General features: G+C 41.2%; 2 protein-coding genes across 2 annotated transcripts in view; both read left to right on the forward strand.

Annotated features, from left to right (window-relative positions):
- The window catches only part of SNTG2 (syntrophin gamma 2), a 503,218-nt gene extending 503,094 nt beyond the window's left edge, over window positions 1-124 (forward strand). The window contains exon 23 of the mRNA XM_075595051.1: window positions 1-124. This exon is cut by the window's left edge and continues 578 nt beyond it. The gene's annotated coding sequence lies outside the window, so the exon portion shown is untranslated.
- Window positions 125-14,332: 14,208 nt separating this feature from the next.
- Window positions 14,333-117,381, forward strand: TPO (thyroid peroxidase). Its single transcript, XM_075595052.1, has 16 exons — window positions 14,333-14,516; window positions 44,060-44,138; window positions 49,195-49,358; window positions 51,074-51,206; window positions 60,357-60,486; window positions 66,860-67,066; window positions 67,573-68,085; window positions 69,667-69,925; window positions 70,913-71,083; window positions 77,100-77,337; window positions 82,967-83,175; window positions 86,579-86,740; window positions 92,953-93,078; window positions 109,073-109,172; window positions 114,700-114,838; window positions 117,220-117,381. Exons 1-16 carry the CDS (start codon window positions 14,333-14,335, stop codon window positions 117,379-117,381), a joined length of 2,976 nt encoding a protein of 991 aa, XP_075451167.1.
- The last annotated feature ends 26,798 nt before the right edge of the window (window positions 117,382-144,179 follow it).

The following is a 144,179-nucleotide window of genomic DNA, read 5'->3' on the forward strand; positions in this document are numbered from 1 at the left end:
AAATACATTTTATGTTTATACTTAAAATATATATGAAGAAATCATAAAAATGGCTCAAGTATTTATGTATTTTGATAAGATGCAACTAGTTATTTTTCATTCATGTTATAAAATCCATGGCAAATGCAATCCTATAAATATTTAACTTTAAAAAATATTTTTGTCCACTTCTATTCTGTTAAAAATGGTGGTGTCCTTATTTTTAATAGCAGTGGTGACAATAAAAAAGCGTCAACTAAAGTTTTCACATATACACAAATGCAATATATACTTAGTGCAGCCTACAATACAGTAACTAGTACCGTATAAACAATTGATAACACACAGTGAAGGCACAAATAAGTGAAAATATTATGTGATCTTATGCAGTGCCCAATAGGTGAAAGAAAGCACTCACAGCTGGTCTGCTGTAATCAATGATCATAGTGCATTAAGGATGATGATAACTGCAAGCTGGAGTCCTCCTAAAGCAGACCGGCTGTGAGTGCTTCCTTTCACCTATTGGGTACTGCACAGGATCACATAATATTTTCACTTATTTGTGCCTTCACTGTGTGTTATCAATTTTAATAGCATTAGCTGTTTATTTTATAAGTACCATTGAGAGAAACAAATGTATTTTTGGAAGGTGTTGTGATACATTTTTTTTTGACTAGACATCTGAAACAGGAGTTATTGTGATCAATAAAGCAGATACTCTCTTTAATATCTGAAGAACATAAACTTTGGTCCAAAAAATGGTATCAATATTGGCAAACATGTATTAATAATGCTTATGTTTATTAATATGATATAGTCCCATGTACAATGGAAACTTATTCTAACATGGATTTATAAACAATGGTTGCATACTAAAACAAGAATAAGAGTGTTATTCTGTTATGGTGGTTTGATGATATACAGTATTGCTCTGTCTATAAATATTTAAGATTGGCACAAGTTTTAAAATTTACTAACAGAGATAAACGGTGCTGTACTAAATCACTGAAACCAATTGAAGTGGAATTGGAAACAATGTTAGGAGAACAAATTAACCATAAAATATAATAATGAGGACCAAAAAAGGCCATGATATAACATAGTTCCCACGTTGTAGTTTTACTGCTCTCTTGTAGAGGTTGACCAAACATACTTAAAAAATGTAAGGAGAGTAAAAGAAAGTGCAATATAGATCCTCTATGGTATATTAAGTGGAAGATTTTAATATCTCCAAACAGCATGCAGAAGGTTACTCAAAAATTTATGTTTTCAAAATTGTGTAAGCCCACAATCCAGTGCCGGTGCCCTGCTTTATTGGGATCCCTCAATGAAAAGAGACTACTTTCTACCATAGCGGTTACTACCGCTAAGGTAATTAAGGAGTTAAACACTCCCGCAACCTTCCCGTAGGCCTAACCACCCACCGTGGGGCAACTACCCCCTTCACTCACCCCCTCTGCCCCCAATTAACCAGGTAGTATGGCTTAACCCCTTCATTGCCTTAGCGGTTAGGCGTTAAGGTAATGAAGCTGCTTTTATTTTATTGTAATAATACAGTATTGTAGCAGGGGGTCTCCGGAGCTGAACCACATTGATTTCAGGTCCGGGACACCCTGATCCGAGTTAAAGGCCCCGTTACGGGCTGCTGGTATCCCTGAAGCCAAGTTTAAATTCTCCCACGTCACAGCCCATGTGATCGTGAGATTTAAACAAAGCAGAGGGATACTGGCACTCCATAACAGGGCCTATAACTCGAGAAGCAGGGGGTCTCCGGAACTGAAATCAATGTGGTTCAGCTCCGGAGCCTCCCTGCTACAATACTGTATTATTAAAATAAAAGCCCCACGATCGCCTGTTAGAGGCGTGCAGGTTGAGTGACTGATTCAGCCTCTCTTACGGCAAGTCTCTTACAGACAGGTGGAACCCAGTAGGATTCACACAGCGTGAATCCCATTCAAACGCAGGGACTGCTGTTATGTTAATCCGATTAACCATTACAGCCTGCTATGACCATCCTGTGGAGTTTTTGGCGAGATGGCCGCGCTTTTCTCCCATGATGCAGTAGAGAACAGGCAGCTACATCTGTATTTTTTTTTTTTTAAAACATCTCATCAAGGCATTGCTTTGTTCAAGCTTGTTTGTAATGAAGCATTTATTATTTGTTAGACACACCAATTTAGATCTGTGTCCTCCGATTGCAGGCAGTAGTTTAATAATTGAAAATGCAAATATTTATAAAGTAAACAATGATTACAGTAGTTCATATTTCTACCAACAAATCATTATGACTAGTATTAATGCTATTTAATCCAACAAGTGACGTCCAAGGATATAACATTAAAGATCATATTTTTTAATTGAAAAATGCACTTACACTGAAATCTGTCCTTGCTTGCTTCTGTCTTTTCAATTATTTAAGCAACAGTGAAACATGACTCTTTATAAATACATTCATCATTAGTTCTTTACATACAGTACTTAGATGCATTTCTATCTACTGTATGTGTTCATGTAGGAAGAACTTTACTTAAAATGTTTCAGCCAATTGTACTCGAGACACATCCTACAGTTAATATGGGCTATATGTAATAATAGCCAATGGTATTGTGGTGTTTTGGCAGTTGTTTTAACATTTTAAGGAAGTTTTTTTGCCTCAAATTATTGGTTTATGGATTATTACAGTACATTTAAGTATTTATATACTGTAAATCCTGGCACTTATGAGACTTCAATCTCAGGTTGCTTCTTGAAATGGTTCTATTATGTTATGCAAAGTTAGACATGTGCCCTTATTTTCACAATTATAAAGGAAGAAATAAATTCTATTTTGTCATATACCATGGAATGCTATGTAGTTATACTGGTCCATATCTACTAACCAATGCTATTTCACAATACACCTCCTAGTTCTAGAAGACACCTTATGACCCATTCAAGTGAATATACAAGAAGTGATTTCCCGAAGTATTGAACATAATCTACCACCCAACATAGCATTTGTAAATTTGAAAAGCTACACCTCATGTTAAATGCATTAAAAAAAAAGTGTTCAATAAGCGTATATTGATATTATAAGTAATATTTTCCATGATGCCACCTTAACTATTAGATTATACAGATGCAGAACGAGTATCCGAACACTTGCCTGGGAAAATCTGGGGCAATCTCCAAGTAATGCTGCAACATGTCTGTGACATTTCTGCAAACAGACTAATGGCCCATCAGATTAACACAGCGGGGGTCCTTGGCAGTTTCATTCAGTTTGAATGGGACTGCCAGGGGGACCAGCTATGTTAATCCGATGGGCCATTAGTGTGTCAGCAGAATTGTTGCAGCATTACTGGGGTATTGCCCCAGATTTTCACAGGCAAGTGTTCAGATACTCGTGGCTGCATCAGTATGAAGTTACAAGGAAGATAAGGATCAGCAAGGAAGGATGATATGGAGGCACCATGTCACCAAAACGTTTTGCAGCAACACTTGAAGAATTGTTCAAGAAATTGAACTGGGAAGGAAAAGGAATCAATATTAACAGCTTGACTTGTGTCACCTGTGATTTGCAGAAGGCATGGTTATTTTTGCTACGAGTTCAGAAGATCTCCAGAAACAAATCAGAGAATGTGATGAAGCAAGTACTGTAGAGTAAGAAGGTGGACCTCTATATGAATCACTGGAAGACCTACTGTAAGTGATGTTAAAAAAATATGTCAACTTGACTAAGTTTGGATGAAATGGAATCGTTTTTGTTGTGCTTATCTTATAATTCATGTCTATTTCCCCCAAAAATATCAATACATTTTATTTTTGTGGGACCACAGTTAGCCGTTAGTCTAATGTTCAAGTCATTCACATGTAAATGTTCGATAAAATCATAAAAAAATTATGTCTCCCTGCCACACAATCAGCACCTCATCTGTGAAGCTCCTCCCCAAGGCGAATGGGTTATTTGCCCAGACAAGTCCTCCTTCCAGCTACCAATAAATAATTGATATAAACCCATCTTAAGTAGCATGGGTTGGTAGTTTGGGCACTTATTTTGTTTAGTTAGCCTCCTAAGTGGAGAAAGATTTTTTTTTCTTTGCCTAAATGTGACAGCGCAAATTGTTTAAAGGTATAGTTGTAACCTATTTTATTGCACCCAATCCCAACAAGGTTGCTGTTTTATAAATAGAGATTAAATTCTCACACAACAAAGTAGAGTGGTTTTTTAGGACATGTGCACATCTTCTCAACTAGACCATGTAGGACTACTGTTTGTGTGACCAAATTCTATTCATTTATCACTGCTCCTTTCAAATGATCACAACACGTTCCATAATGGCATCTTTCTCTTCTCTATCACATCATTTCAAGGAAAATCTAATTGATTGTGTCCAGGCAAATTTGGAAAAGGAGGAAAGGCAAACGAATAACGAGGCCAATGATGAAGGTTCTCAGAGGAAAGCCTCAGTAATGCCCACATTACACAACAAAACACAGTGGTCATCATCACCGCTTTCCTCTTCTCAGACCTAAAGTCAAGTGGCTTTTTGTAGTTGTGGTGATGGTAGGGGTATAAACATCTGATTCCTCCCAAATATACAGCCTCTGTACCCAGAATCTAAGATAAGATGCTTAGGTCATTGACGGAACAGCTGACTAGTAGATTATGAATAACACTTCTTCCAGCACTATAAAAATATAATGCAACAATAGCTGTCTACATTGCTGTCTGATTGTCACTCACTATTTTCAGTTCCCCCCAGTCTGCCACCACCAGTACAGCAGATATGTTGAGAACGTAATGGTCTGATGATAGTTGTACTCTTCCTATCCTTCAATACCTGGTTTAGTCTCTCCTCCTGCATCTCACTGTGCCCTCCCTCTTGTTTTTTGTGTTTACTGTTTTCTCACTGCTTTGTAAACTTTTCTGTTCTGTCCAATTTCCCCACTACCCTCTTATCCATATGTCTTCATATTTCCTTCCCTCCACCTATGTCTGCGCCCATATACTGCACCATTATTTATACACCTCTTTCCCAAGAACTTGTTTACCCCTCAATGAAAAGCACCGGCACAAATCCTCTATTCACACCCTCTATCTACTCCTTCCTGCTGCCTAGCATATCTCTCCTAAACCTGGACCGAGCCATATACACGCCTGCTCTCACCCACACTTCCCTGCTATCTCTTCACTTTCTAATAATGTTAGCCTATCTACTGACTAACCTTAAAACTCACCCCGCAAATCAAGCATCCCAATAGCTTGCACTCATAGCTACTGTCCCACACCCACAGTCACTCATACCAACCACTCATACCAGCCATCTACAGCACTTTTTCCCTTACCTGCTGTCTCTGTAAGTCACCCATCATACCACTTAGATTGTAAGCTCTTCAGGGCAAGGATTTCCTTTCCTATTGTGTGATTTTGCTGTGCTTGTTGTATTATTATAATTCCCTGTACTGTATTCTTTGTGAAGCGCTGAGTACTCTGTTGGCGCTATATAAATAAAGATATACATACATACATACATACATATACAGTGTACACATTCTCCAGCGCACCATACTGTACACTCCATTTGTCTCTGTGATGCAGCCCTCTCTTTGTTCAGCCATAGGATCACAGGAAACAAGAAAAAATGAAATATACTATATATTTCTCTAGACAAGAAATAAATGTAAAGAGAAAAAATATATAATTATTAACCTTTTAGTGTAGTATGCATTTATGCAATTTAAGCAAGAGAAAAACATAACCATAAAAACTACACCTTTTTCTATAAAAGTACAAGTAAGGTACTGGAGGACAAGAGTGTATAGGAATTGAATACCTTGTATTTGAACCCCATACTGTATACAAATACATTCTTGGGTTTATACTAATAAAAACATGTAAGTAGAGAAGATGGAATAAATACCTACAATGGTGCAGATATAGCTCTCACACATCACAACACATACTGTACAAAGATAGTACTAGAATTATATTTTTTAATAAATACAAAGTGTTTCACTTCATTAGTGCTTGAGAGAAAACTAGACCATTAATTAATCTTCATAAAGTGACACATTCATTATACTCAGAAAATTATTGTCCTAAAAATACATTTGTCTTATTCAATCTTCAGTAGCGGGATCATTATTGATCCTTCACTGAGAAAAAAACAAATGTGATTTACAATAATTTATTAAAGCATGCAATTATTAAGCTTAGATGATTACATAATTGATTTACATTTCACATTTCTTCATGGATATTGAGATCTTTTCAGATAGATCAAGATAAGGCAAGGAGATGCATTTGAGATGGTGAACTCAAACCAAGTACAGTAATTTTCTTTTTTTAAATGGGTAGAACAAGTGCACTCCAGGAAACAAAAAGAACAAACCCTAGATGCACTGTCTAAGTGTGTATGTACGTAATAGAAACAACAAGTTCCATTTGATCCTACCTCCATGACAGCACATACTATTTTACCCATATCGTCTCATATATCTATTTGTCTGCTGCATTACATTGCAATTTTGCCACTAACATTTTAGTCATGTACTGTAATACAGTACTAGAATTGTACTCTCCAAAGAATTCTCCAGAACAGCCCATATTATGGCTATACACTATATTTAATATTAATGTATTTGTTTTTTTTTCGGCATGCAAATTATAACTGTAGCCCTGGTAAGTTTATGGGCTATATTTCTACTCTCCTCCTGGCAGTAATCCCTGTGTAAGAGGAGGGCCTGCCAGGAGTAATCATGGATTTTCCCTGCTTCAGACATTTGCCCTCAGTCAGTGAAGGTAGGTCACCTGACCCTGTGTCCAATCAAGAGACATAGGGGCGGTGCCTGCTGGAAGATACAAAGATCAGTGTCATTTCCTATTTAGAGTGAGAAGAGTGAGTAGTGTCAGTCTGGGAGAGTGTGGTAGTAGGAGAATGAGTTAGCCACCTGATGAGTAGAGCTGTTAGAGTTAGGTGGACCAAGTACCTCTCACCCTTCATAGGGGGTGTGGGAAGAGCTAGCCCCACTCTGGGTGGCCCTAGGCCCAGAGTGGCGGCAGGGGACATCACGAAGGAGGACAGCTGGCTGGCTGTGTATACCCTGTGTCTCTTCTGCTGCTACTGAAGTGAAGGAGGATAATAAAGAGCTGCTGTTATTTTAAGAGACAGTGTGTGAGACTGGAATCTCTCATCTCTGGGAGGGGATTCTGCTGTAGGGATTCAACCCTATATCCCTGGGGCCTGCGACAGATGGAGGCGCTGCATCATTAGAGGAGAACGAAGGCATCCACCCCAGAGACCTGTCATGTTGTCCCCCATGTCACTGCAGGAGACTCAGGCCCTCCTGTTGCCAGCAGGTATGCGCCACACTCAGACATGTAGCCAGACCAAGAGACACCCTAGGGTACCCGATATGAGGTTGGGGGTGGGTCGATGGGCTACAATTGGAGGCACTGCTGAGATAATCAGGACAGGTTTTCAGCGAAGCAGGACTGGAACTAGTATGTACACTTTCAGAGCAAGTGCTGCAGAAAGATGGGCATTATTGGAGACTAGGGGTAGTCAGGAGGGACTGTTCTCTCGCACAGTACACCCTGGGTTCCCTAAGAGGGTGATGTAGATTTGGGTACATTTGGCTATAGCTGTCCTAGTCGCCTTGAGGCAGATAGTGTAGGAGGCCTACGGGGGTAGCCTGGTTAACATGGGACAGGAACTTCAGCATAAGAGTCTGCACTATGAGTGGCCAAAAGTAGATTGATGCCAAGTACTGCTGGAAGTCCCAATACACTAGCCAGTATCCAGAATACACACCACAGAGTGCTTGTAATGAACCGTCAGCGAGTGCGGTGTACAAGGAGAGAGTTCTGCCTAGCCTGGGGTATGCCATGCGTTTTTATCACTGGTTAGAGCAAAATTGAGTGTTGTGAGTGCTTAGGAACGAGTTGAACTTCAGCCACAGAGAGTAGCTCTATCGTGGGCTTAGTGGGCTCACTATAGATTGCGGCGATAGATACATGTGCTCTGCTGGGCATGGAGGAGGTTAAAATGGCAACAGCGGTGCCTTTCACTGCAACACGTGTTGCAGCCGATCCAAAATGGCGACTCCCGACAAGCCTAGATCGCGCACATGCTGCGTGCAAGCAGGCTGTGCGAGGAATGTAGAGAGAAATGTGCAAGGGTTTGGCGCCAAAACCAGAACCCCACCTAAAAGAAGGGAACGACGCAAAAGCTGTAGCCGCGCCCACCTGTGCAGTGACAAGCCAAAGGACAAGCCCACGTCACTCAAAGAGAAAGAGTGCCCCACCTCTACATCCACCAGAGGGAGGGGGCACGCCGAGAACCAATCACAGCGTTCCTCCCAAGCTGAAGGAGGGACAGGAAGTGAGACTCAAGAACCTCACTCTTGTTTGGCTGGCGACAAAGAAGGAGCTAATTGTCGAGCAAGCAAGCTGATTGAATCAACCCCTGCACAAAAGATGGCTGATTTGAGTGTGACTACTTTTCAGATTCCAGGTGGCTTCCTGGTTGTTGAGGTTGATGGGCGCGAGTATCTGCGGTGTCTGTGCGTCCAATGCAGGTCACCTGGGCCTGCGCCGAGTACTACAGCATGGTGCCAATAGTGTGGCATTTTCTACCTCTGGCCTACAGAGCCAAACCCTACTATTGAGACACCGCGAGAGGCCTCTCCAGCGACGCTGATCGAAGTGGAGGAGGCGGATGCGAAGGCTGCCCTGATCCCATATATCACCCCTGTGGTAGGGATCCAGGCCCAGCTACTAAGAAGTGCTCCGACGGAGAGGAGAGCAACTGCAGTGGAGGTACCGGAGTGGGCCCGTTTCGTACCTATATCCACTGGCGGTGCAGCGAGGACAAGATGTGCCTCCCCAGCGGAGGTGCCATTGCCGTACTCATCGGACGACGAGAGAGGAAGCCTTTCATCGGTGGTGATGCGCCGGCCGGCGGACCACCCCAGCGGTGAAAGACAGAGTCCACTAACCCGAGAGACAGAGCAGATGAGTCCGGAGACCATTCAACGGCGAGCGCTGGTGCGGCCTGAACTGTGTAGAAGTCCCACGGCCATGGCGACTCCCAGTGTGGCGGAGATGGGACCTGACACTACACCGGAGGAACCGCAGAGCATCGCAAGGCAGCGGAGCGGTAAGATGACTCCACCACCCCCTTACTTCCGCCAGGTGAAGGAGGAACCTGTATAGAGAGAGAGGCTGGAGACCTACCTGTCCATTCGCGACCCCACAGGTCCACCGCCGCCCCTTCCGGTGAGTGCGCACTTTATGCTCTACTTTTCTGTTGAAGTAATTTAATGTACAGTATCAACATTCTTAGAAATTTATTTTAGATGCCCTTATTTTATAGGAATTAGTATGAAGTAAAAATTAGAAATGCATCAGCTCTTGCCTGTAACGGCCTCTTTTTAATACTCATTGCGTTTATTTTACTTAGCTGGTGAATCACATTTCAGGTTCTTTTAAAAATTCACATTACAGTTTAGGCCAAATTTACTAAGCAGCTGTCTCCCACATTGAACCCCTTGGTGCTGAAAGACACTCCTGTAAATTGTCACTTGAATGGGTTGTAACGTGTCTTCCAGCACCAGGTGGTGTTTTATGGCAGAGGACTGCTTAGTAAAAAGTGCCCATGATGCCATTGAGTCAGTGGTTAGGTTACAAATAGGTCACGGAATACAGAATGTAATATCATGGATAAAAGTTGTATTTTTGCAGAAACTTGCTTAGTTTGCATAGGTACTGTATAAATATAAATATGACTGTCACAGGAGACCAGGCATTTACACCTATATACTGGGATGATATCACTGAGCAAAACCAAATATTAAAACAAATTGTAATTTATTCCATTGAAACAGACGTTCACAGAGTGGATTACAAAATACAAGAGAAAACACACTTACTGGGGGTCTGGGATACAAAACTACCCTTTCCTAGGTGAAACAGTCCATAAAACAAAGTCTTTAGGTTGACCGGGTCTTGGCCCGAAATGTCCCGGAAATTAAATCGGCATTAAGTTCCTGACGCCACCGCTGTATCTGCTCCGGAGATATCCCTTGACCGGGAGATAGTACCAAACGTCCTGGTACTCTTTTCGACTTGCAATCCCAGCCGCAACTCCTACATTCTATTCTCAGAATTTGGCCCGGAAAAGTGGGACAGAAAATGTCTCGCCTTGAAATTTCTGAAGCCGGCTCGTGTCTATTTCACTCTGAGCATCTTTTGGTGATTTTGAATTTGCTGCTCCTGTCTTGGCGCTTAGAATCTCTGAAATGGATTGGCTGCAGGGTTTATTATAGTTGTAATTAGTGCTCACCACAAAAAGGACGGAACCGCAGGACTGAGGTGGTGATGTTAGAATACACTGACCAACAACTGCACAACCGCGTCCGGATTGCCGAGTTGTAGTCGTGTAGCTGGGTCACGGACAGAGAGGTCAGAATAGTCGTGATACTCGCTGTGGTCTAGGATTGGAGAAGTCGGATGGTTGTTGTGTGTAGCCGGGGTCCAGGAGTAGAGAAGTCAAAATGGTCATTGTGCGTAGCTGTCGTCCAGGGGTCAGAGAAGTAGAGGTCTGGGTACAAGCTGAGGTCAAAAGGTACAAGAGATCAAGGCAGAATGCACAGAGCAACAGCAAGGCAGCAGGATGCTTGAGGCAAGCACTTCATACATAAACACAAGTTTATGTTCAGCCAATTTGCCTCAGGGCTGGCTGAGTATATAAGGGGCAGGGAGCCAATAGGAAGGCTGCAGGCAATGAGTCATCACACAGACTGTATACTGATAGGCAGGGATGGAGTGTATCACAGTTGTGGAGTAATGAAGGGCATTAATGTTTTTCGCATTAACCCTTCGAGTGTTTCTGGTCGTGTGACGCCGACATGTAGCAGAGACAGGAGCATCCTCTGTTGCATCACGAGATGCAACGTGGGGGCGGAGCCTAGGTCCAGTACCAGCAGGAGTAATGTTGCGCTCATGTGCAGTGCACCCGTAAAAGGCGTCACCCAATGCGTCACAGGGCGGGACCAAGGTCCAATCCTCACAGTACCCCCCCTTCAGGGACGACCTCCGGGCGTCCCAAGGATGGCTTGGAGGGGAACCTTTGATGGAAGTCCCAAACGAGCCTAGAGCATGTAGTTGGTCCCTGGAGATCCACGAAAGCTCCTGGGGGCCGAAGCCCCTCCAATGGATCAGGTACTGTAATTTTCCTATTGAAATCCTGGAATCTAGAATGGTCTAGACCACAAATTCCTGCTGGCCTTCAACCAGGAGAGGCTCAGGAGGAGACGTCGAGGCAGGGAACTGGGAATCCTGGATGAAGGACTTGAGTAGGAATGTAAGGAAAACTGAAGGAATTTTCATGGAAGCTGGCAACCTTAGCTGGTAGGCCACAGGGTTGACCTTCTCAATGACAGGGAATGGGCCAAAATATCAGGGTGACAATTTTGCTGTAGGAACCTTGAGCCAGATTTTGTTGGTGGATAGCCATACTTTTTTGCCCCGGATTGTAGGTACTGTAGATGCTTCACGGCGATGCCGATCGGCCTGCTTCTTCTACATGGAGACTGCCTTTCGGAGATTCTCCTGAATCTTTCTCCATGACTCTTAAAGATGTAGAATCCTATTGTGCACTGCTGGTACCCCGGATCGGGGTCTTGCAGAAGGTAAAGCTGAGGGATGGAAGCCGGAGTTAGAAAAGAATGGCGAGTCCTGAGTCGACTCATTACGCAGATTGTTATGTGAGAATTTGGCCCATGGCAGGAGATCCACCTAGTTGTCCTGGGTATCGGAAATGAAGCAGCAGATGAACTGTTCCAGTGACTGATTCGTCCTCTCTGTCTGACCATTAGTCTGAGGATGATAGCCGGAAGAATAGTGAAGGGAGATCCCTAGTTGTTTGCAGAAGGCCCACCAGAACTTTGAGATAAATTGTGAGCATCGATCTGACACAATGACTTGGGGGACCCCATGAAGGCGGAACACCTCCTTGATAAAGATTTCAGATGGTTTGAAGGCACTGGTTAGATCCTTGAGGGCAATAAAATGGGCCTGATAGAAATTTGGTCAACCACCACCAGGATGGTAGTCCTTCCTTTTGATATAGGTAGTTCCACAATGAAGTCCATGGAAAGAGGAGTCCATGGATGATCCGGAATCGGGAGGGGTTGCAGCAACTCTGGAGGTATGTTACAGGGAGTTTTTTTCTGGGCATAAGTAGTACATGCGATGATGAATTCCTTTATGTCCTTACTCATCCCTGGCCACCAAAAGGTCCATTCCAGAAGATCAATAGTTTTTCTTATACCTGGGTGACCGGAGCTTTAGATGAATGACCCCATTCCAATACCTTTCGACAATAGGTTGGTGCGGTGAAGAGACGTCCCTCTGGAACTTTGAGACCCTCCGGAATATCAGACTGAACTCTCGGGATGTCCTCTATAGCATCAAATGTGGTAGCAGAGATGATACATGATGTGGGAAGTATGGTTTCCTGTCGGTCTTCAGCCATGTCTTGTACAAGAAATTGGCAGAAGAGGGCGTCTGCCTTCATGTTTTAGAACCTGGTAGATAGGAAATAATGAAACTGAAGCAAGAGAAGAAAAGGGAGCATCGAGCTTGTCACGACCCCAAGGGTTGAGCGCCTTTGATATATAAGAGGTGTTTATGATCCGTCAGTATAGTTACAGAGTTTTCAGTGCCCTCGAGCAAATGCCTCCATTCTTCCAAGGCCATCTTGATGGCCAACAGTTCACGATTGCCCACATTGTAATTCTGTTCGGCAGGAGAGAATTTTTTTTAAGAGAATGCACAGGGGTGTAGCTTGGGTTGTGTGGTTTTCCTTTGGGACAAGATTACCTCAGCCCCAACATCTGAAGCGTACACCTCAAGTGTGAAGGTAGTCCTGGATCAGGATGCACTAGCACTGGGGCCATCACAAAGGCTGTTTTTAGTTTCTCGAATGCTTGAAGAGCTGCAAGAGACCAAAGTGCCGGGTCAGCTCCTTTCTGTGTCAACGCCGTAATGGGTGCTACTATGGATGAAAAGTTTTGTATAAACCTTCGGTAGTAGTTTGTGAAGCCTAAGAACCGTTGTATGGCCTTCAGGGTCGTAGGACAAGGCCAATCTTTCACTTTGGCTGGATCCATGGCAAGGCCAGTATCGGAGAGGATGTAGCCCAGAAAGGACGTCGTAGTCTGATAAAAGTGACACCTCCAATTTCGCGAATAAGGGATTCTCCCATAGTCGTTGGAGTACCTGTTGGACATGACCCGGGTGTTCATGTGCGGTTTTGGAGAAGATTAGAATGTCATCTACTTTAGATAGACAATGATGTATTGGTCCAAGAGATCCCTGAAAACCTTGTTGACAAAGTCCTGGAATACCGCGGGAGCATTACAAAGACCAAAAGGCATGACAAGGTATTCGTAATGTCCATCCCGGGTATTAAACGCTATTTTCCACTCACCCCCCTGTCGGATTCTTACAAGATTGTAGGCTCCTCGTAAGTCCATATGGAAAATAGCTGAAGCGCTCAAATGCAGGTATATCTCAAAATGATAATAAGCCAGACCACTGTACCAGGGTACTAACAATTGATGTAGTACCTATTGTGTCATATAATGGGTACTATCCTCCTGAAGACAGGTGGTGTGTGGTGCAACCCACTCACCATCAGTCTCATTTGCAGGTTCCCCTGAAAAATATACAAGTACTCACATCCTGGTAGGGCAGGCAGGCAGGCTGTGCAGCTACTCAATGCAATACAGGGAAAAGGGAGACCAAAAAGCGCACCAGCACAAACGGAGCAGGAAGAACCCAGGACAAAAAAATGATTAAAAGGGCACTTTAATGTGCGACGTTCGAAATGCATTGGGTGGGTCTTTTGTCACATTAAAGTGCCCTTTTAATCATTTTTTTGTCCTGGGTTCTTCCTGCTCCGTTTGTGCTGGTGCGCTTTTTGGTCTCCCTTTTCCTCGTAAGTCCAGTTTAGTAAAAATGGTGGAACCCTGTAGTCTATCAAAGAGTTTGATGATGAGAGGTAAGGAGTAGCGGTTCTTGATTGTGATTTTATTAAGTCCCATTAATCAATACATGGTCTGAGGGATCCATCCTTTTTCTTTACAAAGAAGAACCCCACACCTGCAGGAGACGAAGACTTCCAGATGAAGACCCTTTGCAGGTTATCTTGGATGTAGTCCTTCATGGTCTTGGTCTCTGGAGGTGACAGTGGGATAGAACATCCTCGCGGGGGCAATGAGCCGGATAGAAGGTCGATAGGGCAGTCGAATGAATAGTGGGGTGGAAACACCTCAGATTGAGCCTTGCTGAATATTTCCTGAAATGCAGAGTAGATTTGAGGCAGATGAGAAGTTACCTGCTCTGGTATTGAAACCCCACGTAGACCTTTGGATGGCACAGAGCAGTTGTGTCGGCAGTGTGAACTCCATTGAGAAGGCTGCTCTTCTGTCCAGTCGATCCGAGGGTTATGTAGTTGAAGTCATGGGAGGTCCAGGAGGATGCCGATGTTAGGAGAAAAAATTACATCAAATTGGATCCTTTCGGTGTGGACCTCTCCTGTCTGTAAGTGGAAAGGGATAGTTTGAAGACACATACAGGTGGGTTGTAAGTGTCGACCGTCAATCGCCTCAAGCCCTAGCGGTTGACTTTTATGTGCCAAAAGGATTTGTTTCTTTCAGCAAACCCCTGGTCCATGAAATTTCCCCCTGACCCAGAGTCCAGAAAGGCCCGAGTTGTGGCCTTGAAGGTGTCACCGGTTAGGGTGACGGTATCAAAAGCCTAGTCGGCATCTTGGGAGGAGAAGTAGTTAATGTTCCCAGTGTGATCCTCCCTTCTGTCACTGGAAACTTGACGTTTCCCGAATTCTGGGGGCAAGCAATTGCCTGGTGTCCAGCATTATCGCAATAAAGGCAGAGTCCAGCATTACTGATACAGAAAGTTTGAGCTCAAACCCAAATCAAATACTTAATGGGGAATAAATATTAAAAAATATACCGATAAATATCACCAAGAGGAAATGCAGCTGGCGTGAGGAATTTTGTAATCCCTCAAGAGAAAAATCACCAAAAAACACACAAAGCGCAAGAACTCCTCTCAAATGTGGTACGTTGTCAATCAGGTAGGAAGCTGGTAAAATGCAGCTAGTATTCCCAATTTTCAGTTTGCAAAAGAGAGAAGAGAGATATAGTGCAACACAATTTAATACAATAAACAACTCTAGAGCATAGAGCTCATTACACTCACATGCTCATGGATTAAAACAGGCAGATTGACCACTCTGGGTCCTGTAGTTTTGAATGCAGTTATGCTGTATAGTGAACGAGACAGCATGTCCTCCAAAGCACTCACTTCCATGTTCGAGTGCTGGGTGACGTCACAGGCACTCTCCACCGATCAGAGACTCACAGCGACGGCGGGGATATGGGCAGGCAAGCGGCGGACCCCTTAGCTTCACAGGACATCCACAAACGATCCACAGCAGCACCTCAACAGGATTCAGAAATGGCAGTAGTCCACGGGGTAAAACAAATAACCCTATGCATTTCATCCGGGTACAACTATTCATCCGGATATGAACAATTCTTCAGGGATGTATGAATATGTGACAAGCCAGTCCCAGTTAAATAGTCCCTAGAAACGTCGACATTATGGCGCAAAAGGGGCAGTACATCACGTAATTGGCTAACACATAGTAATACATACAGAAAAGCCTCACTATTTAAACGGACACTAAAATCTATAGAAACATAATAAAATACATAGTGACATACATAAAAATGGAATGGAATTGAATAAATGGAGGAGGATTGATCTAGATGGAAACAGATAACCATTAGTCAACAAAAACAAAAACCTGTACAGTATATATACACATTAGGATAAATTATCAATAAAAAATACCAATAAATACCCCAGAAAAAAATACATAAAATAGAAAATAAAAAAAATAAAATGCACAGTAACATAACTAATCAAAAATTAAATGAAATAATTCAAATGAATTAAAAAAGAAAACCAGATCAATATCTATATTTAAGCCCCAAGGTCTAAGTGTTCTCAATTTATGTATTCAGAAGGTCTCTTTTTGAGAGACCTCCTATATATGATTTCTACCTCTCCAGTGCAGGGTAACTGTCAATGAAATATAGGTGGCCGGTGCTTCAAAGGTTAATTGTATCCATATAATATATATAATCATCCACTAGGACCACTCCACTGTATGATAAATATACTGATAGTGCAGCTTCCCTTACCAGGGATAAGGGACTAGTACCTAGTGTTCACTGGTACACATCTTGAAGTACAAAGATTGTCCCATATAAAGCTGACATGGAGCATAAGAAAACAGGAATATCACACTGTTTAGTTCCAACGTCCTTCAGTGTGGTCCTGGTCGCGGGTTAAAAACGGTGTGCTGATCTGCCCAGCAGGATGAACAAACAAAAATGGAAAAAAGACAGTGCACTGCTAAAAAGCAGGAGAAGGCTCACAAGAAAAATAAAATGTATTTATTCAATAAATGGATCATGGCTGATCCCTAGAAAAGCAGCAATACAATGCACCTACGCATTTCAGGCCATTACCCCTTTACCAAGGTGTAAATAACTTACAAAGCAACCAGCATATAAATACACATCCCGATCGCGCCAGTGAGTGACATCACAGCTCAGTATCCAATCCACTTAGCGCTCCTTTGTGCAGAGGCTGTGATAGGGCAGCATGTCACATCAATATAAAAACTTTATTGAGACCATACAAACGCCTATAAACATCAGTAGAGGTGTTCAGTCTTGAATACAAATGCATTCCCTATTGACATATCCTCTGATTGGCTAATCCAGATCTCAATAGGAAAAGCTTTATAAATAGCACATCCAAACAGACAATCCTCTGCAATACTAATAATAGGAGAGCTGTGACGTCAGTCACTCAGCCCACAAAACGTAAAAACTGACTCAGTCACCCAAAAATTACAAAAATAATCTTTACCAAACCAAAGATGACTAAAAAAAAACAAAAGAAAAGAAAACATAAACATAATTTAAAAACAAACACATTAATGATGATACCATAACATCCTCCATCCCCTTCCAGCACAATCACCTTAAAAAAATAATAAAAAATAAGGTACAGAAACACATACTGTATACTGTATGTATACAAAAAAATACAATCAGAAGAAATATCTCAAAACATATAAGAATTCATATATACACTATCCTATATCTACATAAACTAACTCTAAACATGAAATACATTAATTATTTTAAATATATAGACATACATAAATTAAAAATATTTAAATTTTTAATCAAGAGAACATTATTATCTGTACTCTCAGTGAAGAAGGGGGAGGGAGGATGTCAGCATATTGATGAAGGCACACTAATAACAAGAACTTCAGATTTATTTTTCACTAGGTGTCTTTATACCAACATAACCTAAACAATGCACCATATCTAAAGGTACAGTATTAGTAAAGATTCCAAATGTATTTATCATTAGTTATATATCATTAAGTGTATTTATCACAGCTTGGCATGTATAATGCACCATACAGACACAGATCATACTTAAGGAGAGGGTAATATTCCATAAGCTCATATACTCCAGAGTCCTCAAGTATATCAATAGGATCGTTGGTCCAGAGTGTGAGATATGAGACACAATCCCCAAAATGAATACTATCATAATGAGAAATCAGACTCACGCTCACTTTTATAGCCCTAGATGCCTGCAGGGACAATAAATTAAAAACAATGCAACCAGACAAAACAGAGTAGAACGGCGAGAACAGAGGGAAGACCACTGGATCAGAAAAAAATGTCCAAGATCCCAATCAGTATTGAAACCGATTGGGACCTGGGTCTTCAGAATAAAGATCCAGTAGGCCTCCCTCTGGTCGAGCATCTTGATCTGATTACCGCCTCTCACATCGGGAGAGATAAACTCAATTCCACAGAATTGCAGATATCTACTGTCCCCCCTGTTGCTGTGGGTACAGTGCAGTGGGACCGGGTGAACGATGTCCTTACAGTATGTTTAATAAGTCTGACATGTTCCAAGACACCTCGTGGTCCATCCCACCTACTGTTTCCCACAGCCGCAGGTGAGGAGGTACTGTAAATAACATATACAGTTTTACAATTAATGAAGCTCTGTATATGGAACACTTCCTTGGTGACTGTATTTTCAAAAGTCTTAGACGGTACCATCAGATTACAAATTTTACAGGAACCACATCTGTATGATCCCTTGGTCACCTGTCTAGATCTATCAGTATGTGATGTGAATAAACTGGGTGAAAGGGAATTCAAGATAATTTTGGCCTTTCTGAACACAATTTTGGGGTTTGATGGTGAATCCTGCCCCAAGACAGGATCCAGGCGCAGGATATCCCAGTGTTTCTCCAGGATTAACCTGATGTCCTTTGCCAGCTGACTAAATTGTGTAACAAAAGTGGACACTCACATTTTGAGACATTCTTAGGCTTCCTGTTTAATAACTGATTTCTGTCCATTTCCTCCACCTCCCCACGTGCTTGTATTAAATCATGGGGCCGTAACCCCTGGCAAGAAACTATTGTGTAGATCATTTGATTGTCTATGGACATCTTCATCTTGGGAACAATTTCGCTTCACCGTCATAAATTGCCCTTTTGGTATTCCTTTAATAAAATTCCTAGGCTGCCAGCTGTCCGCTCTCAAATATGTATTTCGTGTTTTCTTTTCGGAAGATGTCTGTATGTATATTCAAAGAAAGATCAATATAAAGTAACAGATCCAAATATTTTAGATTCTAATAATCATAGGTGTATGTGAATTTAAGACCATAATCATTTGTGAGAGTGATTCTGTAAACAATAAAAGTGTAGTGACATCACCCTCCCAAATAAAAATAAGATCGTCAATAAAGCAACGATAAAAAATAATGTGATCCCTAAATGGGTTCCTATCTCCAAACACGTGGAACGATTCCCACCATCCCATGAATAAATTTGCATAGGATGGGGCAAATCTGGTACCCATAGCTGTTCCACGTGTTTGGAGATAGTGAACACCATCAAACAAAAAATAATTATGTGTTAATAAAAAGTGAATAGAATCTGAAATAAAGTATGATCTGTGTCTGTATGGTGCATTGTACAGGTCAAGCTGTGATAAATACACAATGATATACAAAAAGTATGTGTGTTAGGTAGCACTCCACAACCAAGTCCGTATGGAAAGTAAATGATAGGGTGCACGGGAACAAGGGGTAACCTCTAACCCCCAAGCAAGTCAGTAATATATACAGGGGTCCCCAGCACATAATAAAGGAATAAAGACAAAATCTGTCAACAAGAGGATCAATATATTGAATGTAATAGCAGCTACAAAATCAGCCCTGGCATAGGGTCTGGAGAGTACATCTTGTGGAGAAAAACAGTACAGAGGGAGAGGAGGGGAGGAAGGGGAACAAGGGGGTGAAACACAAAAAACAAAAAACAAAAGGAAGGTGAACAACGTACAATACACGTAAAGTTTAAGGCGATAAAAATGTAGGGGGCGACGTTTCTGAGCCAAATGCCCCTTAATCAAGCCCGTTCCCCCCAGACTGAAAACAGCCTATGGTACTTCCCTAGTTTACACACCTTCAACCTACTACCTCTCACCAAATGAATAAGGATGAATAATGAACTGATAAACCAAAATAGTTGGTCTGTCTATTAGCAATAAGTCTATCCTATAGGTACATGAACATTAATAGTGCGAAAAATATAGCTAGGCATATAGACTCTCTAAACAGATTAACAATAGGCATATATGTGAAGACTGATAATACTGCAAGATCCTGTGCTCAATAGCACCTAACTAATCACTTAAAGCATGGCACAAAAATATTTTGCACAGTAAATTGAATAAGCTTAAGGCTGAACAAGAGACAGTGATTAGGACACAGGGACAAATGCCAAGTCAAAAAGAATGTTAGCAGTACGAATCTTCTGCTGTGGTGTGACATCTGTGGCTCTCATGGGGTAGTCTGCTGTCATCCCAGTGTGTCCCACATGGCTTTGGTTTCAGGTAGAGACAGGGGATAAGATTTACCTCTTGGTAAGAAGGAACCTGGCAAGAGATCAATAGGACAGTCGAAAAGGGCGATGAGGAGGAAGAACTTCGGATTGTACCTTATCGAACACATCCTTGAATTCAGCATAGACTTTGGGTAGAACACTCTTATCCTCTTTGGGAGTAATTTGGCTGAAGATCTGTTGAGATCTGTTGAGTAGAGTTTAAGCAAGTCTTGATGCAATGGGGACTCCGTTGAATGGGTTCTTTATCAGTCCAATAAAGTTGCGGATTATGTTGCTGTAACCATGGCAGCTGCTATGGTACGAAATTCCAGAGCGTAACGAGCGACTGGGCATGAACCCAGGGAAAGGTGAAATAGAGAAGATGCAGCAGTCACCTTATGACCTGGAGTGTCAAAGACACGTCTGAGATCCACAGTGAAGTGGTCGAGATTCTGTGTCAGCTCTGGTCTCCGTTCCCAGATGGGGGAAACCCATGCCAGTGCGTCTCCAGAAAGTAGACTGATTATGTATGCCACCTTAGATCTTGCAGAGAGGAAGCGAGAATGTGTTAACTCGAATTGAATAGCCCATTGGTTATGGAAACCCCGACACCCATGAGGATCACCAGAGTAGCGATTAGGAGTAGGCAGACAGGGTTCAGCAGAAGGATGGGTATCTGGAGACGACAAGAAAGGGGACGCGGGTCTCAGAGAACTGGCCTGCTGGTGTTGCAAATTTGGGCCCCAACGGATTGTGCAAGGGAAGCAACACGAGTCTCTAGTTGGGAACATCTGTCCACAACTGAGGACAGGGCCCGACACACCTCAGTGGGGCCCACGTTTGTCGGGCTGTGCATACTGTAACGCTGTGCTCACCACAAACAATGCGGGACCCCGGTACTGAGGTGGGAATGGGTATAAACACCACCCACAGCCACGGGGGAACATCTGGAGTGTGGATGGTCAGGCAGCCAGGTCAGGATTGGAGAGAGTGGAAGGGTTAGGTACTTGCCGTGGTCTGAGGTAGGAGTCGGTAGAATGGTCAGAGTCCATTTAGCCGTTGGTTAGGATGGGAGATATGCGGAAGGTCGCAGGTAAGCCAGGTTGGTAAGCCAGAAGTACAGAGTCCAAAGTAATAGCCGTGTCGGTACACAGGAGGTCAATCTGAAACAAGGAGCTAGGAGATAAGGCAAAGCAGGACAAGGAACTAGGAAGTGGGAGAACAGCGCTAACTGGAACTATGCTCAACCAAAGAGCTAACGGCACAGCTGAGCATATATGGGAGAGCATGACCAATAAGAGTGGGGGGCGGAGTGGAGGCACAGCCTCCGCAGAGGCACGGATAGGAGGAGAGACACAGGTGACAGGTGGGCATAATAAAGAGAACTGACATGCAGCTTGGGAGCGGTGCACAAGCGTCACGTGTGTGCGTCGCACAACATTGGTGCACATCGCAAGCTGGGGGTGGAGCCAGACTGTGCAACATCAGATACGCTCCTGTGGGAGTAAGCGCGCCCTGTAAGGACAGCGGGTTGCGCAAGACATCAGGTAAGGAGGTAGTGCACCGTAGGGGACGCGCTCCCCGATTCTTTACAGTGTATTTATATGTCGATTGCTTTGTAAGTAATTTACACCTTGATAAAGGGCACACGGCCCGAAACGCGTAGGTGCATTGTATTGCTGCTTTTCTAGGGGTCAGCCATGATCCATTCATTGAATAAATAACTTTTATTTGACTTGTGAGCCTCCTCCTGCTTTTTAGCAGTGCGCTGCCTTTTTTCCATTTTTGTTAACTAAATCAATGCCTTGATAACTAAGGCCCACTGGGTTTGAATCATGGAACTTCTTAAAGTGCAATGAAACATTGTGGCTTTCTAGTCCAATAGTAATGTTTCGAATATGCTCCAAAATTCTTACGCAGAGAGGTCTGATGGTATGACCTACATATTGTAATCCACAGGGACACTGGAGTAGATAAATAACTGAGGAGCTCTTAAAGTGAATAAAATGTTTAATTTTAAAAACTTCATTTGTTACATTGGATGAGAAACAATCGGTTTTGCTCTTACCGAATTTGCAAGCTTTACAGTTTGAGCACTTATAGAAACCCTTAGGTTTATCCCCCAGCCATGTGTTATCGGCTGTAGTAGGTCTCAACAAACTTGGAGCTATTTTATCCTTAATATTCCTTGATTTTGTGTACACTATTTGTGCTTGGTCTGGTAAAAAATCTTTTAATATTTGATCACTTTTTAAAATGTGCCAGTGTTTATTTAATATTTTATTAATTGTAAAATGTTTGCTATTAAATTACGTAATAAAAAGAATAAAATTAGCTTTCGCTTCTTTCTTATGATTAGATTTTAATAAAAGGCTTCTTTCTATTTCTTTTGCTCTCCTTTTTGCATCTGCTACCTCAAGGATTGTCTCTTTCTATAAATTTCCGTTCAAGTACAGCGGACTGAGATTAAAAAATCTCAGGATCCGAACAGTTCTTGCGGACTCTTCTAAATTGCCCTTAAGGGATATTAGAGGTCCATTGTGGATGATGGCAACTGTTCTTTAAAATATAATTATTGCAGTCGACCTGCTTAAAAAAAGTTTTACTTAAAATTTTATTTTTATCCACATAAAGAACGAGATCTAAGAAATCTATGCTTGAACAGTCATACTTATATGTAAACTTTAAATTTAATTTGTTGTTATTAAGATACAAGATGAATTCTTCAAGCTTTTCAGCTGTACAGTCCCAAATAAAGAGAATATCATCTATGTGCCGTTTCCATGATGCAATGAACAAATTAGCGGATGATAAAAATCTAGTGATTAAAGCGGCTGATAAAGGAGGGGGAACGGTGATAATGAGTAGAGAGTATTACTTGGAGGAGTCACTTAGAATTCTTCGTGATAGAAATACTTACTCCATCCTACCCAACGACCCCACTAAACATTTTTGATAGTGAATTTCAATTTTTCTATAATACATTTCCCAATATCCCCATTTTTTATTTTCTGCCAAAAGTGCACCAGGATATGGACAGACCTCCGGGTCGCCTATAATTTCCAGAATAAATTCTTCAACTTCAAATTTGTCACATAATATAGATATCTTCCTTAAAGAATTTGTAATTACATTACCTTCATATTTGAAGGACTCTACTGAAGTCATTAATACTTTAGAAAATTTAGAGTGGAAAGATAATTATATATGGTGCACAGCAGACGTCACCTCACTTTATACAATAATAGACCATATTCATTCCATTCCATCTTCTCTCCCTGTCCACGTGGTGGTCATCTATCGCCCATCTACCGCTACTCATCCCCCTTCTGCCTTTCTCTCTCACTTTGAATCATGGCTCTCTTTCTTTCTCTCCTCAGACTCTCCTGTTCTTCTCCTTGGGAACGTCAACTGCCACATTGGTGACCTCTGTCTCCCTTGGGCTTCCCGCTTTCTATCTCTAATCTTTTCATTTGGCCTTCAACAGTGGACTGCAGACAGCACCCACAAGGATGGACACTACCTAGACCTGCTTTTCACCAAAAACCTTTTCTCTCTCTGATTTCTCCATTTCCCCCTTTCTTCTCTCTGACCATCACCTCATCTCATTTTATCTCTCTCGCTTCTCCCCTTCTCCATCTCTATCTACCCCTCGTTTCTGCAGAAACCTGCGCTCTATTACCCTACCAGCATTTGATTCCACTTTACGCTCCTCCCTCTCCTCTCTCAGTTCTGCTCCAGATCCTTGCAACCGGGTCAGGAACTACAACTCTGCCTTATCTTCCTCTCTTGATCTGCATGCCCCGCTTTCTCTCTGCCATCCTCGCCCTTCTAACTCCATACCCTGGCTAAATCCCAACACACGCATGCTGCAGTCCTCCACTCGTTCCTCTGAACGCCTCTGGAGGAAATCTCACACTCTCGCAGACTTCCTTCACTACAAATTTATGCTATCCTGTTTCAACTCTGCCCTCTCTCAGGCTAAACAAACCTACTATTCTTCACTAATCAACACGCACAAGTCTAACCCACGCCAACTCTTCTCTGTCTTTGACTCTCTACTCAAACCACCCTCAGCTGCCACTTCTCCTTCCGCCATCTCACCTCAGGACTAATTTCTCGTTATGAACCATCCCGACTCTTGCGTTCTGCTAAAGGATGCCTTCTCTCTACCCCCTTTGTATCTAAAGCCCTCTCCCGCCTTAAACCTTTCTCACTTAAACCTTTCACACCTCTTGAATGCCCTTCCCCTCAATACCCGACTAACACCCTCTCTATCCAACTTAAGGCACACTTGCTTAAAGAAACATATGAGTAGCACTGTGGCTAATACTATACACATGATATTTAAAGCTTGGTCCCCTGCAGACGCACTTACCAGAATGCCCTCCTACTGTCTCTGTACATTCTTCCTACCGACCAATAAGATTGTAAGCTCTTCGAATTAGGGACTCCTCTTCCGAAACGTTACTTTTATGTCTGAAGCACTTATTCCCATGATCTGTCATTTGTATTATTTGTTACTTATATGATTGTCACATGTTTATAACTGTGAAGCACTATGTACATAAATGGCGCTATGTAAATAAAGACATACATACATACATACATACATATACATGGCATGAGAAAAGGGGAAGTGTCAGTGCACTTGTGCTACAGAATTAAGAATTAAAGCATCCAATGCACAATTAGAACTTTGTATTATGAATTTAAGATAATTAAAAAAAAACTTAATGGTGATATTTCCGAGCACTTTGCTTTGCTGTGCTTTTATCATAAGCTTCCTGGAGGAACTGACCCATCACGTTAATTTTCCTTACTGAGTCTTTGTTTTTCTTAGTTTTACTCATTTATACGACATGCTTTCAACAGTATAAGAAGTTGTACTTATAAAAGTCCTTGACCTTGGTACAGAAGTAGACTGTACAAATCAAAGCACTGAAACATAACAGTGTTTAGAAAGAACTACTCGTCTTACGTCAAATGCATCCACTTTTGCAATACAAGCATTAGTTACCCTAAGGAAGCTAACATTCACCATGAATTAATGAGAGATTTAAAATTAATTGCCTCATTTCACAAAATAGCATATGCAAAGCATTTTAATAAATTGGAACAGATACATCTGATATAAGCTCAAAAGTCGATAGCAAAGTTAATTTCTCATTAGTTTTATTTTAGAAGCAACACATTTTGCATCTTCAAAGAAAGACAGTGCTTAAGGCAATGTTAGAGGATGTCAACTATGTTTTAATATTTCATTGCAACTACAGTAAGAGAGCAATGTAATAAAATCTGAATTTTAGTAAAAAATTTTTATAGTTTCCAGATAGTGATTTTTTATGCCCTAACAAGTTTGCCAATCTCTATTAACCAACACATGATCCACTGTGTCAGTTATAGTGCATTTTATTTTAATAATGTTAGCAACTCTACAAGGTTTGAACAATTTAATCGTGGTCTTTCATTATATACAGATGTAGCAAGACTTGCTGTTTGCTCTGCTGAGGCTGCCCGCTGTCTTGTGACTGTGACGATATCGGTCCAGATGGATTAATGCTGCGGGGGGTCAGATCAAGAAGCATGGACCCCCCACAGAATGATCCCGGCAGAACCTGTCCCCAGAGCCTTGGGCATTTGCTTTTTCAGCAACAGAAAAAGAAATAGGTGCTCAAACAGTTCCGGATTTGATAATATTAATATCTATACACAAGGAAAACTCATGCATGGAGTGGGTATTAGATTAAATGAGTGAGTGATCTTGAGAATGAAACCTCCTGGAGGTTACAGAAATAATGGTTTCCCACAGTGCTGCAACCTCATTGGAGGTGAAGGTAAAGGTAAATGACAATCTTCAATAAGTCAAAGTTCTCACTTTTTGTATTAGTAGATTTTCTTCTCCATAAATGATGCAAAGTTTTTACGCAATCCTAGAATTTCTTTGGTAAGGCGTGACAAGCCGCAGATGAGAAAATCCAGATGAAAAGTAAAAAAATAAGCAGCGCACAGCCAAGGGAGCCAGGCAGGATGATAGTAAAAAATATATTTATTGTTCCATCACAAAAAAAGGTCTAGGATCCCTCCAAAGCATTTCGCACCTTTTGGGTGCTTTATCAAGGAGTATTTGCTTTTTCACCTGCGGCGCTCGGGACAGTTAATCTTGCTACATCTGTACATCTACTGCAGTGTACATGCAAGAAGTATGAAATCAGGAAATAAAGGGATGTTTAGAAAAACATTTAGTTAAAACTTCTAACATAAATAATAATGTGTAGGATATTAGTACTGTAGCACACTAACAGTCCCCAGTCTTCTTGTTTGAATTAGGATAATTCATTCCTGTCACCTCACCCTGCTGGCATAAAACAGACTCGCATACAGTACAGGTCTGTACAAATGTTCAATTTGATCACATTTAAAGCGTAAGGGTACATTTGTTGCACAACATTAAATGATCTTCTACAGTTTAACTGTACATACATTAACAACTAAAAAATATGTGGTCATACTGTAGATGAAAGAATATAGTCTCTGTGTGCATATTCAGGGCGACTGATAAAGGGGACAGTTGGGACTATTGTCCCAGGCCCGGTGAGTATAGAGGCCTGGGCCCCCTGCCGGGAAACCCCACAAAGAAGGCCTCCTTGAAGGTGGTACTGAGGGGGCTGTTGGAAGGTGTCATTGAAGGTACATATTTAAGGCAGCATCCTGCAGATAGGTGGAAGAGAGGCTCCCCTGACAGGTACCACTGTGGGCACCCTTCAGCAAGCAGCTCTGCAGGACCCCTTCACAGGCCTCTAATAGGCCCCTCTTCTCCTCCCTCTCCCCCCCCCCCATTTCCCCACCTATCTGCCTCCCCCACTCCCTCCCCATCTCCCTCCCAATCCCCCTCCCTCTGTCTCTCTACTCTGATCTATATCAGCCTCTCACTCTTTCCTCCCTCTTCCCCCACTCCATCTCTTGTCCCCTCTGCTTTGTATCTCTTCCCCCTCTTTTTCCCCATTCCACCCTCTCTCCACCCTTACTCTCTTTCCCACTCTCTCTGATCCATTTTCTCTCTATCTCCTTTTTCCTTCCCCCGTCTTTCTCCCTTATTCCCCTCTCTCCCCCTCTCCTCCTCCCTTATTCCTCTATCTCTACCCTTAATCTCATGAATCTTTCTCTCCTCCTGTCTCTCTCCCTCTCTTTTCTATTTCCCCATCCTCTTTCTCCTCCCTCTCAATCTCTCCCCTTTCTCTTTCCCTCCCCAAAGTCCATAACAAGCCCCACTGGGTCTTAGATCCTTCCCATTCCCAACCCCTGAGATCCATATCTCATTCCTCCCCCCCCCCCTCTCAGGAACCCCCAGTGCACTGGGGGGAGTGTTAATAAAGGGAATAGGGGAGGGGCTCTGCTCCTTTCATTTGTCCTGGGTCCGAAGATTTCTGTTGGTGGCCCTGCGCATACTGCAGATGGAGACCAATCCTATTTTAATACTTCCCTTGGGTCACATTACATCCACATGTTGGCTTGTGGCAGGACTCCAGATGTGGGATGGCCCTCAGTAGCCCGAACAGTAGGGAGAAGGCAAAGGCATAGTAGGGATCACAGGCAGGTTCAGGGCAGATGGGAAGTATCATAGTTGAGTCATGGGCACAGGTTGGAAGCTGGTGGCACAGTATCATAGTCAGGTCATGGGCAAAGGTTGGCAACAGGGAATCCACAGGAACAGGGGCACAGGAACAGAATAGGACAAGCCAAATTACTGGCAAGGGCCTTTTATAAATGGACTAGGACTACAACAGAAACAGGCTAAAGCAAATACAGACTGTGAAAGGATGAGTCTCAGAACATATTAAAAAGAGGCATGAATACCCACCCACCCAGTCACCCACTCAACCACCAAGTCACCCAGTCACCCACCCAGTCACCCCCCAACCCACCCAGTCACCGACCCACCCAGTCAGTCACTGACCCACCCAGTCACCCACCCAGCCACCTAGTCACCCATCCAGTGAGTGTGAGTATGTCTGTGAGTGTGAGTGTGTCTGTGAGTGTGTCTGTGAGTGCGAGTGTGTCTTTGAGTGTGTCTGTGAGTGTGTCTGTGAGTGAGTGTCTGTGAGTGTGAGTGTCTGTGAGTGGGTGTCTGTGAGTCTCTCTACAGGTTCCCTGTATATTGAAGGAAAAGAGTGCGCAACTATTAAACAAAATCACACACGTGAAGTGATAATTCAGTGAAATTGAAAAAGTATAATACGTGACCTAATGTTTAGGCAAGATGGAGCGTCTGCAGCTGTGGTACCGGGGATGGCCCAGAGCACCCCTTAGAACGTCAGACAAATACACAAAAGACACAGCGCACAACGCTCATAGTGCATTAAAAATATATTATAACAATAAATCAATAAGGTGAGTATTGTGCGTATATCAATAAAATTCAAATAGGCATGTTAGGGGTGAGTTACCCATACACCAACACTGTGGACTGGATCAGATGTCATCAGCAGGTACTGAAGCTGTTTTGTGATGCCAGGTTCCAAATCGTTCGGTGGAGGGTCTTTTGAAGTAACCACTTCGTGGCTAAACAGTGTCCAGCATCCGCAGTTCACATAAAGACAATCCTGTCCCACGGATACACACGGTAGTTTGTAGTACTCTCTCAAACCTCCGTCGCGGCACTTCTGGGTTATGACGTCATCGCTCAAAGGCAGCGCTGCTCGCGTGACAGTCTCTCTCCGGTGGCACGATCAACCAGCATAGAAGGGGTAGATAAAGTCTCAGAACACTCATCCTTCCAACGCGTTTCGAAACCATGTAGGTTTCTTCATCAGGGTTTAAAGAATGGGGAAACAGCCTGCATTGAAATACCCCACGCTTGTAGCCCATTGGTCCATAACATGAATGTCCCAGCCAATGGGATAGCAGCAAGGGGAGGTCAGTCCTTACAAAAAACTATTCAACAACAACTTTATTCATCATATACATAGAGAACACACAATTTTAAAAGGAACACGATTCTAAAACAAAAGAGAAAAAAAGGTATTAATACATCATCATATACATCTCAGTTAAAAACCAACCATGAATAAGTGCATAAAAGCACAGCCAGGATTAGATGGATTTCATGATATTGAATAAGCAGTAGAAATTTAAATGGAAGAAGCACGAACTCAATATGTACCCTGGCAAAGGGGCATAACTAAAGGAAACCTACATTATTACATCCTTTTATTAGCTAAAAGATAAAAAATATTACCATATTTCATATAATTACAAAACACAAATATATGAATAAATAAATATAATCTCCTAATTGTCCTTACAAATGGCAATATAAAACACTGGTGATAAAACTTAACATTTACAATTGAGGATAATGCAAGGGAAATAAGCTTCCTAGACTTGAGCCTGATGGCTTCCGAGGAAGGGAAGCTTATAACAAGAACACATTTTTAAGATGTGGATTCTAATAACCTGTTACTGGCCACGAGTAACCACAAGAAAACGTGGATTAGGAACATACCTAGTGGCCAGTTTTACAGGTTAAGGAAAAATTGCAGTCTGGATAGGGATTTTGAGGAACAGGCCGAACAACTGACCTTGAGATTCTTAGAAAGGGGTTACCCTCTGGATAAATTAAGGAATGACCTGGATAAAATAAGGAAGTTGGATAGGAGTACTATGCTAATACCGAAGGTAAAAGAAAAAGATTATAGACAGAAAGACGAGTGTAAGTGTAACATGGCATTTATCACCAATTTTAATTCACTGACAGTGCAAATAGAAGATATTGTGAAAAAACATTGGGCCATCCTCTCCAATGACCCAATACTAGGTGCCCACATTTCAAAGTCCCCTAAATTTATATACAGGAGAGCAAAAAAATTAAAGAATATGCTATCACCAAGTGATATTAAAATTAAGGAAAATCTGACTGGGGAGAAACGATGGCTATATACCAAACCTGTAGGGAATTTTAAGTGTGGAAAGTGTTCGGTATGCAAACATATGCATTCTGTCAAGAAATCATTTAAATGTAGTTCTACTGGAGAAGAATATGAGATTACAGATTTTATTTTATGTAATTCAGACCATATTGTCTACATAATCGAATGTCCGTGTGCCTTGCAATATGTGGGACGCACGAAGCGTCCACTAAAAGTAAGGATCCAAGAACATCTGCAAAATATTAAAATTGGGTACATGCAACATACTTTGTCTAAACATTATGCACTACACCATAACAAGGACCTCTCCACTTTGCTGTTTAAAGGTATTAAACATATACAGAGGAATGGTAGAGGAGGGGATAGGGTTAAAGATTTGTCAATACAAGAAACCTTCTGGATACATAAATTAAATACACTGCATCCAGGAGGTTTAAATGAAGATACTGTATTGATATTTGGTCCCTCTATTGATGATTCATCTAGATTCTACTGGTCATTTTTAACTCATTTATCACCTTGACTTTTTTATAATACTTTTTAGAATAGTGTTTTATATTGCCATTTGTAAGGACAATTAGGAGATTATATTTATTTATACATATATTTGTGTTTTGTAATTATATGAAATATGGTAATATTTTTTATCTTTTAGCTAATAAAAGGATGTAATAATGTAGGTTTCCTTTAGTTATGCCCCTTTGCCAGGGTACATATTGAGTTCGTGCTTCTTCCATTTAAATTTCTACTGCTTATTCAATATCATGAAATCCATCTAATCCTGGCTGTGCTTTTATGCACTTATTCATGGTTGGTTTTTAACTGAGATGTATATGATGATGTATTAATACCTTTTTTTCTCTTTTGTTTCAGAATCGTGTTCCTTTTAAAATTGTGTGTTCTCTATGTATATGATGAGTAAAGTTGTTGTTGAATAGTTTTTTGTTTAAGGACTGACCTCCCCTTGCTGCTATCCCATTGGCTGGGACGTTCATGATATGGACCAATGGGCTACAAGCGTGGGGTATTTCAATGCAGGCTGTTTCACCATTCAATATCCCTGATGAAGAAACCTACATGGTTTCGAAACGCGTTGGAAGGATGAGTGTTCTGAGACTTTATCTACCCCTTCTATGCTGGTTGATCGTGCCACCGGAGAGAGACTGTCACGCGAGCAGCGCTGCCTTTGAGCGATGACGTCATAACCCAGAAGTGCCGCGACGGAGGTTTGAGAGAGTACTACAAACTACCGTGTGTATCCGTGGGACAGGATTGTCTTTATGTGAACTGCGGATGCTGGACACTGTTTAGCCACGAAGTGGTTACTTCAAAAGACCCTCCACCGATCGATTTGGAACCTGGCATCACAAAACAGCTTCAGTACCTGCTGATGACATCTGATCCGGTCCACAGTGTTGGTGTATGGGTAACTCACCCATAACATGCCTATTTGAATTTTATTGATGTACGCACAATACTCACCTTATTGATTTATTGTTATAATATATTTTTAATGCACTATGAGCGTTGTGCGCTGTGTCTTTTGTGTATTTCCCTGTATATTGCTCTCTTCAGGGCAAATTCCCTCAGTGCCCCTTCCCATTCAGGTAAGTACTTCTGGGTCAGTATTTGCCTCTAGTCCACCACAAATCTTTTGCCTTCCTATCTCTAAGCACACTGACTCAGTATCTTCTAGCTCAATAATTGACTTCTAACTCCTCAACTGTCTCTCCCTTAACTGCCTGAACTAATAAATAATAATGATAATATAATCCCTTTTTAAGGGATAAAGGGAACTGTCCCTTTTTAACTGTGCTAACTGTGTCTCTCCACTGTTATAACTGTCATCTCCTTTAACTGTCCTAATCTTAACTGTCTCCCTCAACTGCAAATGCAGCCGCCCTATTGGCTAAGCCGCAGCATGTGACATTCCCCTGAGGCTCATGGAACTTGTAGTCCCTGTCCCTATTAGCCTCTCTCGTGTGGTCCTACTGCACTTATGCGAGTTATGCGCACGCGCAATCAACTACAAAATGGCGACGCCACCTGCAACACCACCCACAGCAGCGGAGGTAAGGGGGGGGGGAACGGAGGACCGGGGAGCCAGAGGGGACCTGGCTATATATGTAAGAAAGACTAATTGAAGTAAAGTATAAATGTAATACAAGAAATAAACTGTTATGTCAAAAACGAATGTTGTTCTTACTAGGAATTTATTCAATTTCTTTTTTAAAAAGCAGGACTGCGGGCAGGGCTAACGGCGTGCTTGGGGCGGGGCTAAGTGGCGAGTAGAATTTTTGGTTCAGCGAGTAGATTTTTGGGTGATTTGTCGACCACTGACTATAGATATGTTGATTTATTGATTCATTTTTACAGCCACATGTTCTAAGTCTGTCGTCATTCGCAAGGGATACATCAGATGTCCTATTGAGACTACAGGATATTGTGGTTTGAAAAGGAACCTTTCTCATTACATATGACGTAGAGTCCCTGTACTCCAGTATAGCCCACGATGACTGACTAAAAGCAGTGAAGTATTTTTTGTGTATGCAACATCATGATACTGAGAGTCAATGTGATTGAATCATCTGTCCTCACCTTTTATTTTATCATAATTACTTTGTTTCGACAAGAAATATTATGTCCAAATAAGAGGTACTGCGATGGGAGCAAAATGTGCCCCAGCATATGCTAACCTCTTTCTTGGATGGTGGGAGGCGGAATATGTTTTCATTGATGAATTTATGTCATACACTAACAAAATTCCTTTATGGATAAGATACATCGATGACATTTTCTTCTTGTGGGAGGGAGACATCAGCGAGTGTATCAAGTTCATTAATATACTCAATTGTAACAATCTTAACACAAAACTGACACAATAAATATTGGATACATCGGTTTCTTTCCTCGTTTTAAACATTATGAGCACTAGGATAGCAACCAAAGTATTTTGTAAAAGTACAGCCACAAACAGTCTCCTACATTTTGACAGCGGTCATCCTGGTTGGCTAGCTTTATCATCTTAAAAGATATTGTTCTACTACTCTAGCTTACAAGAATAGAGTTAAGGAACAATAAGTATTATTTAATGAAATAGGTTATAGAAAAGGATGCATTAAAAGAGCCCACTATAGGGTCAACCATATCGATAAGAATATACAATTAGTTCCAAAAATCAAAGACCCTAGTAATACTTCAATTTTGCAAATAAGGTTTATTTCAACTTTTTCTCAACAATGGGATGATATCAGGGCTGTTTTACAACATCACTGGTGTATCCTTCAAAGTGAAAAGAGTCTGGAAAATTCTATTGGTATGCGAGTACAGATGACAGCTAGAAGGGCTAAGAATATAAGATATCAACTTGTACATAGCCATTTTGAAAACAAGTGCTTATAAAAAAATATATCTAAGGGGTCTTCTCCATGTTGTAAATAAAAGTGCTGCGGATTAATTTCCAAAAAGAAAACTTTCATGAATAACAGTCGAACTAGAACTTTTACAGTGAGAGATTTTTTTTAACTGTAATACAAAAGGGTTGATATATGTACTATCGTGCCCATATAACATCCTATATGTAGGGATGACATCATGGGAACTGAAGGTGCGTGTTTTAGAGCATGAAAATTAGGAATGCCGTAAAAGATTTGTCAAGAGCTAAAAAATTAACAAGTGTTGCAAGGCATTTTAATTCTAAACATGCTAATTCAACTAAAAGTTTACTTGCATGGGGCATTGAGAACGTTTCTCTACCTTGTAAGGGTGGTAATTTGGAGGCTGAACTCCTGCGCCACGAGAGTAGATGGATTTTCTACTTGGATAGTGTACTGTAGCTCCTAAGGGTCTCAATGAAGACCTTAGTTTTTCATAATTTCTGTAGCTTTTGTTTATTTGAAATGGTGTATCTAATATGTTATTACTTTTTTAGTTTCTGTTGGTTTTCTCATTTTCTTTCATGTCTGACTTAATTTTTAGCAGCTGTCTGTATACTTAGGGTATATAGTTTACCAATGGTCGTCATATGGACGTGCCCCTGACGAAGCCTTTTGGTGAAACACGGGCTGGGTGCCTTCTTCTCTGCTATTCAGATCATCAGTCAGCAGCTAGCTTTGTTTTCGGTGTGTCCATTTGAGATCCAATACTTCGGTGTATGCAGCCGGTGTATGCGCTTCAATATCAGCAGAGCCCTGGGTGAGCAAAGGAGCCAAAGAATATGTTTCAGCAATGTGGAGCCGTTTTGCTTGAGTACACCACCGGAGGAACCAGGTAGGGAATGGACAGGGATGACAGAGGCACGGCGAGCAGCGTGTGACCCACGATAGGGAACCCGCGATCGTGAGCATGCACGCTTGGTGAGGGTACCGTGCGCAGAGTGTGATCCTGGGCGTGTGGACCGTGCCGTGGAGGAACGGGGACGTAGGGGAGTGGAAGAGCTAGGCACTTTGGAACCTGGGGTGACGGGGACACGCTGGGAACAGCGAGTCCCCTGATCTGTTACAATTATAAGGTTGTCTGCATGATAATAAGAGTGTTTCAGGGAAGACCTGTTGCAGTCTTGTATCTTCCTGGAGAATGGTTGCAGTTCCCTGGCGATCTTGCATAGGGCTTCTCGGTGTGGGTAATATATATGACCACCAGCGGTACACCTACTAATACACTATGTAATGATATCCCTATATACCAATAGGAACCACATAGTATCCACACACACTAATAGTAATGCAACACCCTCTTACATTTCTAAACCTACCATTGGTATACACTTCCACTCCACACACACCTTGTGTAAAGCGCTGTATACACTGTGGGCGCTCTATAAATGTATATTTACACACACACACACTTTTACATCACCAACATTTAACATCTCAAGTCATAAAATTGCATACTGCACAGGAGGGAGGGATAGGCTTCAATCACAGATCACATTCTAGGATGCACTGTTTTAAAGTAAAAAACGTTTTTGCTTCATTTATTTTAACACCGCCGGCAGAAGACATCAATCTATCTTGAAAGCTCGCACAAATAAAAGCATTTTGTTAACCACAGAATGGTATCGTCTATTCGTTTTTGATTATTAAGCTCGGCTAACACCGTACAGATAACTTGCGCTCGTATCCTCCTTTTCACTATTACCTATATTGATGTTTTGAGTCATCAATTCTTACTACAGGTAGCTGCACTTATTCACATTAAGAGCCTTAGCTTGGCTTCGTATAATATTTTATGATAATATAATTACACTCTATTTAGAGGTAACACTATTAATATTTAGCGCATCCATTTTCACTTTTCTACAATTGCATAAACAGAATAGCAGTTCTTTAAAGCAAATAATAGGCGTATTGTAATAGGTTACAGCAGCCCCATCACCAGCTGTTCCCCATGGGTGATACGTAGATGATATTCCACACTCCGTCCAAGATGATGATGCTGTCTCCCGATGAGGAGTTCCCCAGCAGGGCTCAACTGGAAGGCCGGTGTAGCACTCAGCGAGTGTAACTCAGGCGGCGAGGGCTGATGACGTCACCAATAAGTCATCAGGGTATGGAGCGGACACTGCAATCACGCAAAACTGTGGAAATAGTCCATATCAGGGTCCACAGACCGCAATTAAGGTTCACCGACCTGGAAATTGTTACATAGCACTCAGTGTAGCTCAGGCGGCGACAGCTGATGATGTTACCAATACATCCCCAGGGTATGTAACAGATGCCACAGTCATGTTAAGGTGCAGAGATGGTCCAGAATATGGTCCACAGACCAGGATAGAGGTCCACAGACCAAGAATCATTCCCTGAGAAAGTAGTTGTGCTCTTCGAAATGTGCCTAACCACCCTCCCCGGGGCAATTACCCCAAACCCCTCTTCCCATTGATTGTCACTGTGGAAAACCCATGCCCACAATATGGGCATAGATTACTACAATGGCAATGAATAGGCAATCTAAAAATTAAAGAGACCCACAAAATAAAATACATTACATTTCAATTACAAAAACATTTGTCAACAAACCCATTGCTTGTCACAGTGGTAAACCATGCCCACTATATGTGCATGGATTACCACAATGGCAATAAATGAGCAACCTAAAAAAAATCTAAAAAAAAATAAAACACATTACAATTAAATAAAACCAAATATTTTCCAAAAAAAATTATTGATTGTCACAGTCAACGTCAACACCTCGTTTGTGAAGAAACCACACCCAGGATAAAGGTTTTAGATCTTACCATACTCCCTATAGATAATTGTTGCGGGAGTCCTTTTTCTTTGTAAAGTGCAGGCAGTTGAAGAGTGACTGGGATCCCACTTCTGCCACGTAGTTAAACTTGAATCTGGATATCTTCTTGCCGCACTGTTCTAATAAAGTCTTACACCAGACATTATGGCATAATAAACTGTTTAATTTGCAGGTTGCAAATGCAAATAAAACAGTTTATTATGCTATGTCTGATGTAAGACTTTATTAGAACAGTGCGACAAGTAGAAACGTCATCCAGTAACACAGAACATCACTAGTAGGTTTAGAGTATGCATGCTTAGTAATTGAATGGAATGCATTCCATTCATTTGGTATATGCCACTCATGCATTCCATACAGTATACCTAGAGCGCACATTCGCAGTGATGTTCCGACAAAACTGTCTAATTAATGCGTCTATATCTTGATTTTGGCGGAAGCAGATTGTATTTTTTCCCCAAGTCTTTGTTATTTCTTTTATATAAAGATGGGGGAGTGTACCTGAGACAGGTACAAAATGTCCCTTATATTGGCGCACAGCAGACCCTTATGATATACTATGGTCAGGGGTGAATGAATATGTACAAAGCACAAAAAAAATAAAAAAAGTTTATTAAATATCTTTAAAATGTTGTGAGGTGTAATTCACTTAGCTAAAAATAGACTGGATAAGTCTATACTACTACTGGGTATCCCTAGTCAGTGCCAGTGTGGGGTAGTGATCTCATGCCAGATGGCTCAAAATAGGAGGTGTTTGAGACAGAGTGTGAGAGATCACTGCATGCAAATGTTTACTGATACTCAGCCAAATCTTGATAGTGTGTGTAGCAAGTCTACGTTGTATAGTAGCTGCCTGCACTGATGTGATGCGCTGATTTGGAAAGGCTAAAATCCATTTATTTGATATTTAGATCGTGCACTTCTTGATACACCCACTTAAAGAGGTGTCCAGCACTGCTACAACTTTGACAGTGCTCCCTGTGCTCACACGCTAAACACACTATATATAGCATATGCGAGCTGGCAATGATTCCCTCAGTTACAAAGGGTCTCAGAGATCAATATTAGCACACAAACAGGGTGCATCGTGACACTTTGATCCACACCAGCACTGCAGCTGAGACAGGATGCACGCATAGACTTATCCAGTCTATTTTTATCTAAGTGAATTACACCACACAACATTTTAAAGATGTTTAATAAACTTTTTTTATTTTTTTTGTGCTTTGTACATATTCATTCACCCCTGACCATAGTATATCATAAGGGTCTGCTGTGCGCCAATATAAGGGACCTTTTGTACCTGTCTCAGGTACACTCCCCCATCTTTATCACGACACTCCCTTGGCAGCACGCTACTCCATCTAGGGGTTTGAGCGAGGTCTCTCTCCATAGTACTTCTTTTATATAAAGCAAGAATTATTTTCATAAATCTTATATCGATATACAGTACAATACATGTTTCTCTAATTTACATTAATAAATATGTCATAATATATAAAGACTGTTTCTGTTATCTGAAGTTTCCTAGAATTGAAAGAGTGTATGGGGACAAGGGGTAGGTTATATTACACAGAACAATACAAAATGTACATTACTGTAGCAAAGGCTTTTGAATACTGTGCATTGAATTTAGGTTAAAGACACCCCCTATCATTACTGCAAAGTACTACAGCAACAGCCAAACACTGCTGTGTCACTGGGCCGTGACATTCAATGAAGTGCCAGGTTATTGCACTTGGTTGGGTGTGGTCACAGAACAGTAAGTCTTGCTACACCTGTAAGATTGTATTTGTAGTTGTGAAAAACATAAATGTATCTCACATTTGTAATGATATGTAGCCATGCTTTAAAATGGACTACAGTCATCTCTCCTGCTGGCAGTAAGGCTTGGTAAGTTATGGGAATGCCAGCAGTAATTATGGAGGTTTGCCCTCATACCCTGGTGAGGTGCCCTATGTATGGATGTATATGTGCCCTATGTATGGCCACATACTCTGAATCCATAATTAGTGATGTCAGAGTTGTGCCTGCCCCCAGAGGATACATAAGGCACAGCACTGCTCAAAAGTTAGAGTTGGTTGTAGTTGTTGGAGTAAGGAGCAAGTCTGAGTACAGACTTGGGAGGAGGCGGCTCACTAGACTGTGACCAGGGACCTGGCACAGGGAATATCTCCCTGAGGGGAGATAGGGAATCCACCAGATTGGGAAGACATACCTTTCAAAGGGCAGTGCAGTGAGCATGAGCGGCTGAGCACAACCGCTGTGAGGGGCAGCTGGCCCACCTCACTTCAATAAAGATGATCTTGTTCAATCATACCCTCGTGTGTAAGTGTGGAGTGATTACACAGAGGAGTGCACCACATAGGAGTTCCTCACCAGGACCATCCACAAGCGGACGCTGGGATCCTGATGAGGTGGAGGCGCTGCACTGGATATAGGTAGGACTCAAGTACACTACCTCAGCTGCCTGTCTGGGTTGGCAATCCCCACACAACATCATGCGGGAGACTCAGGAGTCCTGTTACCAACAGGTGCACCACCAGACACTACACTGTAATGGGGGCTGGTTAGACCACAAGGGCCAATGTGAGATTGGGAGGGTCAGGCTAGGCCAGAAAATCCATTACAGATATGTAGAGCAAAATTGTTGCATTTCACCAGGTAATCTACATTCGTTTATTCAAGCAACATCAAGGTTCTGAAATATGGCTTCGCCTGGAGACAGAGAGGCAGACACGGAGAAGCAGACACGGAGAAACAGACACAGAGAGACAGGCACAGAGAGACAGACACAGAGAGACAGACACACAGAGACAGACACAGAAAAAGGGAGAGAGAGAGAGGGGAACATTTTTGGTGAAATTATTCCATTTCTAGAAAAATTATTTACTAACATACCAAAAATTGAGCAATATTGACTAGTTTGTAAACTTAAGCAACAAATGTTATGCATCTCTAATGACATGATTGGGTGATTCTACGGTTAAGAAATTAATACTATTTGTAAACCACTTTTGGACTAGAAGTTAATGATTATTTTTGCTAATAATATTATGTTACCAAACGCTAACTTTTTGGGTTTTACCATTTGTCTTGGAAAAATACAGATTCCAATTATACTGTAATAACCATTTTTGGCTAATATTAATACAAGGGCGAGATCAAAACAAAATGAGAAGAAAACAAAGCAAAAAAAAGAGTATTCTTGCAAAAAGTAGTTGATTTGCTTTAGGCATAGGAGGACTTGATTTGTTTCTCTGCAAATACTGAATTGTATATTAGGGATCCAATTAATTTACCAGAAAAAGATCCATATTTCTACACCCGACTCCCAGTAAATGTGTTAAATGTTACACAAACGTTAATATGTATTTATTAAATGATGAATATGTTATTATTATTTTTTATTAAAGATGGGATGCATAAGGAGAAATGTTATCCAGAATAGATCATTATTTCCCCCTGACCAATTTAAAACGTATTGGTGCATGACAGCCTACACTGCACAAAACCACCTGTGGGTACTTCAGTTTTGCATTGCAAAAAAGTTCCTGATACAGAAAATACATTTGGAAATTAATCATCACAAAAAAAAGGTAAGAAATAATTTGTATTGATTTTTTTTGTATAGCACAAACATTTAATCAAATATAACTAAGATAAATGATTTGTTATGAATTTTGAAAGCTTGGTTACTTATCTACTAATGCACATGTATTAAAATATATATATATATTATGTGGTTACCTGCAGGTTTATAATAGCTGTGTGTTTGATCTGCAGGGAACTGTATGAAACGTCAAACATATACTGTACAGTACTACGACCACACACCGATTCTTATACGTCTATTAATATTTTCTGATTCTCATATCTAACCTAAGGTAAGGTTTATAAAGAGTTGTGAAATACATAAATGTGACTTACATTTGTAATGATATGTAGAGTTTATTCTATGTAAATAGCATGATGACATTTTGCAATACCCAGACACAATAAGATAGTCGTTTCAATAATGTTAATGTTTCTGTGTAGAAATAAAAAAGATATTACTCTTTAGTACATATTCAAAAAGACATTATGATCTATTTACTAATTCTAAGCATTTATGTGTAGGGTTAACTAATTATGCTATTGAAATAGCATTTGTTCCTATTTTCCATTTCTGGAAATATGTTTTCATGTATCTGAAGCATATATATATATATATATATATATATATATATATATATATATATATATATATATATATATATATATATATATGCTTCAAATACATGAAAACATATTTCCAGAAATGGAAAATATAAATATATATATATATATATATATATATCTTTTTTTTTTCTTCCTATTTTATGTTTTTTATTTATGTACTATGTGTTAGTATTTTTATCATTGCCACACATTTTTTATATTTTTTTCTTTTTTGCATATATCACATTTTTGGTAATGAAGTTACATACATTTTTTACATTTTTCACATTTTATGGTTTTTCCATCCATTTTTATTCTTTATTCATATTCACATTTTTTTTCTTAATTATCCACTGTTACCTTACCACAATCCAATTTTATATTATATTTCAAATAGACATCTGTGCTGGGTGCATCATCTTGCTGCACGAGATCAATATACAGCAATTTGGGTGTCTTTGACAGGGGCGCTGTCTGTATTTCTTTATATATATACGTATATAAAATATATGATACTTTAGTCATTTTTACATTGCAAAATGCTATACAAGCAGGATGATGCTAAATTTTAAAGCTCGTCAAAGAATTATATTTCCAACATAAACAGATAAACAGGTCTTAGAATTAAAACTCAAATTTGAATATTTGCATTTCATTCGTTTTTAGATAAAATATTACAATATATCATGTGTACTTACAGTATTTGGCATATCACATTTGAAACATATTGCAAAAAATGTACTGTAAAGGTATTGGAGTTGTATTGTTGATGGAATTCAAAAGTCTAAGTAAAACAGCATCTAACCGTATGATTAAAAAAAAATGTTTTTTAAATATCACCCATTTCACAACGGGGGGCTTTTAATGGTATGTATTAATCATTTATTTTTTTGCATAGAATGAGAATATTCCTAATGCTTGGAATTTCAATAACAATGGCCTGTGTTTTACTTTCTTACACTGAGCAACATTACTCCCGAGGTATGTATTACTTGCTGCACGCATAATATAGTAGTGAATTACTCTTGCTGCTTGTGTTAACATTCCAGTATGTACTGTAGAAGGTTGTATAGTATGACAACAGATTACAAATTTGTATGGTGGCACTCTGGTTTGAATGGTCATGCTAATTTAGGGTCTGTTTTGACCCAAAAAGTTTGTACACCTATACAGTGCATTTCTATTATCGGTGTACTTAGGGGATGAGGGGAACTAAAATCTAGTATTCATTTTAATGAAAGAATAAAGTATGTTTTAGAAATCAGACACAATATGCAATAGGGACTCTCCTGATCACATGGGGAACATTGAAGTGTCTCATAAGGATTAGCTTTACTTTAATTGCCAAATGACAGTGATGTCTTCAATATTTGAAGCCTGTCCAATTCCTAACCCTGTCCAGGAGGACCATAGATTGCCTCATTATAGCAGCAACATTTTTGTTGCCAGTTTTAACCAAAATATTTACAGTCTCTATTTGAGGGCCTTATCTTCACAAAAATGGAAACTCCTGCCCCCTCCCCTGTTCCTATTTTGTCCTTTTTAAATAGAGTAACGAAGTATAGATGGCATTAAAAATGTATTAAGAATTCTGAAGTAGATTCATAATAAATTAATAATTTTAACATCTTTTCATTTAAAAATATGTAAGTATACTACAGTATTAAAAAAAATGTGCTGGTGTATGACTGTCACGGGAGACCAGGAATTTACACATTTATTCTTGGATCATATCAATGAGCAGAAACAAGGAGTAAAACAAATTGCATGTATTCCTAAGAAACAGACATACACAAAATGAATTACAATATGCAGAAGAAAACACACTTACTGGGGGTCTGAGCTACAAAATTAATCTTTCCTAGTCGAAATATCTCAGAAAACAAAGTCTTTACACGTTCTTTCAATGACCGGGATGTATCCGCAAAAGTCCTGGAACTCAATTCGGCATGCAGTTCCTGACGCCACCACTCTTTACACTCTGGAGGTGATGAAATCCTTTGACCGGGAGCGAGTACCAAACTTCCTGGTACTCTTTCGGCTTGTAGTTCCAGCCGCGACCGCTACATCTCTTTTTAGGACTTGGCCCCTGAAAAGTCGGCCCGTGTCTATTTCTCTCAGAGCATCTTTTGGTCAGTTCAAATCTGCTGCTGCTGTCTTGGTACTTAGAATCTCTCTGACCTGATTGGCTGCTAGGTTTCTTATAGGATTTTCAGACCCATTCACAAACCGCTATAGCCAATCAGCACGTGGGAATATTTCTACCAGCCTATCACAGATTTGCTGGTACTCTGAAGCCAGAAGGGCACTGATTTCAATTATGCTAAGGGACATGCGCCAACCTGGCACCTCTGCCACTTAGTATATTGAAACCCCCATTGTGCCAGGCTCCTCAGAGTCTTGGTTGGGCAAATGGTCGCCGGATAGCCCTTATTCATGTCAGGACGTGGGTACTTGAGTGTAACTTCGGTACTCCGCCTGCTCTAACACCTTGGCATCTCTGAGACTTTCAAGTCCGGGACCCGACCAGACACAGTGGCACCAAGTCTGGTGGCCATCTGGTCTCTCGCAACCAAGGACTTGAAAATTCCCCAGTTCATATACGGGGCATACACATATACACTGTTATACACCATGTTAATAAAATTCTTACAAAATTCTTCTAAGTACCTCATTCCCTAGGATCTATTGAAAAGATGTGCACATTCATTTTCAGAGCTCCTAGACCTTCCTATGAGAAGTTTTAATAAAAAGTTTCTTCAAATAAAGCTTAGGTTCATTTTCAGGGTTGCTTCAATTGTACCGAAGCTGGACATAGAAATAATTTTACTCCCACAACCTTATACATGCTTGGAGAGACCACGAACCCCTATACCAGGTCCGGGGTTTGGTCCATATACCGTGGGGGACTCCCCCTAAACCAGGGACCCATGACTATACCCCGGATACACAAATCCCTATGCCCCTTTTTACCTTTCTGGTCTGTGCTGAAGCAGGGACTCCTGGCGGTGAGCTGCAAGAACTTTTTCAGGGTAGAATTTTGATCGGAGCTTCAAGGAATCCGAGAATCTGACCTGATTCCCGGCTACCTTTTTGGGGTATCCAGTAACTCTGGAACCCCGCTACATAGCCACAATCTGAAAATACGTTCTCCGCAAAACCCACCTTGAAACTCATAGTCAAGCAATCTCTGCTTACTGGCACTCTTGGAAAGGCAAAAACAAAATTAATTCTTTATTGTCGCATATTTTCATACAATGTATAGCACTACATACACGACAGCCCGGTCCAAGAGCTGATACTAGGACCCCACAATGTGACTCAGGGGCAACCAAGTCGGCTTGACCTTTATTAGCGAGCCTGGTTACCCCCTCACCATCACAATGGCATTTATCCCTTGCTTTAATTACATAGAACTTTGTTTTACTGTAGACCTACATTAAATTTAAAACATTTATTTTTTGAGTGTGCTCACCATCTTGCAAACTTTTCCGGTTAGATTTAGTGGATTGGTTTCAAAACAAGAATTTAGAAAACTGGAAGGTATTTCTCCACAATTTCAAATAATTACATTTTTCTGGATTACTATTTAACTTGAAATCTCAATTTGTTTTTGTCTAGCAACAAGAGGATACAGCTCTGTGAACAACGCAAAAGCAGTCTACTTAATAGACAATGGAACACAGAGCACAATTAAAAGGTAAATACATTATTGGATTAATATAGAAAAATATATATTAAACATTGCTAGTAATGGACACAGAATTTATAAGCATTAGATCAATAAGCATAATTAATCTAAAATAGAATTGTGTGTAATAGAAAAACACTAAAAATGAGAAGTTGTTGCAGAAGACACGGTGACTATATAGACTTATATATTATGTAGAAGAGTGTAAATCTCTTCAAATTTGCTTCACAATTTTTTTGGAAACTTCTCAAATTGGGTTTTTTGACACATTTTTACAAATATACAGTATATATTGCTGAGGAGTGCACCATTTTCATCAGATTACTGCAAGATTTTGTGATTTTCACCAGAAATGTGTAAATATTGCAACATACAGTATAATGAACATGTTTGCTACTGTATAAAAAAAACTGCAAATGTCCCCTACTTTGGAAAGTTCAGTGAAAAAATTGCATGTCTCTTCTTGTGAGATTTTTAACTCAAGGCAACAAATCAGATCATAGGAATTTGTTTGAATTCGTTTTTCTAATTATGCTTTTACATAACATTAAAGTGGCTTTAATCTCTGAACGTTGTGTTCTTGCTGTACTGCATATCATTATTTTATCCTCTTGACACATACATTCGCTCTCCTCAGGAGATAGTAAAAATATCAAAATCGTTATTATACTTATGCTTAGCATCCATATCTTTATCAGTATTGCTTTGATCACTTGACAAAAAATTTGGGGGCATACATATTAAGCTGACTGTTTATGCCATACTGCATGTCTATTTTTACTATATTCATTAGCACCTGAGTCATATGTTTGATACTTGTTGCTCAAGTCTTAGGCCTCGTCCAGGGTGAAGGCTTGTTCGCTTGCGCACTCTTGCATTCAAGGGGAAACAGGGCTACACAATGATTAGACCAGGCACCCAAGATCCTTAGTAAAGTCATCATAATTGGGAGGGTATTATTAGCTGTATACTTAGCAGTTTAGGGATAGTGAAGTTACACAGCCACTTGAACTATAGCAGCTGGGAGCCCCCAAGTTTAAGGCCAGTGTCTTGACCTAGCTGCAGTCTTGTTGTCTTCCGACGGTGAGCATCTACTATGAGCACTTCTGTCTTATCATGATTCAATCTCAACCCTCTGGCAATCCTCCACTCTAGGAGCTCAGATCTAATGAAGACTGCTAATGGATTCTTAGTGCCTCGTGCAAAGGTCAAGTAGAGTTGAGTGTCATCTGTCGAGCAGTGATAACCCAGGCCATGCCGTCTGATTATGTCACCTTGTGGCAATATGTACTGTATACTGCAAAAAACATAGGAGATAGGATAGAGCCCTGTGGCACTCCACATAACATGAGCGTGGGTGCAGATGAGTACAGTACACTCCTGAAGATAATCTCTGTGACTTGTCAGTGAGAAAGGATATTCCAGATGCAACCACACACATTCACAGTCCTTTAAAAGCAGTAATGGGCAGTTAGGTATAGGTTTCATTGATTAGGGTGCGACTTCATCATGGTATACCTAAAAAAACATTATTGCTGTTAGAGGACTGTGAATGTGTGTAGTTGCACCTGAAGTAAATACTCATTCTTCCTTCGAGGACTCCAGCATACCAGCATTGCTCCCACACTGCGTTCCTGTCCTCCATTGTTTTACTCTATTACACTAAGAGAACGTGCTTCTTCTTTATTATTTTATATATATATATATATATATATATATATGAGCAAAAAATTGTAGCGCCAAAAACAGTACCGTGATAATTTGTAATGAGTGAACTATAGTTCCATCAATCGAATGGATTGTGTTAATATTGTTGAAAGTGCATATATTAATGTGAAAATTGGGATATTTTTATGTGAAATGAATTCTTTTAACAACATATAAATAGTGAACAATATTACCTAATAAACTATACTAAAACACAACCTATTTCATATACATAAAAAGTGCAAAACGTGCTGAAAAAAAGAAAAAAGAAAATTATGTAAAAAAGTCCAACCAGTCCTTCAATAGTTAGTCCATAATGGTAGGTATTCGGTGTAGATATAGGGGTCTTCGACTGCTCTCACACGGGGTTAACCACCTCCACAAATATCTAAAAACAGAAAAAGAGAGAGAGCGCACAGCCCATAGCATAACACTGTATGTTTATTGTAAAAAGGGGGAAGGAGGATGGGGGGTGGGGGGGATTGGAATCGCACTCACAGGATTAAAATATATAAAAAGCAGTTTGTGATTTCATATCACCACCATCCGGTTCTGCATGCGGTATAACGTCTCTAAGGTCTCCTGGAGGAAAAATAAATAGATGATACCGTTCTGTGGCTAACGAAATGCTTTTATTTGTGCGAGCTTTCGAGATACACTGATCTCTTCTTCCGGCGATGTTACAATGAATGAAGCAAGGATTACTTAAAAACAGTGTCTCTTGGAATGTTATCTGTGCTGGTCCTTCCCCCGGTGTGGATGAGATTTATGGCTGGAGGTGTCAATATATATATATATATATAGCCCTCTTTCCCCCACCCTAAGTGAGATTGGGGTGGGTAGGTGTATCTGACTACTTATCAGTGTGGTGCTGTACCTGTTTGGCAACCAGGAGGGCTGAGCTTCCGCCACGGGGAACCTGGGGTATATACTTACACTCGGTGCAGCGCCTCCACTGATGAGGGATCCCAACGTGGTGGGAGTGTGCCCTCACCAGAACAACCATACAGCAAATACACACAATGTGAATAAACAGTATTTACTGAGCATGAACGATAACTTCAATGAAACTCTCTTTGCATAACATCAATAACATTGCATCACCCTGAATGCATACCATCCCCTCACCCACATGTCCATCATCACATCACCCTCAGTCCCTTTGATAATGATGTGCTTTATCCCTTGAGTGTACACAACAATAATGTGAATGTGACTGTGAGGGATAGTGCTTCCCTGTGTTGGGGCCCGGTGGTGCACTTTTATACTACCTCCCTGATCACTGCTCCTGATCAGGATAATCCTTGGAACTCAGCAACACCGCACAGTGATCCCACGCCGCACTGCACTGCTATCTGCAGGAATGGATACACACGCTGGTTCCACAGGGAAGGGATCCCCAGCCGGAATGATCCTTTACCACTGTCTCTGCTATGGAGTCAGATACTCTTCCTGCACTCAGGTTGCACGGGCATTCAGGCACTGTCCTGCAGCATGTATCTTCCTCTATGAGTATGGTGAAGGAGTCCCTGTCTTAAGGCAGTCCCTATCACATACAATATTCCTCTAGTGTCTCAGGGGACTAACTGGGCCCTGGGGGTATACCTCTACCCTAGCCCCTACATGCAGAAGATCTCTTACTGTAGATACTGTCTGATCCCAGACTCTGGCTGCTCACCACGTGCAACTGGCACTGGTGATATTACACACACTATATACTTAGAAAGCAACCCCCCTTCTTCCTATGAGAGGCCTTTCCCTGACACAGCCAAAGCAACTACTCTAGCTGAACTGCATACAGCACTGTCTCTTCTTGTCAGAGCACACAGCACTGCAGCTGTGTCTCTGACTAGACTTACTCTCAGCTAAGGGCAGGGTCCCTACCTAAGGGGCCTTCCCTATGAACTTACCCACTAAACTAGTGGGGAGTGGGGCCTACCTGGGGCCTGGGGGTAACCTGGCCTAGTGTAAGAAGTCACTTGCTCCTTACACACTTCCTCCCCCTTCCTTCTCCCAGCTACAACTGACTAGAGTGGTCTCTGCAACATTGTATCCTTCTCCAACAGGAGAAGCTGCAAACCCTATTTGCTGGCTGGCTGCACGTGATGTGGGTGAAAGGGCAGTCCCCAGAGGCTGCTGGGAATTGTAGTCCCCTCAGGACCTCTTTAGCATTGGGACCGCGTGCGCTATCTTTACTGCGCCTGTCGAAGCTGTAATGGCCGCCGCTATGCTTAACTGTGCCTGCACGATCTTGGGGAGTCCCTGCACTACGGAGCGCCATCTCTGCCCCTTCACGCTCACTATATTGGCCGTCGCGTCTGCGCATGCGCGAGCCTCCGCGCCCGTGCGGACATAACAAAGATGGCGGCGCCGTGCCTCTGACGCCACCGGGAGGACTCTTTGGGGACCTGACTACATATATATATTATTTAACTTTTGTATTTGCCTTTGTTTCTCTCTCTGCGACTCAGGTCTGTGTGTATGTCTCTCTGCCCCTCTCCGCTGTTTCTCTATCTCTGCATGTCTCCTTTTCTTTGTCTCTCATTATCTGTCTGCTGCTCACGTCTCCTCACTCCCATCCTACCTTGCCAATGCCAATGTGAACTGGTGGCAAAGGAAAGGGAGGTGCAGCTTTAAAGCGAAGTAATGATGTTCTCAAATAAAAAATTGATAACACGGTTAAGTTTGGATTCGCACCGGGTACGAAGATCCGAGACGCAACACGAATCTGAACCATGCAAGTTCGGAGGGTTTAGATTCAGAGAATCTGAACTAGCCCATCCTTACTTTTTATACTGATTCCTGTGGCAAAAATAACTTGCATGTGATATATGCAACTCTCCAATTGCATAAATATCAAAGTAAATAGATCTGTATCCAATACATATTAGCATAGTAATGTCTAATATCCCCAACCTTGTTACATACAGTAATTATCAATATCATCTTGAATTTTATGGGTGTTGGGGAATGTTTACAACTGTCATTGTATTTGATAGAATCACAGGTTTTGCTGCAAAACACATACTACTGATTCAATGTTTAGTGTGTACATTGCAAAGAGAATGAAAAAAAATCATTTTGAAGTCTGAGTACTTTAAGAGTGCTTTTGCTTCCTTTGTTTTTTTGTAGCGTGATTTTAGACTGTATGATCACCAAAGTTAAACTGCTCACAAGATAATGCGAAAGAAAATCGGGAGTTCATCTTATAGCTTACATTCAATACAATATAATTTATTGTGTGTTACATTGGATTCCTAAACTCTTAAATAAAGCATGGAAAAGGACTGCCTCAACATTGTTTTCTGATGTTTTATTCTCTATATCTTGTTTTTTTGTTTTTGTTTTTGTTTTTTAGAAATTCAGTTTATCAAGAAAAGACATCTGCTCAGCGCTTTGATTTTTTTAAACATCCAGAAAGAGGAAGTCAATATATGTCTAGAGCTGTCGAAATAATGGAAACCAAAATGCAAGTTATGAAGAAAAAAAGTAAAAATCACAAAAGATCATTTCTGTCTATTGGTAAATATATGTAGTATTTTTGTTATATACAGATGCAACTGCCGATTTTGAGCCAAAATGTGAGGAAAATTCACAAGCATCGCGCAAACACTCTGCAGCATAGTCCATAGATGCTGTAATGGCCCATAAGATTAACACAGCGGGGATCCCTGCGTTTGAATGGGACTTGCAGCCCGGTAGTATTCACACAGCGTGAGTCCCATTCAAATGCAGGGATCCCCACTATGTTAATCCGATGGGCCATTACACCTAAGGATTTTCCCCGACATGTTCATAGAATTCCTCAGAATCTGGGCCAAAACTGACCGTTGCATCCGTACTCTTCCTACTGTAGAGCCGACAAGTATTCTAAAACAAATCTCGGGCAATCACCAACAAGACCCAGGTACATGCTGGATACATCATCGGTACATGCTGCAACATTCCAGTGACATTTCTGCAGATAGACTAATGGCCCATCTGACTAACAGCGGGGGTTCCTGGCAGTGTTAATCCGATGGGCCATTAGTCTCAGCAGAAATGTCACTGAAATGTTTGCAGCATGTACCGGGATCTTGTTGGTTATAGCACCAGATTTTCCAAGGCAATTTTAAGGCAAGTTTTAGAATACTCGTCGGCGCACCTGTACCTAAAAAAATTCCATTTACAATACAGAAGCTAATTTTTGTTTGTTCGAGTAAGCTTAATTATTTATGTCAATAAGTAAACATACCACAAAATGGGTATACAATCAGCAAATACTGTAAGAGAACAACAGAATGTATCAATTCTGGACATATCCAACACTTATAGATCCTGTAGTGGTCATAGGAGGTCTGTCTCAGCTCAACAACTGGCCAGATATTGTTTACAAAAATGCCATAAAGGTGAAAGTTATTATTTTTAGATGCGTTAAACATATTGATTTAGCGCTAAAGCAAAAGTATATAATCAGTATTATCTACCTGCACATCAAGATGATATAGAAATAAGCCATTATTTGTATATTGAAAACTGAAAGTACATAGGACAATTATAATTGTGGCATGGCACTTTTTTCTTAATGTTATTTGCTCATCTGCACAAAAACAGTGTCTTTGCTTTCTACAATTTCACATCAAGTCAAAAACTTTAATGCTATCATTATGGTCCCATTGTACAGCTGCAGCGGCATGTATTCAAAAAAATCACGGCAACGATTTTGTGTACTCCACGCAGCATGAACGTGGCCTATCGCCCCAGGCATCTGCGCTTATCGCGATTGCTTTGTTGAATTTCATGGATTCTGTTTCTTTGGGTGAAATGAATGAATTGCACTGTGTACAGTACTGTGCTACCGGTTCAATTTAAGGTGTTTAAAATCCAGAACTCTAAAATTCCATTTTCTGCACTCGCCGCACTCGCGTCTTAAGGCGGAAAGTTTGGAAGACATTGCGCGTCATGACATCGGTATTACGATGTACACAACGCGTGATTTGTTAGAAAAAGGCCGCTGCAGCTGTAGTTCTATAGCATTTTGTTGGTGTTCATACATTATCAAATTTAGATATAATGTTTATACATAAGTGTTAGTGTTCCAAATGAAACACATCCAATCTAATACTTAAATAAATTGCACATTTAAGAATCAATGATAAAGGGAATTAAGAGGAGCTTTAAGCTTAGTGACGCAGAATCATTAAAACCTCTATGTTTGATATGTCTGAGCATAATATTTTACTATGTTCATATTACAGGATCTTTATCATCTGAAGTAATCAGCATAATTGCTAATGTGTCTGGGTGTGTTCCGTACAACAGCTCACCATTATGTTCAAACAATTGCTTGACTTTGAAATATAGACTTATTACAGGTGCCTGCAACAACAGGTAACACTATTTCATTATTTAATTATACATGGTTTGTGAAATATTGCTGCTTTTGTCAAACAGAGATTAAAAAAAGACTGTGGAAAATTAACTTCCTTCAAAACTATGGTCTTTGACAGAAAAGGGTATGTTTTTCTAAATTATTTATATACAACACAATTAATAAATTAGTGATATTAGTTTACAGTATATGCTCAGAATGCTGTGAGTTGGAAGAATGTTGAACAACATTTATACAAAATGTCCACTTTTTCCACGTGCACTTGAAAAGTATTTAAGCAAAACTTAACAGTTAAGTGCAGCATTCCTAGAATGCTGTAAGACTGCAATTCTTTATGTAGCCCTGCTTCCTATTGGACACAGGCCACTACCATATGCTGTGTAACCTGTAGGCTCACAGGGCCTAAGCCTCTGCCACGGAGAGCCTGGGGTGCTCACAATACTTATGACTTGGTGCAGCGCTTCCACCTGCGACAGCTTCCGCCCTAGGGGAAGTGGGTCTTCGCAGGAACTTATGCACATGAACACACACACAGCAATATACCTTAACCAATATACGTTTACTTGCAGCAACCAACAGCTTAAATAACAGGTGTCCCTCCCTAGAGGAGACACTACTACCAGCGTCCGCTGAACGCTCACTCTCCCTTTCCCTTCACCGGGTGATCCCACCCCGTGTCCAGTTCCCGTGCGGAATAAATTCCCCCCACCCCCAAGTGAGTCAGTGGATGTATAAGTGTGTGACTGCGCAGCCACCGTGTCCTGGAGTGAAAATGGTACCGTTGGTGCACTTGGAGTTTACCTGCCGGGCACTCCTGTACCCGGTTCTGCAACTATCTTCACAAAGGATCGGCGTGGGCGTAGATGACGTCACCCGAGAGTATCCGGGGCGATCCCACCCAGACACGCTGCGGCTTAGTGGCGGGGCCTGGTCCCAGGCCTCCTGCTTATAAAGAACTGTCCTGATAGCGATCGTATTCACAGAAGGGTTTCCGGAACCTAACTATGGCCAGTCCCTAGCTCCGCTGCACTCTACTGGGGTTACTGTGGTTCCCAGGTTATGGAGGAGTACGGCATCGCCTGGTTTAATGTCTCTGTGTTTAACTTTATGATCGTATCGCCGTTTATTCCCGGCGTTCAGTTTTTCGGTAGATTTCTCAGCCTGCATATAGGCCCGTTGCAGATTCTCTAGCAACCGCTGTACATATCGGAAATGAGTAGTATTATGCACCCCATCAGTGGAGACTCTCAACCGTATATCCACCGGCAGTCGTGCTTCTCGCCCAAACATGAGGAAGTATGGGGAGAATCCCGTGGAGTCATGTCGTGTGGAATTGTAGGCATGCACCACGTGTCGACTCCATTCAGTCTTTTCGACCCCCGTTAATGTGTCTAGCATGTCCAGCAACGTACGGTTGAACCGTTCTGGCAATGCATCCCCTTCGAGATGTTAGGGGGTAGTTCGGGACTTAGCGATGTGCAAGATTTTCAGCAGTTCTTTTATTAAGTTGCTTTCAAAGTCTCTTCCTTGATCGGAATGAAGTCGTTGCGGAAGCCCGTAATGCATAAAGTACTTTTTCCAGAGCACCTTGGCCACCGTAATGGCTTTTTGATCTTTTGTCGGGAAGGCCTGGGCGTAGCGGGTGTAATGATCCGTGATGACCAGCACATTGCCTATGCCGCGGCTGTCCGGTTCAATGCATAGGAAGTCTATACACACTAAGTCCATAGGCCTGGTGCTTTTTAAGTGGCCCATTGGGGCGGCCCGGGTGGGCAATGTCTTCCGCTGAATACACCACACACACCGTCGACAGTGATGCTCTACTGCTTCTCTCATTTTGGGCCAGAAAAATCGATCTCTCACTAGGCCGAAAGTTTTGTCAACCCCCAAATGACCATGTTCATCGTGTAGAGCCCTCAGTACCAAGTACTGTAGTCTTTTGGGCAGTACTAGTTGTCTCCTATTCGGGTGGTTATGATACTCTACCACTTTGTACAGTAGATTGTCTCGTAGTTCGATCTTGTCGGCTTCCCGCATTAGTATACCTCCTACATAAGCCCGGAGCCTGTCTGAGGAGGGCCGGGCGATTTTGCCAGATAGCATAGCGGATGGCCCCCGCGACCAGATCTTGCTCTTGGTAGCGTACCATATATTTCCAGGCAATAATCTTGTCGGAAGTAACGTGCATGCCACTGGGGTCCCGATAAGCCTCCGGGATAGCGTTGGATGCACATCCTAGAGAGTCAGCCACCCTTAATTCGGAGAATGCCACTTGATCATTGACTATGGCAGCGGTACAACATAGCGCTCTTATTCCGGGTCCCGGAATTTCTTCCCATTGGTCTTCATCGGGGGTAGTGGCCAGCCCATGTCGCCTAGACAGGGCGTTAGCTCCAATGTTCAAGGGGCCGGGCTTATATTTCAAAGTGAAATTGTAATTGAACAGGGCAGCCAACCAGCGATGGCTGGCCGCGTCGAGTTTGGCTGAGGTTATAATGTAGGTAAGTGGATTGTTGTCGGTCCGCACCTCGAACGACACACCGTACACGTAATCACGAAGCTTGTCGACAATGGCCCACTTGAGGGCCAAGAACTCCAGTTTGTGCACGGGGTAGTTTTGTTCACTGACGGTAAGGCTGCGGCTGATATAAGCTACTGGCCGTAGTCCCTCTGGGTATTTTTGATGTAAAACCGCCCCTAGTCCACTCAGGCTAGCATCCACATGTAATATATATGGTTGTTCGGGGTTTGCATAGGCCAACACGGGGGGCCGCGGTTAAACTCTGTTTTAGATCCTTGAAGGCTTGTTCACACTCTGTCGTCCATTTGTCCCCGAAGGGTTGTCGGGCAGGCGTAGCCTTCCGGCCGGTGTCTTCCGGATATATTTTGAGGAGGGCGTTGAGGGCTTTGGCCCGTCGAGAATACCCCTCCACGAACCTGCGATAGTATCCGCAGAACCCCAGGAACGATCGCAACTCCCCCACGTTGTCAGGTCGGGGCCAATTTACGATGGCTTCTTTTTTGGCTGGGTCTGTGGCGATTCCCTCAGCGGACACTATATGTCCCACATAAGTCACCGACGTCCGGCAGAACCGGCATTTATCTAAGGAGAGCTTGAGTCCTTCTTGAGCTAATCGGTCAAGTACCTTCAGGAGTCGAGCCTCGTGTTCCTCCAGGGTCTTCCCGAAGACTATGATGTCATCCAAATACACGAGGCATTCTCGGGGGTTCAGGTCCCCTAAAGTTTTCTCCATTAGCTGCTGGAAGGTAGCGTGGGCACCACATATTCCTTGGGGCATACGGGTGAATTGGTAGAACCCCAATGGGCAAATGAACGCCGTTTTCTCTTGGTCTTCATGACTCATAGGCACCTGGTAGTACCCGGACCGGAGGTCCAGTACACTGAACCATTTGCATCCATGTAGAGCGTCCAAGATTTCTTCTATGCGGGGAAGATTGTACTGGTCTGATACGGTTCGATTATTGAGGGTCCTGTAGTCTACCGTCCCATTCTTCTTTCGCACTACCACTATGGGCGAGGCATAAGGGCTTTGGAATTCTGTGACGATTCCGGCTTCTTCCATCTCACGGAGGGCCACTCGTACATCTTCTACGTCCCTAGGAGCGAGCCGACGGGAACGTTCCCTGAAGGGCTTGGTATCAGTCATCCGAATGGTGTGTTGGGCATGTCGGCAACACCCCACATCCATCTTGCCGGTAGAGAATACTGGTCGTCTCTCTTCCAGCTGTACTCACAACCGCTCCTTCCAAGTGTCCGACAGCCCGGACGAGCCAAAGTCGAAGTCTAACGGCGATCCGGGATCTTCCACTCGGGCAGCTTTTACTTGTACGGCCTCATCCACCGAGCTGACGGGGTAAATCCTCCATATCCCCTGTCCCGCGTCGATGGCCATGGAGAATGGCGAAAGATTTTGTACCATCACATAAATTCGCCGGGGAATGGCGGTCGGCCAATCCCGAAATTCCGGTACTTGCCGATATCCTCGGCGGACATCTTCTTCTGGCGTGCTTTCTAGAGAAAAGAGCCGCTCCTCGCCTACTCGTTCAGCATATGCACACCAGGCGGGGACCCTCTGCGTTTCTCCCGGTAAGAGCCGAGTAAGACCTGCCAGGCCGCAGAACAGCAGTCCGTGGTCCTCAGCGGGGGCCGGAGGGGAATCTGGATCCACTTGGATAAGTTGTAGCTGTAAACTGGACATGGGCAGTTTGTTAGTTTCATGTAGATAGGCCCGGATGACGGCTTGCACAATGTCCGCATTCGTAACTAGTATTATTGGATACTTAGGTATTTCTTTGGGTTCTGGACACACCAAGGCGTCCACCTTCATGGGATGAGACTTCCCCGTGTTAAGCTGTTGTATCTCCAGATCCACGGTCACTATGCCATCAATGGGGTAGTCGTCATTGCTCAGCCCTCTTACTTTGATATGCCCTGCCGACTTCAGAGCACGCTTCTGGAGGTGTCGATCATAGAACCGCGATATATGATGGTTACTTGAGATCCCGTGTCCAGCAGGGCAGAGGAGTAGATACCGTCTACTAGTACCCGGATCAGCGCTACTGGCCCCACGTGGTTACTCTCCTCCTCGGGGTCATCGCCACTTTGGGTGGAAACAGGGGCTTCGGGGCTGGTCTCGTATACACCGCATATCATGGCCTGGGGCGTGAATTTCTTGGGTGACGGACTCCGGTGGCGTGACTCTCCCATCCGACAATCGTAGGAGATATGCCCCTTTTTCCCGCATTTATAGCAGGACATATCTCGGGGTGTGGTACGGCGGTCATACGGAGGCGAGGTTCGACCGGCGTATTTCGGCCTCTCCGTGCCGGATTTGTCCGGCGGTTCCTACTTCTTCTCAGCACTCCCTTTGGGTTTAGTGACGCTGGCTGCTTTATACTTCTGTGGAGAGTGCAGCAGGAGATGCGTTTCGTGCTCATTAACTTGCTGTAACAGTTTGATAAACGAGGGGGGAGGTCCTCGAGTGAGGTTATCGCGAATCATGTTTGCAATAGGGTGAGTAGGACTGGACCCCCGTAGGTATTGTTTGTGGAGGTATTCATCCATCTGGGAGGCGGTCAAATATTTATGATGCAGCAGGGGTCCCAGGGAGATTTGCACGCGGTGGATATAGGCAGACAAATCTTCTCCCTCCTTTTGGTTAATGGCATAGTACTTAGCCCACAAGGCCCCATCATCCTCGGTCGCGCTATAGGCCTCGACGAGAAACTCGATCATCATACGAGCGGTCAGGTCGGGATACTGCTCTCGGTGGATGCTGATCAAAGTGGATGCCGGGGGTCTCAAGCACTCAATGAGCCGTTGGCGTTTCACTACATCGGTACAAGACCATTCTTCCATTACTCCCCTAGTATGTTCCTTCCAAAGATCTATCCCATCATCTCCCGTGGGCACAGGTAGAGTCCCCGAGAAGGCCTTTCATTTCCGGTATCTTTGAGAATGTGTGGCTAGGGTAAGTGCTTCTACTAACGGCGGTAAGCTTGAGGGAGTGGTTAACTGGTCTATCTTGTCATTGAGTTTCTGCAGCATATCACTACGCACCCCCGCTTCTTCGGATGCGCTAGACCCGGGATAGCTACAGTCTGATGGGCAGCTACCCGCCTCGCTCGCGGGGTAATGAGCAAAGGGGAGGGTAGGGTCATCGTCACCTAGTTCCCCCACAGGGGGTTCCCGAAGGGGATAGACCAAGGGGCTGCCACCGGACGGAGTGTTTGGAAGCGGCAGATATTGAGGGGCGGCTGGCTCGAGGACTACTAGACCTCGCCGACAGTCTACCAGCAAGGTGTTCCACTTAGCATCTTGATCTATGAGTACGTCTACCAGGCAGGCTTTGGCAAAACCTGGTAGTTGCCGTAGGGCCGTTTGCAATGTCTCTAAGGGTAGGGCCATGGGTACTCGGGTCACAGCCACTGCGCGGCGGGTGGGTGTGCGCATTTGTCATGCCCAGTTGCGTATTCCCTGATCCGAGGGAAGGGCCATGGCGGTATTTTTTGGCTTGGGGGGGCACCCCAGGTCTAAGATCTCAGCAGCGCCTCCAAATGTAGCCCTGCTTCCTATCGGACACAGGCCACTACCATATGCTGTATAACCTGTAGGCTCACAGGGCCTAAGCCTCTGCCACGGAGAGCCTGGGATGCTCACAATACTTATGACTTGGTGCCGCGCCTTCACCTGCGACAGCTTCCGCCCTAGGGGAAGTGGGTCTTCGCAGGAACTTATGTACATGAACACACACACTGTGATATACCTTAACCAATATACGTTTACTTGCAGCAACCAACAGCTTAAATAACAGGTGTCCCTCCCTAGAGGAGACACTACTACCAGCGTCCGCTGAACGCTCACTCTTTCTTTCCCTTCACCAGGTGATCCCATCCCGTGTCCAGTTCCCGTGCGGAATAAGTTCCCCCCACCCCCAAGTGAGTCAGTGGATTTATAAGTGTGTGACTGCGCAGCCACCGTGTCCCGGAGTGAAAATGGTACCGTTGGTGCACTTGGAGTTTACCTGCCGGGCACTCCTGTACCCGGTTCTGCAACTATCTTCACAAAGGATCGGCGTGGGCGCAGATGACGTCACCCGAGAGTATCCGGGGCGATCTCACCCAAACACGCTGCGGCTTAGTGGCGGGGCCTGGTCCCTGGCCTCCCGCTTATACTGTCCTGTCCTGAACTGTCCTGATAGCGATCGTATTCACAGAAGGGGATCCGGAACCTAACTATGGCCATTCCCTAACTCCGCTGCACTCTACTGGGGCTCAGGGCCTAACTGGGTCTGGGGCCTGCGGCCTAGGTAAGGGCGGCCTGCCTCCCTACACCGGAGCTCCTTCTCCTTCCTCCGCCAGCTAGCTCGGACTCCTCGTGCGCCCCATCACTTCCTCCCGATTCTCGTACCTGTTTGGTTCGGCCGTGTCACCGGGGGACCGCGGGGGCTGCTGGGACCCGTAGTCCCCTAACTCCCCTCCTCCCCGAGCTCTCCTCCTTCGCGGGCTTTTTGACCTGCTCTGCGCATGCGCAACCTCTTGCCGGACTAGGTCGGCGCCGGCGCCACCCTTAAACATGGCGGCTCCCTTAACGCGGAACCTCCATTATTGGAGCGTTCCCTGGGTGCGACATAACCCACCCCACACAACAATTGGGGAAGAAACGGGGTCCCGGCTACATTTACAAAAAATGTTACCAATAATATAGCAGCATAAGAGAGAAATAATGAAAATGTTTCATATTCCGTCTATCAGTCATATCATAATGTTATGGATTTCAATGTTGAACTTGAATATTGGCTTATTGACAACTGGTCAAAGTACCAGTATCCAAGAGTAGTTGTGTATAGGCGCACAGCAAACAGGGAACAGGTCATGTGGCAAATGAAAAATGTTTATTAATGCTGCATTAAAAAAAACGGTGGAGGATATAATACTTCTGCAGTATTGTACCCTCCACCGTTTTTTTTAATGCAGCATTAATAAACATTTTTCATTTGCCACATGACCTGTTCCCTGTTCCCTGTTCCCTGTTTGCTGTGCGCCTATACACAACTACTCTTGGATATCTTTGGACTCTGGATGAGGCTGCACGCTTGTGGACACTAAGGGGAAACAGTGAGTACTCAATCTTTTTTCTATGGGCCATCCCAAGGAGGAGGAAAAGTTATAATACTTTCACCCTCAGGGAATTATTTAGTCAATCTATGTTAGGACCGAGTACTACACTTTTAACACATATATCACAATATCTGTCTACCTCTATATGGACAAATGAGGGGACCAAGCATTTGAGCTCCTACATACCTATTTATATCAAAGTACCAGTATACCTGTATATACTCTTAAAACCATAATTGTATACATTCACAACTCATTCTGCACATGCATATACCCATCCTGGCTTTATCTTCTGTTAGCCAGAGAAGGAGGATAGAGAAGTGCTAAGTATGTGGGGAGTGGGTGGTGTTGTTTCTGTGTTAGCATATTTTTGGCTAATCATCAGTTAATCATGTACTGTAGCAAACATATTTGTCGCCAGGCAAGGTCAGCTTAGCGACAAAGTTGCCCTGCAAATTTCCTACAGATATGTTTGACTATGCCTTTGTTCATTAACTTGTTTATCTTCATCAAAATAGCATAATTCTGCATTAAAACATTAGTTCATCACATTATTCAGTGTCTCTCTTGTGGAGGTCTTACAGTTCAAAATCCAACATGAAGTTTACATGCATTCAATGAGATGTTAAAAGTTTAAAATGCATCAAAGGGAATAGAACTAAAGACACCCACAAGGCTCTGTCTTTGGTCCTCTGCTTTTTTCACTGTACACCTCTTCTCTTGGTGAACTAATACAGTATTTTGGCTTTAAGTATCATCTTTATGCTGATGACACCCACATTTATCTCTCCTCCCCTGACCTCTCCCCCATTCTCCTGTCTGATGTCTCCAACTGTCTCTCTGCAATCTTCTTCTTGATGCCACTCTCCTTGATCCTTCCACTGCCACCGCTACACTAACACTATCCTTCCCCGTCAATAACACCACAATAACACCGCAGTCTAGGGGTTATCTTTGACTCTGATTTCTCTTTCATTCCTCACAGTCTTGCCATCTCCTCATCCAAATTATCACAAAGATATGCCCTTTTCTCACACATGATTCAACTAAAATCCTAATCCACTAACACATCATGTGCCGCCTCGTTTATTGCAACCTTCTCTTACTTGGTATTCCCCTTTTCTACCTTTCGCAGCTCCAATCCATCCAAAATACTGCTGCTATACTCATCCACCTTACTCACCTACTGTTCAACTATGCATATCCCTACAGTGGCTCTAGAATATAATTTAAAACCCTAGTAATAACTTACAAAGGTATCAACGACACTGCCTCCCCCCTTACATCTCAGCCCTCACTCACATATACATACCCACTATGTTCCGCCCACAACATACAGTATGCCTTTCCTTCCACCTTACTTCCTCCTCTCACTCTCACCTGCAAGATTTCTCCCGTGCTGTCCCCTCTCTCTGGAATTCCCTACCACATACAATCAGACTCTTCCCCAGCTTTCAGATGTTTTCAATATTGATTAAACGCATACAGTAATATTTTTTATATCTTAGAAAGCATCCAAGCTGGGGTGCTTCAAATACTCCTTTGGCTCGATGGCTTCCTCCCCAGTATGAAGATGGAATTAGTGAGCCCAAGGGATGGAATCCAAGTTTATTATACAACAGTTTTCATCTCCCACTGGTAGGAAGATTTAAAGATTATGTCATTTATGATGCTGTAAATAACATGTAAGGTCTGTTACATACATACACACATATATACTGTGTGTATATCTATATATATATCAGAAAAAACGAAAAATTGAAGTAGCGCCTCTAATATAGCCTGACTAAAGTAAATTCTAAAAGAACCAGTAGCTAATCATGGAAATGTTTAGTGGGGCGGCTAGATATTGTCTAATACACTATGATAAGACAATGAATTAATACAATATATAATGCAATACTCAACAATTGATCCCTAAAAAATATAAATGTAAAAATCTAAATTTATTTATAAAAAATGAAAAAAATATTTTGTACCAAAAATTGAAAAGTAAAAATTAAAAAAAGAAAAAACCTTCAATAAACAAAGTCCTGTTGCAATGGCAGTATTACCAGGTTCTTGCAGCCCGCTTCAAAGGGATCACCAGTCCCTAATCATATCTAGAAAAAAGGAAAGAAAAAGAAACAGGCGCACACCTAGTGCATTACCATAATAAAATTGTATTAAAGGAACATAAAATCTGTAAAATGCCCACTCACAAAAGTACAGCAATCAATAGCATGTATGAGATAGGCTCTCATGTGCCAACAGCTCGATCAACAGCGTCCGGCTCAGGTTAGTGGCGTCGTCACGTGACCCGGTTTTTGCTACACGAAGGAGGGTCACGTGACGACGCCACTAACCTGAGCCGGACGCTGATGATCGAGCTGTTGGCACATGAGAGCCTATCTCATACATGCTATTGATTGCTGTACTTTTGTGACTGGGCATTTTACAGATTTTATGTTCCTTTAATACAATTTTATTATGGTAATGCACTAGGTGTGCACCTGTTTCTTCTTCTTTCCTTTTTATATATATATATATATATATAAGGGAAAGGGGAGAGTGGGTGAGGGGAGAGTGGGTGAGGGTAGGGGAGGGGAGAGTGGGTGAGGGGAGAGTGGGCGAGGGGAGAGTGGGTGAGGGGAGAGTGGGTGAGGGGAGAGTGGGTGAGGGGAGGGGAGAGTGGGCAGCAGGGGGCATATGTATTGTCATAATTTATGTATATATGCTTATACCCCCCCCCCATCCGGTCATCCGTTCCCCCGCTGGCTCGGCGGCCGGCTGCCCCCCCTGCTTGGTTCCCTGATGGCTCGGACCTCTCCTACCCCCCCCCCCCCGTTCCCCGATGGCTCGGCTGCTTCCCACCGCGCCGGCCGCTTGGTCTCCCGATGCATCATCCGGCCGACGGAGGCGCGTGCAGGCGGCGGCAGGAAGCGCCATGTGTGGTCCTGACCTGAGGCGGGAGGTTGCGCGCCTGAAATAGGTGAGTTAGGGGTGCCATCATTTATTGATTATTGTGCGCTCCCCCGGCCGGCTGCTCCCCCGCTTGTTCCTGGGCGGTTGAGGCGGGACACGGTGGCAGGGGTGTGAGGCGGCACGCCTGCGGAGGGGTGTGAGGCGGCAGGGGTGTGAAGCATCAGGGGTGTGAGATGTGAGGCAGCAGGGGTGTGAGGCGGCAGGCCTGCGGGAGGGGTGTGAGGCGGCAGGCCTGCAAGAGGGGTGTGAGGCGGCAGGCCTGCGGGAGGGGTGTGAGGCGGCAGGCCTGCGGGAGGGGTGTGAGGCAGCAGGGGTGTGAGGTGGCATTTTGTACTGACTTACCTGGGCGGGAGGTGGCGGCTGGTACACATCGTGTGGTAGGCCATCTTGGAGAGGAGCATGCGGTGTGTTTGTGTGTAAGAGTGGGTTAAACTGTTAGACCCCACCTGCCAATGAGAGCCGTTTTGACTGAGCAATCTGATTGGCCAGAGGCTGAGTGACAGACCGACAGACCAATCAGATTGCCCAAAGGGACAGTGCGACAGTGCACATACAACGTTTTCAAAAATATATAGTAGATTATATATATATATATATATATATATATATATATATATATATATATATTCACATACACACACACACACACAGTGCGAGCGCCCTCCATCCACTGCAAGCTCCAGCAGAGCTAGAGACAGTCCCCAAAGTGAAACACATCATGCATACTACCGCCCAATAGACTGTAGACTTAGGTAGGGAGTATGTAAAACAGGATCTTCTTTATTCATATCCACTGCAGATATTAATACAGTGAATACATTTATTCTGTGTCAGATTCCAGCTTCTGGATGATACCTAGGCCAGCTATCAGACTTGAGGCCTGGTGTTTCTCATCAGCCCCTTGAGAGGCTAAATCCCAATCCCAATCTCAATCCCAAGATACTCAGACTCACTATATTTTAGAGCTGCCTCTTCCAAGGTGCAGAAGGAGAGGGCACCAGGTCTACACCTAGGATTATGTAATCACAGACCAAGTCCCTCCTCCACTCCTGCCACTCAAGGAAGCTGCATGAGGAGGGGTAAACCCAAAATGGGGGCCTGACAGCCTGCAGCTACCAGGACATGTGACATGGGGGGGTGGGGGGGACAAACTTATAGCCAGACCAGCCAGGGATGATACATATACATAAAGGTGTGTGTGTGTGTGTGTGTGTGTGTGTGTGTGTGTGTGTGTGTGTGTGTGTGTGTGTGTGTGTGTGTGTGTGTGTGTGTGTGTGTGTGTGTGTGTGTGTGTGTGTGTGTGTGTGTGTGTGTGTGTGTGTTTTTCTACAATGTGTTCTTTTTTTACTTTACTTTCTTTCTCTGTAGCTCTGTCTGCCAAAATTGCAGATTTTCTGCTCTAACGTTCACTTTTTCTTGACTACTGTGATCTTTATCCTTCAGAGCTGTGGGTCCTCTCCTCCACTTACACACTCATTTTCATTCCATGGCTCATTAAATTTTGAAGTTTAGAATTTCTAGTAGTTCCCCCACTCTGCACCTATGTCTACGCCATGACTCATTCCCCTTTAAAGTTTAGAATTCCTAAAACAGTACAGTACTTCCAAAAGAAAAAGTGGATTCTCTACAGTCTGTAAAAAGGGACCTGGAACCTCAAAAAAATGTGTAAAAGGGTATTTTGTTTAAAATATCGTTTCATGAAAACCTCAAATTTGTATAAAATTTATGCAGAACAATTGCGCTAAATTCATCTTTGATGCATTGATTTTTAAGCCTTAACAATCATCATTGATGCAACCCTGTATTCTGGTAAATAAAACCTCACATTTGGGGTATCATGCAGTAAGCGGCGAAAAAATGCATTCGCCATTTTAGGAATTCGCCATGTTTTTGGCGAGTTAAACTGTCTGTATGCTGTAAGGGGCGAATCCCTGGCGAATGAATTAGCCACCACCATTTGATGAAATGGCGTGTAACCGGTGGTGGGACGGCTGCCTGGCGAGAAACTGCCGAGAAGCCGTCCCCTGGCGAGTTGTGTTTGCAGCAGAGAGAGATCCGCTGCTCTCTCAGCGCAAACAGCAGCACAATAAAAATTATTTTTAAAACAACTTTTATTCATAGTGTACATGTGCAGGGGGTCTCCGGAGCTGAACCGCATTGGTTTCAGGTCGGGGGACCCCCTGCTCCCTGAGATACAGCCCCCTTTATGAGGTGCCGGTATCCCTCTGCATTTAAAGGTCCCAATCACGTGACCGCGGCATGTAAACAAAGCAGAGGGATACCGGCACCCCCTAAAGGGGCCTGTATCTCGGGGAGCAGGGGGTCCCCGGACCTAAAACAAAAACATTTCTGCTCCGGAGACCCTCTGCACATCTACACTATGAGTAAAACACACATATCAATAAAGACTCGTTCCTTAGCTTACAGGGTATCTGCTACGGTAACGAAGCAGCATGAATATTTATTTAATAATACTGTACAGTGAGCAGGGGGTCCCCCGAGCTGAACCGCATCACTTTGTGGACCAGGGACCCCCTGCTTCCCGAGTTGCAGGCCCCGGTATGTGTGATCGGATGGGCAGTATCGCCGCCATGTTTATAGCGTCCCATAGGCTACGTGCCCGCAACAAACATGGCATCCACACTGTAACCGATGCCCCAAACCGGGGCCTGTAACTCGGGAAGCAGGGGGTCTCTGAGCCACAAATAAATGCGGTTCAGCTCAGGGGGCCCCCTGCTCCCGCACAATATTATTAAAATACATTAATGTTGTTTCATTACCATAGCAGTAGCCGCTAAGGTAATGAAGGGGTTAACGCATAATAAAGACAAAAGAAACAGCGCAAAAAACCTCATAGTGTAGTATGTAAAAAAATTATATTATTATAACAGGTGAGTATTGCACGTACATCAAATAAAATAATTACTGGCAGTATATGTATATGGACATGTTACCAATCAACCATGGATGGGTTAAGGTGGTCATCAGGTGGATTTTCTTCTCCTTTCACTTCTCCTTTATTGCTCTCTGCATGGATCAAAACTGCCGTGGTGTATGGCATTAGCTGTAACATCGTGGTTACAGCAGCCCGGTTGGATTCGTCTATCCCACGGCTGTTGCTGCAGAGAAGCAAGCTCTCACTCCCTGGCTTTCGGCGTGTGACGTCTACTTCCGGCGCGCGTCAATGACGTCATCCGGTGGTGCCAACAATTTCACAGTATCGGCCGGTCAGGGAAGCAGCGGGAGGGAACTGAGATGAACAAGAAGTGTATACAGGATAAAATAGCACAGCGGGTAGTACTGTGAATGCGTCCTCTCATCCAACGCGTTTCGTACTTTGAATGTACTTCGTCAGGGATATCGGAGGTGTCTAGAGGTGCGCTTCTTATACCAAACCCTTTCTTGTGATTGGCTGTTTAGTTTGAGTCCAGCCTCTCAACAAGTGGAGGGAAAATTAAAGGGATATACCCTCTATACATTGAAAACCTTTTAAAAAACTTTATTAAACAAATAAAGAAAATTGTACTAACCTCATCAATAAGAAGGCTCTGTCGCCAGCATCATCCTTGGGGTCCGTTGCCAAAATAATAAATAGCCAATACATCTCTATTACATTAACATACCAAGGAACCCCTTAATCACCTTTTCGGGTACTAACCTGAAAGGTAATTAAGGGGTGAAGCCACCCTGCAATGGCAACACCACTTATGCATAACATCCTCAATGAATTAAAAAGCAATTTCCTACACAAATCTCATGTAATCATTCAATCTGAAGCCTCAAATGCCACTTAAAACATTGCATTTACAGTGTATACATGTAGCATAACATGTAAACTACATGTACATGCTGCAAATCAATATTAACAATACAGTAATCCAACTCAAATAGCCTGACATCACAAGAAGTATATTATGTCAGCAAATAAAGTCACCATCAATGAATAAACACACATGAATTACATCCCTAAACAATTAAAATACCATCCATACCAATTACACAATTAACTATAGCTATCGTAACAGAGAACAAGTTCAAAACATACAAAAAAGGACACCAACATTTACAATATACTAAAGCAAGACTCTCCATAACCTACAGTACAGCATAAAGCCCAAAACCTACCTCTCCCTGTCACACTCTGCCTGCATGCTCCCTGCCTGCAGCACTTATCCTTATCCTGCCTGCAGCACTTCTCCAGCTCCTATTTGCTCCCTGGAGTCAGGTGGGACACTGCTAAGGCTCATGGGACTTGAAATCCTTTCCAAGAGCCCTCCCTGATTGGCTAGTATTCGTGCGCTTTTCCACTGCCATTGCACAACATAGAAGGGCCGCCTCCGCTACTCTGCGCATGCGCGAACTTCCCTAAGATGGCGGCTCTCTCCACAATTACCGGAGCCCCCGGCGACACGATCTCCCTCTCGGCGCACACCTGCAACCTCCCGCTGCATGCCCCCTCCCTCGGAGCTCCCGACGCGTGCACGCGCATCCGCACGCCCCCGCAACCGGCCGCAACTCTCCCGACCGAACAGAGGTAACTACATACAAAGGGGCACAACCTCAGAGGGGGAACCTGGCTACATCGATAATAAATTACAATGTATTTTACTTATTGGCTTTGCTCAATGATATGATCCCGGTTTTAAATGTGGAAATACATGTCCCCTGTGACAGGTATACCTTGGTAAACATAAGAATCAAAGGGGTTAATGTTATTTCTACCATAGGGTTCTGTAAAAGTAGATATTACAGAAGCCTATGATAGAAATATTTGAAAGCGATCACGATACAGTAATTAATATATTATTAATGGTCGCCTTAGTTCCTGAATCTCGATTCTGGGTAAAATATCGCAACTGGTAAATTATTACTGCAATGTTGATGTATACCATCTTAAAATTGCAGTAATAAGATGCAGTCTTTTAAACAGAGTTTGATGTCTCTGTCCCTACAGTAAATACTTTCACCAACTAGCAAAATGTTTATGTATCCGAATAACAATTGGTATGGATAGTTGCATATAATTAAAACTATTTTCTTTTTCCAGGTTCGAGAGGTTACTAAAAAAATTATTCATGCAACCAATGACGATTTTAAAGAAGATGATTTATATTCACACATAATAATTGAATGGGGACAATACATGGACCATGATATTGCTTTCACACCACAAAGTATTAGTAGAGTTTCATTCATGTGGGGAGCAGATTGTAAGTCTACCTGTGAGAATCACTATCCATGTTATCCTATAAAGGTATGTAAATATAGATATATTTTAATATTGATTTTGGAATATCACTTCAATGTTTTATAATATAAAACATTGATTCTAAAATATTTACTAATGGTAATCAATAGAAGGCATTATGCAATATGTTGAAGAGAAATAAATATTAGATAATACTTCTATTGGCTGCATACTTCCATTCTAAATCACATCAAAATAGAGGAGGGAAGATACACTTAAATTAATGTGTTCATTCATCTGTTAAAATTAATTGGCTAATATATTCATCCTATATTTACAATGAAATTGTGTGTGTGTGTGTGTGTGAGTATATATATGGGACTGGAGAGATCCCCCCGCTGTGTTAATCTGATGGGCCATTAAGAATCCCACAGAAATGTTGAGGCATTTACTGTGAGACTGTCCCAGAATTTCCCAGGTAAGTGTTCTAATACCTGTATCTGTAAGCTCCTTTCTTTTTGTACAGTAATTACATGTCAGAATAATAATTTATAATATTTTTTGCTGCACAGGTATCTGCAAATGACACTTTATCCCAAGGTGGCTGCATACCATTTTTTCGTTCATCTGCTGCATGTGGCACTGGCAAGCAAGGTGTACTATTTGGAAATCTCTCAGCTGCAAACCCAAGAGAGCAAATAAATGGTTTGACATCATTTATTGATGCATCAACAGTCTATGGTAATACGGCAGCATTACAGCACAAATTGAAAAATCTTTCCAGCGATGAAGGCCTTCTGCAAGTAAATTTGAAATATTCTGATCACGGAAAAGAATACATGCCTTTTGTAGCTGATGCCCCATCCCCTTGTATACAAGATCCTGCTTCTACTAATGCCGAAAGAATTGAATGTTTCCTTGCAGGTGAAAGCAGGTCTAATGAAGTCATCTCCCTAGCAGCTATTCACACATTATGGTTGAGAGAACATAATCGCTTAGCCAAAGCTCTGAAAAAGCTAAATTCTCACTGGAGTTCAGAAACTACTTACCAGGAAGCCCGGAAAATTGTTGGTGCCTTTCATCAGGTTAGTAGACATGTTCATAAATTCCTTTACAGAGTACTTATTTTATTTCAAATTTATATTTGCATTGGTTTCAGTAGAAAAGTTAATTATAAATTGAATAGGGTTAACTGGATTACAGCATGTCTACTTCTTAATTAGAACACGTAGGCCCAGAAACACAAAGCACCATTAAGCCTAACAGCGTATTTTCAAAGGCCAATAACGGTAAATCTTGTGTTCTGTCATAATTACCTAAACTACAGTATAAAGGCTTATAATGATAATTACATGAAAATAATATGCAATTGGTGTATAACTTATGTAGCCATGTCTGATTATGGTTGCTCATCTGCCCTCCCTAGCACGTAAGTCCTGGTAGGTGCAGGCAGTGTTAGGCCCATCATGGGTTTACCCCTCCAATATGCAGCTTCCTTTAGTGGCAGGAGTGTAGGTGGGACATGGTATGTGTGCTGCCCAATTGTGGGTGCAGACCTTGTGCCCTCCCCTTCTGCACTAAGGAAGACAGCTGTAAATGTAGTCAGTCTCGAGTACTCTAGCTATAGAGTGAGTACTATGTGTGTATCTCGCCCTCTGGGATGGGACTATATGATCAGTCCCACTAGGGGACTGTGAATAAGGCCTAAAGCAAAATCTGACATGGGGACCATCCAGAGGTCTGGGACCTGAGAGAAAGAAAGCAGCATTCGCTGTATGATCATGATGTATGCAGTGGATGCTAAATAAAGACTTCCTGTTTCAATATACTCCTGCCTTGAGTCTGCAGTCAATCAGGGGAAGTCTCTATGGTAACTTACTGTATCTCTGAAGCAAGATTGACAACAAGAACTACTATATTCTATAGGCTACAAACCTCTAGCAACAAGGATATAATTTTGAATCTAATTAAAAAGCTAACAAATCAAATTTGTTGATACAATGGTGATAATGGTTTGTCAGCCTCAAATGGAAATACTTTTCTAATATTTTTATCTCTACTCTGTAGATAGTTTTTTTTTTTCTGCATTTCTTTTAATGTAATCCCACCTCTCTATTATGTGAGTCTTATGCTATCTCCCCCGACATCTCCTTTCTCATACAACCACACTTGCCATCTCTTTCTCTCTATGTTTCTTCCCCTATTCACATTCAATTACCTCTCTGCCAGACACGTTTCACTTTTTGATTGACTCGTGTACTATAGAACATTGGTTCCCAACTCTTGTTCTCAAGAACTCTCAACAGTTAAGATTTTAAGGATATTCCTGCTTCAGCACAAGTAATTCAGTCAAATAACCGGGCAACTGATTGAGCTATCTGTGCTCAAGCAGGGAAATCTTTAAGACCTGACTTGTTGAGACATCTTGGGGACTGTACTTGGGAAAAATTACTGTAGAGCATCACTCTTATAATTTGGGGTAAATAGAGAGTCGTGCAATGGTAAACACAATCTAAGTTTCCATTTAAAAATTCTATAGTCACAGGACAATCATTCAAAAGAAGGGATAACACAGTAAATCACTTTACCCCATATTGCCCACCATGTACATCATCTTCTTTAGTATTTGAGTTGGTTCATGCTTGTGTATGGTTTGCTTATCGTAGATCATCACCATTCAAGGCTACATTCCAAAAATTCTGGGTCCTTCAGCCTTTGACCAGTATATTGGCACATATCAAGGATATGATGACAAAATGAATCCATCAATATCAAATATATTTTCAACAGCTGCATTTCGGTTTGGACATGCAACAATTCCACCTATAATACACAGGCTAAATTCCCAAAATGAAGATCATCCAGATTACCCAAATCTGCAACTGAACAAAGTCTTCTTTCGCCCCTGGAGAATTATTAAAGAAGGTTTGTTCATTATTTATGTTATGTCATAAGCATATAAACTTGCAGTTTAATTTATTTAGTAGTTTCTTTATAAGTAACATATAACATATGTAAAGAGAAACATGTTTTCATCCGTTCTCATTACATCACTCATTTGAGTAGAATGTCTGTCTTTATATACAATGAGGATTTCTTTTTCTTTTTTAAATATATACAGTACCGTATTTCCTTTTTTTCACATTTTAACGTTTCTGAAATGGGGATGCGTCTTACAATCAATGTGAAAAGACACTTGCCAGCTGCTAAGAAGAGTAAGTGATGACGTAGTTGGCCATTTGAACTGAAGTATATTGTAAAAATGTTATATTGTTATAATGCCCCAGATAAATCTCTTTCTTCCAATAAGAGTTGATGACATACTGTATTCCTTCTCCTCCTCCCCAATCTGGAATAGCATCTTTGTAGGTGCTGGCAAACATTGAAAAACGGGTATTTGTAACTGAATGGTTCCTGTACCAATATGGATGCTAATGCGAGTCAATTGAGGATCACATGAACTCCTACATTGGGGAATGACGTTCCTAGAATGCGATGCAGCCAACCCTAGCGCGCCGCCCTTATTCTGAGCAGAAGGTTGCTGTAGCCCTATGACAGGTTGAAGATGCCTTAATTTAAATTGTCATTGTCAATTTTTTCTGTACATTTATTGTAGGGTTCCATTTTTTCTGGAAAATCTGTTCTTAAATCAATGGTGTGTCTTACAATCGATGGCATCTTAGAATGTAGGAAATACGGTATTTGTAACATTGAATATTTTGTTTTTCGAGTAATAATAATGTCTTCAAATTTTGTGGAATAGTGAAAGTAGGCATTACAGCATTAAAGGAAATGTTCCCAAACTAGTTCATTCAATGTTTTGCAAATTCCAATTAATTTGTATTTATAAATATTGTTATTGTAACCAGGTTTGTAACTTTGTGATTTTATGTAATTTTATAACATTCTAAGGAGGTTTGGATCCTTTGATAAGAGGACTTATTGGAAGATCTGCAAAGCTACAAACACAACAAGCCATGATAAATGAAGAATTAACAGAAAAACTCTTGGTGTTGTCCAATAATGGTTCAATGGATTTGGCATCTCTAAATTTGCAACGGGGTCGTGACCATGGACTACAAGGTTAGTTTTTTGCTTCAGCCAAAAAAGAGAAAAGATTCCAGTCTAAAGAGTACTGGTGTGAGGAGTATAATTACAATAGTAATGTGACCAATTTTTAATGTTCACAATCTTAAAATGCTGGCTCAAAGATAGCGATGAACTGCCAGAGAGAAATTAAAAACTTGGTTGTTGTATGAACTTCTAATCAGGTGCAGTTCTCAGAGAGATCACTATTCCTGACTGGTGTACCAATTCAAGATCAGTATTGTAATTATACTCCACACACAACTTGAATTGAGGTTCTGAGTGCTGTTTAGACTGGGATCTTTTCTTTTTTTTGGCTTACATTGTAATTTATCCACCATCAGTCTAATTTTATTATGGTTTCAGCTTAGCTGAGTGAGGGGTTTCCCTACACCATTTCTCACTTATCTTTTGTTTCTAGTTTTTGCTTCAGCAAAACAGTTCAAGAAAAGTGCTTTAGAAAAAACAAAGATCAGTTTATTAAAGCTGTGGTTCATTGGTCTCTTCTCCTATATCTAAGATACATTTTGTGTGTATGTATATGTATTATATATATGTATTATTTATATATATATATATAAAATATATATATATATAAATATATATATATATATCACACACAAAGTGTAGCACTAAACAGTTAAGTGATAAGTGATAATAAATAATATAAATTTGTATATAATTAGTAAATATAATAATAAACTGTGATATTAATATATATATATATATATAAACCAACATGTGTAAAAATAGAAATGTGTATCATAAAGTCCAAAAAGGATAAGTTCAAAATGGTTCCACTTGTTGAATTTAGCAGAGAAAATAAAGTTCCAAATAAACGAATCCCAGGAGCACTTTGCGTCTTCAATAAAGTGGTATAGCCTCCCACTAATGAACATACAGATAAAAAACAAAAAGAAGCGCAGGCTCCATAGCATGTAACTGTATAAAAATGGGGTACATTTATTAAAACAACCAGTCCCAAGGAAATGCACTTACAAGATTCTAAAAAAAAACACACACATGGGAGAGAAATCTCTAGTGGAGTCATCAATATGGGTGGAGGAGTCCAATATAGATACTGTGCACCTGATCATCAGATTGGCCGCATACAGCTCCTGATATGAGCTGGTGTCGCCCCACGGCTTCCTTTAGTGTTTCACTTGTTTTCCTCCGTCAGTAGTAAAGTACCGGCAATAGGAGGATCAGCTGTCTGGATCTGCTGGAGACTCAGGAACTCCTCTCACACGACCATATGTGATGACGTCACCACGTCCCTACGCGTTTCGTCACGTTTAGTGACTTCATCAGGGGTGGGGGTGTATTTTTCTATGTATTGGGGGGGGTGAGGGTGTATTTTTATATGTATTTGGGGGTTAAGTAAAAGTAGTGCGATAAAATTCGTTTTTCCGTGGTAGGTGCGCTATGGGTTGGAGGGGTTTGGGTGGGGGGCCCTGCTCCTTTCATTTGTCCTTGGCCGCATGATTTCTGTTGGCGGCCCTGATTGTGTGTGTTTGTGTGCCTCTCAAGTGAAACATACTATATGAACAACTTTAAAATAGTAAATTCTCCCGTAATTTAAAGTAAAAGTAAAGTAAATTCAGCATACAAACAGAAATTACAACTCCTCTCCATACCAGCCTTCCCCCTTGCTCTTGTCCCCATCCCTATACCTTCCATCATTCCCCTTGTAGCATGAGACGTCTCCCAAACTCAAATTACAACTTTCGCTTGTGCTACAGTATGGAGACGGGAGACGTCATCCGTAGTCGTAGCTGTAGCCGGCACTATAAGCGCAGTAATGGTTATTCAAGTATTTAAACGTTATACTCATTACCATATATGTTTTGTCAATTGGATGTAGCATTGGGCACCCCTGTCTTTTGTTGTAAACATTTGCCACGCCCAGTAGAACTCTTTTTTGACATAAATATATATTCATGATGTGGTGGGTGTAGAAGTTTGAGCTAGCTAGGAATGTGTGTTAATCAATTTCTGACTGGTAACAGTTGTAATGGAGGTAGGTGGCACCTCCCCCCAGAGCTCACTCCTCCTCACCTTTTTAACTTGGGAGGTCTTTTCACTTTGCTGCAAGAACAGGACCTATTATGATTCTTTCCCCTCATACAGAGGTAAAAGGAAGGGTTCACAGTGTAGTGTAGGACCTACATTTTTGGTTATACCTTGACGTTTGGTATGCAGGCTTACAACGCTTTGGCCAAAGGGTTTAACTAAATAACCAAGTAATTATTATTATTGAAGTATTTGAACTTTGTACTTATTAAAATAAATGTTTTGTCAATTGGATGTAGCATTGGGCACCCCTGTCTTTTGTTGTATACATTTGCCACGCCCAGTAGCACTCTTTTTTGACATAAATATATATTCATGATGTGGTGGGTGTATGAGTTTGAGCTAGCTGGGAATGTGTGTTACACACCCACCCACCAAGGCAGTCAGTCAGTCACCCACCCACACAGGCAGTCAGTCACCCACCAAGGCAGTCAGTCAGTTACCCACCCAGGCAGTCAGTCAGTCAGTCACCCACCTAGGCAGTCAGTCAGTCACCCACCCACCCAGGCAGTCATTCAGTCACCCAGCCAGCCAGTCAGTCAGTCACCCACCCACCCAGGCAGTCAGTTAAAGGGCAAGCAGTCACCCACCCAGACAGTCAGTCACCCACCAAGGCAGTCAGTCACCCACCCACCCAGGCAGGCAGTTACCTGTCTTGTTGAAAATATAAAAATAAACAGATTGCATTGTAATATTGTTTCCGTATTATAATAATAAGAAAACAGTTAAGTAAAAGATGCGCACTAAAAAAAATTTTTGTGGTAGGAGGGCTATGGGTTCGGGGGGCGGCAGGGAAGAGCTGCTACTATCATTTGTCCTGGGCCCCATGATTTCTGTTTGTGGCCCTGGGGACCGCTGCAGGCTTGACCTTGAGAAGGGATCACAGATATATATGGAGTTCTGCTTTTTTATATATAGAGATGTGTGAGTGTTCAAGGATATTCCTATTCTCATGTCTATCAGGCAACTGATAAGGACTGATTTAAAGCTGCAGCTCAAGCTGCCGTTTAAAAAAAATCCATTCAATATGTGCATCAATACAATTTGCACACTGACAAGTGATTAGCTAAGTTGCAGATTGATCCATGATCGATCTCTTTGCACAGGTTTATTTAATTCAGTTATTGCTGGACAACATTACCCACAATGCAAAGTTCTGTGTGGAAGATCATGTGACCATGAAGTTTCTAGATACAATTTGTGCACTGCTACCGAGAGGGCAGGGCTGAAAAGCCAGAGCCAATCAGAAGGGGATGTGACTTTGTAAATGATTTCTATAGAAACAAAAATGCTTCCTACATTAGAAACATTTTTTTTTTAAATGCTACAAAGTATTTTCTCATAGTACAGAACTGATTTATTTTAAAACACACACAGACACACACGCAGGATTTTGCTTGAACTGCATCTTTAAAATGTGGGCCAACAATGCAAAATTATTTATAGGGCCAGAGAAATCTTTTGTGTCTAATTATTAAAGTGATATAGCCATTATTGATTGTTATCAGCCATTGAAGTGAATGAAGGATAATAATCAGTAATGGTTCTCTCACCTCATTCTTTTGTGTACATTTGTGATTCAAGTTGATTCATTCACACATTCACTAAGAAATTACACAACTCTAAAATGTATTCAATTAAAAATTTGCAAAGGAAATTATTTTTTAAGGTGACCTTTTATATCTTCCATTATACAGTACATCACCTCCCAAAAATATCTGCGTAACACTGTACCTGCAGCTTCTCTTCTCCCCTCCTATAAAGTAGCAGGCCTGGAATTCAGTCATAGCCTAACATATGATTGTGATGTTTTACTAGCCTTTCCACATATTCCCCACTATTCCTTCTCTGACAGGGGTACTAAATGGTGCTATAGGAGAAAATACCCGATAATAATAATAATAATACTGGAACAAACAGGTATACCATTGAGACCTTTCTAAACCACAAAAGTACAATTAAAAGAAAAAGGTTTATTATTCAGGATCAAGTGTCAAGAATATAACACTCAAACGCAATTGGAATGAAATACAATGTGTATTAACTAAATCACTGGTGTATGTAGAAGAAAAAATAACTGAGCTGCAGTTAAATGTGATTGAAAATATTGTTATAGACAAAACCCAGTGGCCACAACAATACGATTGTTCTTGGAGCAGAATGTACAGTAATAGCAAAGTCTTAGAATCAGAGATGGGAGAATGTGTTAAAATTCAGTTTATGAATTATTTGTGTTTTTTTGTTAATAATTGATTCACGAGAGCATAAGAAAGAAAAAAGAAAACTATTCTTAGTTATAGCCCCAAGTGATATATATATATGTATATATATATATATATATATATATATATATATATATATATATATATATATACACACACACACACCTCCAACCAAAACATGGAAAAACACCTGTGCACCAAAGTTGGACACACCTGGGAAATATGTTAATAGAAAATATGTTAATAGAATATGAAAATTACTCCTATTATTATATTTCCCAAATAACCCGGGTGCCCATTTGCTTGTACACTTGTCTCTCCACATTTTATTTGAAGATGTGTTTGGGGGATATATACAGCACTTGGGAATCTAAATAAGAATAGTCTCTCTCGCTTGGATTCCCCCAACTGATATGCAGTTTTCCTGGTCTTATTAAATAATCCATAGAACATAATTGTAATCACAGGGGCTTGGAAACCCACTATAAACAATATTCAGTGGTTATGTCACCCAAATCTCTAACTATCTAAACCACAATTCAAGGATATACTGTATCGCTGTAACTTATGGCAAGGGGATATTCTTAAAGCAATCCTGGCTTAATGCTGTGATGCAATTCTGTGTATCAGGGGGATTTGCAGTCCTCAGTCTCTGGATGCAGGATAGAAAATCAAATGTTTCCATGGGCTATACTTAATCCTACTGTATGCATGCCAATTACACTGAATATCACAACCCACTTATGAATATGTATCTCTAACAATATATGATGGAATTGAAAAAAATATTGGTTTGATCCCAATTTTTTATAAAGCACATGTTTAATGCAGCAATATTGAGCATTGGTAAATCTAGACCATAAATCACCCCTAGTTTGATTCTTTCTGAAGTGTTATCATTCATGGATAGGCTAAATTAGTTCTGGATCCTTCACTTTTTAAGAAGGAACTTTGAAATATTGAAAGTTTTGCCTATGTGCAGAGCTTAGTTCCTTTCATTTCTACCTGTTATTTCCAGGTCAAAACACTTTTCTTGAGTACATGGAGTGTTAATTAATTAAACTGCTGTAGTTCCGGTCAGGGCACTTACAGTAGAGGCAACGCTTATTTTAACATTTGCCGTAAACTAGCCGGGTTACATTCTGGGTATGTGCTGGGTATGTTCTGGGCTAGTTTGAGGCACGTTTAAGGCATTTCTGCATTGACTAACGACCCATAGGATTAACACAGCAGGGATCCCTGGCAGTCCAATTCAGTTTGAATGGGACTGCCAGGGACCCCCGCTGTTAATCTGATAGGCCATTAATCAATGCAGAAATGCTGGGGCTAGTTTAAGGAAAGTTTAAGGCATGTATTCAGAATGTACCTGGGTCTTTTGGGGAATTGCCACTGGTTTTTGTTAGAATAAGCGTTGCCTCTACTGTATGCACAGAAACTCTCTTTGAAGTAATTCATGCAATAGTGCCCTGATCTGCACTATTGCCCTATGCCTCTACTGCTCATGGTCACACAGAGGTTTGTGGGAGGTGTAGTTCTCTTTATTGGGTGGGAGATGGTAGAGGCAGGACTTGACTGTCTGTTTGACTTGTTCTTCCATCGGGAGATAACCATCAATGGGGATGTCTTTTCATGGTCTACTCACCATTATCTAAGAAAAGTCTTTGAAGAACGTATTTCTGAGGTGATAACTAATGTTAACGTTTATCATGCAACAACAGGTTACAATGACTGGAGAGAATTTTGTGGTTTATCAAGGTTGACGACTCAGACAGATATGAAAAGAGCAATATCTGATCAGAATATAATAAGGAAAATTATGGATTTGTATGGTCATCCAGACAATATTGATGTTTGGCTTGGTGGTTTAGCAGAAGACCTTCTTCCAGGGGCTAGAACTGGACCTTTATTTGCATGTTTAATTGGAAAGCAAATGAAAGCATTGAGAGACGGAGACTGGTAAGTATAACACTTCATCTAACATTTCTTAATTTTACTCTGTTGCACAAACACTTCCTACCCCTGAAAAAAATACTTTCTATTAATATACACCATTCATATTAAATACTGTAGTGACAACTTTCCGTCAAGCAAATGACTTCAAAATTACTTTATCTACATCTGAAATGTTGGCTTGTATGGTGATACATTTTCCCCTAATAACAGTAAACAACCTTCAGTGTCCACATGTACCCAACATTGATTGCAACTATAAACGTGGGAATGCACCTCATGTATGTGAAATTGTGTGCTGGCATATCATTGAATCACATGATCACTTTCAGTCATAAGGTGGCACTGTGGGTGAACTGTAGTGTGTGTTAGTATTGTTACTGGTGGTCATGGTCCATATATCATGTGACGTCACTTGTCCATAGAGCTGGAGGATGTGCATGTGCACTGAGACAAAGCAGTGGAGGAGGAAGCACGTTTTCTATGCATGCGCTTTGTGTTGTCAGGGGCTGCAAACAAATACAAGAATTTTCAGTGCTTGTATGACGTAACATGAACACAAATTTAGAAAAAGGCAGAAAAAACAGTAGTACAAGAGTTGGCATTGGTGAGGAGTTAGGGTTCTTTTTAAAATGTTCTCTTTACTGACATTATTATTATTATTTTCTATGTTGATGTGATTAGGTAATCTTTAAAACAAATCATTCCTTTCATCATACAGTGATTTCTTTTTGGTGGGGAGGAGGAGGTTGTGTTCATTAATTTGTCCCTGAAGCACTCTCTCTTACTGACATAAAGATCGATAAAAGGAAACATCGCACTGATTTTTATTAATACGGTAACATTGAACTTTATTAAACAAAAGCAACAAAATAAATAACTTCACTTTTAAGCATTGTATACTGTATTAACTTTGATATAAATACTATTTGAAACAAAATACAATGATCAACCATAAAACAAGTCAGTTAAAATCATGCTCTCCAGCCTCTAGATCAGGGCATACGTAGAAGAGAATTGCACATTAAGCTAAAGGGCTAAGCTGCTTAGACCATTTCTTTAAGTGGAGAGACAGTACTTGTTTGAGGGAAGAATCACAGGCTTGCTGGCAAATTTTAGCACAGGGGGTAAGAACAACTAATTGGCCCAAGAACTAGGTGGCCTACACACCATAATGGGGCCTGTGTCTCAGGAAGCAGGGGTTCCCTGGACCTGAAACCAACGCAGTACTGCTCCTGACACCCCCTGCTCATCTACACTATTAATACAATTTAAATGTTAAAATATTTTTATTTCTGGCAAGATTATCGATGAGAGAGGCGGATCTCGCTGCAGCAGACAGATCTCGCCGGGTGAGCCCTTCTCGGAGGGCAGGTCATCTCAGCGCCTGCAACTCGCCATTTTTGCAAATGTTGCTCTCAAAGGTATTCAGGCCTTTCTGCATACCGTGAGAGCAACTCGGCAAAAACGTGGCGAGTTCAAAACCCTGCCGATAAATTTTTTCGGCGTTTACTGCATGAGGCCCTTAGGCTTTTTCCTCTTAAAACAAAACAAAAAAAACCATCAGAAACTTGTCACGCAGCACTCCACACGCTCTGATAGAATAAACAGAAACCGCCAACTTTGTCCAACATTCACCCCCGCCTCCCCCCAAACCCATCTTTTGGGCTTCTAAGCACAGAGACACAGCTATAGATTCATGAAAATAATCAAACCTGGCATTAGGCAATTAGGCAAAGCTAAAGCTGGAATTTCTACATGATTGTATTGTATGTCTTTATTTGTATAGCACCATAAATGTACATAGCGCTTCACAGTAGTAATACACACGGTAATCATATCAATAACAAATAATATAAATAACAGGTCATGGGAATAAGTGCTTCAGACATAGACGTAACATTAAGGAAGAGAAGTCCCTGCTCCGAGGAGCTTACAATCTAATTGGTATGTAGGAAGAAAGTACAGGGACAGTAGGAGGGCCTTTTGGTAAGTGCTTCTGCAGGGGACCAAGCTTTATGTATCATGTGTCAGGTAATATCTACGGTGCTAATCATATGCTTCTTTAAGCAAGTGTGTCTTAAGGTGGGTCTTAAAGGTAGATAGAGATGGTGCTAGCTGGGTATTGAGGAGAAGGGCATTCCAGAGATGTGGGGCAGTCAGTGAGAAAGGTTTAAGGTGGGAGAGGGCTTTAGAAACAAAGGGGGTAGAGAGAAGACATCCTTGAACAGAACGCAAGAGTTGAGATGGTGCATAGCGAGAAATTAGGGCTGAGATGTAAGGAGGGGCAGAAGAGTGTAAAGCTTTAAAAGTGAGGAGGAGAATTGCATGTGTGATACGGGATTTGATAGGAAGCCATGAGAGCGATTTCAGCAAGGAAGACGCTGAGACAGATTTAGGAAAGAGTAGATTGATTCTGGCAGCAGCATTGAGGATAGATTGTACGGAGACAGGTAAGAGGCAAGAAGGCCGGACAGCAGTAGTTTACAGTAGTCGAGACGGGAGAGAATGAGGGCCTGAGTCCGAGTTTTAGCAGTCGAGCAACAGAGGAAAGGGCGTATCTTTTTAATATTGCAGAGGAAAAAGCAAAAGGTTTTAGAGACGTTTTGAATGTGAGAGGAGAATGTGAGAGAGGAGTCGAGTGTGACCCCTAGTCAGCGTGCTTGGGCTACTGGGTGAATGATGGTACTTCCAACAGTAATGTAGAAAGAGGTACAGTAGTAAGGTCAGGTTTGGGAGGAAGTATGAGGAGCTCTGTTTTTGTCATGTTAAGTTTTTCTTGATGCCCTTTTTTTTTTAAATAATGTTTGCCCATATTTAATTGTATTTGATTTATTTATGCATTATTATGTATATTTGAGGTGCCGTTGTATTAATTTTGGGTTTTTTGTTTTTTTTTGTTTCAATATGTATTTTGTTTTTCTCATGTGTTTGTATCTCATGTACAGTGTATTTGGTGTGTTGATTGTGTGTGTTGTACTTGGAAGATAAATTGTTCCCATTGGATCTCAATAGGATAGGAGGGGCTTTAGTTTATATATCTATCTATATATATATATATATATATATATATATATATATGCATACGGCAGCCACTAGATCCATAGATCCAACTCCTGATGAAGCATATTTGACGTTAAACGCACAGAGGTTATTACGTCAGATGCTATGACGACAGACTCTGGACGTTCTCCCGTGTCCACGAGGATGCTGTGATTAGCAACTGCCAAGTGGTAGCTAGGACACTGTTTGGGCCCCACATCTTAGGTCATGACCATCTTACCGCCTTAGATTTGGGATTCCAGTCTTACCATCTAGTCCTAGATTTGGGAGTGACTTTCCACCATGATGTTGTACCACCAATTTTTCATGATTGTAAGTTTTTAACTTGTTCATTATTTACATAGAGTGTTTTCATTTTTGTATTAATTTTGACTTTCTATGCACTTTTTTTGTGTGCTTGTTGTTCTCTAGTATGCCCCATTGATCATGGGAGAAACTCAAGCAGCAGGATTGACAGCATTTTGGATATTATGGGGAGATCCTGAGATCTGCGCTTACCCATTTCTTTATTTACATGCTGCAGGGGACGGCCACAATGATTTGCCCAATTAATCTTCCAGCATCACGTGCAGATTAATCGTTAATGAGTGGGCCAGACGTGTACTTTGATGGACCCCATGTTAAGAAGGGTATTCTAAACAATGAGGAGAGCTATTCTAATTGAACTTGCTCTAAAATGCACAACTGCAGAATTCAAGACAGTAAACCACAAAATTAACGAACTTTTACAACAATGGAGGAGTGTGGGCTGGAGTAATCCGTGACTCAAGCTGATGGGGAAAAAAAAGAATACATACACATTTTAAACAATAATTGGAGTGGGGGGGGGGTTAAATTGGTAAGGGGTGTGCAATTGTTTTATCATTGTTTTATGCTTGTTTTCATAATTGTTTGCAGATTCTGCAGGTTGATCAACATTAACACCTTGTTTGTGTAGAAACCAGATACAGGGACACAGAACCTCACTATTGGATAATTGAGGCAATGTATGCATTGCATTCATTGTAGAATGCAATCTACGGATTCCGTTGGAGGATTGTTAAGAATCCACCTGCGGATTACTGAATCCACGCACTGGATTCTACATATCCGTCCACGGGTTCTGTCCAATGGCGTTTTTTGATCCACATGGATTGAAAGCGCCCAAATCCGTTTGCGGATTTTACACAGCGAAACGGATTTTGGGGGTTACATCAGGGAAAATCCGGGAAACGAGTTTGGGACGATTCGCCCATGTCTAGCTACTATACCAACCTAAATGTGTGATAGAAATAGAAAAGCATTTAAATTAAGAAAAATGATTTCAATGCTGATGTGAATGTCTTTATGAAAATACTATGGTAATTAAAATACATCCAGTTGTATTTGGAATGTACAGCTACTAATCATGCTGAATTTGATTATATATAACATCATTTCAACACTTCCACTATTAATGTTTTGCTCCCTTCAAGTCTCTGTAAAATATGCATGTACTCACCCCGAACTTTTAATCATATACAGTGTAGTATGAATCATGCAGATTTATGGGAAAAGCAAATTCTATTAAAACACTTAAAACCTTAGTTTTATTATAAACTATAAATACACATACAGTATTCAGTTCAGCAGTTAAAATATAATACAAACACAGTTAACTGTATGCCAGTGCCTTAACTGGCTGCCAATACAGTAACTATTATATCTGGTCAATTGATTTATAATTATTTGCAAAAATCCCTAGGCTTGAGGTACACAGCTACGTAAAAGTGGTACTTCTCTGGCAATTTGGTAATCTTAAACTGCGCATATTGTGCCGGCGACAGCGCCGCAACATCGTGTCAAAACAAACACATTGCTGCTTGGTCAAGATCGCTGCCGCAGCCAGACCGTCGCCGGCACTCTAAGCATAGCCTTAGGCTTCGATCATACCAGCGGCGGCCGGGCGTGCGCGGTCCCTCAGGGCGATGCACCGCCCGAAACCTGCACTGCAGGCAGGAGACATCAGAAGGAGACAGGGAGTCGTGGCCATGATGTCACGTGAGCGGTTCGTCCTCATTGGCTGAACCGCTCACGTGACTCGGCTGTTGCCCCAGAAAATCACATTCTTGGATCTGCTTGAGATTCACGGGCTTAGCCACCTCACTTGCCACGTGGTCGTGCGCTCTTAGTGCGCGCTCATAGGAGAAATTGTATTTGTTTTTGCGGCGCGCAGCGTCGTGCGCTCTGCAGTTTTAGGTATAATCATGGCCTTACACAGGAATGTCTCTTCATCAAGGTGTCAAACCTGAAAACTGGAGCAAACTTGGAGCCAAAAAACTGTGAAACATTTATCAAGAGACAAAATGGGAACAATGCAATATGATTCATTTTTTCTAGTCGCAGTATATTTCTGGTTTTAGAACCATATTTTTTTGTCTAGATCTTTGTACCTGAAGTATAAGGCAATATCTAGGATAAAGAATGTATTTGTATAACCACTGATTAAAGACTTTCTTTATATTTTGGAACTGCATTCAAACTAGTAGCCAACAACTAAAGTGGCTACAATGTTTTTCATTGTCCTAATTATGTTCTTTTTTTAACATTTTAGGTTTTGGTATGAAAATAAGAAGGTTTTTACAAAGATTCAGAGAGCTGAACTCGATAAACATTCTCTTTCACGTGTGATTTGTGATAATACAGGCCTCACTCACGTGCCTCTTGATGCCTTTTTGATGGGAACTTACCCAAATGACTATGTATCGTGTGACCTTTTACCTGGCATAAATCTCCAAGCTTGGAAAGAATATGTAGATGACGGTACTGTAATCTTACATTATCACATTTCTACAGTATATACTATATATAGTTAACATTTGTACTAGCATCGATAATCAAATTATAGCCACAATATCTCATTTAGTTTAAAAAAAAAAAAAAAAAAACATTTTTTGGGACCAAATTTTAAATATAATCTAATTTTTCCCAATAAAATTGTGATTAACCAAATACAGTAATGTAGGAACATTTATGATTTTATAGGAGTCACTTTTTTATCCTCAAATTAAAGCAGCAATCCCCCTACTTGTTTTTTTGTTTTGTTTTTGGTTAGGCCCCAAAGCATATTTGTGAATATAGCCAAGTTTGTGGGTTAGATGGAAGAGTGTGACAGAACAAAGAGAGGGCATAAAACTCTAGTGAGGAGGAGAGGATAGTGTTGTAACATACTGTATGACAAGATTGCCAGATTAAGACAAAGAAGAGAGAGAACAGAGTTTAGATGCTAGAACATTGAGGGCTCTGGAGCAAAGATCTCGAGAGTAGCAATGAAAGCAGGTAGGAGAGACATGTGAGGAATGATATGAGATAGAGAAATCAGAAAGGGAACTGTCTGTAGTAAAGACTTAATAGTGGCAATTCTTGTGGGTGCTGGAATCTGATTCTCGGCCCCAGTATCATTTAAATGTTCATCTCTAAACTGGTACTAACCTCATGTAGAAAAGTAGCACTTCCAAAATCCAGTAAATATTTATTACATTTTACGGATATTAGGCATGGCATATTAAATATGTATTGATTACAGAGCATTACTCATTTGGTTTTAAACAGAAGTTATAATATATGTATTGTTTTTTTTTCTAAATGTCATCTCATTTTCGCCAAAAATGTAATTTAAAAAAAAAAAGTATCCATTTGCATGTGTTATGGTAAGCTCACACAGCACAAACAGTATATGCAATTTAATTGTAATTGACTTGAGTAATGTTGAGGTTTTTGTAAAAGCAAAAAAACACACAACACATAAGATCAACACACATCCGATTCCTAACTTACTAGATTCCTAACTCATAGATTCTTAAAGTTAGTAGGGACAGGGGCATCATATCAGAATTATAAAGAATGTAACAAAAGTTGCAAAACGGCAATCAAATTACAGTAGCAAGAGTTGAAAATGAAACACATTTGCAATAGAAAGTAAGATCAACTTTTAAAGGTCTTTAAGTACCTCAATAAATAAAAAAAATTGAAAAGAAAATGTAGGACCCGTTCAGTGTGAGATGGGCAGGCAAATAATTGGATAGAAGGAAAAAGCAGAGGTATTAAAAATTATTTGCCTCTGTATTTACCAGGTTAAAATCACTTACAATAATAGTGCCGCAGGACGAAGCCACATGCTCTATAAAACAAACAATTGGTTAATTGAGGAACACGTTTATAGGCAGCTTGAAAAAATTAAAGTAAACAAGGCACCTGGCCCTGATAAGAACTCTTGGATGTATTCTAAGGAGCCAAGTTCAGTAATAGCCAAGCCATTACATTTAATATTCAAAGATTTCATTTCCACACGCTCCGTACCACTAGATTGGCATAAAGCAGTTGTAGTGCCTATATTTAAAAAGGGAGCTAGGTCACAATCGGGGAATTACAGACCTGTAAGCCTGACATCAATAGTGAGGAAGCTACTTGAAGGTTTAGTATGGGATAATATTTAAGAATACCTAATGGAAAACAAAATTATTAGTAATAGTCAGCATGGATTTATGAAGGATAGGTCATGCCAAACTATCCTTATTAATTTCTTTGAGTACTGTAGGTAAGTAGGAATTTAGACCAGGGTAATGCAGTTGATGTGGTCTACTTATATTTTGCAAATGCCTTTGATACAGTTCCACACGAGGTTAGGGTACAAAATAAAGGAAATTGAACTCAGTAAAAATATTTGCACCTGCTTTGAAAACTGATTGACGGATAGACAACAGAGAGTTGTCAAAAATTTTGCATTTTCAGGTTGGCCTAAACTTGTGAGTACCTCAAGCATGAGTACTGGAACCACTGCTTTTTAACTTATTTATTAATGACCTTGAGCATAGAGAGCAAAGTCTCTCTCTTTGCTGATGACACTAAATTATGTAAGGTAGTAGAATCCAAGCAGGATATAATTTATCTCCAGAAATTATTGGGCAGGTAAATGGTAGATGAGGTTTAATACAAATAAATGTAAGGTAATGCATTTGGGAAACAAGAATAAACAGGCAATTTATCAATTAAATGGGGATAAATTAGAAGAATCCTTGATGGAGAAGGATTTAGGAGTACTTGTAGACAGCAGGCTTAGCAATAGTGCCCAAAGTCATGCAGTAGCTGCAAAGGCAAACAAGAACTTACAGTATCTTGCATTAAACAGGGAATGGATGGAAGGGAAGTAAACATCATTATGCCTCTCTATAAAGCATTAGTAAGACCACACTTTGAATATGGAGTACAGTTTTGGGCACCACTCCATAAAAATACATGGAATTAGAGAAAGTGCAGAGAAGAGCCACTAAATTAATAAAGGGGGTGGATAATCAGATTTATGAGGCAAGGCTAGGTAATTTAGATTTGTTTACATTAGAAAAGTGGCATCTAAGATGGGATATGATAACTATATACCTTAAGGTAGGAGGAAAGGAGATCTCACCAGTGTAACGCTCGTGCTGCCCACAAACCAGACAAGACCCCGGTACTGAGGTGGGAAGGATGAATACCACACACCCAGGCGTGCCTGGAGGGTGGTAGTTAACATTGCATTGGGTCGGGGCTGTAGAAAGAGGGTTAGTTGGTATACTCGTCGGGTATCTGTTGTCTAAATTTAGCATACTGTAGGTTGAACTTGATGAATGTATGCCTTTATTCAACCTCATCTACTATGTAACTAAAACCCAACATTTCATCATTTTAAACCATTCTTATTATTTACAGTAGTTCATGCTACATTAAAGTTTTCACATCTTTAACTGCTGCTAGTAATTAATTTACCTCAGATTCACCCATTCCCAGGTATCTGCTAATCGCAAGGTACTATATAAAATACATTTAAGTTTGTAAGTCAGAGAGTCTTCCGTAATGGAAATGATAAAATGAAGCAGAGGAAATTCGGCTTGAAGAACATGTAAAAAATGTATTTAGACTTTTGGATTTGACTGATTTAGTGTTAACTTGGCTTGATGGGCACGTTTATCATACTTTGGCCAACTAAAACTTAAACTCAAATGAAATATTACAAACAGCTAATTATTTGCAGGCTTTTTTGCAGCATGATATACAGTAACTAATAAGAACGTTTTTTAAGGATAACAGTTGGCTTTCAGTGAGGTATGTTGTGTATTTTAAAACACAAACAGATTAGGACAAAATAAGATTTAACATAAAATGATGACCAGTAACCTTTTTTTTATTCTAGCTAAACCCTGTGGTCTCCCGAGGAAGATAGAAAATGGGGACTTTGCGTTTTGTTTAGAGGCAGTAGTGATTTATTCTTGTCACTATGGCTATCGCTTAGAGGGACATGAAGAATTAACCTGTCAAGGAAATCAATGGAGTTCCCAACCACCATATTGTTCAGGTATCTTTTGGAGCATCACAATAAAAATACTATACTGTTGTACTGTTGTAGACGTTACTGTTGCTCACTATAGAAGGATATGAGAAAATCAGGCATACTCTAATCATTCTCAATTTCTAGGTCAGGCAATAGTTTGTGTGGTTTAAGTGTAATAAAGTAGTGATCTGCAACTGCATTTTTTTTATATGTAGCCTACTAGCCTGACTTGGTTACAAGTTATCTAATGAATGTGCAATCCCATTCACTTTTATAGTGCTTTTGCTGCTTACTGTTTCACCGAGTTTCCTACTATTTGAGTTATTTTATGAGCCCCCCTAGTCAGTTCCATTATTTCTAATGCTACTGTACAGAATAAATACTGAAAACATACTGTAGATAGGCAAGGAAATAAATGTAGTTGAGTTCCACAAGAGTATAAACAGGGTACAAATGTTTGGCCAGATATATCAAATGCCAATCATGAAATCTATATACTAAAAGTGATAATCTAACTCTACTTTATCAAAACCTTGTTAAACACCACACCATATTGTACTTACCTCAAATGCACTATTGTTCCAATGGTATTTATGATTTATTAAAATTGTAATATATACAAATATGACACATGCATCCAAAGTTAGAAATACAGGTATATGAATGTCTGCAAACTGTATTCCAATTTGCTCTTAAGTGTTGCATTATCCTACAATTTTTGGGAAAGTTCACATTGCTCTGAAATACTCAAAAATCACAAGTGCAATATCTTTTGTCACATTACCATTAAAATTTAGCAAAATAGCAGTTATAAAGTGACATGTGACCTGATGCCATCATGCATCTGTGCTGGAAGTTGCAATACACTGTGGCCTAGAGTTATAAACATTCCTCAGCCAAAAAAATGTGGTATTATAGTCCCAAATACATTATTTTTAAGGTGTAAGCCATCAACTTGGTACCGCAAAAAAGAAAAACTACTGGGGCTGAGTATTTACCACAAATGTACTACTTTTGATGCCAGTCATCAAGTCCTGATATTTATCAGTACCTGTTTAATGCAAAAAAGTACCACCCTTTTTTTTTAACCTACCACAGGCTGGCGTTAGCTATATCTTGCCTACAGTATATTTAAATGGCCAGTATATACATAGGCAATACATTACATTACAGATAGAGAGGTACCTCGCTCTATCCCTAGGAAATTACTGTGTGCTACCTGTGAGGTATGTTATGCAACAACAAAAAATTACTCGGAGGTACTGAGAGGAAAGAAATCCCGTAGGTAGGTGCACCACAGTTGTGGAGTATGAGTGGTTTGGAAACTTATTTATCAGCAGAAAGTGCTCAGGGGTACTTGTGAAAAGGAAACCCTATGCAATGCTCTTAAAGGCTTGTATGGTGAATTAATTAATATACACATTTTATTGATATAGTTTTAAAATAGGCATACAGGTGTCATTGACAATATCATTTTAAACACTCCAATACAATTTATGATTGGATGTCCCAATACATACTCAAGGTAAAACTACAGTAGGTATGGTAACACATGTACCCGTTTAACCGCAGGAAAACTGCTAAAAAGTAGCAGAATTGTATCAGATCTTGTGTCTAGTTGCATACATGCAGGGGGGAATGAGTGAATGTACAGTATATGGCAGTTCCTAGAGAGCTCACATGGCTTTTAGGAACCACAGTAGATCGCTAGCTAAATATCTGTGTGATCTGCAGTGACCTGAACCATCAATCAAAGCACTGAATAATTATCTTTCTTAAATGTTATATTCAGTTATGCTCATGTACTTGGTTGTAATCGTAGCACTCACACAGAGGTGTGAATCCTCTCACCAAAGTATGATGTCTATTCACTCAGTGCAGGAAAAAAGCTTCTGTGGGCAGATTTCCCTATGCTACAGAAGGCATTTTATCCATTGAATCCTGCTTGTCATTAGTTTAATTGTTCTAAAAATCTGAGTAATCTGCAGTGACCTGAGGCATGAATCTAGGTGCAGAGTGATGGTCTTTCTTGGATGTTATATTCAAACTTGCTTAGGCACTTGATATAAATCGTAACCCTCACACCGAGATTTAAATCTTGCCAGCAAAGTGTGTGGTCTATTTACTGAGTGCCGGGAAAAGTTTCTGTGGGTAGATTTCCCTTTGCAGAAGAGGAACTTTTGTCAGCTGATTCCTGGTTGTCGTCTGCTAAATTGTGCAGCTGTGCCTAAAGAGCAAGTTATCTGGCATAACGATCCTGATCCAATGAAAGAGGTAAGTGAAAATTTCCTTAGACAGATAATTCTCAATTAGTTGTGTTCTTGCGCTGATTGAATCTGGGTTGTTAAGCTTCCTATACATAGGGGGTATATGCTAGATGTTTATAACACCCTATCACTTCTGTACAAACCTTCAACGGGACTCGGTCAGTTACCTCTATTGCAGATGTCTGGGTAGACACAGATCTGTATATATTGATATAGTGTGTCCGTGACTAATTGAACAAAAGGTCTAGGCTAATATTGTATAGAAAGCCCTGTACCACGTTTAAGGTACAACAGTAGTAATGGTTAAAAGTGCATCCCCTAGTAGGGATCAGTATTATAGTTCATATAGTGTAGCCCCCTTTCCCTATGCCTAATGGAACTACACGGTCAACTACGCATGCTGCTGTACCTGTCTGCTCACAGAAGGCCTAAGCCTCTGTCTCTAGGAGCCTGGAGTGAGCTCTTTCTCCTTGCATGCAGCACCTCCACCTACGAGAAGGAGTAAAGACACTGACTGGCCCTGAGTTTGAAGCAGGGGAACCTAGTTCAATTCCTGGTGTTGGCTCCTTGTGACTTTGGGCAAGTAACTTTATCTCTCTGTGCCTCAGGCACCAAAAACATAGATTGTAAGCTCCATGGGGCAAGGATTGTGTCTGCAAAATGTCTCTGTAAAGCGCTATGTAAAACTAGCAGCGCTATACAAGAACTATTATTATTATTATGAGGGATCCTAGTGTTGGCAGGATAAACCCTCACAGGAACCAATATACAGAAATGAGTAATACACCATACGTATGTATATAACTAAGCTTTACTGTACACACTCTAAAACACAGATAACACAATAAACGGTACCCACAATATAACAGTGACACAACACATGGTGGTTCCCCCAAAGTACTGAGAGTGCCGTGGCACCAATAACCCCTGGTGTCCTGTCCCAGCAATCCCACCTAAATGTGAGGTAGTGCTACCCCCTGTAGATATAGGTGCACGTTGGGTACCTGCCTGGGTATTCCAGTACCCAGGTGCTGCTTGGCGCTATGGGTTGAGCGGGTCCCATGTAGCGGGGCCTCCAACACAAATCCCCTTTCTCCTAAGGGTCCTGACCCTCCTCTCAGTGTGTGCTCCAGCCGGAGGGACTTACACAATGTCTCTGGGTCCTGTGGCCTGACCCCAGGGCGCCACATGGCTGTCCGGTCACCAGCGCAGCAGTACTACTATAATACTAAAGGGTAAGTGTCCCTATCTGGGGCCTTCCCTGCAACACTCCGCTGGGGTGGCTCAGGGCCTAGCTGGGGCCTAGGGGGCACGATCTAGGCCTAATGCATGGACGCACTGCTTCCTAGATGCTATCTTCCAGGTTGCTGCCTCCTTCTCAACTGAGCACGCTGGCTCCTTGTCCCAAAGGATATCCTGTTCCTTCCTCACGCGTCTATCCCATTGGCTGGGGCAACCCCAAGTGGGCAGTCCCTCCCTCTAGGGATTCTGGGACATGTAGTCCTGCGGTGGCCTGTGCAGAGCTAGTCCAAGATGGCCGCCACATTATTTTCCCACAATGCCTTATGGGGCTTGTAGTCTCTTATGGCTGTTAAAGCCATTCTAAGATGGTCGCCGCTCCGATCGCATCTGCGCATTCGCGGCAGTCCCAAACTGCTTCCGCCACCTCTCCCCACTCACGCAGTTTCCCTTCACTGGTGGTAAGGAGGGGGACTCTGCTACATCAATCTGTTGGAGTCCCTCTCTCATTGCCCGATCAGTGCCGGGTGGTCATAGGAGTTGTAGTGCATTGTACATTGTAGCCACGCTAGTATTTGCAGAGCGGGGATCCAGGCTGTATGAGGGCAGGAGAGACAGCCAGTGCGTCTGGACCAGACATACGTTTTGGTGAATGAGTTGCGCCTTCTACAGGGGAGGGCGTGTTAAGTGTCCAAGACTGCCCCTTTAAAGTATTCCGTTGCCTAGGCAACGTTGTGGACACCTATGTATAGACCTGGCTGTAAGGAAATGGGGTCATCCTTTATCTTGTATGCTATGCTGAAGCATTGTTTCAATGATCATATTAATAAATTTCTATCACTCATGTTGTTGATAATATTTTTTTTAATTTGAGCCATAAAGGCTAGATACCAGTACTGATGGTCAGATGGCCTAGCCAACAATAGGTTTTTTTTTTAAATGGTATTAAAGAAGTTTTGGTCCCTTTACAGGAAGGGGGTGTACACAAATCCTTCATTGATGCCATTGGGAGACTGAGAATGCAGGGTATATATCCATCTTGCTTCCCCTTTTCAGGAGAAGCTTGTTCAATTTCCTTTTCAAATACTTTGGGGTATATGGTCAATACCGTGAAAATTAATGCATTTGGGAGCACGCCCATGTTTCTCTCTAACATGCCATGAGAGAGGGGTGCCTAGGCTATTTCGTATAGCCCAGGTGTTCTAAAATCCTCCTTCTGAATTCTCTGCGTGTTTTACCCACATACTTCTGTCCACATGTGCAGGTGACAAGAAATTTAACCCCTACGCTTTTACAGTATAAAGTGTTTTAATTAATGGGTTACGGGACTGTCCCAGTTGGAAAAGGTTTTGCTTGGTAGTATAAAATCACTTTGAACATGTGGCACTTGTGGCACCCAGAAGTTTGTTTACCTAGCCATGTATTTGTTGTGTTTTTTCTACAGAATTGGCTTCTCTCCAGAAGATATTTGAGATTTTTAAATCTTCTTCAGATTAAATTTGGCAGTGTTTTTAGAACAGTGTGTACATCTTCATCATTTGTCAGGATGTACCAGTGCTTATTGACAATTGTGTTGATATCTCTCCACCTGTTGTTATATTTGGCAATACATCTTATCTCATTGTTACTCTCAGTTGGTCATTTGTTTTCAAGTTGCTTTGTCCTGGGGGGTTTCTAAAACTCTGTGGTAAGCTATTGTAATGTTTGTGTTGGTATAGCCTCTCAGAGGATAATTATTCAGTGCTTTGATTGATGGCTCAGGTCATTGCAGATCACAGAGATATTTATCCAGGACCTACTGTGGATCCTAAAAGCAATGTGAGCTGCCGTATACATACACTCATTCCCCCCTGCATGTATCCAACTAGACAAGGATCTGATACAATTCTGCTACTTTCTAACAGTTTTCCTGTGGTTAAACGGGTGCATTTGTTAACATTCCTAGTTTTATCCACATCTTGAGTATGTATTGGGACATTCAATCATAAATAGAATTGGAGTGTTTATAATTATATTGTTAATGACATCTGAATGCCTATTTTAATACGATATCAATAACATTTGTATTGTAATTAATTCACCATGCAAGCCTTTAAGGGAATTGCATAGGGTTTCCTTTTCACAGGTACCTCTGTGCACTTTCTGCTGATAAATACGTTTCTAAACCACTCATACTCCACAATTGTGGTGCAACTACCGAGAGATTTCTTTCCTCCGAGTACTTTTTTTTTTGTTAAATACAGACATTACCATAATAAAGTAAATGTACTGTATAAACATTATTACATGATCATTGTGAACATTAACACATTGAGACTGTGTGGCTACCTATGCTCTCTCAATGGGAGTGTCTTCATTGAAAATGAACACAAATTAAGCAGGTAATTTTTTTCACAAAAGTTTGAGGGGTTTTCAGTTTGCCAACTCTAAAGTTGGTCCCGTTGATTAAAAAAAAAAAAAAAAAAATCTGTGGCTGCTTCTTTATCTTGTTTTGTCTCAAATTTCAAAATTCTAAATTGTGTTCCGATGTTTATCTTGAACTTCCAAGCGAACTTCAAAATTCAAAGATTTCAGATTTTGATCACACAAACCTGCCCATCCTTCATAAATGGACTTTGACATGCACATAATATGCTTTATATCTGTAAGAGAATTAATGATGTGTTAATTTCAAGATAAACATTTCACTTTTATACTTAAATATGAATTGCATTTGTTTACTGCTTCTAGATATCAATGAATGTGATGATCCACTAAATGTTCCATGTCACTCTTCTGCTCAATGCAAGAACACATTTGGCAGCTATGAATGTTTATGTACAGATCCATATGAACTTGCGGATGATAAAAGGACATGTGTAGGTAATACATTTTACTGAACTGTATATTATTTGCTTAAAACGGGAACTCATATAGTTGTATGCATAGTTTGAAAGCTGCTTAACTACTGTACAAATCTATAACAATCTGGCAAATTATAATAGAAGACTTTGCAAAGAATCAAAGTTATAGAGCCCTGTAAAGGTGCAATCCAACATAATCAGCTAGTTGAATTTCTCAGGGGCCTCTGAAGTGTTTGTCAATGAACTGTTTTCTTTACCCTTTACATTGAAAACTACCTCTCATTTCAGTTATGTCCTGGTCACAGGGTTATGATAACAATATGTGGTTACATTAAAGAGGTTATACATTCAATTCACAAACATTTTATAATGTAGGTCGCTATAAATATGATTATGGGCATATATAAAATTTACAGACAAGATTAAAATTGTGTTAGAAGAATTAGGATAAGTCTGCAATTTGTTGTAAGAAGAGGCCCTGTCAAAAGGAGCTTCCATTCTATAGGCAGGGTAAGTTGAAACATTGGGTACAGGGAATGAGAGGGCTGGCGAGTTTCAAAATTCAATAGAGCCGCTGTAACATTACCAAACATCAGTGAATGGCAGCAAATGGTTCACACCCTTTGACTGACTTTCAGCTGTGCCAAAGGCCCTCAGCCATTGGGGCGATGCATATGTAGACAGAATGGCTTCAGAATTAATGCAACTGTGGTTTCAGAGTAGTTTGTCCTCCTGGGTAATTAACATTCCAGTGGGCCGGGTTGATGAAACACACAACAGTAAGCAAACTCAGATGTCAATACTTAGCATGCTGGTTCTGTCAAGAGGGGAGCAGCTCGTTGGAAACCCTTTCAGGCATCCGCCTTTAGGGCAACACTTATATAGACTGAAGGGGTTTAGAGGGAGATGAGACACTTACTGGACAAGCATTTGTTGAACACACCATGACATTACACAAAAGGGATTACCCAGAGGAAATCAAACTCCTCCCAAATTGAACATTACAAAATACGTTACAAATAATTATAGGTGCCAGATTTTAGTGAAAACGACATCAGTTACCTGGATGAGACCCCTTAAGCATGCCACTAGAATGTGTTTGTACTAGGGATTGCACAAATAAAAAATAAAACAATTCCTATGCTTAAATTCCAAATACTGTACCATAGATACAGATGTAGATAATTGCTCCCGCTGACACGCCCCAGTGGGTGAAATAATATGGTAGCTCTGACTCCTTCTCGTGCATGGCTGAATGAAAACAATGGCTGTTTCTCCCACTAAAGCACACCATACTGTTGGCTGCAATAACATTTGCTGCATCTGTATCTCCAAGCTTTTCCGTATAATAATTAAATGACTTCATACCTACTACAATACTTTTATCATAACTGTATTGAGAGTGTGATATATTTATCTAGATAATCTGTTTATTTGCATGAGCTAAACTATTTTGTAAGCATTTAGTATCCCTCCAGCTAAGGGATAAAAGGTTTTAAATGTATTTATTTTATTTATTAATAAAATGTTTTGCCAGTAAGTAATACATTGAGTTACCTCTCATTTTCAAGTATATCCTGGGCACAGAGTTACGATGACAGATATATAGTTACAAATACATTGTTACTTTAAGTGAACAGGGTTATACATTATGTATAAAGACATACAGATAAAGAACAGTTTAACATCATTTATCTTTTAGGCGTATGAAACAGTTACAGACCAGAGTAAAATGTTAGACAGCTTTAGTTTTGAAAGAAAGATTGGTGGCAGCTTTGAGAGTTTCAGGTAGATTGTCCCATGTGTGAGGTGCACGGTAAGAGAAGGCGGAGTGGCCGGATACTTAGGTGATAAGTACTGCATGTGGTAGGGCTGAGGAGCTTGTTCAGATAGGTGGGTAGCTTGCCTAGAAAGTATTTGGAAGCAAGACAGGAAAGATGAACTTTGCACCTAGACTCAAGTGATGACCAATCTAGTTCTTTGAGCATTTCACTGTGATGTGTGTTTTAGTTACATTGGGGGACAAAGTGGCATATAGAATTGTAGGGAGTGTCAAGTTTTCTAAGGTGAGTTTGGGGTGCTGTACCATATACTAAAAATATGGAAAGTTTCACAAATTTGCGTGTCAAGGGAAATTAATTCTGTTTTGTTAAGTACTTTTTCTTGGCAAACCCTTGATTATTATGACACAAACAGAAGAAAGATACAACGCAGATGTGTACAGTATCTATCCAAGTCTATGCATTTTTATTATCAAAGCTTACAATAGGTGAACATGCAAATGTGTACATTAAGGGTTATTTAATGTGATGTTACCTAAGATAACACCTGTTCATTATAACACAGTATTCTCTAAAGCAAAGAATAAGATGTTAACAATGATTTACCCCTGTAAAAAATGGAATTATGTAATATGCAACTATTCTAATTGCTGTTATTCTGAATAAAATGCAAATGAGCTTATTACAGCTACTATACGTTATACCTAACTCTGGTGTTACACCCACACAGACACTAAAATTGGGATTTTTCATGGGAAGGGAGAGAGAAAGATATGGCAGAGAGAAAGAGGCAGGAGAGAGAAGGTTGGGAAAAGAGGGGAGAGGGGGACAGGAGAGAAGGAAAAGGTACAGCGTGAGTGGAATGAAGACATAGATAAATGCTACTTTAAAAAAAATTGAATATATTTTATATTAGCTTATTTCCCAGGTACCTCAGATGTGTCCACAGGGGTTTCTCTCTCTCCTCTCTCTTCATCCCGACACGATATTCTAGGGTTATTTAGTGAAATACAAGGAGCACATATTGCATTACAGTGCGTATCTCAGGCTACTGCCTGTTTTATTTCATCCCAGTAGGGGACTGCAGTTTCAACATATACATGTTGGAGGAACTCAGCCACTATCCTTCAGTGGTTATTCTTACATTAGTGACACAATATTTTATACAGCCTGTCACGTTAAGAAAACAAAATAATAAAAGCAAAGCCTATCCCTTTTAGGGAAACTAACTATACAGCATCTTAAGCCTTTCTAATTGTTGCTGGCCAACTAACCTTGTCCCCAGCTTAAACAATACACTCCTGTTAGGGTTACCATATACTTAATATCCAGTCTTTAGACACAGAAAATATATTGTATTTTTATCTGATAGATGGGGACAGCGTCCCAATAGATTCCCTGAAATTCTTCCGGACACTGCAACGTATGAAGGGGATGTCCTCCCCTACCAGTCCATTATATCCTCAGACTTCATTTTAACACTTTCTGTCTCTTGCACATGGTCGGACTGTCTCTTCAGCTTCTGACAAAACTCTGGGGCCGGATTCTTCTTTTCTTTATATTGTGGCCCAGAGTGGCGAGATCTGGACCTATTCAAGGCCAGCATTGACCTTTGTCGCTTTTGCTTTCCAATCTTTGAAGCTTCTTGGCTTTGCTTACTGCAATGTCTTTTCTCAAGACCATTTTCGCTCATAAGAAATTTTTGATTTCCCCTTTGGGGAAATTATATGGTACTTAGAAGATGAAGCACCATTAAACTCGAGCACCTCAACCTTGATGGAGTTCTCACTAAATCTGGCTGTATCCCGTGGCATCTTTCCATTGCAGTTGGCAGACATGTAGATTTGGACCTCTCTTCCTTGAGGCATACATTTATTCAGACGGAAGTACCGCTGGATAAGCAGTGATGCCTTTATCAGGGTTTGATAGCGAATACTGTTCTGTCATCCAAGTCAGAGACTGAATTTTTATAGTGGTTCCTTTCATAATAAGGAATCTGTTTCTGTGAGGATTGGCTTAAGGTCCCGCCCCGTCAAGCATCTCGCGACGCGCGTCAGTCACAACCTGCACCCAGGCGCCGCGTTGCTAGAAGGGGAGACACTGCAAGGATCGGCTCCGGCCCGTGATGCATCCCATGACATAACGGGTGACACACGTCAGCCGCAATCTGCATGCAGGTGCTGTGCCACTAGGAAGAGAGACACCGCGGTGACCGCATGCAGGCTCCGCGACAACACGGGCTACACAGCGTGCTCTGACTGCACGCAGACACAGGCACTTAAGGGGTTAATTCAATCCATTATCCCAAAGCTGCTACTGATTCCGCCCCTGCCTATCGGTACCCAGCATACCTATGATGCTCACGCCCTGCAGCCTCCCCATTGGCTCTTTGTGCTTTAAATGCTCAGCCAGCCCCTTGGCAAATTGGCTGAGCATAAACTTGTTTTCATTTGTGTGCTTACCTCCAGCTTCCTTTTGCCTTGTCTTGTCTTGCTCCTTATATTTTGACCTCAGCTTGCACCCGGACTCCTGACTTCTCTGACCTCTGAACCATGGCTACGGACTCGACTATTCTACTCTCTCTACCCCTGGACCCTGGCACCGCATCAACGACTATCCAATCTCTCCACTTCTTGACCACGTCAAGTACCTCAACCAATCTGACCTCTCCTACCCTAACTTCGCTAAACGACTACCACTCTGCACTCCGGACGTGTCTGCTCGGTTTTTGGTCGTGGCTAACAATATCCCCACCTCGGCTTCGCAGTCCCGCCTTGTTTGTGGTGAGCACTTTGTGACAGTTTTGTACCATGTAGGCACGATAGAATGATGGATGAACACAGGCTGCTTTATTCCGGTGATTGAACTGATGAGTTTTCATCCCTCTGTAGGCAGCCTGTAGGATGACAGTTGCGGCGTGTTTACGCCAATAATTTCCTCTTTACCTTCCTTGGATAAGAGCTTTGCAGTACTTTTGAATTATTCAAATGCTTTTCTCCCCTTTCAACAAGTTTAGTTCATCTGTGAGAGTATTCCGTTTCTTGCGTACATCTCGCAATTTTGCTCTGAGAGCCTCCATCTCTTCCTTGTGCTCTGAGTGCGCATCAACGCATCCTTCATTATGTTTTGGAGCTCTGTCAATTCCTTCGCTAGGGTCCCAGCAGCTCGCCTTTCCGAGGTTTCTTTCTCCTGGGCATACTAACAGTTGGGGATGGAGCAGCGTCACTGCTCCTCTAGCTCTTCAGTTTCTGGACCTTCTTGTGCTCCCTCTCATACTGCTCTGTGGGGGGACACTGGGTACTTAGACGCTCCTGCAGCATTTTTACTTCGTTAGCGGCCTGGATAGTTTCTTCCTGCAGGACTCACTGCTTCTCTTCAGCATCCGTCTGTCTCTCCTCGTCCTCCTGCAGCCTCATGCCCAGATCTTGCAGATGGGTCTGCAGCATGTGTTCTGCTTGTGTGCCCTGCTCCAAGGCGACACGTTCTTCTTGCAGCACATTGCATTCTCTAGTGCTTCCTAGACTTCTAACTATTCCTGGGCCATCTGTTTCTTCACTTTCCCTGCTTGGTGAAGCTTCTCATTTCTTTCACTGACCTGGTCAGTAAAATCTGAATTTTCCTGTTTCAGACTTGTATTTTCACCTTTTTACAGTCTCTAAATAAATAAGGATATTTTCCTTTGAGGCCTTTAATTTATAGACCTCTGTGCTGCGAGAGCGTGGACCTGTTTCTGGGAGACTTCCTGCTCTGTGATGATATTTCAAACATCTCTTTGAGAGGCCTCATAGCAGTGCTTCCAGTCAGCAACTATTTTGTCAGACATCGTCTGTTGTTCAGCCTTTGCTTCTTGCTCTTTATATAATCATTCACAGAATACGCAAACAGTCCTGCCTGGTACTTTCCAGTGCCTTTGCAGTGGGGCTCAAGGAATCCTCCAATTACCCACTGAATCTGCCAGTCAATCTGGACTGCAGTATATCCTAGCTCCTTTCAAACATTCACTTTCCTGATGTCCCAGAATCTTCTGTAAATATTTCTGCAACTTCCTGAGCAAGTTGAGCAATTGTTCTGTTTGTCTTTACCTTTGAAGCCTCAAAAGGCATCAGTGGTACTGAAGGTACACTCTCTGTAAAAGACTTCTGTATTTTCCTCGTATTGACAGCATGTTGCTTGCTGCTGCGGTTGTTTAGCTCGCTGAAAATGTTTTCCTTCTTGCTGCGGAGGCTGTCCTGTAAGCGGGGCCCCATAGGAATTCTCCTTCTCATATGACCTGAAGGAACAGTGTTTGGTGTGGCCGGGCACATTACACAGTAAATACAATTTTTCCTCCATTTTCACTTTTCCGGTGTATTCTCCACCCTGACCTATGGAGGCGCTATTACATCAATAATTCACACCTTTCCCTGTGTATGCTATTGGCACAACTGGTAGTCATACACAGTGGGACAGACTTTACTCGCTGAGTCTGTACTTTACTTCGCCTGGGGAGCTATTTTAAACCCCCGCATTTAGTTGCAAACCCACAGACCTTTTAGTGTCGACCCACATTCTTCACCATGTGTGACAAATGCCACCCATGCGTAGCGTGGACGTCTGTCTGGGCTCTTCCTGACACAGTCTGGTAGTGTTATTTAGAGAAATACAAGGATCACACATAGCATTATAGTGCGTAACTGAGGCTACTGCCTGTTTTATTTCATCCCAGTAGGGGACTGCAGTTTCAACAGATACATGTTGAGGCACTCAGCCATTAACCTTCAGTGGTTATTCTTACATTAGTGACACAATAATTTCTACAGCTTGTCACTTTAAAAAAACGAAATCATAAAAGTAGCCTATCCATTTTAGGGAAACTAACAATACAAGCCTTTCTAATTGTTGCTGGCAAACTAACCTGGATCCCAGCTTAAACAACACAGTCCTGTTTTAGGGTTACCATATACTTAATATCCACAGTCTTTAGACACAGAAATATATATTGTGTTCTTATCTGATAGATGGGGACAGTGTCCCAATAGATTCTCTGCAATTCTTCCAGAAAATGCAACTCATGAAGGGGTTATCCCCCCCGAACTGGATACAGGGGAGCAGTGTGCCCCCAGGCTCTAGGAGAGAGACTGAAACAGCAAACATTTCTGCCCTAAATACAGTACCTGTTCCTGTAATTAGGTGAGCAGATGAGGAGTACCCAGAACCACAATAAACTATAGACTGGATTCTCTATCCACCAGCCTCAGTAAATGTGAAGCCCTTAGGATTTTCACATATTTCAAACCAAAAATGTTATAAGATGGTAATCTAAGTCCTAATAATAGATAAAGATAACATGATCAAACAAATTACACAAAAGCATGATACTTTTTCAACATTCATTTATCTACAAATGATTCAACATTCAATATCCATGTGTGAAAAAGTAGTTCAGTATCTGTCGACACCCCTTTGAGCAGTAATGACTTCAACTAAGCATATCCTGTAACTGCTGTCCAGTCTCTGACAAAAATGTTGGCCCATTCCTCCTTACAGAACTGTTTCAACTCTGTAACATTTGATGGCTTCCTTGCATGGACAGATCACTTCACGTCCTGCCTCAACATTTCAATGGAGTTTAGTTCTGGACTTTGACTAGACCATTCTATAACGTGGAATTGTTTCTTCTGCCACCATTCTGTTGTAGATCTGCTTTTATATTTAGGATCTTTGTCTTGCTGCATGACCAACTATTGTTTCAGCTCCTGGACGAATGGACTGACATTCTCCTCTAGAATCTTCTGATACAATGTAGAATTCATTGTTGTATCAATGAAGGCAAGCCATTTAGATCCTGAGGCAGCAAAGCAGACCTAAACCATCATATTCCCACCACCATGCTTGACAGTTGGGATGAGGTTCTTCTGTTCAAATGCAGTGTTTGATTTTCGCCAAACATAACATTTCTCATTGAGGCAAAAAAAATCAACCTTTGACTCATCTGACCAGAAAACATTGTTCCAGAAGTCTTGTGGATCATCTATGTGATCTTTGATAAACTTCAGATGGGCAGCAATGTTCTTTTTAGAGAGCTGTATTTTTTCCTGGCTATCCTCCCATGAACACCATTCGTGTACAGACTTTTTCTGATAGTTGAGTCTTGAACACTCACCTTAGCCAAGTTGAGAGTGGCCTACAGATCCTTGGATGTTACTCTGGGGTTCTTTGTGAGTTCCTGGATGATTTGCCGGTTTGTACTTAGAGATTTTTTTAGGATGACCGCTCCTGGGTAGAGTGACTGTGGTCTTGAACTCTCCATTTGTAGACTATCTATCTGAGAGTGGATTAGTGGAGTCCCAAATCCCTAGAAATGGTTTTGTGACCCGTTGCAGACTCATGAGCATCAATAACTATTTTTCTGAGATCCTCAGAAATGTCTTTTGATCATATCATGATGTATTTCCACATACCTTTATGGTGAAGACCAAATTCACAAAGTTTCTGATCTTTATATAAGGTGGGGCCTCCCAAACTCATCCTTGAAGATCTTCCTAATTTATTAAACACCTGATTTTAATTCCCTATAATTTAGCTGATAAAACCACGGTTTCACTTACTTTTTCACATACCCTCTCTTAATTACTCATTCTTTGTCTAATTCATAAATCATTTTGTTTCAAAAGACATGGAATTGGTTAATATAAATCCTATTGGATAGTTAAGAAAAGACTGGTTTTGATTCCAGAAGCTAATCATGGAAAAACTATGGAGTTTCCATAATTATCATTGAAGTTCACAAATGTTTTCTCACCATTGTACATAACAGTGAAATGACTGTTTTTCAAGTGATAAAAATAAACATGTAAAAATGTAAAAATAATGTATGCGAATGTGATGTTTAAAAAGTTTGAGATACTCCATAGCATTATATATATATATATATATATATAAATGAATAGTGTAAAACATATCTACTGGAAGAGATATAACTACAATGTGTAACTATGGTTATGAATTACTGATAAGCACGCGTCTACATGATGCTTGAACCTCAAACTTTAACTAAAAAATTTCTTGGAATTGACAATTTGTATTAAGACAAGAACATACATTTTTTTGTAAAGTTTTGCCACAGAAAGTTTTACCTGTTACATATTTATTGTTATTAGTTATAGTAAACTCCATTAATAATAAAATAGGGAAAGTTTCAAATGTTTATTTAAACCACACTATTTTCCGTCTGATGGAGTATCTGGAACGTTATGGAACTTTGACACATGGGCAACTACTGTACAGTATATGTAGACCCGCTGCCCTAAACCTCTGCAACCATTAAAATAAGTACTAAGTAATAATCGTGAAAACTCCCTTTGACATGAATATACATTTTTAGCCATTCATGTTGTGATCAGCGGCTTCGGGGCTTATTAAGAAAGCCCATAAATAGGAATCAGTGTAAGAAGGGCTCTCAATTGGATGCTCATTGTTGAGTTGAGTTGTTAAATTCATTGTTGAGTTACTGGCTACACTTGCATAATGTGATGCATCAAAGTGTGCACCTCTAATTGACATTGTTTCCTATTTCCTTGCACTGATTCAATCCACAGAGCCTAAAGTAACATAAATCCCTGCAACAGAGAGAACTGCACAAAGAGCAAGAAATACAATAAGCAACAATCTTATAGAACCTTTGTATATACTTATTTCTTCAAACATTTCAAAGAAGATCAATGATACAAAATGGGAAATGAAAAGGACAGTAAAAAACAAAAAGGGTGGGATACAGAAATTAAAGAGGGGGGGTAAATATGGAGTTTAGGGTAATATATCTAAAAGAACGATCAAATGTTGATAACATTTTAATAGAGAGACACTGGGGCCGATTCACTAAGCTCTGTTAAGTGGCTTTTAGAGCGCAAAGTACCCTTTAAGCCCGATAATGCTGCATTGCGATTCACTAAGCAGTGATAACGGCGCTTTATCGGTCTTAAAAAGTATTTTTTTTGCCCTCGGCGCAAAATGCGCACGATCAGCCGATTGCGCTGATTTTTGCCAGTACTACCGATTCACTAAGCAGCGTTAAGTGAATCGGCCTTAAAAAACGCGCCAAATAAACGCGCCAGCAAAAGGCAGGCGCAAAAGAAGCTGGACTTAGAAAAAAATTAATTGTTTACCTTTTTCCTGGCACACCATCCATACAACAGGCCCGTGGGGTGTCCAGGGGTCCCCGTGGCCGTCCGGAGGCGTACGGGGGTCTCCGCAGCCATCCGGGGGAGTCCGGGGGTCCCCACGGGCCTGCGGTACCAATGGTGTGCCCCCAAAAATTAAACAAGACTGTAAAAAAATACCCCCGTCCCCTAACACATACAGTACATTAATGTGCAAAATTACTATTATCCACATATGGATAATAATGCTTTTGACCATTAAATATACACTAATACAATAAATACATTAAATACATGTTGTACTCACCCTTGTCCGGCACCCACGATGAAGGCCAGCCGCATCTTCCTCCTCATCCATACACTGGGGTGCTGAAAAATATACAAAATAAGAACAAGTGCCAAACTAATGTCCTCTAACCCCTTAATGACCTTAGCGGTTATTAACCGCTACAGTCAGTAAGGGGTTAGGCCACCCTGACCCGATACCCACCCTTCACCCATTTATTTGTACAGTGGCTTCATCATGTGTGTGTATATATATATATATATATTAGAATATATATATTAGAATATATATATATATATATATTGTATATGCATGATTAACCAATATACAAATAAATACTGTACATGGGCAAATACAAATCTCTCCAAATATCAAACAGCACCAAGCTCAATCAATATCTAATAAATCAAAATACAAACACTCAATTTGACAATGTGTACATGATACAAATAATCTTTGCATCATATATACTATGTCAAACAATGCTCCAAATCAAAGACACTAATCCAAACAAGATACAAATACAATCATTAAAGAAAAACAAAGCATCAACACAATTAATTTACCATCAATTAATCCAATCACCAGTCAATTACAATCCAATTCAATTACACACTTCAAATCCTACAATCAAACCATTGTGTAAATTAATCTATGACAAAGTAACCATCAAACAAAATCTATATGCCAAAAATAAGCCAATAAAAGAATCTATAGAAACCAGCCTTTAACTAAACATTTGCAAAAATTAAATGTACATTAGCAAAACATTTTTACATAAAGCAGCAAATTACCATTCAAAAAAACATCCAAACAAGGCAAGCCAACACGTTTTTATTATATCTGTATGTATGTCCATCTATAGTTTACAGACATAAATACAGGTGCAATAAAAGAGCATTAAAAACAATTTAATCACATTAAAAATGTACATACAATACAACCACTGATTTCTCCTGTACGTATGTATACCCATAGTGACATACATACATTCAGGACAAATAAATGGACATAAAAAAAATGGACGTCAGGGAAAAAAGTCCAAAAAACCTGTAAAATAAAATTAAAATATATATTCTTTTTTCACTTACCATTAGATGAACCAGTCACAGCAATCAAGGGGAACCGGAACCACTGGAGCAGCTAATCCAACAACAGGAACCAGGTAACCATAAAATAAAAAATCCATTACAATCCACAAGTGTCTTTATCTTCTTTTTTCTATTTGTAATCCATCGTGGGGTCTCCTCCGACTTCTTCTGTCTTCTTCTGGGGTCTTCTTTCTTCTTCCGGGGTCTTCTTATCTTCATCCGCCACGCCCTGGTCTTCTTTCTTCATAGGAGGTCTTTCCTCCTCTGCGTCAAGCCTGAAAATGAGACGACATAGGCTTTTAAAGGCCTATGACGTCACATTTTCATCATATGGTTCTCACGACCCTGATTGGGCCATGAAAACCATGTGTTTTGGCCGAGAAAAAAAAAATGATGATGTCATTTAAAGGCAATGAAAGCACAGCCAATCAGATTTGGCTGTGCATAAATTGCCTTTAAGATGACGTCATGAAAAGAAAGATGGCTGGCCTCACATGGTACGGTAGCCAATCAGAGCGTGGGAAATACATCCCAACTCTGATTGGCTCAAGTACCATGTGACAGGCTTTCAAGAACGTCACATCCGTTCTCCCCAAAGCCTCTGTCACATGGTCTACTTGAGCCAATCAGAGTTGGGATGGAGTTCCCACGCTCTAATTGGCTACCGTACCATGTGAGGCCGGCCATCTTTCAGTTCATGACGTCATCTTAAAGGCAATTGAAGCACAGCCAATTCTGATTGGCTGTGCTTTCATTGCCTTTAAATGACGTCATCATTTTTTTTTTGTCGGCCAAAACTCATGGTTTTCACGGCCCAATCAGGGCCATGAGAACCATATGACGAAAATGTGACGTCATAGGCCTTTAAAAGCCTATGTCGTCTCATTATCAGGCTTGACGCCGAGGAGGAAAGACCTCCTATGAAGAAAGAAGACTAGGGCGTGGCGGATGAAGATAAGAAGACCCCAGAAGAAGACAGAAGAAGACGGAGAAGACCCCACGATAGATTACAAATAGAAAAAGAAGATAAAGACACTTGTGGATTGTAATGGATTTTTTATTTTATGGTTACCTGGTTCCTGTTGTTGGATTAGCTGCTCCAGTGGTTCCGGTTCCCCTTGATTGCTGTGTCTGGTTCATCTAATGGTAAGTAAAAAAAGAAAATGTATTTTCATTTTATTTTACAGGTTTTTTGGACTTTTTTCCCTGACGTCCATTTTTTTTTATGTCCATTTATTTGTCCTGAATGTATGTATGTCACTATGGGTATACATACGTACAGGACAAATCAGTGGTTGTATTGTATGTTAATTTTTAATGTGATTAAATTGTTTTTAATGCTCTTTTATTGCACCTGTATTTATGTCTGTAAACTATAGATGGACATACATACAGGTATAATAAAAACGTGTTGGCTTGCCTTGTTTGGATGTTTTTTTGAATGGTAATTTGCTGCTTTGTGTAAAAATGTGTTGCTAATGTACATTTAATTTTTGCAAATGTTTAGTTAAAGGCTGATTTCTATAGATTCCTTTATTGGCTTATTTTTGGCATATAGATTTTGTTAGATGGTTACTTTGTCATAGATTAATTTACACAATGGTTTGATTGTAGGATTTGAAGTGTGTAATTGAATTGGATTGTAATTGACTGGTGATTGGATTAATTGATGGTAAATTAATTGTGTTGATGCTTTGTTTTTCTTTAATGATTGTATTTGTATCTTGTTTGGATTAGTGTCTTTGATTTGGAGCATTGTTTGACATAGTATATATGATGCAAAGATTATTTGTATCATGTACACATTGTCAAATTGAGTGTTAGTATTTTGATTTATTAGATATTGATTGAGCTTGGTGATGTTTGATATTGGGAGAGATTTGTATTTGGCCATGTACAGTATTTATTTGTATATTGGTTAATCATGCATATACAATATATATATATATATATATAAGGTAATGAAGCTGCTTTAATGTATTTTTTTTAATATTGTATGGTAGCAGGGGACCCTCTGCTCCCACACACTATTATTAAAATGTACATTAATGCAGCTTCATTACCATAACGGATAGCCGCTATGGTAATGAATTATTATTTATTGTTATCTGTTTTTTAATACTAGTGTAGATGTGCAGGGGGTCTCCTGAGCTGAACCCCATTGGTTTCAGGTCCAAGGACTCCCTACTTCAGGAGTTACAGGCCCCATTATGGGGTGCCGGTATCCCCTGCACTTCAAAACTCCCGCGTCACGTGACCGGGACATTTAAATTCTGCAGGGGATACCGGCACCCCATAACGGGGCCTATATCTCCTGAAGTAGGGGGTCCTCTGACCTGAAACCAATGCGGTTCAGCTCAGAAGACCCCCTGCTCGTGTATACTACTGCACTGACACACTTTATTCGAGCAAATACCCAGTATGTACCTGGCAGATACCTGGAATGCGCCACTCCTCACCTCTGACAAGCCCCGTTGCGTTTGCCTTCCCAGCCTGGGTTCATGCCTGGCTGACGGGGGCTGATCTGTTAAATGATAATGATTAGGATTTAATAGGCTGCAATGCTTCGCGTGTCTACCAGATGGCATAAATTCATGAATTGTAATGCAGTATATATATATACTGTGCAGTATTGCAGCCAGCGGGAATAAAATGCTTCAATCCCTGCCTGGAAAATACCTCAATGCACTCGGGCAGAAAACAGTCACAAATCTCAATACACCCGGGTATACCCGAATTCGTGGGACTAGCCGAGCTCGAATAAAGTGTGTCGCCAGTGTACTATTAAAAATCATATTTGGCCAGCACGATCGCCTGTAAGAACCGTGCATTGAGACACAGCGTCTCCATGCAGTTCTTACAGGCTGCTTTGTTTATAATAATTATCGTGCTAAATAACTTTTAGCACGATAACAGGGGGGAAAAAGGTGATCGTGCGCTATGGCCCTTTTGGTTAAGGCCGGCCGTAAACGCGCCGAGCAGCCTTAGTGAATAGCGCTTATGGCTTCAGCCTTTTGCGGCCGAGCGATATAACACATTTTAGCACTAGTTAACGTAGCTTAGTGAATCGGCCCTACTGAAAACTAAGCACAGTACAACTCCATTTCATAGTTAAAGATAAAGAAAGACAATTTGTTTTTGATTTGGCATATCAAATGCCCTTTTCTTACTTATTTATCCAGGGATCCCAGCACCCAGAAATGTATTAAGTGTTTGATATATGCAGTAAGTTTGTTCCATTAACAGGACTTCATCAATTCTAGAAACAGGGTTACTGTTGATGGGGCATTTGCTGTTCTCAATAGACTGCAAATGAGCATTTAGTGGCAGTGGGAATATGAGATATTAGCCTCAAATGGGTCTATTAATGTTTTGAATTGGTGTGTCAAGAGAAAAATCCACAGATACAGAAGAATATGTTTCTCTATAAACTGCCATATTAAACAGGAGACTCTATTCCAGAATGTTTAGATCACTGGGCACCAAAATGCAGTGTACGTTTGCTTGTGCATATATAAATGCATTTTCAGCCACTTGTATAATGAGCATAAGAGCAATCATAGAAATAAATGGCACACCACTGTTAATAAAGACATGCAAGTATAATTCTGTTTCTGGTGCTTACCTCCCAATGGTCCCGGCGTCTCAAGGCTGGACCTGATAATGGCACAAAAATGAAGGAAAGGAGGAGCACACAGGAGACTTGATTTGAGTTTTGAAAAACTTCAATAAGGTGTTTCAAAACTCAAATCAAGTCTCCTGTGTGCTCCTCCTTTCCTTCATTTTTGTATAATACGCATACATTTTGAGGGCGAGACATTACTGGTTTCAGAATGCATAGGATACTTTGTCATCAAATGTCATGAAGCGCCCTCTGCACTCTCAAAAGCTTAGGCAAAAAAACAACTCTCTCTACGTTTGGTATGTTGCTCCATAAAAAAGGTATCACAGCCTATGAATTATCTTGCCATACATTATACTTAAAAAATCATTTAGCACAGTGGCATACAATGCACACAGTTCTAAACTTAAATAGTCTTTTGCAGGCCAGTGCAAATGTATTTGAGTCACATCGCATATACAAGTTAAAGTTGCATGTACTGATAAAAATGCTAATCCATTTTTTAAATCCTTAATATTTATTTGTTTACATTTGCAACGCTCAGTAGCACTCTTTTTTGACATAAATATATATTCATGATGTGGTGGGAGTAGGAGTTTGAGCTAGCTGGGAATGTGTGTTTATTTGTTTAGCATTACTGTGCTTCACACAAAAACATAAATCACAAAAAAATTATTTGAATTCTAAAATCCAGAATGTTGCTTCCAGTTTGCAGCAAGAGACTAATAAAATAATTGTACTGTAACTGTGTCTACATAAATGCCACATTAGATTTCCATCATGATAGGGCTTTTAGGAAAAAGACGACACATTTTGTTAACAAAATGTTTTACAGCTGCAATTACTTCTGAAGAAGTAATACATTGAAAATATGTTATTTTTAGTAAACTGTTACTACAGTAATTCTGTCGCTATTCAATAAATATATGTATATCTTTTAGAAGCCATTTTTGTTTCACTAGAGTCATGAAAATTAACGTGAGATACACAATTGTGAAATCTGTGTGGCTTTTTCATAGCTTGTCAATAGTATTGTTGAACACCTGCCTAATCCTAGACCAATATTTAGTTACACCTCTGCATTTTTAGATTCTGGAAGACTTCCTAGAGGATCTGTAGCATCCATCATTTTAGTTGCCATCTTGTTCGTGTCTTGGGCAGCAATGTGCTGGACTCTGGTTTGCAGAGGGTAAGTAGTAATTTTATAGGGGTAGCTATACTTCTTATTTATAATCATGGGAGCTACAAAGTGACCCACTCAATGAGGTAATTTGTATGGCCTCACTCAGAATATCAATATCTTCACTGTAAACACATTGGGAAATATTTACTAACCACTGCTACACATTAAGATACCTTAATACCCATTCATGTAGTGAATACAGTATGGCACATTGGGTAATGTTTTCTGAGCACTGCTGTGCAATAAAATACAAGACACATTTCAGCTCATTCACTTAAGTGGACCACAATATATTTTCCAGCATTAGATGGTGTTTTATGGAATTGCACCACTTAATACATTTGTGGAAGTATGTTTTATACTGTAGATTGGAACAGGGTTGGTATTTTTAGAAACCTATCAGACATAGTTGTACCATGGTGAAGCAACATATACAAAGTCTCACCCCTTTGATGATGCTGGCTAGGTCGTACAGTATTTATGCCAGAGAATTATGCTGTTCCAGTTTGGCAGACATTACCCAAAATGGGTAAAAACAAAAGGGAGTGAGAGGAGTAGATGTAATTTTAGATAGGTCCACATCCAAGACCAGTCAATGGTTCAATAAATGTAACTGATGGTGTTTAAAGCACTTCAGAGCTATCTAACATGAGTTGATCATTCTTATATAGGTGCATGAGAATAGTAGAGATCTTCAATCTGTAAGACTACAATGGGTATAAAGCAAGAGACCAAGGACATGGCAGTATATATAGTTACATACTAGATGAGGTTGAAAAAAGATGTACGTCCATCAAGTTCAACCTATGCTAAATTTAGACAACAGATACTTTATCCTATATCTATACTTACTTATTGATCCAGAGGAAGGTAAACAAAAAACCCCAGTGTCATATCATCCAATGATATTTCTTAAGGGGAAAAATAAATTCCTTCCCATCTCCAAGAATTGGCAATCAAATTAATCCCTAGATCAACATCCTTCCCATGTATACTTATTTGGTATATCACTATATACCTTTCTTTTCTAAAAAAAGATGTCCAACCTTTCTTTTAATAAATCTATTGTATCTGCCATCACAGTCTCCATGGGTAATGAATTCCACATTTTAACTGCCCTTACTGTAAAGAACCCTTTCCTTTGTTGCTGGTGAAATCTCCTTTCCTCCAACCTAAAGGGATGCCCCCGAGTCCTTCGTACTGCCCTTGGGAGGAATAGTTCATTTGAAAGCTCCTTGTGCTGTCCCCGAATATATTTGTATATATTTATCATATCCCCTCTTAGATGCCTCTTTTCTAATGTAAATAAATCTAATTTAGCTAGCCTCTCCTCATAAGTTAGATTGTCCCCCTAGCACAGAAGATCCCTCTTCCTTGAGGTGCAATCAGTCCCTAGACTATAGATGGCACCTCTCAGAAAAGTAGTCCCAGTGCTCTAAAAAACCCAAACCCTCCTTCCTACGCCACTTTCTTAGCCATGCATTAACCCCCCTAATCTCTGACTGTCTCCCTGCAGAAGAGCATGGCACTGGTAGTATTTCAGAAAATACTACCTTGGAGGTCCTTGCCTTAAGCTTTTGGCCTAGATCCCTGAAATATTTTTTTAGGACCCTCCATCTTTCTTTGACTTTGTCATTGGTACCAAGCCCGCCGGATCAATCCCAGCCCCCCCAACAATCTGTCTACCTGATCCGCAATGTGCCGAACCCGAGCACCCAAGAGACAGCACACTGTTCGGTTCATGCGGTCATGGCAACAGATTGTCCTATCTACCTTCCTAATAATGGAGTCCCCTACCACCACAATCTTTCTTGGTATTTGAGCATCCTGAGTCCCCTCTGTGCTAAAGGAACTATTCCCCTGGCTGCTAGAGGAATAAGTCTCCCCCAGCCTTGCCATTTCTGCCCTGACACTCAATATGGCAAATTTATTGGGATGTGTCAGCTCAGAAATGACCTGCCTCTCCCTATTGCCTCTGCTTCCCCTTCTGTCACCCAGCTACCTACCTGCTCCTCACTAACAGCAACCAAGCTACCTACCTGCTCCTCACTAACAGCACCACCATCTGCACCAAGGGCCTGCTCATTGAGCTCTAAACCCCTTTCAAGATTGCCAATGTGCCTCAATATTGCAAGTTGCCTCTTCAGATCAGCAATCTCTGACTCTAAAGTACTTGTGGAAATAAGAAAGCTTAATTTCAAACAGCAGTGAAGTAGATATTAGCTACAAAGTACAGCATGTAGAATATTTTAGGATTAAAAGAAGCAATTTTGGCATTAAAGTAAACATTGGAGAATGACATACTGTAGGAGAAGCCCAATAGAAGGTCTAGTCTATACAAATGTGTAATGCCCAAAGCAAGGTGACACATGCTGTGTCTGTGACAACATCAGTTGACAATTCTGGTTTGGCTACTATTACCCTGGCAACTACAGAATGGTATTATCTTGCTTGTGGAAAATGCTGAGTCAGCAAAAGAGTCTGTTGAAGACGACTCCGACTATTTAAAATATAGCGGAAACTTAAAAGTTATCAAAAAAATATATTCAGTGCCAAGTTTTACTCCTTTCTCTGTTTTAAGTTATGGTCAACGTGCCAAACCTGTTGTTTGGCGAGTCTCTTTTTTTTATTTTAAACTACAGTGTATGCGGGCACGTATGCAGGCACATTGCAAATAATTGAGACTGAAGTTCCTGAATTAGAAGTGTTAGATTCCTCCTGGATATTACTTAGTGGTACCTTAAGAAACTTGATTGAATAAATGGAAATAACAAAATCATGACAAGCCTATGCTAATGTAGAGTTTGCATCATGGAAAGGATGTATGGAGGTTACATTCCAGCATTTCCACTCTGCTCATAAATAAACTACAGAGAATATGGCAGACAATAATTCTGATTGACTGATACTGTTATATAGCATATAAATTGAAGCACTCTAACGTAATGCTGTCTAAACTTAGTTAAATGGTATATTTCGGTGCAGCTTCAAAAATAGAGCTGTTCCCAATTCTTGATGATAGTAGGTTTTAAGGATGATCAGCACACCTCATCATAAAGGGAAGTAAAAAGAAGAGAAAGAAAATCACAATAGTGAAGCACGTTCACAATGTTATATGTGCACAACAGATGATGAGGTATGCACTTACATGCCAGTGCCTGCGTTCAGGCACGTAATGATTTCTTTAGCTCCTCCACCTCCAAGATGTCATTGAAGGATTCGGAAGCCTTTTTGTTAATAGTCCAACTTTTATATATAAAAATTCAGGGTATACTCACACTGACAGTGTAAAACACACAGAAGACCAGTTGGATCGGCGATGGGAGTCGCAGGAACCGGAGAAGAATCTGAAGCGCTTTCAACAGGTCTTCTGTGTGTTTTACACTGTCAGTGTGAGTGTACCCTGAATTTTTATATATAAAAGTTGGACTTTTAACAAAAAGGCTTCCGAATCCTTCTATGACATCTTGGAGGATACTTCCCTTTATGATGAGGTGTGTTGATCATCGTTGAAACTGACTGACACTGTTGCAAAATGTAAAATTAGGCACACAGCAAATTTGGGGACTCGGAGAGAAAAATAGGAAATGTAGGAAAAAAATGAACCATCACCCTCTGACCTCCAAAATGTCATATACTTCACATGCAGCTGATTTTGCTTTTTAAATATTAATCTATTCAAGCAATAAAAAAATGCACAGATGCTGAAGAAATGGTGATCGCCGACTACGACGAACAGCCATTATTATCATTATTATGCCTAATTGACTGGTGTAATATGTGAGGCATGATGAAACATGAATACAATGGAGTTCATTGCTAAGTTGACTGGAAAAAGAAATAGACGAATGCCTGAAATCAAGGCTTAAATTGCTGAATCTAGAGTAATGATGCTTTAAATTGGAATTGGGCTACTTAGTGCAGGTTCAAATTATATCATGCTTGTAAACAGAATTGTATGGAATGATGACCAATTCCTCAGAATAAAACAAGATGGTTTGCTATAATCATAAACGGTCCTATAAGATACAAAAGCTATACCTTCAACCTGAGCTGATGTTCTAATGAAGACTTGGAGGGAGAGTATGTGGTGGGACCAGGAAAGGGTTAAGATGGCATTCTTGAAGAAAACTGCATAAGATAGTCATAAGCCACATACATTTATTCTTCATTTTGGTAGATAAACTTTCTAACAAAATGAGCCAATATCATGCATGGTAAGTGCATTTTAAGAGAAAAGGATAATGAATACACAAAAATATGGAGATAAAACTTAGCAGGTGAGACAGAAGGAAGAACCTTAGATAATCTGTCACATTTGTAATTAAATATCATAAATATTTTTTTATGCAAAAAAAAAAAGTCACATTTCCTATGACTTGGGAATAGCTTGATCGAGGATATCATTGTATACTGTGATGATGTTTTAAAATAATTCTCTTGAATGGGCTGTAAGGCGTCTTCTGGTGCCACAAAGTGTCTTATGGAATTTACTGCTAACTTAATTGAGTCTTAATACAGTAGTATAATGGTTGAACTAGACATAGTGGTGACAGTCATACTTTCTGGCAGAGAGTCACAAAACAATTATAGCTACAATCACGCATTAATGACCATGTTTTCTAATCACACTTAACACATGATCATGGCTACGTTCCTGAAACCAGGGTCACTAATGATGTATGATTAGTTCCAGTAAGCTTAAGTCATGTCTTCCCTCTTCCAAGGCACAAACAAGTCCTTTTCTCTTTCTTAGTTTTATTGAGGGAAAATCACAGGGAGAAAGGTACTTGTAGATGTAATGTAGGTAGAGAGTACTTCTCTGTCTGAAGTGCAGTGTATCAAGGATGAGACAGTGTAAAACAGAAAGGCCTTGCTGGGGCAAATAGCAGGCAGTTACTCACTCAGAGTCCAGGGTGAAAAGGAAGTGAGGAGCAAGGGTCACACTAGATGGGAAGTGAGACTATACTAACTGTCAGCAAGGACAGGGGGGTAGGAATAGCCCACTCCCAGCTAGGAGAATATGAGCTGCAGGCAACCAACACAGTCTGTGTAAACAACATGTAGCAATAATGTTGCCTTTCCACATGCAGCAAGCTGCTGGTATAGGGAAAATAACAGACAGCCAAACTAGGGAGAAAAGAATCCCAAACTGTAAAGGGGAACAGAGGAATATGGAATGTGGTTCCAGGACAGCTACTGTGCTTTCATGAACCTTCCCTATCACATTAGGCTGCACTTATAGTGCCAGGGACACAACAAATGCATTGCTGCCGTTGCGTACGCTTATAGTAAGCGCGACGTGACGGCCTGACGGAGCGGCGGCTTCTCGCGATCGCTGGAAGTCATCTCAATTTGATTTTTCCAGCGATCGTAGCCAGACGTCGCCGGCACTATAAGCGTAGCCTTATTTATAGTAAACTCAGTTGTGAAAATCTATTCAGAAAACTATATTATGGCTAATGCTTGAACATGTACTTTATATAACAGATATTAATCATTGCTGATAGATATTTTGTGTGCCATTTAATAGGGCATCCCTGTTCAGAGTGTCTGCTGAAACTTACAGTGTAGATGATGATCTGAAAAAGCCATCTGTAGTAATTCATTGCTCCAAATTTGATGGAAAGGAGATCTCTGTACCAACCATTCCTTCCGAACAAACGCATAAGGTAAAGAACACTGCATAATAAAATAAATAATGTTTATTTCTATTTAACATTTTCTTCAATTCATTTTTTTTTCAATCAAAATGAATTGTCAGCAATGGATGGTACAGTATATAGTTGGCGGCCTTGTGAGCCTCCCTCCACTTTCTCTTATACACCTCCTCACTCTCTCACCTACCTCTCACTCTCCCTGTATTACATCCTCTCACTATCCCATCTCGCTACCTTCAATCTCTCCCCCCACCTCCCCGTCCATCTCTCACTCTCTTTCTCATGTCCTCTTCTCTTTCTCATTTCTTCTTCTTTTTCACTCTCATTTCCACTTCTCTCTCTCTTTCTCTCTCATTTCCTCCTCTCTCTCCCTCCCCTTCCTCACTGTCTCCTTCTCTCACTGCCCCCCGCACCCCCCTATTCTCTCTCACTCTCCCCACTGGTGGCAGATGCACAAAATTCCACCACCCCCTATACCTGTAATACCCACTACAATACCCATATAATAATACCCCCCCTCAACAATACCCACATAATATACATATACACACAAACATTTACCTTGGTGCTGAAAGGCCTCCAGAAACACGCCAGTCCCGCATGAAGATGCGGTAGTTGGACCCGACTTCTGGACCTGCAAAACTTCCAGCCTGATTGGGGACGGAGGCCCGGTCCAGCGGGGGACGAAGTGCCAGCATGGTTGGGGAGGGAGGCTGAGTGCGGCATGGAGGTACAGCGGGGGAGGCTTGCAAATTGCAGTAGCTAAGGAGAGCTGGGCCCTGGCAGCAATCAGAGGCCTGGGAGCCAGGCCCACCACAGCTGCCAGGACAGTTGTCCCAGCTGTGCCACTCTGTTGGCAACCCTGACTCTTGCAGTAATCAACATTATCTTACATTTGTTGGTAATCAGATGCTACCCAACTATAGTTTGCATTATAAACAATCAAGGATACGTCGATTTTATTTGGAAGTGATTATATATTTATTTTTTTCAGGAGACAAGCAATGGACACCGCATCTTGTTTCGTGTATAATACAAGAGACCTTTCACAAAAATGAACAGCAAATCCTTCAATGGATTTTCAAAAGCTGATTGAAAATCTGAAGATTTCTGTAATAACACGTCACAAAGCTAGCATGCCATAAACAAAAAGGATTATGTCCAAAAATAGACTGCTTTGTTTTGCGCATGACAATTTACCTCTCCCTCTTTACACTTGGCTAACAACGTGTGTGGTTTATATAACAATACATTAGATCGAAACATATGTGACAAATGTATAAATAAATTCTGGTTTGTTTCAGTACAGGGAAAAAGGCGGTGCATCTGCTGTTGCTGCTGAAGATTGGAAACCACAAACTGCAAACCACAAAATATCCTAGGTGCAAAAATTTATTTTAAGGCATACAGTAGTAACAGCCAAAAAGAACACTCTGACGCGTTTCCCTTGATAAAGCGTGGGATACCACGGGAAACGCGTCAAAGTGTTCTTTTTGGCTGTTACTGTGCCCTAAAATAAATTTTTGCACCTAGGATATTTTGTGGTTTGCAGTTTGTGGTTTCCAATCTTCAGCAGCAGCAGCAGCAGCAGTAGCAGCAGATGCACCGCCGTTTTCCCTGTACTCTCTTCAATTGTTCCTTGGTAGGAGCACGCAGGACAGGGCCAGGATATCCCCAAGGTCAGCAGTGAGTAATCCATTTACTTCATTTATGTGATCAGTCCTACACACGGTTACCTAGACCACCACATAAGACTTACCTATATGGCTAGTGGCACAATCTATGGGAGTGTGTTTAACATTGGACTATCTGGAATCCTGAGTCTTATGAACTGTCCTATGCTATGAAGATGTTTATATTTTTATATCATGATCAAACATTGCCTACTCCTGGTTAGCATCACAAGTGGGAATTAACCCTCCCCTTCCTTTCCATGGTTTGTTTCAGGAAATTATGTTCGATGTTATCATTGGTTGTTGCTATTGAGATTTTACAATTATTATTGGAATTCTACATAGCTAGATAATACGATACTGTTCATATATATTAAATTAATGCTGTGCCTTATGACATCTTCCATTGTCAGAAGTCACCATTAGGACTGTTCACCTGAAAGGCGTTATGGTGTTGGAAGGTCACTTATAGCATAGTTCTGCTTAGTAAATATATTCCCATATATGGCAATATATTTATGATATGTACTGTAGTATGTCAGTTCTCATCTATTTTGTTTAGTTCAATAGTTTTACAAGCCATATTATTCTTGGAGAAGTGAAATTTGTTCTTAGGTTGTAAAATCCTTTAACTGACCAACTAGATAGTTCTTTATAGATGATATTATGGTGTAGAGGGCATTTAAGACCGCACAGGTATTTGTTCATGTGTTCTGACAGATGGTAAATCTAGCAATATTCATTAAATTGAACCCATGTGCTATGTTATGCAGAGATGGCGGCAACAAAGCAGCAATGGAATCTATTATGGACAGTCAAGGGGTTAAAATAAAGGCCAGAATCTCCAACCTCCATCTTGTCATTAAACACCAGTCTGCTTGAACTTTTCCCTACATGAAATTAATATATGTAAGCAGAAAGACGACCTCCAGACAGGCAGAGCTGTTTTGTGTGGCCAGAAACAAGTACTGTGTTTTCCTTAGAATTGGCCTAACCGTAAGCTTTGTTTACAGGAGCCAAGGCAAAATGGAAAATCCCCAGCTAGGCTGTCATTTTAGTAATACGCCTCTTATTTACACCTTATTTTCCTGTATAAATAGTATTGCTTTTCCGTAATAAAGTTAAGAGGAAGAATCAGAATTACTCTGTGCCTCTTTCTTCATTTCCCGAGCGCTCGTACGTCATCAGATTGAGATCCAACAGCCCAGGGCGTGGTTATGTCTCCCCGGGTTGAGCATTTTCTCCAGTCACGGCCGGCTAACCGAGGTCGTCCCCGGCAATTTTAAGTTTAAGAACCTTTCAGACAGAAATAACAATGTAAGCACATAAGGGGCTATATAAAATGGTATTTATAAGTGTGTATATACAATATAGCATTTTTTTTTTTATATGTGTGCAAGATTTAGGAAACTTGTTAAACACGTGTCTTACAACTGACACTGATTATTTGTCAGAGGAATTTCTGCCAAGTCAGATTTGGGGGAGATGATCCACATAAAATAGAGAGACGTGATCCTCCCGAGGCAGAATTGTATACTCACCTAACTGCAATATGTGTTTCTGGCAGGTCCTCCTATATTCCCTTCCACAAATCACTAGCTGTTGCACATGGGACAAAAGAGGAGAACATTACACATATATTCAAGATATTCTTTTATTTCCCCTTATACACAGCCCCCCGTGAGTCACTGAATAATAATCAAACAATGTAGTGGTTAGGTTCTTAGGTACTGAGAGACTTCCCAAGATGACTTACTGTAGGCCCAGATCCACAGAGCTGCGTTAACTCCAGGCTCTGAATAAACCATTATCAAAATCATTAACACTATTAATAATCACACACTATTTTCCCTGAAGTTAACACAACTCCACAAAACTAATTATATGCAAAAACAACAGCCTTTAGTTATATCATTAGCATTGGCTAATGGCCATGTTAAATTAGTACTGCCTTGCGTAAGCCTCAAATAACATGGCGTTAAGCCTGTCTTACTCAAAGGTGGTGTTACTCCCATCCAGACATTTTAATAGGTGTTTAATTAAAGATAAAAAAAGAGAAGACCAGAGAGGGAAACAGTCCCCTTAAATAATGATAGTTAGTTAAATCATAAATATCTGTAAAGACCTATTTCAGGGTCTGGATGTGAGTAACGCCACGTTTAGCTATGACCTAAATAACACCTACCTTAAATCACTACATTAACTTTATCAGACGTCTGTGGATATGCTTTGAAAGTGGGAACACCTCTTTGGCATATCATTACCACACACATTTGTTACCTATAACGCAATACTTTCTCTGTCCTAAAACAGCACTTAACACTGTATTGTTGAGCATTGAAGATGTCCGTTACCCCTTAAAAATGTGTAACAAAAGTTAGAGTATCGTTAAGTCAATTACAGAGCTCTATGGATCTGGGTCACAGAAAGATTATATTGACTGAAACTCAACACACAAGTCGGTGTATTCAAGGCTCATTCCCCCAGGAGCCTGACCACATTTCATACCTTGGTGAGGCATCTGATGGAACTGCTTTTTGAACCATTGAGAGGATCAACATTGAAGGGAAAATACAGTAAATGGTTGTGATGCACAGTATTAAGACACATTTAGAGTAAAATTATGACAACTTTCATAATTTTCATCTTGCATCTCTGTATCCAGGTGCTAGCTTTAAGTTTTACATCATGTTAGTCGTCTTGCATAAAGTGTCACTATGAGGAATTAGGGGTTAGTTTCATGATGCACATGATTTTAAGGAGATATACCTCTACAGTATAAAACTATGCTTCTCTATGTGTCATCTTTTTTTTATCATGAAATTGCTTTAAAAAAAACTGCCAGGTCTGAGATGGAAGAATAAACTAATATTTGCACTTTCTTTACATTGGTCCATCATCCCCCTTGTCTGCAAAGTTTTTCAGAAGTAATGGCCCCAGCAATCAGGCATAGGGGACAGCATGACTGGGTGGCCAAGCCCCTTCCGCTGGCATGGGTATTTGAGGGTTAATGGTTTGTGCGGGTGGTGCTAATGTAGGTGGAAGAGAATGTAGAGACGGTAAGGTACCACTCACCTCATGGTTTGCAAGGTGAGCAGGCATGCCAGCAAGAGTTGGCCACATCAGACCTTAAGTCCTTTGCAGTACTGAGACCTGCAGATGCAACTGCTGCTTGATGAGGCACGTCGAAGGAGAGGAGACTGGCTCAGTGAGCAGCTTGCTGGGCCTATGGTGCTTGCCACCCCTGCAGTCAGAAGATATGGTTGGGCGGCCAGATTTCCCTTAACTGAAAGTATGGCAGAGGAGTGCGGTGGTGTAAACACTCCCACTGCTGCCAGTGGGGTGGCAGAAGAGGATCCAGCAGGGCAACACGTTTGGAGATGGTCCAGGCCACCGGAGTGTCTAAGCCCTGAAGTTCCTGTGGATCAGAGAGCTATGAGAGGAAGTAAGAGCCACGCTGTGGCTGGGAGAGCAACACACTGTTCTTGAAGTAAACCTGCACAACTCCATGGGGTCATGCTCCCCCACTTATCGGTGGGATAGGACATTTGTGTGGGGTGCCTGGGGATTTAGGGGTGCTATCAATGTCTTTAGGGCCATTCCTGGTGTTCACAGCTCTAACCAGGCCATTGCATGCCCCATCATGTCCCACTATTGTTTCTTCTCCCCACCCTGGGCAATCTACAATCACCCCTTCCCTGCCTGAGGTACCCAGAGGTCCTGAATCTTACCTTGTTGGCAGGAGCTGCATTGTTCAAACTTTGACATCAGTAAAGATGCATGCATCAGGAGCTGTGATTCAGCAGTCTACAATAACCTATGCCAGGTATGGGCAAGATTGCAGGTAACCCAAGAGCAGAAATGATTGTTGCGTTGGGAGATTAGACAAGCACTTAGGGAAATATAGATGGCGTGCAAGATGCAGGGTAGCAGCACTGCTTTGGGGTTGAATTTGACGTATGATGGAATTTTACGTGCGTGGGCAAATGAGGGTGAGCTTCATGTGTCCACACCTCTTTAGTAGCACGGAGTGGGGCAAGGATCGACGACCTACACAACAGGGTTTGGTGTTGGCTATAGGGGATGATACAGGGCAGCTTACATATAGCACTCTTAAAGAAGCAAATATGTGAATGGCAAGCCCATTGGGCATGTATATCCTGGTTTCAGTAAAAGAGAAGATTTGGCGCAGGGAGCTTGTAGAAATGTTGTTGCTGTTCCCTGGATTTAGAGAAGGAAGGTTTAGAGGTGTAATGAAAAGGAACAGTAGGTATGATGAAGCAGCTAAGGATTCGCGGAAGACCTTCAATAACTGGCTACAGGACCTTGTATTTTAGCTAGTGTGGGTCTTAAAGATGTTTGCTGGGTATGCAATGACAGTCAGTGCAAGTGGGGTTGTGTGTAAATTTAGACATGGGTGCTCCCTATGAGGTAGGAACACTCTTTAGATGTTTATGAAAAGCACAGGGATCGCTCCTTCGAGAACCATGAGGAGAGGTTGCTGCAAACGGAAGAACACTGGTGAGCACAGATGCAATGTGTCCTTGGCTAAGGGGTTACCCCAATATGGACGATACTAAAATGCTTGTGACAGAGTGAAGTCAATTGCTGATGAGTATGCCTGGGAAACATACATCTGACTGCTGAAACCAGCAGTCAGGAGGTTAACAAACTTAGAGGTACACTACCGAGCAATCAGGGCTGAATTAAGACAGCTGTCAGGCAGCTTGATAAGGAGGCTACTGCTTGTAGTTGGTGACTGTCTCATACTGTCCAGGCTGCTAGATCCAGAAGGATTCTCATAGGACAGGAGTCCCCACAAAACAGTTAAAAAAATGATCTTATTTCTCTATACATGAATCTGTTATTTAAAGCTGATAACCGGTTTTGTCAGCCAGCTCACAGCTACTATAGGCTTATATTTTATAGTTAGCCTCCCTAATGTGGAGGAGGTGTTCCTTTTATGTTTACATTAAAGGGACGGTGTGACTAATGTTTATTTGATTGTGGAAAATAAACCACTGAAGTTAAAAGCCTTACCCACTGTTTGGGACTCTTACTGACCCTACCGCGAGGCTGTCCTGCTACACTTCTGCACTAAGATTTTTCATGCAGTCTTGCGATCCCTTTGACAGGGGGCCAGGGAAAATATTGTGGCAAGTTCATTATTAAGCATAAGGACATGGTTAAGCACAAGATTGAGAAAGAGGTGGAAAAAATGGAGGGACCCTCCATTAGGTGATTTGTGGTTCTCTCCATTGGGTGTTGTTCCTAAGGAGCAGCCCTAATACAGCACCAGTCCTTGCCAGAAGGCGAGTCCATAAATGACGGGATAAATCAGGAGTTGTGTACAATTAATTATACATTGTGAACAACACTGCAGTCATAGTAAGGAAATGCTTGTTAGCTGAGTTTGACATGAAAATTTGACTTCTGTTTTCTCTGTTTTCTCCAAGCACACTGAATAGTTTTATTTGTGTGATGACTGTTTTTTTGTTGTTGACATGCCTGCCTATTGGTTGCTCTGTGTTTTGCACCTATTTGAAATTGTTTAGTTATTTTTTATGTAGCCATGTGTGAAATTGGTGTACAGATCTCTCTCTTACTGAGCAGTAACTCCTGTTAAAAGGGCAGGGTTGCCAGTAGTCATCATGGAGGTTTGCCCTCAACCCCTGTCATGTGTAAGATAGTAACAAAGGAAGTGACAGCATGCTTTGTGTCCACGGTTAGTTACACAGAGGTGGATCTTTTTTGGAGTTTATATATTGCACAACACTGCCAAAAGTTAGTTAGTCCATGTCTAGTAGATCTACAGGAGAGTGAAGTGTCTGCAGCAGTTCAAGTCTGTCTGTCAGAGAGTCAAGTGCAAGCTGAATACACACTGTGTCCAGGGACCTGGCACAGCTGGTGGTCTCCCTTAAGGGAGAGGTGGAAAGACAACTTGATTGAAGAGTCAGGAGGGACTTTCCAGATGCAGTGCAAGTACAAGATGTGCAGCTAAGTGTCGGCCGCTGTGATGGGCAGTCTACCAGAAGAAATGCTAATAAAGATGCCCATGAGAAGATCCTTCTCGCCTGTGAATGGAGTTATTCAGGGAGAAGGTGCACCCAGGGGTTCCCTTTCAGATACTCCTCCCTGCTATCGTGGGGACCTGGGTGGGATGGAGGCGCTGTACCAAATGTGAGTAGGACTCAGCACACTACCTCAGATGCCTGTCATGGTGAATATCCCCACTAACACCCTGCGGGAGACTCAGGAGTCCTGTTGCCAGCAGGTGCACCACATTACACAGACATGTAACTGGGAGCAGATTACAACCACAGGGGCCAATGTGAGATTGGGTGGGGGGTCTGACCGTTACATTTAGAATGGGTGATGAAGGACGAGTCAGGTGTGGGTGGAATTGTCCATTATTTGTACAATTTCTTGTTTGTGGGACCGAACGGGTCATAGTCTGTTCCATTTTTTCGAACAAGTAACACGTTGTTTGGTGTTCCTTTAGCTAAGGGTCCCTCTACAAGATTATGTTTCCTTGGTATAGAGATTCTGTAGATACAGTGGAAATGGTTTCCCGGTTAGCCTTCACGAAGTTGAATGAGCTAAAAGGTTGTGTTCAATGCTGAGTAGTAGTGGCACCGAACCACACAATTTACTTGAGCACTTTTAAATATATATTTTTTTATTCACTTGTGTTTATATTATATATATATATATATTTTGCTTTTCTTATTCACTTAGCACACTGAGATCATCTTTCTAAATTTAAGGTTAATTAATGCATGAGGACGAGTCTTTACTTTCGAGTTACCGGTTTGCCTGTGTGTTCCGCAAATAATCCAAACATACAGTTTTACATTGTATCTTCTTTATTGTTTTCTCTATGTAACACCCCTTCCCTCCTCCTAAGGGAGATTTAGCTGATACTGGAGTTATGGTGCTAACCTGTTAGGCTTACAAGAAGCCAAAGCCTCCGTGTTTGGGGAGCCTGGGGTGGCTGGAGCAGCACCTCCACCCATGAGGATCCCTGCATTGGCGGGATAGCCCCTCACAGGAACCAGTATACCTATATGGTATATCTCCAATAACCACAATCCACATAAAGTATATGCAACACTATTTACTATGATCCCATGGACTCTTCCGCAATACAGTATACACACACAATAAAAACCAGCAGGTAACAATGACTGTAATTGTCCCTCCAAAGTACTCCGGGTGTCCTGGGCACTGAGAGCCTGATGTCCAGCAGAACAATCCCTCCTTTTATACAGCATAACATAAATGGCATGATATACTTCCGTCAAGACAAAATAGATGCAAATCTGTCCCTAGACGTCTGCTGAGACTCATAGTGAGGTTGTCCTATTGAATCATATGACATTCTATCTGGGGGCTGCAGTGTTCTCTGACCTCAACAATTCGGAAGCTGGTACGTTTGTTAATCCTGAAAGCTCCTCTTCCTTTTCTTGGTCGGAGAGGTTCCAGCGGCTTGAGGCAGTGGCACTCTCATAGAACGAATGTCATTTTTATTGTCACCCTTTGGGGTGAATTCCGGGCTTTCAGGATTTAGAATCTGAGTAGCAGTACTAGACACAGTAGGCAGGGGATCGCTAGACTCATGGCGGGTGCAATTGTAGGCATGCACCAGATACTCCATGTGCTTGCTCCAGCTCACCTTCTCAGAGTCATTCTATGAGGATTCCCCATCCAGGCGGTCGCAGACCTTTGCCTCACCTCAACAACCCTTCCGTGACGGAGACTCAGGATGCGCGGTCTCGTGGTCCCACTACGCGTGAGCGGATATTGCGCGGTCTGAATCCCAGTCCACGGATTCGGTCTCCGCCTGACGCACGATGGGTGCGTTCATCCAGCCTCCCCGTTGACCTCCGTGACATGCCCGAGTTGGCGCATGATTGGTTCCGCCCCCATCCCTGATTAGGCTGGATACAAGGGCACGCCTCCGTGCACCAGCAGCCTATTGAGGTCTTCTTCCTGGTTTGGCCCTGGCTGGCTATTGGAGGCTCCTTCTTTATATACCTTCCTGCTGCATTCAGTCTTTGCTGAGCATAGTCTAGTGTGAAGCCGTGCCTTGCTGCATTCTAGTTCCTGAGACCTTGCCTTGCCTTGCTTGTTAACCTCTTGTTGCCTGACTTTGCTTGTCTCTTGGATTCCACACCTCTCCTCGTCTGCTTCGGCTACGAACGACCATTCTCCTGTCTCCAATCCTGACCTTGGCCAAGTACTCCAACGATCCGATACTCTCCTATCCTAAACCTGGCGACATACTCCGACGATCCGCTACTCTCCAATCCTGAACTTGGCTACGCACTTCGACGATCCGCAACTCTCCACTCCAGACCTGGCAAGTACTTATACTATTCGCCAATCTATAACCCTGACCTGGCTTGAATGACTACTCTACATCCTAGGCGCGCCCTCGTGGCTGTGGTTCAGCGTTAACCAATTCCCTACCTCAGCATCGCGGCGGCGCTTCGTTTGTGGTGAGCTACGCATTACACTTTCAGATTGCCCAGCATGTCCAGCAGGGTTCAATTGAACCGTTCTGGCAAGGCACAGCAGTCAATCCTACATTTGTTTTCAAAAAGTCTCAGACTTTGGGTAAAATCATTTCTCCAAGTGTGATCAAAAATTATAGGATGTACACTAAGAGGGAGTTTTTTCCAAAACTTACTGGATGCTATTCCTGTGGCCGCTGAAAAATTTGTAAATATGTACTCAAAGCAAAAACGTTTTCGAATATGGAGGGTCTAAGAACATATAACATCACTACATTCATAAACTGTAACACAGAATTTGTTATTTACATGTTACTATGTGGCTGTAATAAAAGATACATTGGCTTAACTACCCGTATGTTTAAGATCCGAATGATGGAGCACATAAGATTAATTCTCAAAAAAGATCTTGTGCATCCAGTATCCAAACATTTCAGTGAATGCCAAGATGGGTCTCTCATTAACTTCAAATGTATAGCCATTGAGCACATACAGGTCCACCACAGTGGGGGTGACAGAACTAACGCTTTATATAAAAGAGAAGCATATTGGATTTTTTCCTTAGATACATTGATCCCTAAAGGATTAAATATCGAATGGGATTTAAAACATTTTCTCTGAATATACTGCTTTTGTTCTGCCACTATTAATTCTCGTGTTAGGATATTTTGACTATCCTTATCCTTTCATTGTGGATGCTTGATTTGTGATATACTTTTTTGATGCATTATTGATATATGCTTTTGTCTGTCATGTTTAATGTTGAAACATCACTGCTTTAAAACTATATTTTTTTCAACACTTGAATATGAAGTTACAGTATGCCATTACAATGAGCATCAGGTTGATATCTTTTCTAGTCAGAGGTTATAGTATATTATCTTCCTATAGCAGACAATTTACCTTTGCAAAAATATTCACATACCAACAATATTCTGAATTTATTTTCACTGTGTTCTAATGAATAGTTTTCAGTGGTAGGCATACGAGATAAATATTGCAATGAGGATTTATGGCTGACATTTTTTGTTCAAACTAATCTAATATTATTGTTCTCTTCTGTATTTTGATAACTAACATTGTGTGGTCATTCAATTTAAACTTCTGAGTTTTGTTTCAGTTTTAATGTAACTAGGCTTTGTCAAAGAGCTACAATAAGTGCAGTTAATGTAGCTAAGTTCTCTATGGCTGGCAACTACAGTATGTCAATTACTATTGATACTATCCAAGTAAATATATAATTCCATATTATCTAGTAATACTATCAAATGAGAAATATGATAACAGTTCTCCATGAGTTTGACTTATTCAGGATCATCAAATCTATCTAATTATAACTTAACCCAATTACGGGTATATTCAGTTACTTTCAGCATTTAATTTACTATGTGATGCTGATGAAAATTGTTTGGTGTATTCACCTTATATTTTGATAAAACTACATATACATAACAAGATACAATATTGGAAAGTACCACATTCATTGACAACATTGCTAGCAATTAGACACGTATTACTGATTGATACCACTATATGCCATATCCACCTAAATATTTTTAGGTGTGCTTGAGTTCTTAGGAGGGGCTATTTAAACCATCCACAATCTTGCCCCAATCATACTCCTTTAGAAAGGGCTGGATAGCCTGAAACACATGGGAGATTTTTCCTGTTCTGTCTTTAGTATTTTTGTTTTTTATTATGTAGTTCAATAAATATTTTTTATTTTTGTACTTACCTGGTGAGTTGGATGGTGCTTTCAACTGGAATCTGCAGTTCAACCAATTTCCTTTCTACTTTACTTTTCGACGCATTGGAGTGACGCACAGCTGCAGTGCAGGTTCATCACTTGGGATCCCTGCACAGCATCATGGGAGAACAACAACATACTACAAGCACCTCCATGTGTAGCAGAGAGACTGGAGCAACCAACAGAGTGCTCCCGGACAGACCAAAGCTTTTTGGGCATTCTAATCAACCTTGGCACTCGGGATCTCTACAGCTCCATAACTGAGGATAAAGGCATCTTTTCAAGTCAAGACACGCTCGATGTATAACAGATGAGGATCAAAATCAGATTTTCAGTATCCTTCAGGAGGTGTCTCTACTCTTGTAGAGCAAGTTTGATGGCCATGAGTTCCCTGTTGCCAACATTGTAGTTTTGTTCTGCGGAGAATTTTTTTTTGAGAAAAAATGGCAGGGATGTAGCTTATCCTGGGGGGACTGTCTCTGTAAGAGTACGGCTCCTGCTTCAATATCCGAGGCGTCTACTTCAAAGTGAAAAGAAGTTTAGGGTCGGATGGCGTAAAATGGGAGCAGAGACGAAAGCCTTTTTAAGAGTTTCAAAGGCCTGGCATGCTACAGGAGAAACCAGAGAGAGAACATGAAACACAGACAGAGCTCAGTGCTATATCCATTAACACACATACACGTTACAGTGCATATATATATATATATATATATATATATCTTTTGAATAAAATGGTCTTTTAGTTTAACTCTTTGGCCAAAGTGTCATAAGCCCTTGAGTCCCTCCAAGGCAGACCACGTCTCAAGGGTCCTAACACTAACACGTTCCACCAGGCCTGGGGAATCCTCCGCCGCGGTTCCGCCTGCTCCGCTAAATTGTCCGCACAGTAAGGGGCAAGTCCTTTACTATTAGCCAGCCCTACAATACTCCACTATGGTGTAGGGGAACAAGCCCCAGCTTGGAGTCTACGGGGGAACGGGTCTGGCCTAGTCCAGAGCTTGATTAGCTCCTTGGACACTACCTCTCCCTTCGCCAGCTCCGTCAGGAGTGAACATGCCATCTTCAGTCCGCTGAGGAAATCCTGAATGACAGGACCTCCTCTTCCGGCAGCACCAACCGCAAGATGACCGCTGTCTTACACACAGTCCATATACATGTGGCTGCGCCAACCACAACATGGCCGACACAGCTCACTAAACCCTCCCACGCGGTGAGACCACTGTCAGGGAGGAGGCAAGGGAGGGTACCCTGCTACATCTATATTGATTATTATAACAGTTTTATTACACAAAGGAGATTTAGCAGTCCCCACTCTCTTTAAAAATACTGGTTTAGGAACTATCTAGGACAGTTTCTATTGGTCTGAGCTGCTAAGTAAACTATGTCCTTAAAATCTTATTAATGGTTTCATTGGATTATGAACATTTTTGTATCACGATTGAATTTATTTTCACTTAATCACAATCTGGCACTGATTTGGATTATATAATTTGTAGATGTATTTGAACACTAAGATTTTCATAGTAATTTATCGCTATATTTCACACAAAGAGCGCAAGTTTTGTTTCCGAGTACCATCAGGTAGACAGTATGGGCTAGTTAGTTGCATTTGCAAATGTCACATCTTTATTGAATTACAAGCAGCCACAAAGTAAAGAAAAAAAAAGATTTATGGGCATCTTGAGGTATTTTCCAAGTCAATGATGCAAAATCTCCAACATTATACTGTACTATACATAATTACGTTTAAACGGTTAGGAATTTCTTGCATATATAACGCCTATATTATACATTATATATTATACATTATACATTACAAACGTGCTCCTCACACCTGGAACAATATACCTTAGATTCTCAAATCCGCCATCAGTCTAAATTCTTTCAAAACTAAAGCTCTCTCTCCTTATAATCTGGTCTGTAACAGTTACATGTGCCTATAACATATAAATCTATAACTGTTCATGCAAAGTCTTTTAATATAATGTACTGTGTCACGGGAGACCAGTACTTTTAACACCAAAACCTTCAGGGATCACGATCACCAAGCACAGGACAAAGTAATTGAATAAGCGAGGTTTATTCTGGCAGAACTAGCAACTACACAAAATACACAATAAAACATACACTCACCACACTGGGGACCTGGGAAAAGTCTTAAGCCTCGACTAGGTGCAGGGACCTGCTTCAGTAGGTTTACCCTGTCCGTTTCTTCTCCAGGTATCCAAAGTGCTATTTGCGCAATTGAAACTTTGAATCTGCTGCCGGTCAGCTCCGTCAGCTCTGTAGGATCACTCTCAGAATCCCACTAACACACAGCTCCGATTGGGACTCTGAACAACTCTGGCTTGTCTCCGTCCCTATCTCCCCTCAGAACTTGGTCTCCGCTTGGCCCGGCTTCCGTTCCTAGTCCTCTGCTATTCAGAGCAGAGCAACTTTGAAAAGCCTGCCACCTCGTTACTGGAGCAAGTCAAGGTATCCGTCTAAGCTGTATCCGTTGGGCTGAGGCTTGGATCTCAGTGCCAATGGAATCCCTGTAAGTCTCCACGAGTCGCTCTGATCTGCCTGCACTGTGCTGTCCGACTCCTTACATATCTGCCATGAGCTATCTTTTAACTTTGAGAGGAGCCGACAGCTATTCACAGTGTTAACCGGCAAGCAACAGCAAAACCAAGGTGAGGGATTAACGGAGGCTCTCTCGGCTGCGCGAATCAGAGAAGGGGCAAGCGAAAGGTACAGGACTGCTTGGAGAGTGGGGAATTCAAACTTGCACAGAGAAATCATGCTTGCGGGGGTCAGACCCAGCACCTGATTCTGTTAGCCATTCTACCACCAGCTGGGTAGGCGCTTCAGAGTCTGGGCATTACAATGGGCTCTACTCCCAGATCTGATCGGCTGCCTTTCCTGCACTCCATGAGTCCTGGCACCCAGCTTCCCCCAACCTGTGTTCTAATCCTATCAGTTCTATGTAACATCTCAACTAAGTGAGTTACTGAGACTGCTTCCATTGAAAGGATAACACAATGGTACTTTACAGGTATAAAGCACCATTTACAAATACAGGACTAACACACAAATCTCATCACATAACAATGCTGATTCACTAAACTGGGGGAATTGCTAACACAGGGAATAAAGTGTTTTACAGACAATATATGCATACATGTGTTTTTACATTCCCTCCACAGACATGAAATACATTTAGCTGAAATACACATTACTCAACCAGCCAGGATACATGGTTTTTAGGGGTAGTTAGCTGGGCTTTACCTTTATTTTGTGATACCAGCTACCCCTACTGTCACATACTGTATACCTGTGTATTTGTAACCATGTATTTGTCATCATAACTCTGTGCCTAGGACATACTTGAAAACGAGAGGTAATTCTCATGGTATAACATAACCAGGTACTTCTTGGTATAACATTTTATGAATAAATAATAGATTACCTGGTAATAATTCGAGATGTTTCTTTTTCCCAAACCCTCTTCAAGCATTGAACAGATTTACCCTGAGCTTATCATACTTTAGCCCCACAGTTCCTCTCTCTTTATTTCCTGAATCTTATTCTTTATTTGTTAGTAACATCTCGTGTGTTTTCAAGCACACTGAATTTATTGAAATTTCCCTTAATCACAATAGTTAAAATTCAGCTTTCGAGAACTCTTATATTCGTTCTGAAAATAGTTATATTATCTGATGCTCAAAACATGTTTTCTGCATTTCCATTGTATAATATGGTCAGTTCCTGACATTCTTTCCATGCCCTTGCTTAAATGTTCAGTGGTGCAAAAGGTTATAGAATGTCACTTTGCGTCTAGAAAGTACCTCACAGGGATGGTCTTCATTTCAGCTCTTTGAAGACGTTTTATTACATTAATTCTCTGTGTACAGGATTTTTGAGGTCAATACCAGTACATCTACCATACATTTATTGTAGATGTGAAATCACTTATCAATATACTCAGTGTTATATTTGACTGGGTCATAGGTCAACCCAGAGCCCCTTTGGTATCCTTCTGACTTTGAAGTAGGCCAGTAGAAAACAATTGTAAAACTGTAAACGTAACACTGTTCTAGTAGAAAAAAAAATACGAGTCACGGATTTATTTAAGATCTTCTATTTTTCTGTGTTGATTGAACTTAAGACAATATGTTGTTTTCTTTTAAATTCCCTAAATTGATCAAAAATGGTCTCTAATAATATAAATCCAAAATTTGAAAATAATATATATTCAATTTAATGTACTTTGACCAAAAAATGTATGTACTATTTATTCCTTCAAATGAATGTAAATGATATTTGTTCTTTTGATAAGTAGGTAACATATAATGGCGTGCCTGGTTCACTCAAACTTTGTCAAATCAGCAAAATCTATATTGGTGTCTGTCATCCAGCGGACTAAATTTTAATTATTATGTTAGTAGCTCCCCTATCCCTCCCCCTAACGGATATCCGATAGTCTTTGTAATGGGTGTTACTGGTGCTAACCTGTTTGGGGATACAGAAAGACTAAGCATCTGCTCATAGGGACTCTGGGGTGCAAGCTGCAGCGCCTCCACCTGTGAGGATCACGCCACAAAGGAGATGACCCCTCACAGGAACCTATATAACTATACCAAGAATAACCACTCTTACAACTGTGTAACCAATTGAAAATTTTACCAGCAGGGTACCACATAATACATATGCATTATAACAGCACAGCAATAATAACAACACAGCAACTACAGCTCCCTGTCCCTCTCCTCTTACTTGGAAAATACAGCTTTATCCCCAATACCCCTGGGATAAGGTATGTCCCCATAAGGTCATAGGATGTGTGTTGAGGTAGCGCTACCCCACTGATATCATTGGTGCACTGTGGGTACCTTCCTTTTTAATCACTCAAACAGCAATAGCCTCCCTATAGGAGACTGGCATCCGCGGTGTCCGATGATGCGGGGCCTCCAAATAAACTCCCCTCGTGCCTTACCACCGACAGCCGCTCATGTGGTCTCTAGGCCTGAGGAGTTCCTTCTTGAAGTCCTTCCCGCTCCGCAGCTCTCCGCAGATATCACTTTGTGAAAGTTCCCAAACCTATGAGCAGCCCTACAACACTCAGGTTACTGTGGCAGTGGAATCTAACTGGGGCCTAGGGGGGAGTAACACTGGCATCACTATAGGCAGCCTTACTAGCTCCCAGGACAGTCCTAGCACCACTTGTCCTCTGGAAGCGGACTCCACATGTCACAGACACAATGTTTCATTCCCTGCTCAGAGTCAGAGTTCAAGGACATAGAGTTTCTTTTAGTCCATCCCTGCCTCTTCAGAGCAAGCTAGAAGAGCTGTGTATACACCCTTAGTGCTGTGGAGGAATACCATGGTACTGTACATGTTTTTTGTTTTATATTTTTTCCCCCTCTAGCTGCATCATGAACCATCACAATGCACGGTGTCATTGTAAAGTGTTTCAGAAAATTAGTGCAATTGTCAATCCCCATCTTTAAGCAAGCACTATTACAGTGGACATGCTGCAATTCGACTCACAGTGCATGTTTCTGTTTTTTACCAAAATCTCATCGCTGCAAATCAAAGTCAATACAGCGGTATAAACAAATTGATAAAATGTAGGTACGTCACATTGGCAGCAGCTAAGGGGCAGTTGTCTTGCACTAGGGGCCCTGGCGAGGCAGTGGTCACCCATTTGGAGTAAGTTCTGGACAGTTACTGTATGGAAAGTGTCTTTCTCTGTCACCTTGTGTCTTTCTTTATCTTTCTGGTTTTGTCTCCTTCTGTTTCACTGTTTCTTTTCCTCATATCAGATACTGTTCTTAAAATAATTGTAATGCAAGCTCAACTCTTACAATGTTTGACTCATCCCCTTTATTTCCCTGGGGCTGTGGCAAACCTCTCTCACAAGAAGTTGCTGGCAGCAGTGCATAATGCAGGAAAAGGAAGCTGATGGAAATTTAGTTCTTTCCTTGTAACTCCAGGGAAGTTAAGTGAGTCTACAACCCTAGTTTAAATCCATACTCACTCCCTATATACATTTTCAAACTCTTCTTCTCTTTGATTGCCCATGTTTCCTCCCTTACATGTTCTCTTTTCATCACTGTGCTCTCTCTAGTGAAATATACAGAAATGTATTCAGATTCCAATAGTGCTGTCAGTAGAGTTGCAGAAACTTTAGTATTGGGACCTATGCTCATGGACTTTTTCCGTGAATACCTTTGAGATGGTCCTACACAGCATGGTTTTTTTATTTACTCATACAAATAAAACTGTGTATGGTGGTAAACAAAGACCAGGCTATTCTTCCTCCTGTAAAGGATTTACATATAAAAAGAAACTATTCAAGTTAGGATTATTCATTTTAGAAAAAAATAACTGGAGGTATAATAGGATTACTATCTACAAAACATATCCAGTGTCACGACAAAGATCTCACAGGAGAACTTTCCATCTGAAAAAAAAAAAACATGTAACATTAACAGAAGAATAAAGATTAGAAGATAAGAAAAAAAATATTATGAGTCATATTGATTAAAAAAACTATTAAACATCCCAATAAGGGGAATAAAAACATGTGATTTGCTTCCCTTATATACTGTGCTAACATAAGCAGTGGGTACAGTACAGATGTTACTACCTGTTCTCCAGCGCTTTCCTTGGGTGTTTTGCACGGCAACCTCTAGCACGCCGCAAGATTTCAGCGGCCACAGTAATGGCTCATCGGATTAACACAGCGGAGGTCCCTGCTGTGTGAATCCTACTTGGCTTCACGTGTCTGTAAGAGACGATCAGTAAGAGATAGGCTGAATCAGTCACTCTACCTGCACACCTCTAAGAGGCGATCATGGGGCTTTTATTTTATTTTAATAATACAGTATTGTGGCAGGGAGTCTCCAGAGCTGAACCGCATTAATTTCAGCTCCGGGGGCCCCTTGCTTCCCGAGTTACAAGCCCCATTATGGGGTGCTGGTATCCCAGTGGCCATGTTTAAATTCTCCCACGTCACGGCCAACGTGAACGGGGATTTAAACAAACCAGAGGGATACTGCCACCCCATAACGGGGCCTGTAACTCGGGAAGCAGGGGTTCCCCGAACCTGAAATAAATGTGGTTCAGCTCCGGAGACCCCCTGCTACAATACTGTATTATTAAAATAAAACCCCCACGATCGCCTGTTAGAGGCACGCAGGGAGAGTGACTGATTCAGTCTCATTCTTACTGCGCGTCTCTTACAGACAGGTGAAACCCGTTAGGATTCACACAGCGCGAGTCCCATTCAATCGCTGGGACCCCTGCTGTGTTAATCCGATGTACCATTACAGCCTGCTATGGACCATTTTGCAGAGTGTTCGTCGAGATAGCCACGCTTTTCTCCCATGATGCGGTAGAGAACAGGCAGCTACATCTCTATGTTTCATTAGAGATAGGAAAAAAAGGTTATTTATCCAGGAACGGTTATTTACTTAAATGGGAAAAACATATTTTTTCCTTGTTAAACATTATTGGTTAACAATACAGTATAAGGAGTTTTTTCTGTTTGCCTTTGTCTGGATTAATATAAATATAAGTAGCTCATTCACTCAATAATGATATAATTAGATTGTAAGCTCTTCTGGTCAGGGACTTCTTTTCCTAAATGTTACTCTTATGTCTGAGGCACTTATTCCCATGATCTGTTATTTGTATTATTTGTTATTTATATGATTGTCACTTGTATTACTGCTGTGAAGCGCTACTGTATATACATTAATGGCGCTATATAAAGACATACATACATATATACATACAGTACACACATATACAATACTGAAGTTCTTGAACTTGAGTGCTATATTTGTACTGTATGTTATACCCAAAGGTGCTCCTATTCAGTGAGAAACTTCTCCCCCCCCCCCCCCCATGCTCTAAATAGGACTTAAATATGCTCTGGCTTGAGTAAATTACTTCACACCGTATTTATTAAGAGCCTTCATTATATACTTTATACAGTTAACTTTTTAAAAACCTATTCTCAGATATTGAAAATGGAAAGCACATTTACATAAGCTTTTAGTGACACCTGCTGGTCCAAGTAAGCATTGGAGAAAACGTACAAAATTCATAAAAATGTAAAAATAAATAATCTTATGAACACATTCACATATCTAGGAAATATGTCACGGACCCCCTTATTGGAGTACTTTCCTTCATTGGACCCTTTGGACTCTTCTCTCTCATCTACCCCCTTTTGGATTTTATTTTGGACTCATTGGACATATCTACACGGGCGCTGATTTGTATCTGTTCCTTGTGTGTCTCTGCTAATATTATAATAACTATAATTCCATTTTTATTCATTGTCACATCCCCAGATCCAAGGGATTTTAGCGGCTAGAAGCACCTCCTTTATTGTGTTTGAGGTATTACAGACTGCAAAACAATAGGGCGAACTCGCATAAAAGGATGACAGTATGATGCTGACAGTGACACTATGCGGTGCTTGTTGACAATAATCAATATATAGAGCCTATCCATAATCACCCTTCAAGTGGGATTCCCTGGGGTTGTAGGACCCTGGCCCGTGATGCTATACGAACATGCCTATAGTGTTGAGGTTAAACAGGATCCACCCAATGCCCTTGCTAGGAGGAAAAGTGATAACTGAGGATCAAGGAATGTTAGGACATTTATCCAATATTATGGACTCCAGTGATACTGGCCTTCCCAGTTGTCCTCTGCAGCACAGCACAAGTGGTCCCAGGACATATCAAAGGCTGTCAGCCCAGACCTATACTGTGAAGCTGAGGAATTTGAGCCCTTAGCTTCCCCAGAGAAGGTCGAGGCTAGCCAAAACCCAAGTGATCTTGAACAAAGCCATAGTGCAGACAGAACGGACCACGAGTACATAGAATCAGGGTCAAAAGAAAGACCAGTCATAGTTCAAATAGAATCAATGGGTACCCTCCATGACACAGATGGGAGACTAGGCCACATATGCGGTTAAGATATGATTCCCCTGGGGTGTCCACTGAAGTTCCAGTGGGTGGTATACCAAGAAGGGTAACCCCTATTATATGGAACCTATGTGTATCCAGGAACTGTGGTAATTGATGATGTACAAGGGTCTCATTATGTGGTAATTGTAAATATATGATTTCACCTGCTCCTTTATTGATCGGTGCATAGAGGATAAATTGTTAATTTAGAAATAATAATTAGCCTGTGAATATGTCATTTTTGATATATTAACTCATTCCTCATTTGCAAGTCATACAGCATGGTAGAACCCGAACCAAATTGTATCAAAACTTGGCATTATTACATGGTTTGGACATGCATGAAGTGTTTAATAAACACAGTGACATGCAATTTGATATTGTCCATATATTTAACAGAAACACCATTATCGTAGTTAAGCACCATAGACTGTAGAAATTCCTTAACAGGAGTCTGGTAGAATACTGATATCTTACATTACACAGAAAACAGAGAGATGTTGATCAACTAGTGGCCAAAAATATAAGGAGCATATATGATGATAATAATGTGGGGGCAATTGTGATTACATGTAATGTCAGAACAAATTGGAGGACAAAGATATGTCCACCGAAAGGAAATCACTTTTATGCATACCATAAAATATAACTTGTAATGTATATTTTAAAACTATGACCAAAAGAAAATGAGTACTTAAATAATCCCACTTATTAGAGACATGGGTCCAATAATATAAGATAAATTATCTCTTGGAATGACCCTTAGGGCCTCATGCAGTAAAGGCCGGAAAAAAAATTGCCAGGATATTTAAAATCGCCATTTTTGGCAGCGTTGCTATCACGGAATACAGAAAGCCCCGAATACCTGTGATAGAAACATTTGCAGAAATGGCGAGTAGCCGGCGGCGATCGCAAAAAAAAAAAAAAAAAGAGAGAGAGCGCAAATCTTGCCGGGAATTTTTTATTTTTTAATTTCAATTTTAATAATAGCGCAGATGAGCAGGAGGTCTCAGGAGCAGAACCGCAAAGGCTTCAATCACAGATACATTCCAAGATGCACTGTTTTTCAGTAAAAACCCTTTCTTGCTTTATTCATTATAACACCGCCGGAAGAAGAGATCAGTGTATCTTAAAAGCTCGCACAAATTAAAGCATTTCGTTAGCCACAGAACGGTATCGTCTATACATTTTTGATTATATATATATATAATCACTTCCTACTGCTATCCTTTAGATGGCGGTGTTGCACTACTTCAAATATTAAACAATTATGAAGGCTATGCATTGTATCATAGTGTAAATGGCTGCCTTTCCAGTGTGTATCTTAAACAGCTGATAAGGATTTGGGGCAGTAGTGGTACTGTAGGAATAGTTTGTAAACCAGTTATACATTGCAATGTTAAAATAGGATATAAGTCTAAGGCTGCGTCCACGCTAGCGCTGAGTGCGCGGCGCTTGCCGAGTTTAGTTCCTGCAATTTCAATTGTCCCGTCCCCGCTCACGCGGTGCATCGGCATGCACGCTCTCCCAAGCAGGCGCTTGGCGAGACAAAAAAAAGAGAGTTTGAAGCATGCTCAACATGCCTCCACGCGCGTGCTTGCAAGATAGACAGGACAGCCTGTGCTCATGCTTGGAGAGCTGGGGACGTCACCGCTTTCAAGCATGGGCGCGGTCAGCGCCAGCGGGACCGCAGCCGTAGTCCTTTACTGCTGCCAGGTTGGAAATCCTTCAGTACAGTAGTTTTCTATTGAGAAGTAATACTTTGATGTTTGAACTCATGATGTATTGCAACTCATGTACACAGTGGTTGAACTACCATGTGTGCCGCCAGTTCTACTGTACTAGGTTCCATGTTGGAAAAAAGGTAAGGTTTGAGCACTGCAAAAACCTGGGCTGGAGGCAGGTAAAATTGAATTACTTAATGGGCATAAAGCCAAACCACAAATATATAGGTAATAGTCCTTTGACGCGTTTCCTGCCTCGACGGCACTTTACAGTATAAGTGATAAAGTTAAGAGCAATGTTTCGGACCACACTCGATCCTTTCTCAATAGAAAGTACCGAGTGTGGTCCAAAACGTTGCTCTGTATGCATTGGTTTGCATCGTGTTGAATAAACCTATTTCTTTTGCAACTTTATGGAGAGTACTGCCGATTTATTTCTCCTTATATCTACTGGACTTGCTGGTGATCCCTGTCCTTCTGCCTGAAACCCACTACCTGATAAGTATATATGTTTTTCTTTATGGGCTTTAGTGTACACCAGGTATTAGATAGATAGATAGATAGATAGATAGATAGATAGATAGATAGATAGATAGATTAGATAAGATAGATTAGATAGATTAGATAGATAGGATAGATAGAGCCCCTTCCCTTTGCCTAAACAAAATATGCGGGCGACTACACGTGCTGCTGTATCTGTTTGCTAACAGGTGGCCTAAGCCTCCTCTTCTGGGAGCCTGGGGTGAGCTCTATCTCTTTGCGTGCAGCGCCTCCACCTATGGGGGATCCCAGCGTTGGCGGGATAACCCCTCACAGGAACCAATGCAACAGTAGAAAGCAATAACACCACACAATTTATATAAGTGACCTTTATTGTACTATAGCTGTAAATGGAATAGGTATGTGTGAAATTAAGCTTACTTACTTTTTTCATTTTTGTTAGTACACTTTTAGCGATTTAATAATTTTTTTTACATAATTAACTGTTAAGTTAATTACGTAAAGTAATAATCTCTTAAGGCTAATGAATTACTTGCCAGTAATGCAAAAAGTGGAAGATGTTTAACCCAGTTGGCCATGTAATGTCCTTCCCTGAGGGAATCTTTACAATTATTGTCCTTTTATTTCTATTTTAATTAATAATAATAAAACAAAAAAGTGACCCAACCCCACTTCCCCCAGTTTACCAATAGCATGCAGAAATGTAGAAAAGAGACGAAGAGCACCAAGGTAAGTATAATGGTACAATGTATCAGGTAAAAAAGAAATATCCAAACACAATAAGAAAAAGTATCGGCGATTTCATAACGACAATTAGCACTAGTGCTTGATCGAAAAATGGAAATAGTGTCCGCCTAGTACGGATACCTCTATAACTCAACACAGTCCTCGTGCCTCACCCAAACAGGAAGTGATGTCTCAAGTGGCTCGACCAATGCCAATAGCACCCCGTGGAACCCTCCCCTCTACCAATGGCATGGTGCCTTATCCACTTATCCCTCAATCCCCACTTCTCCTGACATACCTCCCACTCATTCCGGCTCCTTTGTATTTCCTCTAGACATACCTCCATCTGCTCCCCACTTTTCTGAACTGCCATTGGACCTACATCACATACAAAGTCAGTAATGGAATCTCTGCTTTCCGATTTGGCAAGGTACCAGAAATTCCAGGCATTACTATTTGATCAACAGCATTTTACATCAGAGAGCAGGGTTTACAACAATGCATGGAATTTCAAACCATTAAAGGATAATATGTATTACAAGTTAGGTAATTGTCTCATTGTTCCTGTGAGGTAAGCAAAATGAGCACCAGGAAAAGACTGGTTCAATTAAGAGAAAATAGAGACAGCAACATTTGACTGCTAGGGAATTAAACTTTTTCCACTCCTTTTCAATGGACCGTCAGATTTATTAATCACCAGATCCCTTATTGTCAAATTTAAATAATTCCCCTGGCACTGCTATATATATGATCCACTGGTGCAACGCAATGACGTAGCCCTACGCGTTTCGTCGGATAGGCGACCAACTTTTTCAGGTCTCTTTAATTTTTTGTGTATATTTTGTGTTAATAGGATTAGGTATCCCTTGAAGAGTTGCCTATTTCTCTCCTGCTTATATTACTCCTCCTATATATAGGCTGGGTCACCTATCTCCGATATTTGGTTCACATATATGGTGCTATTTATGTATTAACCCTTTTTAGACCCTGAGCGCTGATTTTTTTCTGTTATATATATATATATATATATATATATATATATATATACACACACAGTGGTGTGAAAAAGAAAGTACACCCTCTTTGAAGTCCATGGTTTTACATATCAGGACATAATAACAATCATCTGTTCCTTAGCAAGTCTTAAAATTAGGTAAATACAACCTCAGATGAACAACACATGACGTATTACACCTTGTTATGATTATTTAACAAAAATAAAGCCAAAATAGAGAAGCTGTGTGTGAAAAACTAAGTACACCCTTACTGCTTCCATAGGAATTAAGATGCTAAGTAGCAGACAGGTGACTCTATAAAAGCCGGAGTTTTAGCCGTTTGCTGGTCTGGAGCATTCAGGTGTGTGTTAACACAATGCTAACGAGGAAAGACATCAGCAATGATCTTAGAGAAGCAATTGTTGCTGCCCTCCAATCTGGGTAGGGTTATAAGGCCAATTCCAAAAATGTAAAGTCCATCATTCTACAGTGAGAAAGATTATTCAAAAGTGGAAAACATTCAAGACAGTTGCCAATATTCCCAGGCGTGGACATCCCAGCAAATTCATCCCAAGGTCAGACCGTGCAATGCTCAGAGAAATTGCAAATATCCCAAGAGTTAAATCTCAGACTATACAGGCCTCAGTTAGCATGTTAAATGTTAAAGTTCATGACAGTACAATTAGAAAAAGACTGAACAAGTATGGTTTGTTTGGAAGGTTTGCCAGGAGAAAGCCTCTTCTCTCTAAAAAGAACATGGCAGCACGGCTTAGGTTTGCAAAGTTGCATCTGAACAAACCACAAGACTTCTGGAACAATGTCCTTTGGACAGACAAGACCAAAGTGGAGATGTTTGGCCATAATGCACAGCGCCACGTTTGGCGAAAACCAAACACAGCATATCAGCACAAACGCCTCATACCAACTGTCAAGCACAGTGGTGGAGGGGTGATGATTTGGGCTTGTTTTGTAGCCACAGGACCTGGGAACCTTGCAGTCATTGAGTCGACCATGAACTCCTCTGTATACCAAAGTATTCTAGAGTCAAAAGTGAGGCCATCTGCCCGACAGCTAAAGCTTGGCTGAAAATGGGTCATGCAACAGGACAATGATCACAAGCACACCAGCAAATCTACAACAGAATGGCTGAAAAAGAAAAGAATAAAGGTGTTGCAATGGCCCAGTCAAAGTCCAGACCTCAAACCGATTGAAATGCTGTGGCTGGACCTTAAGAGAGCTGTGCGTAAACAAATGCCCACAAACCTCAATGAACTGAAGCAATCTTGTAAAGAAGAGTGGGCCAAAATTCATCCACAACGATGTGAGAGACTGATAAAGTCATACAGAAAACGATTACTTATTGCTGCTAAAGGTGGTTCTACAAGCTATTGAGTCAAAAGGTACTGTATACTTTGTTTTTCACACATGGCTTCTCCATTTTGGCTTTATTTTTGTTAAATAAATCATGACACGGTGTAATATGTCATGTGTTTTTGTTCATCTGAGGTTGTATTTACCTAATTTTAAGACCTACTAAGGAACAGATTATTTATATTATGTCCTTATATGTACAGTAAAACTATGGAATTCAAAGAGGGTGTACTTTCTTTTTCACATGACTGTGTATATATATATATATATATATTACACACACAAAAAATGAAGAGCATACACTCACAATGCGTATATACCGTAAATAATAACAAATTTAATAAAATATGGACAACATAAGTCCACTATCAATATAAAACAGATACAATAAAATAAACAGATACAACGTTGAACCAGTGGAAGCGTTATTCACTACATGAGATGGAGCCTTGAGGGTTAATAAGTCTCTGAGATACCATTGGGGCCAGGTGCTTTGCTTACTTTAATTTTATCATGCTGCCTAACTTCTTCCCCAGTTATCCTATTGTTCGTTAACATAAAGGTTGTGACTTTCTCCTGTGGCACTATTTTTGCAATTAATTATTCCTCCCTAGTTTTTCCTTATCTCCAAAACTTTGCCTTCCCATCTCACTCAGAAAGGGTACTATATTATCTTTTCAAATGTTTTTGTTATTAAAGGTACTTAAATAACTTTTTAGGGTTGATCTTGCTTTCTATTGCAATCCTTTTTTTTATTTTTCATTTTTTTGATTGCCCTTTTGCAACTTTTGCTACATTCCTTAAAAGTCATACATTTTTTACATTTTTGTTTAACTGATTGAAAGAACATGTTAGCTCTTACATGTTGTATCAGCATACTCAAGTGAGGCTAACATTTAATTAAAGAAAAAGATCTTGCATTGCTATTCTGGATGCGCTGCAAGTCTTTAAAACTCTAAAAAATAGTAATGGACCACATCGTTTTGACTGCAAAAAGACAGAACATTTGAAGTTTAACAAAAGTAAATTAAAGACTTAGAGTAACATCTTTAGATAATTGTTGACATCACTTAAGGCTTTGAAAGCGTACATCAAAGGGTGTTAAAATGTGTTAGTATCGGGGCAAATGCATTAAGAAACTGTTGAGATCACACCAGGATCAAACAAAACACTGTCAAAATACTTAGGTATTAGTTAAACTGCATGTGAGATATACTATATTTTAAAAGATCTAGACACTGTACATACAGTAACACCCACTTTTACAAAGGAAAAAAGTGAGATATGCAACTCATTTTAAGTATTTTCTGTGAAGGTGTCTCAGGGACTAATTGAACTCACCAGCTAGAATATATAATACAGATACAGGTAATATCCAATATCTGAATCCTGTCTGCTTCAACTCTTAATTGAATTAAGTCTTGCCACCTAGGCAGGGAACACCCTGTGTAGAAAACCATCTGTTTGAATGTGCCTCAGATGTGCTAATTAAGCAGACAGAACCACACTGTCAGGTGACTTTTTAGGCCAATATAACCCCAGATAGAACAACTAGTCTGCCTGCAGCCCATGTCCAAGTGGCCCATTATAAGTGGCAGGACTACAGAACAACTCAAGTTTAAAAGGAAGTGGCCCATTATAAGTGGCAGGACTACTGAACAACTAAAGTTTAAAAGGAAGTGGCCCATTATAAGTGGCAGGACTACTGTACAACTAAAGTTTAAAAAGAAGTTCAAAAGAAGTGAGGAAGTGGACACCCCATCTGGCCCCGATTCCTGCATTTGAACTACGCTGGAAAGGAGGATATCATCTTTACCAGACTGCATCATTACTGCTGTGATGCTGCCTTTACCATTTATATTTGCTGTGACTTCACTTCTCAAATTATGCACTTCTTTTTACCAGCCTCAGTATGTCTCTAACTCTATTCATATATCTCCATCTCTCCTTCCTTCACCACTTCTCTGTTCACATGAACTCCTTTCTTACCTGCGTCCTCTGACACCACACAGCTATATCCCCTGCACTAAAAAACACCCCTACAAATCATCCTCACATATCCTCTTTCTATCCATGCTTCTCCTCCTTGATTTTGGGGATATCTCTCCCAATCCTGGTCCTTGCCTTATTACTACATGCGCTTATCCTCGCCTGCCAATTGCAACCTCTACTCCCTCTGGTGTAAACCCTCCAACCTCATACCCATCCCCTGCCACCCTCCCTCCTCTCTCCCTTTCTCCTGTGCCCTTTGGAATGCTCGCTCCCTTTCTAACAAGTTCCTCTCTGTATATGACTTTTTTCTCTCTCACTCTCTGCTCCTATTTGCTATAACTGAAACCTGGCTCACTCAGTCTGACTCTGCTCTGGAAGCTGCCCTCTCCTATGGTGGTCTTTCCTTCTCCCACACTCCGCGCACTGATGGCAGGGGTGGAGGCGTGGGGCTCCTGCTCTCCTCTCTCTGCCGTTACCGAACCCTTCCTATTCCTCCATCTCTTGCTTTTCCCTCCTTTGAGGCTCACACTGTCCATATTTTCTCTCCTCTCCCTGTCCATGTGGCGGTCATCTATCGCCCACCTACCTCTACTCATCCCCCTTCTGCCTTTCTCTCTCACTTTGAATCCTAGCTCTCTTTCTTTCTCTCCTCAGACTCCCCTGTTCTTCTCCTTAGGGACTTCAACTGCCACATTGATGACCCCTCTCTCCCTTGGGCTTCCCGCTTTCTTTCTCTAACCTCTTCTTTTGGCCTTCAACAGTGGACTGCAGCCAGCACCCACAAGGATGGCCACTACTTAGACCTGGTTTTCACTAAAAACTTCTCTCTCTCTGATTTCTCCATTTCCCCTTTTCCTCTCTCTGACCATCACCTCATCTCAATCTCGCTTCCCCCTTCTCCACCTCCATCTACCCCCCGGTTCTGCAGAAACCTGTGCTCTATTCACTTACGTGACTTTGAGTCCACTTTACCCTCCTCCCTATCTTCTCTCAGCTCTGCTTCAGACCCTGACAACCTTGTCAGGAACTACAACTCTGCCTTGTCCTCCTCTCTTGATCTACATGCCCCGCTTTCTCTCTGCCGCACTCGCCCTTCCAACCCTAGACCCTGGCAAAATTCCCACACACGCATGCTG

Source organism: Ascaphus truei, chromosome 4 (genome assembly GCF_040206685.1).
Source record: "Ascaphus truei isolate aAscTru1 chromosome 4, aAscTru1.hap1, whole genome shotgun sequence".
NCBI lineage: Eukaryota > Metazoa > Chordata > Amphibia > Anura > Ascaphidae > Ascaphus > Ascaphus truei.

What these genes read in the sequence shown, in the direction of transcription:
- TPO (XM_075595052.1), top strand. Translation starts at nt 14,333, where the DNA reads ATGCAGAGTAGATTTGAGGCAGATGAGAAGTTACCTGCTCTGGTATTG. An exon ending in CTGGAGAATTATTAAAGAAG is followed by an intron (nt 69,926 to 70,912) that starts GTTTGTTCATTA and finishes TAACATTCTAAG; the next exon opens with GAGGTTTGGATCCTTTGATA. An exon ending in CTTCCGAACAAACGCATAAG is followed by an intron (nt 114,839 to 117,219) that starts GTAAAGAACACT and finishes GTGTTCTGACAG; the next exon opens with ATGGTAAATCTAGCAATATT.